This window comes from Toxotes jaculatrix, chromosome 16 (assembly GCF_017976425.1).
Source record: "Toxotes jaculatrix isolate fToxJac2 chromosome 16, fToxJac2.pri, whole genome shotgun sequence".
Taxonomy (NCBI): Eukaryota; Metazoa; Chordata; class Actinopteri; family Toxotidae; genus Toxotes; species Toxotes jaculatrix.
The window spans coordinates 11,061,173-11,205,351 of NC_054409.1; the positions used below are offsets into that span (position 1 = coordinate 11,061,173).

The 144,179-nt window shown below is 39.7% G+C and overlaps 6 protein-coding genes across 7 annotated transcripts; 2 read left to right on the forward strand and 4 right to left on the reverse strand.

Annotated features, from left to right (window-relative positions):
* Positions 1 to 48,527: 48,527 nt before the first annotated feature.
* Positions 48,528 to 73,077, reverse strand: galt (galactose-1-phosphate uridylyltransferase). 2 transcript variants are annotated; one of them, XM_041058486.1, is made up of 11 exons: positions 72,952 to 73,077; positions 70,522 to 70,691; positions 70,257 to 70,332; positions 69,707 to 69,755; positions 68,159 to 68,288; positions 67,321 to 67,377; positions 62,258 to 62,380; positions 57,296 to 57,428; positions 56,073 to 56,156; positions 49,397 to 49,551; positions 48,528 to 48,803 (listed from the first exon to the last, which is right to left on the reverse strand). In XM_041058486.1, the coding sequence occupies exons 2-11, from the start codon at positions 70,627 to 70,629 to the stop codon at positions 48,705 to 48,707; spliced, it is 1,014 nt and encodes a 337-aa protein (XP_040914420.1). In that variant the 5' UTR covers positions 70,630 to 70,691; positions 72,952 to 73,077; the 3' UTR covers positions 48,528 to 48,704. The 2 variants fall into 2 exon arrangements, with proteins under 2 accessions (XP_040914420.1, XP_040914419.1); XM_041058485.1 differs by lacking the exon at positions 72,952 to 73,077 and adding an exon at positions 71,674 to 72,171.
* Positions 72,152 to 74,345, forward strand: sigmar1 (sigma non-opioid intracellular receptor 1). Its single transcript, XM_041058488.1, has 5 exons — positions 72,152 to 72,428; positions 72,584 to 72,635; positions 73,180 to 73,328; positions 73,649 to 73,741; positions 73,899 to 74,345. The coding sequence occupies exons 1-5, from the start codon at positions 72,284 to 72,286 to the stop codon at positions 74,126 to 74,128; spliced, it is 669 nt and encodes a 222-aa protein (XP_040914422.1). The 5' UTR covers positions 72,152 to 72,283; the 3' UTR covers positions 74,129 to 74,345.
* A 2,746-nt stretch (positions 74,346 to 77,091) lies between these two features.
* katnal2 (katanin p60 subunit A-like 2) lies at positions 77,092 to 82,838 on the forward strand. Its single transcript, XM_041058489.1, has 16 exons — positions 77,092 to 77,216; positions 78,028 to 78,098; positions 78,393 to 78,559; positions 78,713 to 78,749; positions 78,859 to 78,949; positions 79,060 to 79,158; positions 79,509 to 79,580; positions 79,759 to 79,836; positions 80,234 to 80,332; positions 81,266 to 81,329; positions 81,424 to 81,542; positions 81,681 to 81,772; positions 81,895 to 82,005; positions 82,154 to 82,316; positions 82,439 to 82,541; positions 82,699 to 82,838. Exons 1-16 carry the CDS (start codon positions 77,163 to 77,165, stop codon positions 82,836 to 82,838), a joined length of 1,560 nt encoding a protein of 519 aa, XP_040914423.1. The 5' UTR covers positions 77,092 to 77,162.
* Positions 82,839 to 83,388: 550 nt separating this feature from the next.
* Positions 83,389 to 87,486, reverse strand: hdhd2 (haloacid dehalogenase-like hydrolase domain containing 2). The gene is made up of 9 exons (XM_041058487.1): positions 87,439 to 87,486; positions 85,665 to 85,774; positions 85,339 to 85,441; positions 85,109 to 85,214; positions 84,866 to 84,950; positions 84,307 to 84,472; positions 84,071 to 84,121; positions 83,774 to 83,837; positions 83,389 to 83,530 (listed from the first exon to the last, which is right to left on the reverse strand). Exons 1-9 carry the CDS (start codon positions 87,445 to 87,447, stop codon positions 83,427 to 83,429), a joined length of 798 nt encoding a protein of 265 aa, XP_040914421.1. The 5' UTR covers positions 87,448 to 87,486; the 3' UTR covers positions 83,389 to 83,426.
* Positions 87,487 to 88,616: 1,130 nt separating this feature from the next.
* ier3ip1 (immediate early response 3 interacting protein 1) lies at positions 88,617 to 90,575 on the reverse strand. Its single transcript, XM_041059198.1, has 3 exons — positions 90,445 to 90,575; positions 89,984 to 90,085; positions 88,617 to 89,685 (listed from the first exon to the last, which is right to left on the reverse strand). The coding sequence occupies exons 1-3, from the start codon at positions 90,533 to 90,535 to the stop codon at positions 89,630 to 89,632; spliced, it is 249 nt and encodes an 82-aa protein (XP_040915132.1). The 5' UTR covers positions 90,536 to 90,575; the 3' UTR covers positions 88,617 to 89,629.
* A 2,519-nt stretch (positions 90,576 to 93,094) lies between these two features.
* skor2 (SKI family transcriptional corepressor 2) lies at positions 93,095 to 101,065 on the reverse strand. The gene is made up of 8 exons (XM_041059213.1): positions 99,068 to 101,065; positions 98,346 to 98,409; positions 97,444 to 97,521; positions 94,887 to 94,952; positions 94,611 to 94,709; positions 94,285 to 94,352; positions 93,237 to 93,300; positions 93,095 to 93,126 (listed from the first exon to the last, which is right to left on the reverse strand). The coding sequence occupies exons 1-7, from the start codon at positions 101,054 to 101,056 to the stop codon at positions 93,244 to 93,246; spliced, it is 2,421 nt and encodes an 806-aa protein (XP_040915147.1). The 5' UTR covers positions 101,057 to 101,065; the 3' UTR covers positions 93,095 to 93,126; positions 93,237 to 93,243.
* Between the last annotated feature and the right edge of the window lie 43,114 nt (positions 101,066 to 144,179).

Below are 144,179 nucleotides of genomic sequence, written 5' to 3' on the forward strand. Positions count from 1 at the left end.
CCGCGTTATCGTACCGCAACTTCTCTGTCAAAAGCAGTGTGAAACGCATAAATCACATTTTAGAAATTACATCTGTGCTGTCCTGGAGACATCACTGACTATGTGGGACCATCTCCCGTAACTGTGTCCAGCTATGTTGATGATGTTGATGAGTGCCAACATTTTGCAGAATTTCTTTCCAACCAAACACTACAGCAGCTGATTACACTGATTAGCACCTTCAACCAGAGAGGAGGATGTAATCACTGAAATCACCTGCTGCTGTGTTTGGTTGGAATTAAATCCGGCCCGGTCTTGGGTCTCCCTGGCACATTGCAGGAAACCACTGTGCCACAGATTTGGAAACCCATTCAGGCTTAGAGCACACTCAGCTTTATAAATTCCTAACTTCTTTCAGTGCATTCTGCCTCGCCAAAAAACACTGCAGAGGTTTACAGAGCAGATTTTAGGCATTTGCTTGGTACACCAAAGTCAGAACAGTAAAAGCGATCAAGATGGAGTCACTTGAGTACTCAGAAATCTAATCTAAGTTAAAATGAATTAGGAAATATGACTTCAAACACAACCTAACAGCTGGGTGGGAAAATGTATTTTAATATCCACAGTGACGGCAGGTTTCCGATAATAGTGGAGAGTGGCGATTGCATCCCACAGTTAACCTGTTTATTTACTCCGCCCTCCTTAATATAGAGAGCCGTCCTCAGCTGCAGGTGTGATTTCATGCAGCGTGACACTTCTTAGTGAAGTGCTAGTGGGGAGGGACTGCTTTGGATGAGCTCTATAGTGTATCTGGAAAGAGCGCTGATGAGTTTTCTGCCCTTGTGACTTGTGGTGAGGGAAAGAGAACAGCATAATGGATTTAATGAGGCCGAAGGACTGTGAGTGAAATAAGTACCATCTCCAGGAAGGTGCTGAAACTGTGGTAAAGTGTGACATTTTTGAAGTGCTACTACTGTATGCAACACTTCTCAGATCATAAGTCACCGTTCTGAGTGATAGATGAAACCATAGCTTCTATCAGACAGCTCAAACTAGAACATCAGTCTGTGAAGCTGAAAGTTCTATTACTCTAAAAACAAACATGTCCAGTAAAGCCATTTATTATCCAGTTAGGACTGTTAGATCACACAAGAGTTTAACTTGATCTTTGCTTCTGAAGCTGTGGCCCCCACCGTGGGAGAACTCTAGCCAGCACAAGTGATTACTTACTTTAGAGAAAAAAAGAGCAATTTTTATTCAAGTCACTATGTGTTTGGTGTGCTATTTGTAGAGTCATTTGTGGATGCAAGTATTCCTGCCACATTTCTCTGTCTCTCTGTTGAGTAATTTCACAGAGTAATGACTGAGCCTCCACTTGTGCCTCCCCTGTTCCACAGTGGTCCCAGTCCGAGCATAGTTTAATTCATTATTGAAGTCCGTCCAGTTAGTTTAACTCCAGCAGTTGAGTCCATGCGCAGAGGTTGGTCTAATTGTTGGTTTGTCTCAGCCGATGCCACCACAGGCTCTCAGCAGGAAGAGAAGATGGGCCAAATGCTCCCCACAGAGAGCCCGCTGGAGTCATCAGCTGAGACAAAGCAACAATTAGCAACAATTAGCAATTAGTCTCAGCTGCTAAAGTGAAACTAACAGCTCCAGCTACTTGGCTGCAGGGATTAGGCCCATTGTTTGGATTCCGAGGCAGAAAAACTACACTGATGAGTGTAGATTTTAGTGTAGCAAGTGTTGCACGAAGACGCAGTAATTAAATCATGTCCTCATTCAAATTTTATGTCTCTGGAATGAACAAAATCAGCACAGTGTCACTCAAAGAATTGGTTCTTCCTTCCACAGCTTTTTTAGATCTGTAATCCACCTGTACGCAAAAGAAATCTGTATGCAAGAGTGTGTTGAGGCTGCGTTTAGTGAAAAGAGGTGACGTAATGATGGTCAATTAAAGAGGATAAGGTCTTGTAATTCTGTTCTTTATCAAGACACACAATGTTTTCTTGTAATACACAGGTTCATAAGTAAAAACCTCCTTAAAACTTGCAGTACACAGTGTTTGTCCATGTAAAAGTGATGGCCAGTAAATACAATATTAACATCATGCTCCCTTTTCTTCAAGAATAACTTCCATCCTAATGGAGATTGTCCCTGTCACTGTCATTTTTACCAGCGTTTTCTTTAAGATGTCATGGGCTCTTTGTGAATTGACTCTTTTCCTTTTTTTCCGACAACTTAATGCCTTCACATTGCCATTACTCTCCACATTTTTCTTGTGTATTAATTAAGAACTGTCACACAGATTCATCTGTGGAATTGTGATTGAACCATTTTGTCTTTCTACACTAGAGAATGACTCGTTGGATAATGAATACCCATCATACACAGTAAAACTCAGCAAGTGACAAAGTTCTCATTCCAGTATAATCAGCATTCACGGGACAATTATAAATTATCCTCCTGATTTATGATGCTACATTCCACAAATATAAAGTAGCTAGATGTTAACATTGGGTGTCTGTAGTCTAAATGTAAATGACAGTGTCTGATGTTAAGAAAATCAGTATAAAACTGCTTGGAAAAGGATGCATATTCGGAACTGGGACCCAGAATATTCAGTGGTGCCTACTTATGCCAAGGACTGAAGCAAATTCAACACTGAAGCAAGGACTTGGATCAGTACGGTGTTATTTTTTGCTGTTGAATACTACATTAGGGCGGTCAAGCTCTCACAGATGCATTTACAAAGTAGCCTCAGGTTGTAAATTTTGGCTCCATGACAGAATAATGCAGTACCCATAAATCTCCTGCGCTGTTTTGAAAAACATGAGAAAACATTATCCTTCATGCTCCACACTCAAAGGAGGTAGTGAGCAGGTGGTCTCTGCCTGTTTGGAGATTTAATCCAATTGTGACGATTGAAACAGTCATTTATGTGTAGAGAATAGAGCCTTCAAACTGATGCTGCTTTGTTGAACTGGCATATAGTTCTTTATGCTGAGTGATATGAGAGTGAGATGTCTGACTAATGAGATGTATATTGTTCATGTCTAGATTAATCCTCTTAAATTATAAACATCTTAAATGTACAAATATACGTAAATACTTACACTATACAGTATATACTATACAGATGTTGTTGGCTGTCTAAGGGGAACTACACACAAGGATATCAAAATAAAAAAAATTAAATATCTCGTGTTGGTAGAAAGATACCATGGACTCAGAAGTTCTCACATCTTTCATTTCCATTCTTTCTTGGGTGTGATCAGCATGCAGTGCATCTCTAAAGTTAACAAAAGGCACACGTTTGTTTGCTCATCCATCTGGAATCTTTGTGAACCAGACTTTAAGACCTTTAGACTGAGGACATTTTGGCCTTTCATCACTAGCACCCTGCTTTTCTGCTTTATTATACAGTATTAAGCTAAAAAAAAAAAATAGATTCAAACACAGAATAACTAAGATTTTAATGGAAAGGATGACATGACATAATTTATTATAATTTTAATTTATTATAATTTATCTATTCTATGTTAAACCTGCAATAACAAATGTATGTTCCATTTTTATTCTCTTTTTAGCTCTGTTTTTGGTCTCTACCAACTTGTGCCTCAGGTAGTGTACAGTGGCTTTTTAGAGCTTTTTTTGCAGTGAAAACAGCTGCATATTGTGGCCAAAAACAAATATATGAGAATAAACCAAAACCTGCAGTTCAGACAAGTAAACAATAAGCTAAAATTTGCTATCAATTTCCCTAAAGCGAAGGGGATCTGCAGATTCAGGTGCAAAAAATTATCATTTTGATAGTTGTTTACTGCTCATTGCTGAATAGTATATTATAGCATGTTGACTTAAACTCTGGCAGGGGGTTATTAAATGGTTGGGGAACAGAGTGACTAACACCATTTAAACGTCTTTAGTTTCTCCAGTCACAGCCTGAACTATGAGAACAGAAACAACTTAACTTTGTCATTGAAATGTCAAACTCCATTCAAATATATACAGTAGAATAATAAATTGAGTTATACTAGCAGCAAAATTTGTTCTGCCACGTAAAGCAGAATTCACAAACAACTTGTCTGAACTTGTCAAATCCTGAGGAAGAGGAGAGCAAGACTAATTTCAACTGATGTCTCTTTAAGCCCATCGGTAATTGCAGATTACTATGTGCAGTCTCATTCTGCATTAACATCTGTTCATGTCTGTGTTCTCAGATAGGTGATTATTCTACTTTAGTATTGTAAATGCATTCAAAGATGCAGACAGAGCATGTTTTGAGTTGACTTTAATTAAGAGACAAGAGAGAAATGAGGGGCGAGATCATACAAGGCCATCTTTTGTCCCTAATGACATTTTTAATCTTCTCGTCACCTAACTTAACCTCATCCTTTTCTTCAAACCCTAACCCACCCTCTCATTTTATTTTCAACCTCTTCTCTTTCTTGCTTCCTTTGCCAGTAGGCCTATCTGTCTCTTCAGTCTGTTCCATCTCTTTACTTTACTTTTCATTTCGCTTCCAAGTGCTTGTTCTAAACAGTGGGCAATTAAACTGAAAGCGAGGATATGCAGCCATGGCAGAGGTTCTTAAGAACCATTTGACGTCATCATACTTCAGTCTTTCCAGTCCGTCCTGGAGTGCACTAAAAGGAAGTGATTCATTTTTAACCTGCTGCTTTTTTTTTTTTTTTTTGGATCAACAATGCTGTGGTAAAGCCTAGCCTGCCGCAGTTGATGGACACGTCTATCTTAACTTTTCTTTCCGTCTTTGCCTCCCCATGTCTTTTCCGTCATCCTCCTTCCCAGTAGCTCCCCTCTTTCTCTTTGCATGCTGGTCCTCTTCTGTTTCTTCGTCACCAACCTCCTCCACCCTTTCCTTTTGTGTCATCATTTTCTCTCCTTTCACATCATCCCTCTCTCCCTCTTCTCCTTTTTTCCCCTTCTAACTTTCTCTCCCTGCTGGACCCTCTCAGCCTCCCTCCTCCTTCTGTTTGTCCCTTCCTTTCTCTTTTGCACTGTTTTCGCAGCTCATATTATCGTCTCTGGTTGACAATTCCTCAGAGCAGGAGTGTTATAATTGGATAGGGAAAGACATTTGTTCTGTGAGAGCCCCAGAAAACCTTGGGCTCAAAGTGCTGAAAGTCACAAGCGATAAAGAATCTTTTTCCCCCTTTCTAGCTGTCTTTTACTTTATTCTTTATCTTCCCCATTTCCCTCAACCCCCCAACTTACCACTCACTACTACTAATTAGGCTGCTGCTGACACATTTGTGTCGCCTGTATGTTTGTATTGTATTCGCAAGCTCGTCCATTCACACTGTGTGCATGTGCAAGTGTGCGTAGCCACTGATGTGTGCGCATTTAGCTAAAGGAAAGCACAGACTGTAGTGTTGACAAGCCAGCTAATTAGCTGCTCAGCTAACGAATGTGTCGCTAACAAGGCTGCACTTCTGGTGGCACCATGTTTTGAGCAGCACAACTTCGACTAACATTCAGAATACTGGCAAAGATGAAAAGAAGCTTGACAGTGCAAGAAATTCAAAAGCAAATCAAAGTTGAGTTTATGTAATGAAGTGCCAGAGAAGCAGGTTTAGCACAGCTGGGTAGGTTTCATCATAAATCTGTGTTTCTGAAATACAAAATAGGCTATGTGTGTTGTCTCAACATAACAGTGAGCATCAGTGATATTAAAACATATGAAAGCTATCTTACAGAACATGCGGAGTCAATGCGATTTGTCTGTTTCGACATGAATCCAGTTAATTAGTAACACCACTACGATAATGTTACGCCATTGTATACTCTATTAAAACAGCATTCCAGCAATTTAGTATAAGCTGGTGGAGTCAAAAAAGATGAAATTTAAATCAGGTTTTTGGCAAAATGTCCACATTGATGCCCCGAGACTGTGATATCCTGAATTTTAGCAGCTAAATAATGAAGTTAATCAGAAATTCAAGAGTGACATCCTCCGGGGTATCATAGTAACAAAATATAAAGTAATAACATCCTTAATGTTAAAAGAACAGACAGAATAAGCAGCTTCAAAAAAGTGAGACTTCAAATCTGTCCAAAACTTCTGGGATATTTCACAATCAAAATATAGATGCTTATGCTTATTGTTACACTTTATATGTTAGTTTAATTCCATCTAAGAATGGGAAAACTGTGTGCAGAAATAAACCATTCATACAATAGCACATGACATTACCATATTTGTAAAATATGATTATAAAATAGATTGAAAATATGACTTATATCTCTTTGGAACCAATTAGGAAAAAATAAGAATCTGTTTCTGATAAGTATGTCACAGTTGTTCCAGTTAATTTAGTCTGCCAAATAAAATCTAGAAAAATTCTACTAAGTTCTGTGGCTGTCGGATCATTTCTTTAAAAAAATAAAATAAATAAGTTTGGATCTTTAGAATGAGCTCTGTCAGTTTTTAGGGCAGTAAACTATTTCATTTTAGAATCCCTGTTTCTCAAAATCAAAAAATAATCTGTGCTCCTTTCCCCTTCCTCTAGGCACTTGGCTCTAGACCTAATGAACACTTATTTTGCCAGGTCTAAATAAATTTGAACCAGCTGTAGCTGGATGTCTTTCAGTTGTTCTTCCAAACTAATATTCTCTTTTGTCAGTAGAAGGTCAAATTTGTGCTTCAAGTCAGCTTATTGCTAGATCTACTAAATTCTTATCCTTAGTGCCCCTCTCATTTATAATATATTTAGACCGTACTTTTTTTTCGAGCATTTTATCCAGGACAGTATCACGGGACAGTACCCGTGTCATTCGTATCATTAGGACATTCATTAAAATCACTGCAAAGAATTACATATGAACCATAGAACTCATTTTCAAACATTCAAACTCAGTTTTTAAGTTATTTCATTAAAGAAGACCCTGTTATTTCTTTGCTGGATTTTCATGACATTTGGTACAGATATTCATAGGGCTCAGAGGATGAATGCCAGTGGCTTTGCTGATCCCCTGATATTTTCTATAGCACAGCAGGGAGGTTCATATTTATGATTTTTGGAGAAATATTTCCACTTTTGGATGGATTCCCATGAAGTTTGGGTGAATTGTGATCCCTTTGTCAAATATTTTGGTTTACAGCATTAATGATATCAGCTTCAAATGTGCTTCATGTTTGCTGTCCTTGAGCTGAGAAGCACCTGATTCAGCCATATACTGCTGGAAGATATGCAAAGAACAGTCATGTTTTGTTTTTGTTGTTATGGTTTTTTATAGTATTTAGCAAGTGTTAGCACACTGACATGCTAAACCAAGATGGTGACTATCACACCCTTCAGTGTGATGATGAATGTGTAGAAAATAACCACATGATCCATGAACTGAACAAGCGTGATAACAGTATTTGCGGTGACCTGGTTAGTTTCAACAAAATTATAGTGATTGATTTAAAAATGGTCCTTTCATTCATCACCCTCTGTCCTTAGTACATTATGTTTAATGGACACTAATAATGTGAAAATTACATTCCTCCACATTGAAAGGCTGATGTGATAATAGCACGATTGGACAAGCCATTTTCAGCCCTTTGTGATGTGTAAAGGTGAACTAACGGATTAATTATAGGCCTGCATGGTCACGGTGCATTGTGAGAAATCTGTCTCACCAATCAGACAGAAGTCTGGGGAAATTCAAGTGGAAAAGTTGATTAGAAACGAGCAGAGGCACAGTCTGTTCTAACTAATAAAATAGTGCAACAGAGAACGAGAGTAACTGTTTCTCTTTCCTGCCTAGAGCCAATTAAACAGCTGCCTTATGACTGCACAGGCTAGAGGAAACTGTCTACTTTAAGTAAGATTTTCCTGTTTGCCTAAAGTTTGACCATCATCTAGACTCCTTTGGAGCTGTTTAATACAATATGTGGGAGTCTGTCCCAGACACTTCCCACTGCAAAGCTTAGAAAGTGTGCAGCTCTTTGGCAGAGGTGGGAAAAGTTAACCAGGCATGCATCGTCCTCATTCTTACTTTTCCAAATGACTTTAAAGTTTAAACGTCAGTAGCAGTATATCTTCTCCAATCTGCTGTTTCTCACCTCCACAACCTTCCCTCTTCACATTTATTTTCCACTCTATCCACTGTCTACCTCCTGTTTGCACTAGTTGTTTCTCATCCATCCATTTTCTGGCTAGAGCCAATCCCTGCCGGCTTCAGGTGAAAGGCAGGGTACACCCTGTGTACAGGTAGCCAGTCCATCACAGGGCTAAAATTTAGAGACAAACAACCAGTCACACTCACATTCACACCTAGGCCATTTAGAGTCACCAGGGAACTTAATCTCTCCAATGTCTTTGGACTGTGGGAGGAAGCCGGAGGGAACCCGTGCAAGCACGAGGGAGAAACTCATCATAGCAAAAGCCCTGGCCCAGATTCAATTCCAATTATTTTATAATTGTTTGAAAATGCTTTTATGAAATGTGCCATTGTGCCACACTGTATGTCTCTGTGAAGGCACCAAACATGCTGAGATTCTGTTGTCATTTTTAAAAAGCGCTGGAGAGTGAGAGGAAGGTAGGAGAGAAGATTAGTTTAGTGAGCTGGTCTTCAGCCCGTATCGGTGCCAGGACACGGCACGAACCGCAGCCAGCTAAGCTAAGGGGTGTCCCAGGAGCTGCACTGCAAAGAAGGGGAGTCGTGATATGCACACACAAATACACCGAAAGACCCATTGTGGGGCATGTGTACTCATACGCTCTCTCTCACACACACACACACAGGTTGCATCCCGTGCCTCCTCTTCATCGTCTGAGCTGTCCTGTTTTGACCAGAGCTCATTTACCACAGCCTGAGGCTATCAACAGCACCAACACCACCACACCATCCCCACAAACCCCTCCCCACGCGCACACACACACACAGTTCTCCTTATCAGCTCCCTCTCCACACTTATTCTACATCTCCTCTCACCCAGCCTCTCTCTGTTTACCTCTCCTTGTCTGTCTTTTCACCCTTGTGTCTCACTCCGACACCCCACTCCCTCAGACAAACACACACTTCTGTCCTTTACAGAAGAAATCTTGCCATGCTCTTCAGCAGTAATGAAATGCATTTTCCTTCCTCTAATTCAATCACCGAATGCCGTGTGCAGAGACGGTTTATGAATACATTACTTTATTGCCAAGACAGGATGAAAGAGGAAATAGATAGCCATGACAGCCTTTAGCTTTTTGAACACACGCTGACTCTTTTTCCCTCTCTATGTCACACACACTCTATATGAGACTGAGAGGGGTTTTAAGCAGAATATCATAGAACTCGAGAAGTGCAGTTGCACTCAAACAGCACACATGCAGATACTCCCCCTAAAATGAATTTCAAATTTTCCATTTGAACTTCACTTGGGCTGAAACATATTTGGCAATTAGTGCCCCCTCAAGCAAATGCTCTTGTGACCTCAGCTGTGTCCCCATTTCATGTTCCATTTTAATTATATACTGAACAGACAAAACTGTGTCACAGCTATACAAAACGTCAATTTTCTTTCACTGTGTTCTGAGAAGAAGGACACGCGACACTTGCTGACAGACATCAAATAAAATACCACATTGGAGCGCCACTGTAAATTAAGTTTAACGAAAAGAAAACTGAACGTTTCCAAATTTGATTTAAATTTTTATATGTTTGTCACTGCCGCTAAGGAGGTTATGTTTTCATCAGTGTTTTTTGCCTTGGCTGAGGAAAAGCTCTACCGAGCGCCTTTGCAGTGTCTAATCTGTTCTTGGAGCTTTTACCACCTACACAATTTGCATTGCATTGTACGCCATACTTATTGTACTATTTACTAAGACACTTTGAAGAAATTCCATGTGAATATATAGGATCTCGACTATGTATGTGATTGGAACCTTTCAATTTACTCTAATAAACTGCGTGAAGTGTGACATTATCCTTGTTGCTTTTGAATAATTACAAAAGTTGTTGGACTAGCTCCCTCCAATGCTAACGTCAGAAAAGTGTCGGGCGAAGGGATTTCAAACACTGTTTAATCATAAAACAAGGAGTTTGACCCAAGCATACTGACCCCCTTCAGTGCCCCTGGGTTGGATCTTGCTGTCTGCTGCAGTGTCTCCTCATGCTACCGCTGCAGTGTAACCAACTCAGAAATTTCCAAATTCTGCACAGTGACTCTAATTTTCTGTTTTCAAAGCACAGCTTTTTGATTCTCTATACAGAAACAAGCAGCTGCCACCTTTATAGAGCCAAACAGTTTGGTCTTTCTGAGGGGGTCAGGGACAGCAACATTGGGGCGTAAATACTCTGCCCTTCAACAGAGGGAAGCTCTATTTGAAGTATCCTTGAGCATGACAGTGTTTCGCTGCCAGCTCCACTTCTCCTCCCCTCTTTACTCGCCAGGGGCCTGAACTCAGGAACGGTGATTGTCTTTCTCGCAGCACAATACACCACCTTGTTGCCCCATTTACTCTGTCCTCCATTCTACACTTCCATGCTTTGCTGCTGTAGTGACTCAATTTCCCCTCTGGCATGCCTGGCCCTAAGGGATCAATAAAGTTAATCTTATGTTGCCTTACCTTATCTCACCTGGGATCCCAGGCTCATTAAGACACGTTGGAACGTATGGGGGGCTGAATAAATGTAGGCCCATGGCCCAAAAACTAGTCTGAGGCTTACGTCTGGTGGCAGCAGTGGCAATATGTTTTAATAAATCTCAAATTCAGACTCAAGGGGAGGTCATTTCACATTTGTGTTCCTGACTGAAAGAGCTTTAATATCCCTGGGATTATGGGTTTGTGGTAGGCACACAGCTTCCAGTCCATCTGTCATACAGCCAACTGTAAAACAAAACAGCTTTTTCTCTGTTAAACAGTCAGTGGTAACAATGTAGGACAATAGCAAGGGATTCACCCTGAGATCATTCAAAAAGTCAGCCTGAGAATGATATGTGTCTTTTGTTATTAAGCCCGCTTATGTCTCACTACCACTCTGACCGGTAGCATGAGTCCAACTACATGTAGTCAGACCTCTAAAAGCACCTTTAACTACACCATCACTTACAGTTAAAGCAATAGTAGTAGTAGGGGATAACTCTTAAATTGCTCTTCACTAGGACAAGGACAACAGCAAATGTTTAGTTAGACAATAAGTTCGAACATATTGCAACACTTCATGTGCTTGTGCAATGGGAAATAGATAAATATGATAAAGTTGGCTCAAAACTAATTGGAGTGAAGTCATTAAATACTACAACATTTTTTTTAAAAACCAGAAGCAACACAAAAGAACATGAGCATGTGTTTCTATTTCTTTCCTGTAAGATCCCTGTCTTTTTTGCAGTTACTATTATACTGTTTGACCTTGTTTCTTTTTGGCTGATCCTTGCCTTCACAGCAATAAGTCAAGGAGGCTAATTAAACTCCCACATGCACACACTTAGGTGCACAACCCCACATACACACACACTCTCTTACACACACAGACACACGTATGCCTGCATGCATGAGTTGTCCCGTCAGCATGATTGCTGTCTTTTGGGTGCTAATGTTGGACTGCGCTTCTCTCGAATCAGCCGAACCTTGCCCTGCTGTCTTGGTAAAGAGTCAAGCTGGCCAACAAAGTCAACTCTGGCTGCCTCCTTCATTTACCTTGTTAGCTAACTGACAGGGGGCTGTCTGGCCTGCAGCTTATAGGTCTTAATGAGCAGAGGGCCTTGTTAGCGCTGTGTGGACGGCAAGAGACAAATGAGCTTGTTAAGTCTAGGCTATGCATATTCTTAATTAGCCTTTTGTAGTATGTTTGATAGCACAGTCATTCTGTGTGTGAGAGGGTGAGAGAGAGATAACGCAAGACTGTGTGTGTGTGCAACATTACAAGAATTAAAAACTCATGAATAATATCCCTCAGGTTGCTGTGTCTGGATCACTGTTACTACTACATGTAGTCAAAGCAGACACTTATTACCTGTAACTGTTTGATATCTGCTTTTTTTGTGATTTACACAAAATTAAATGTTAGCAATTTCCTGGACAAGCATCACTCAGGAATGATGCTTGCAAATGCTAAATTACACCCTCCTCCTCCCTCTATTACCCACCTCTAAGATTACACTGTGAAACATAATAGATTCCTTTAAATACAGTGTACTAGGTATTAGGTCTTGGTAAATTCTAAGGGTGGATCTCTTACACGGACCATGGATTATGGGAGGGGAACCTTTAAATTGAGAGGATAGCAAGACAGTTTAGAGCACAGAGACAGGCAATAAACAAGGGCATACACCAAAGACTCAACACATGTCACATGTTATCTCTTAACTCAAAGCTTAGGGGAAACTTGGACAGTTATTAAAAACTAGACAATTCCCCTGCAGGAAATCACGAGAGTGGTGTAGTCCCATGTTCCATTTAATGTCTGTACTGTTACTGTAAAGAAGAAATCAAAATTCATGACCTTTGTAAATGAAAGAATGATAAAAGAGAGGGTGGGAGAAGAAGAAGAGAGGGGGGTGTAGGATGATTTAAAAATGGTCCAATTCACAGAGGGGAGAGGAATGACAAAAATGGGCTAGTATAGAAAATCACTGTAGGTAGGAAAGAAGGGAGGGAGGGCAGGGGAGGATACAGAAAGGATGAGTAGATGGGGATGGGGGCACAGAGGGGTTAGGAGAGGGAGGAAAAGAGATAAAAATGAGTAGGAGATCTTAAGAGGAGTTAGGGAAGATAAAGGATTGAAGAATGTCAATAGTAGGCAATAGTTGTGTGTGTTTAAATAAAATTCAATAAAATATGAATAAATTACTTTGGGTCTCTAATTACATCACATCACATCCAGTTATATCATGAACATACTTATCGCAGTTCAACACAGACTGACCAGAGACTGGAAATGACACAGAGCATCAGCTAACAATCAGGAGAGAGAACAATAACAGCTAATACCGACCTCACAGTACAAAGTGAGAATGGTAACCTTGGAAACAGCAGAATATCCCATATCATGAGAACCTAAAGTTAGAACAATAATTTGCTATGGTTTCCTCTGTTAAACACACAAACACTTTTCAGATGCCAATACAGATTTGAAATTCATTCATAAAATCACTCCCTTGGTAAAAAAAAAAAAAATACAGCTTTGAGACAGAGTCAGCAACAGCCTAAATGAATGTTGACTACTTACAGCAGCACTATGTCATATTAGTATCACATCTTATGTCATATGAGTAGACTCAGTTTGACCTTATTTACTATATATTAGAGAAGTTCTGGCTGATTGTTTCCTGTTAATGACACCAAATTACTGCCAAAAATGTGAGCCCTAAATAAAATACAATACAAAGAATTAAACACTATAAAATGCAAGATTTTCTTCATCAAGTGACAAAATTAAATGAGAAACTTATTAAAAAATGGGACAAAGAAATCCTTTACAGTCATCTGAGCTATCTGACACGTCTCTCTGCCAGCCTTCCTTCCCTAACGCTGTCCACCACACAATAAAAAATAAATAAATAAAAAAAAAGGTACAAACCCACCTACACTTAAATCTGACCCAAATAACGCCACATCGCTTGATACTGCAGTGAATCTTGCCTGTGATTGACCGTATATAGCACTTTGCACGGGCAGGAAAAATATGTACCGACGCCAAAATAAAACGTAAGAATCCCAAAACTTTTCCTCACCAGACCTACTTCGACCCAGGCAGGTCCTACTCCAGTCTCCCCTTGGAACAAAACTGGCAGAGCGACACGAGCCAGTGTTTGACCTCAAAGTCCAACTCACCTTCCCTGTACAATAAAGCTACTATCAAAATTTGGGTGGTGATGGTGGACAGCAATGCAACTGTGCTCAGGACACAGGCTATCTCAGATGCCAATACAGGTTTTAAATGCATTCATAAAACATCATCCAAGGGCTGAAAAACTGCTTGAGAAAACCAACATCAAAAACACATTTACAACCAATTCATCAGATCAGAATAGCAATACTCGATCAATAATTCCATTTAAACCAATCATCAATAACCAGTCAAAATACAGGCATTATCAAAGTCCTTGTTTTCAGTTATGATGATCTTAGAGAAGTTATCACCAGAGACTAACAAGGTTAATCAACAGATTAAAAGAATTTACTAAAATACAACTTGGAGGAACCTGCGCCAGTGCTCATCAGAGCCTAAGAGATGACGAGCACACCAACATGGCGACTGTAGATCGACACAGAGGGCTCCCTAAATCAGACCCAACACAGGGCCCCAAATCCGACATATTAGAGAGAGACAAAGGAGCACAGCCTTCATAAATCGGCCCCACCACAGGCCTCATCAACACAGAGGGCTCTCCAAATCAGCATTACACAACAGCATTACATTAAAAAAAAAAAAAAAACAGAAATAATCATGGCATGGCGGCCATGTGTGAGACAGAAAGAAAGAAAAAGAGGGCGAATCAGGTCGACACGGCGACCATGTGTCTGTGTGTGAATGTTGCAGAGAGAGAGAGAGACAGAAGCAGAGCATTAAAACTTCACTTACTATTTGTTGATTTATTCTCATGCTGATCTGTTTGTGAACCTGAAAGAAGAAGAAACAGCTCAGTCTGAGTCTGCAGGTCAGAGCCAGCACACCTGTCAAGACACGGGTTGGACTGATCCTGTCCAACACTCACTGTGTTGGACAGGATCAGTCCACTGTGGACATCAGTTCACTGACTATAAATCCATCTGTGTGAAGCTTGATACACACACACCTCACACCGATCAGGGAATAATCATTTCTCCTGCTGTGGTCCAGCTGATGGAACATTCCTGTCATAGTTATTGATGGTATTGGAGACTGTGATGTGTGAGTGAGGATGACTGTGGTGCAGCTGAAAGATGAAGATTTTCAAACTGACTGCAGGTGGTTTAGAGATCAGCAGCATGTTCTCTTCACTGAGCAGCCTTTCACACTCAATATTGTTTATTGATTAAATTCTGCTCAACGTGTAAAACGTAAAATCAGCACTGATCAAACTGATGACGGTATTTTACCGTCCGAGCTTCACTCAGAGCGAACCCCCGCCCCTCAGGTTCACCTTTATCCAGGCCGCTGCTGCACCTGTGAGCCTAAGCAGCAGGTGCGCTCTCGACCGCCACAGTCCGAGCGCACGTGACCTGCAGCTCTGGACTCTAACTAATGAAGGTTTTTGTGGGTAAAAACTGTGTCTCTGTCTGTGTCTCCAACTCTGAGGACGTACAGGCACGTCTCCACATAACCCTGATAACCTGAGCACGTGGGAGGTGAACTGAGGGTTTACTAACGTGACCTGAGGAGGCCGCTGAGGCCTCTCTGTGCGGCTGCGCTGTCCCGCATGTCATATTCAGCCTTTACCTTTACCACATGAACCACATCACGGTCCAGAATTTAAATATGTCAAACCACCAAGAATGAAATATTGACTACAGAACCAGGTGAGCTCCACCTTAAAACATAACCCCAGGTGGCACCAGCGCACCATGGCACCGTAAACTGTGACTGTTTTCGGAACCATGTTGTTGGCGTGCTCGTTGGGGCTCGTCTGAAATCCTGGATTGACATGTTGTGTGTACTCACTTTTCGTAGAATGTCCAGAAAGCCGTTTCCAAACCGTCTGTCCAAGGTGAGCGGTGCGATGGAGACACGCGCACTGAGGCTGTGTGCTCGAGCGTGAGCAGAAAGTGGCGTCTGTGGCTCACGTGGAAAGACCCGGGCCCTCTGTTGTAGCATCTGAAGAACGGAGATTCACAGGCTGATACACCTGGTCTGTTTCCCTCAGTGTGCTTGCACTGAGTAGAAGTCTGTGATCCGCGCACACGCGCTCTCTTCTCCTCCAGACCAGCACGGTAATGGCTAACTCGGTGCATCCTGTGATGGTCACAGTGGTACCACGGTTTAGCTGAACTACGAGCTGAAACCAGCTCCAACACACGACTCAGCGTCCGCTTTTATCAAGTTACACACTGACTCAAAGTTCCGGGTCTTCACCTGATGAACAACAGTATTTCGCAGATTTGAACTCACAATTAGCATCTCTATGTTCACCTGTGTCTAGCGTTCTCGCGGCGTGCCTCTGCCCTTTTTAAGCCCCACCCCTCTAACACCCAGGTGGGTTGTTATCTCTGATTGGCTAATGATTGGCCAGTGATAATTGCTAATTGACTTCTATAGCCTTGCTATAGAGATGCTCAGCCGACAATAGTGTGCGGGGCCTAGCTCGGCACCACTAAATATAACTTCCTCTGTGCTTGCTAAGCCATAACTTTTTTTAAATTGTTTGTATTGTTTCCAGTCATTATGATCAAGTTAAAGCAAGTTACAAATAATTGAAACAAGACAGTGGCAGATCATCCAAACCACAGATTCAAGGATTCTTATATAATAAAGACATAAAAGTCTCTTTTAAATTGGATCCATCTCCTGCTGGCAGCTGCAGAACTCATGGGACTGAAACCTTCAGCGGGCTCACTGTAATTGGATGATAAAGTCCTTACTTTATATGATAAAGTCCTAAAGACCTAGAGTCATTACTGGTCTGGAAGACTAACACTGTCATAATTGTTAGGAAAATAATGTATGTGCAAAAGGCCTCTGCATATGCATATCATTATCAACATGCACATACTCATAAAATCCCTGTTTTGTTAGATGTGGGTTTGTGTGTTACATCTTTCTCCCCTTGCTACTGGGCCTTCTGTCCTCCTCTCTCTCATTCGTTCACCCCTTTAAGGCACGATCCACTACAAGCAACATGATCAATAAGTCACCAGAAGTCTGTTTCTTTCCTTAAGAAGTTAGCAGCTGGGGGAAACTGTCTGATCTTTGGATGACTGACGTGCTTGTTGGCAGAGAAAATGGTGCTTAGGCTTAAATTTTCGAAACCATTGGTGAATCAAATTCCCAGATTTGCACACTTTGTTGTCTACCAGTCTGACTTCATTTTGTGAACAAAAGCTGCCTGGCAAGTGCTAAATGGATACAGTTGATGCCAGGTTTTCTACGCTTCTCAGTTCTCTACAACTTTTATTTGAATGAACAAAGTAAATTAATTGAGTTTTTGTTTGTTTGTTTTGTTTTTTGCTTTTATTTTTTACTGAATGCCTCCAGTGGTCTACGTCAACCAATCAAAAATAATAATAATGTGGGAGAAAGTATCAGTCCAATAAAATACACATGTGACTGTTGGCAGCACATTTTGTCTTCCCAGCACCACCAATTTATTATTGACTAAAGTACAGTCCTGTTTTTGTTTTGAATGGAATAGAAACCAGTTTCTGAAAACCTGCCGTGCCATTTTTTATTCATTATTTTTGCTGTTTTCCCAAGGACTCAGAGATCAAAGTATGTAAATTCCAGGGCTCGTGATAGTGTGGGGCATCACCCTCATTAACATGTTTGACATCATTTCGGGGAGATGGTGATAAATCACAGTCTAAGCAAAGCCAGTAATGGGCTCCCTATGGTAATTATGAAGTGGACCTTTGAAGCAAATAATCATATAAATCCCTCATATTTTGGAGGGAAAATATTAGAAAACAATCTGTTCCCTCCCCGCCATCTCAAATGTGAGCAAAATGACTGTTTATTTTACTTTGCTGATCAAACACCAAGCTTTTCCCCAGCAACACAATGTCTTATTAGAGTTTCAAATGAGTGTCTTCATTTCTTTTGAATGCTTTCAGAAGGAGGATGCGTCTCAAATTATTTTGTTCTGTTGGACAGCTTACAGCTTCAAAAGCTAACAACAGGCGAGTGTTAAGACTGTGGCTAGCCTTTTAATGAAGACTGAACGCCTGTGTTTGAAAGCATCTGCTCTGCTAAAGCGTCCTTGAGCAAGAGTCCCTACCAACTTCACAGGGACCTCTGGGGTAGTGGTGGTTTTTAGTGTTAGTGGAAACCACACCCTGTGTCTTAGAGCTTACCCAAAGGAACAACACCAAAGAGGAACTAATTTCTTTAGAGACTTGACATCCAACCCAATTATCCAGATAAAGAGGACAGTAATAGATACACACCAACACAGGTGGCAATGAGTATGGTACATATTTATCACATAGACATTTCAACTATACAAACATAAGCTTAAAAAGTGTTTCAGAATGTATTTAATTAATTGATTTAGTATTAAATGCGCTTCTACCCAGAGTGTGCAATTGATGCACACTATTGTACGACAATACAAAATAAATTTAAAAAAATTGCAAATACGGTATTGGTCTGATATTCACAAGCACAAACACAAACATTCAAACACACAAATGTTCAATCAGCGTTTTGTCCAGTTGTCAGTGTCTTTTTTTCTGCTATAATGCTCCCTGCAGCTGATGTCACACGCAGCTCCAGCAGTACCAGCAAAGAGTTTAAGGTGCTGGAGGGTTTGTGTGAAGCTCTGACTCCCTGTGATTTGAAACTTCTGGAATGTTTAGATGTTTTCCTGATGAGATGAGACGCTCCTTGTTATGCCCGTTGATTTAGCAGTGTTGGTCCTGATCTGGTCTCACACCAGGGTGGGGGTTGTAATCATGAGCTCTCCTTGTGCTCATTGACGCTGAGTATCCCCTCTCGGACCTGCTGCACCTTCCTCTGTCTTCCACCGCTATAGAAATGTGTTCTGCTCAGTACCACTGATCGTTTTTTGTTGTTGTTGTTGTAAAAAGCTAGGTTTTATGTTCACTGTTGTCATTATGCTGCCATCAGCAGGGCTGATATTGTAAATGTGTGTTAGAGGGTCTAATTTACTGCGGAGCTGCATATTATAATCAAGAACAGAATTAAAGCAAAACCAACAAGTTGCAGAGGTTAAAAATAATACTGCTGCAATCGGGCAGCAACAGCAGTAAACGAGCAATTTTAAGTAATCAAACAGAAGTGAAAGGCAATTAAACAGCAGTTAAAACAGTCTGACTTGACAATTATACAGCACAACAGTCAAAGACAATGAGGTTTGTAATTAGGTGTTTACAGTGCTGCAAACTGCAGGTCCGGATTTAAGATCTTCGGAAGTTCACTGCAGGAGTTTGGATCAAAGATTCAAAAACCAATTAGGTCTGACTGAACCTGATGTACCTCAAGTAAAAGCCATTGTGCTGAATGCGGCAAAGAGGTGGGAAATAAAGGCCACAGTTTGGCTTAATTGGATCTGAACTTACACAGTGTGTGATCTTGGTGCATACATTCTCATTATCAGCTAAAAGTGCTTAAACACTTCACATTTCAAACTGCATTTGCCCTCATCTCAGTGCTAAATTACACCGTGTTTGATTAATAAGTTATATATCAAATTAAATAATTGATAATGAGACTCCATTAACATTTTCATGGTTAACTGACAAAGCAATTAGCCATCTGTTGATGGAGCGGATCTCTGAACACATGCTGACTGGTGTAATCCGTACATACACACACCGACAAAGATCAGAGCATACACACTTGCAGCTGCCATCACAAGACAAGGTTTATTTTATATTGAGATTGTGTGTGTGTGTGGGTATTGATGTGAGTGTGTGTGCATGTGTGTGTGTGTGTGTATACACTCACACCTCAAAATGAGGCTTCACCATGTGTTTCATTGTTGACCCAGCAAGTCATGAGCTTCTGTAAGGGTGTATTTGTGTGTGTGTGTGTGTGTGTGTGTGTGTGTGTGTGTTAGGTAGTGCCATCTGTTCTCTCAGTTTCAGGGCACCGCGTGTTTTAACAAAGATGATCTTGAATCAACAAAGCAGTTCACTCACCTGTGACCAAGCCATCTGACTACAGTATTTAACACTGACAACAGTAAATGTCATTGAATTGCTCCTGCCTGCGCCATTGTATGCTGCTATGTTTCCTAATAGGACTTTATTAAAGATCATTATATTTTTCCTGGTGTTTAAAGAGCCTGGTGGGGAGCGTAAGAAGCACGGTAATGGTTATGAGCGGCATTTAACGCTGTCAACAGTAAAATGGTAGTTTTTCCCTTGAAAAATAATAAGATTATTGTCCTCTAACTGATCACAGGCTGGAGTAGGAGGTGCAATAAAGCTTTTGCTGAACTCAATGCTGAGTTCAGATCTGACTCATGACTTCACAAGGGTACCCACTTTGAAGAAGCTTTTTCTATCAAGTGATTTTGTTTCATCCAGAACTCAACAGAGCATTATTGCTCTCTCACAGAAAATGTTTCAGTAAGTCTCTAAAGCAAGGACTGGGAGTTGCCCAACTCAAGTCCACTGACACTAAGCAACTTTGAATGGGGCAGTTAGAGGTCGCTCAGTTTCCCTGCCAAGAATTCTCCAACCAGCTAGCACGTGGATGCAAAGGTGTGACTTGAAATCCATAGGGGTGTTTCTCAAACCTCCAGGCTACCACAGACCTCGGACTCCTTTTCAGTGTCACGTTTGAAGGTCAAGATTCATTGTCACCTGCACGGGAACCATCCAGAATCTGTGCACGGAAATGAAACCCCATCCAAACATTTTAAGAAATATGCAATTTACAGTATACAATATTACAAAAGAAATATCCCATTAAAAATAGCATTAGCAGTTTTCACCACATTGGATGGACTGACATGAAATTCGGTACAAACATTCATGGTTTCCAGAAGATGAATCCCAATAACTTTGGTGATCCCCTGACTTTTTATCTAGAGCCACCACAAGGTTGACATTTGTGGTTTTGTAGTGAAACAGTTCAACAACGACTGGATGGATAAAATTTGATACAGACCATCATGGATGAACTGACTTTTCCTCTAACACGATAATCAGGTTGTAATTTTATCAGCAGTTTATCAATTCTGCTTTTGATTTCCAGCATGTGCTGAATGCCTGTACCACCTTCAAATCATTACACACTAAATTTTGAACCAGAACACTTTTTAAAAATGTTAGATAAATATCTTAAGAACTACAAAAATTCATATTTACTTTTGTACACCAAAAATGGAGCTCCAGAATAATCTCCTGAGTATAAACCTAGAACATGTACTGCCTGTTTCCAGTACAGTACCTCCAAAAACACATGGATTTCTCTGTAAGGTTAATTTTTCTTTGGCAAAATTCAACAGCACTTCAGAACTAAGAATTACATCCAACCGAGCATCGAACTAGCCACACAGCAAGGCACAGGTGCTCTGCAATCCTGTCCATTTTTAATGAAAACTGCAATTCACAGGCCACTTTCACCAGAACACCTCAACACAAGTACCTAGAAATTGCGAGCACACTCGTTACGGACAAAAAAGCGTTTTCCCCTCTATACTGAAGGAAATTCAGGCCTTTTCATGCAACACTCTGAGTTATACAGAAATGTAGGAGCAATCAATAAAAGACCTTCAACCTCTTCTTCTTGGATCTATTTATAAAGTATGGTCGGACAGGACGTGTCTTCGAGGAAACTTTTGAATTACTTATAATTACTTTTTTTAGTCCCTGCTACTTTCAGCTGCAAGAAACAGTAGTGTGCTGATGAATTGCCCGCTACTGAACATAAAGATGTTCTAATCCATCTTTAATGATAATTTAGACATTTTGTTATTAATTTTCCATCAGGTTTCCTTGGAGTGACCCTGAATCTAAACCCTTTCCATGCATTCGCTCCCACTAACAACTTTTATCCACTCTTCCCCTCTCTCCTCTTCCTCTCTGGTTCCTCTGCTCTGCCCTTTCTCCTGCTCCTCCTTCATCTTTGTCACCTCTCTTCTGCCTTCAGTTTTCCCAGCCCTCTTCCCACACTTTTGTTTTACTTGTTTCCTCTTTGGTTTTCCACCTTCTTTCCCTCATTCCTCCTCCATTCTCCTCTCGTTCAGTTCATCCTCTCCTCTCCTCTCCTCTCCTCTCCTCTCCTCTCCTCTCCTCTCCTCTCCTCTCCTCTCCAGGCAGCCAATTAATCTTGCCTAGTGCTAATTCCTCATGAGTGCCATTTAGTGGCAGCTCAGTGGGAGGATCCATAAGGATTTAATGTGTTTATTAAAAGTTTGACTGCTGGTCGATGGAGACTTCTTTTCTCCCAGCGGCTTACTCTCTGTCTCTGCCAGCAGGACAGCATGTGTGTTTGTGTGTGTTTGACTGTGAGTGTGTGTGTGTGTGTGTGTGTCTGTGTGTGTGTAAATTCCTCAGGGCTGCTGCTTAGTAAATGTTTTTCAATATCTGTGACACATTGGGTGGTTAAAATGAAGCAGACAGATATGAAGCGTTTCAGCAGTTGCTGCTCCACAGAACTGTTTTCTTATTTTCCCTTCAGATTGTCATTTGAAAGTCATTTCAGTAACCAGAACATTAACTTGTGTATCATTGTTCGAAAACATTTACACAATGATGATGTGATTTAAAAATGTTGGTACAGTTATTGGTTGAATAAAGGATTGGTTATTTTAGGAGCATTTTATGAGTAGAGATATAGTAGTCATTTATTTCTGCAGTCACTTCACATTAGTTTGGTCTTCTGTATATTGTATTGAGTGTAATACAAGCCGCATCTGTCACTATCTAGTGCAGTATATTCACTATTCCATTTTATTTTTTTTCTCTAAAGTACAAATACATCCACTGCATAGTGTTCCCATGTGTTTACATGCTTAGCTGCCAACGTTATAATATAAAGTCCCAACCATGAACCTGAGCTAATCAAATCTTAAAATATATTTGAACCTCATGGCTATAAAGTTGGTCTGATAAAAACCAAGGATATTTTTGACAAAAAAGCAGTTGTATTGCATTGTATTTTTTTTTTTTTTTTTGATTGAGCATGCAATGGTAGGAAACATGGATTAAAATAAATTTAGTCTGACATTAAAAACTGAGAAAGCTGTATTTTGATTAGCATGTACTTTTGTGATAACGTAAAAATGACACCTGCTGAACATCATCTTAAGTACTGAGCTTAAACTTAAGTACACCACCGAGTTTTTAGCCTATACCCTATGTGTTTATGTTTTGGTAAGTCTGTCTCATGATGCCACCGTAAGACTGAATTCTGCTGATTGTAACACGATGTGTTTGATGTTCGAGTGTTTAGATTTGACCGAGTTCTGACTCTGAGAAGAAGCAGAGTTAAGTTTGTGGTAAATTGAGTCAATGGGAGACAGGTCTTATCTGTGCCCCGCAGCTCTGCTCATACTGCTTACAATGTTTGCACTACAGTGAGAAGTGTTACCAATACTCTCGCATATTTGGGTTGAAAGCAGTGGACAAAACATAACAGCATGAGTACAACATGTCAGTAAAATGAAATTCACTACAACACCGTCGCTAATACAGATTCAAACCCAACATCTCTCTGACACGCTGTCAAAAATATTACTGAATTTTATAAACTTCACAGAGAAGAATGTTTTTGCCGGAATACTGTATTACCTTGCATTGCTTTATAGTGAACACATGTATGTGTATCTTAAATTAGATCAACTTAGTTGATGCATCCATTAAAAAAAAAAAAAAAAAAAAAAAAAAAAAAAAAAAAAAGGAGCTCTGTATTTGTTGGGGAGTAAACTCTGGGATTAGTATCTGCAAACAGTTCTTGGATTGTTTGTTGATACAATCTGATTTCTAAACTACAAAGTAGCTTATTTCTTGCAAGGAGTGTCATTGGGCCCATTATCAGCTGTTGAGACTGAGAGCAGGTTTGGAAATTGCTGAGGACTGTTGATAACTGGGAAGAAGTCTGGCCAGGGGTAGAAGGTATTTTAGCCAATTTTAGATTTCTGTCATGTTGAGAGATGGTTACAAGAGGGTTGGCTGGCTCTACAACACCTGGTCACAGCTTTATCTTTTCACATGCTACTCCTTTGACTGTTGTCCAGATGTTGCTATTTAGTGAGTAACTGTTTACATACATAAGTCCATCCATCCATGCAATCAATTGTCGCAGGTGATTTTGATTTTTACTTAAAGTTTTGCTAAAGATCTCATCTGAATCACTTGGCACTTCCCTTATTTGGACATATCATTGTATATCATTTGCTTTATCACTGCTTCCATATGTCAGAAAAATAAACAAGTACAAGTGACTGATGATGTCCTTTGTCTTGAGCTATTAATCCCTTGCTGTGCATTAGAGGTCGTGGTCTTGCATCTCTCCTCACTTCATTTCTATGCTGAAACAATGCCAGAGAACACAAGCTGGCAGGCGAGACTTAGAGAGTGGGAAAAAATATAATAAAATACTTTGAGTGTTCATATTTCTTTATCCAGTGACAACACTTCAGGGTTGTTTTCAGCAACAGAGTTGAGTTCATGAGGGAATGGGCAGCTAGATGAGCAAAGTGAATTGTCTATGATGAAACTAAACAAATAAATAAATTGATAATTGTTGCTGGTGTTCCAGGAGTGGATGGGCCTTTTACATTTGCCTTCAAAGCTTAACAACTAAACACATAAACACTTGTCTACAAAAGCATTACACTGCTTTAGCTTCCTGACTTTAACCAAAGAATTTTGTTAAGACATTAACCAAAGCTGTTTTAAGAGATTCTTGCCATAAGTGATTGCTAAACTAGCTAAAAGTTTTAAGTTTATTGATTACAAATACACCAGGGGATTTTCAAGTCTGATCAAACTGTGCATCCCCTACCTCCAGTCAGTTTATGAAAGGATGGAGGCAAAGAGCAATGTTGATGAGGCATTCTGCTCCTCTGATTTTGTCGCTTCTATTATAATTCTTTGTCTCAGCTCTGTTAAATGCTCTTGCTTTAAGTTGCTCTGTTTTTGCAATGTACCAGTGGATGTACAGTCAAATATCACTGAATTGATTTAATACTGAAAAAAATGATGGTTCTTGTTGTTAGTTGGGCCAAAACCTATATAACACTCTGTGGATTCCCTCTTCCAGAATGGTTTTCATTTCAGCACCATGGATAGCTCCAGCACAAACACATGTCCAAATGAGTCTCTGAGACACATTTTCATCATGTGACAGCAAGAAAGTCATCTTGACTTTCTCTGTACGCTGTACCTCAATCACAAAAACCTTGTTCAAGGATTTTTTTTCTGACTTTTCCTCTTTAAAACTGAAATTTTGTTATCCCCTAGTGACAGGGTCTAGTTGAGTGATATCATCTGCCTGGGGACAATCTGTCAAAGTCAGGACAGAGAGTTGGCAGAGGAGAGGAGAACTGCAGGACAATCCCAGATACCAGAGAGGCACACTGCCAAGATACTGTACAGAGAGGGACAGGGGCAGATGGGCAAACCAGAAGAGAAAGCAAAAGTGAAGGCTAGGTTTGTGGAGAGAGATGGGAGGGCAATGAAGTGAGAGGTCACATTAGAGATAAAGAAAAAAAAGTTAAATAACAGAAGTTAATAGTGAGTGCCTATACAGAGTTTGATAGCTGCATATTGTATAATAGTTGGCATTAAAATATTAAAATTAGTAAGATTAGCAAAATTAGTAAAAGCAGATATAGAAATAAATATGTGACAACTAACTAGCACTGCATTAGGGAAACACCCCTTAGGAGCTGTGCATTTTGTAAATGAAAATCCAAGAAGTCATTTAGCATTTCGAACAAGATTTTCGGTGCATTTTCCCCCCGTTGGGTTCACAGATTTATGCATAAAGTCTGTGGTAAAACAAAGCCTGAAGTTACAGGTTTATTCAAAGTACAGCTGTTAACTGTGTCTCATAAATCAGTTTGATTTTAGTTCTCAAATTGTGCTTGTGGTTCAGAACTTGTATTATTCGGGTGTTCGTGTTTTTGTGTCCTATACAGTTGTTCAGAAAGTGCTGAGTCTACAGTAACACCTCTGAAAGAGTTTTACTGTCTCCCACAGAAAAAAAAACAGTCAGCTATCTTGGTTTTTACAGTGTTGAAGTTCTTTAACAATAACTATCGCCTGAAAACCCATTTTGGACAGCTAATGGTTTTTACAGGAGCCACTCTGGTCTGGGACAACTGGAGCATAAAAATAGATTGTACCCTATATTGTCAGTGCAGTCTGAGAAAACTACTGTAGATTGTTTCTGCCATGACGGAGGCACACTGGGTCAACATCCTGTTGTAACGCCTGAAACCTGCTACTAAACAATCCATCAGTTGTTTATTTATATAGCACCTTTTGTAAATTGTAACACAGATTGAAATATAGTGTAAATAATAATAGTAGTGAAACAGCAGTGAAACAGACCCCAGGTGAGGTTGGATTAAACTTTCTTGAATAGTTACTCTTCTTGGGTTTTGCTTGATGTTGAGTGGCTGCTGTTAGTCCCTACCTAATATAAAGTGTATTTGCTTGTTTTGTTTTGTTTTTTGTTTCTTTTCTAGGTAAAATTAAATTTACTTTGCGTCTCCCAATGACAAGATCTAAAACATCGATTCCTCACTTTCTGGATTCTAGTATTGAAGCTTTCAGCTGAATTAGTGTTGTGTCTTTGGAAAGTTTAACCTTGATTTGTCTTTGAACACCCTGCAATTAATGATCTTTGAGGGGGAGGAACTGCACATACCAAGCCAACACACACACACACACACACACACACACACACACACACACACACGCTCCTAAATTTACAGCCCCCTGACGACACCTGTGGTAAATGATCCAGCAAATGGAATACTGCTCAAAGCCCACATGAACACACACTCACATGCACACACACATTTTCAATGCAAATACAACAAAGCAAAGACAAGCGGCTCTTAAGGATAGCATACAGAAATGTGAAATCTCTCTCTTCAGTGTGACACCAGATACACAGTCTTATATACCCAAACACACACAAAATCTATCTCTCTCTCTCTCTCTCTCTCTCTCTCTCTCTCTCTCTCACACAACACACACACACACACACACACACACACACACACACACACACACACACACACACACACACACACACACACACACACGCACACACACACACACAGCTTTCAAGCTAAAAGCCTGAAATCCATTCACACATAACATTCGAGACAGCTGGATAGTCATCAGATTCGGAGAAACTATTTCATGGTCTGTTTATTCAAAAATTTTATTTACTCACCATCACTATTTTTCACATACACTCACACAACATGGTCAGACATATACATAAATGGGGCATACAGGAATATGTCCCATTTACATGTCATATGACCAAACCGACACACATGGAAAAGATGACTGCGGACTTACACACAAGTTAGAGTGAAAAGGGAAAAGATAAATCAGAGAATAGTGACATCTCCATACATACATACAATATATTATTATATATTAAATTACAAAATTAAGTTTTGATCACCAGTAGAAACAAAATGAGTCAGCCCTGTTGCTGCTCTGTGAGCCTACACAGCAGTGCTTTCAAATAAATTCTAATGTTCACAGCGGCAATGATAACATGCTGATGTTTCACAGGTACAATGTTTATTATGTTCACCATCTTACTTTAGTGCATTAGCATGTTAACATCTGTAGTACTAAACAAACTACAGCTGAGGCTGATGGGGATGTAATTAGTTTTACACGTATTTGGTTGTAAACCAAAGTATTGGACAAATAAAAATTTTGACTCAATGGTGGCTCTAAATGAAAAGTGAAGAGAACACCACAAGTTATTACAGTACAACCTGAGCGGGACATGAATGTCTGTACCAAATTTAATGGCAATCAGAGGTATTTCATTTAAAATGACAATCTACTGGTGTACTAAGATGAAAAGTGAGACACCATGAAAGCAGAAAATTGCATGGCAGTGCATCCTATGATTATTAAAATATTGCAGTCTGAACAATAAATATGTTTTTGTCACTTGGGGGTAGCAGAAACAAGCTATAAACACAACACTGACATATCATCACATTATGAAGATGATGTAGCAGCTGTGTTAGCAAAAATTGCGTATTTACATACCAAGCAGATACAGAGCAACATTAGCATTCCTTTGGAGTCATGTAATTCCAATATCCACTCTCCTTTTAGCTCTGGTCTGGTCTCTGCAAACTCCTGAGGGAGAGGGCTCTTTAGCAGCTATTGCAAATGCTCCTCTGAGGTCACCAGCTAATCGCTAACTGAGCCTGTCGGCCATTTGGTGCTGGGCTGTTAGACAGTAGGTTTATCAGAACTCTCTCACTGAAAACAACATCTGGGATATATATGCAGATGGGATGGGTGAACCATAACAGAAAAGTTGTGGGCAAGAAAATCAAAACTGAAGATGCTAAAAGACTCCATAGCTGAGGGGAACAGCAGAGTCGTGTGATAAATCTCTGTGGGTTTGTCATTGTATGTAGCCATTTGATTCATTCTGCCTATCGATTACAGGAGCTTTAATTTTGTCTTATTTTACAGTTTATGTCTCATGATCTTTTACTAAAACTTTAAAATTTACATGCAAAACACTTGCAAACACATACACACATAAACACATTTGTACTTCTAGTGCAGACCCTCGTTGACAAGAGTTCAGGCTAACTCCAGTCATAATCCTAAACTTAACCTAAACCTAATTCTAACCTTTACTCTTAAACCAAGTTTCTACGTGACGACAGGCTTCTGGAGACTTGAGAACCGGCCAAAATATCCTCGCTCTCCAATCATGCTGAAAAGTCACACAATCGCACACACGCTATGACAAGTTTCACCCTGTACATATCAGTCACAGTAAGACAACATTTAAAAGAAGCCTGAAAATAACTGGAACTGAAGTTACTGGAGTTTTCTGGAGAAAGGTGTGTGTGTGTTTATTTGTGCTGTCGGGAATGGAGTGAACAGCCAGGAGTCCCACTCCATTATCCGCAGTCAGTCTTTAACAAGCTCTGAGACCCTGTACAACCCAGCAGCTGTCATTTACTGTCATCTACCAAACAAGCATCATACACACAAAATACACAAAGCACAAACCCACACACTGTCACTCTAAACACACATGCACACGCCATTTAATGTTCAGAAACACACCCATGCACCTTGGTGTGAACACATACACACTCTGCATACACAGAGCCTTTGTCCCACATGCACACACACACACACACACACACACACACACACACACACACACACACACACGCACACACGCACGCACGCACATACACACACACACACACACACACATACACACACTTCTGCAGTCATCTAAGTTGATGGGCTCATCAATTTTTTAATCTGCATTGTTCTTAGGACAGCAATTACTGTCCTTCCCTCTTGTCACATTGCCCAATAAAAATTGGTCACACAGGGTGAATAGCTTGTTATTGCAGTAATTATATACAGTGGTTATAATTCTCTTCTCACCACTCTTCTGCACTCCCTCTACGTGTTTTTTTTCTTCCTTCTCTCACACAACTCCGCTCTCTTACTTTTTCTTGTTTTTCTGCAATCCTCAGTTTTCCCATGTTTGCCTATTATAAGCAACTCTGGGTTTGTTTTCCCAGGATCCACTGGCCAACGGATCCATAGCATTCTGCAAACAGAAGCTTCACTGGTGTAATATAAACTTTACGTCTCTGTGGCTAAGTGAGAGTTGGGAGAGATCAGAAAAGAGTGTAATGTGATTGTTATTTTGGCTCTGATGTTTCAAATTTCTGTTCTGCGTTGACAGTCTAACACCTTTCCACGCCCGCCTGTTGTGCAGAGGATTTAGTGAAGGTAGACGTTAAACAGTTGTTAGTGTCAGTGGAGAAGAGTAAATCATCCATCCATTTTCTATACTGCTTAATCCGTCAGGGTCGTGGGGAGCTGGAGCCAGCCAATCACTGACACACAAAGATAGACAACCACACACACACTAAACTCACACCTATGGGCAATTTAGAGTAGCCAATTAACCTAATGTGCATGTTTTTGTGATTGTGGGAGGAAGCCGGAGTATCCGGAGAGAACCCACGCAGGCACAGAGAGAACATGCAAACTCCACACAGAAGAGCCCAGACCAGGGTTCTAACCTGGAACCCTCTTGCTGTGAGGCGACAGTGCTAACCACTGCACCACCGTGCCACCCAACAGTAAATCAGCCGTCTAAATTTGTAGCTTCTTCTGTGTGTCATTGCCAAATCGTACCCAGTGCACCTTTCAGCATTCTGGCAGAGACTGTGGTCTACAGCAGTTTGTAGCTGATTAACCTGGACAGCAGGCCAGTAACATTTCGGTCCCGAGCCTCACTAACAGCTGCTGTGGAGCTGCTGTGAAGGTGGTTTGGGATTGCCAGCTTAATGTCTGGAATCTATACTAGAGACAGAGGGAGGTGATAAACTCTACATGTACGACAACTTCGTCTGTCATCTGGAAAAATATGCAGATCTCATGCACAAGTAGATAGTGTTGTGCCAAGACTGTGAAAGGTATTTTCTTGCATAACGTAAAGTGATGTTAGTGTCTCCAGGCACCCTGAGAGGGTGTGTCATGAGGAAAGGGCATCACAGAACATCTGCTGCTTCATGTACATGCACGTTTCAAAACCAGACGTGCTGCTTAGAACAGCACCGGGAACTTAAATGGACACTGTGAAGGTCGGCTTCCATCTGCTAGGTGCTCAACCGAAAGTATGCAACTCCTGCTGTTCTACACAATATACAGCTGGTTGTTTTTTTCTGTTTGGTTTGAATGTTTTTCCTGTGTGTCCTCCTATAGTCCAAATATATTACAGGTGAGACGAATCCTATCCTCGCGCACTTATTGACTGGCTAGCTTTGGAAGAACCTGCTTCCAGTTTGTTGGTCGGTCTGAATTCTTACTGTCGTCATCAGGCTTCCAGACACGTCACCCAAACCGTAACTGTCTTAATAAACAATGTACAACAGTCAAAATCCTCTGAGCTGCAGGAGTGCTGGACATGCACAAAAAGATATATACCACATGTTGCAAAAGTCGTTTGAGAATCTTTTTTTTTATACTTTTTTCCCTACAGCTAGTTACATTTTCTGTGCTCTGTGAAGAATTAAACTACAAACTTACTACTCAAAAATATGGTTGGAGTATCACTTAAATCTAGTCATGACAGGTGGTCTTTCCTTAATAAAAAACCAAGGACTGACATTGGCCCTAAGGAATGATTTTAACATGACAAAATCAAATGACGGCTATGAGATGATGTTTAAAAACTGTTTGTAATTACTCAGCTCAGATTTAAACTAAAGTCTAAAGCAGTACTGCCAAAACTCAAACTAAAGGGTCCATGCTGTTAACACATTTTGTGACCAGTGAGCTTCCTCTCAAATCTTTCACAAGGTAATTACCTCCTGTTACACCTAATGGCATCTGTCTTCTTGACTTTAACCAGCCAAACAAGTTAACCTCCCCTGGTATTATTGCTGAGATGTTCAGTCTGACTGCAGAGGTGAAATGAAATTTAAACTTTAAGTGCCCACTTTGTCAGATATGTCGCAGATGGCCGGGTTTGCCAATTGAATTTTATTGTCAAAAAGAAAAATCAGGCCTGTGGATTCAGTGCATGAAGAGAGATTTAGAGAGCCAAATCAGTGCTGTGGACAGGCAGTATTTCTCCATCGTATGCTCTATGACATACATCAGTGTTACACTGTGAAAGAAATTTATCAGCAAAGTGTGTCTCTGATCTGTGGACATCTTCCACTGCCCAGAACAATATCAGCACACAGGAACTGAAGGTTAGAGCACTGTGTGCCACCATCAGGGAAAAAAGAAATCCAGCTGACGACAGTGCTGTTCAGTTGTCCAAAATAATCAAAGAACGCTCACTGGCTGTATTTTTTGGATCTAAGATATTTCTCCAGAAGATATAAAGGTCATCATTTTCACTCTTACCATTTTTCACTGAAAAATACCTGAATTTTGTAAAAGGGGCAGATTAGTTCAATTTTCTTTTGTAGCCATACAATGCACATGCTACATTCAAAATATGCCAGCAAATGTTAGGCGAATGTATGTGTCAGAGCTTTATATTCTTATAATCTACTCAAATGGAGGGATAATTCATTTGCCACGCTCTGACATTTTTTTTTGTCAGCAGGAGGTTTTGTATTTTTTGTGGCAAACTGTTGAAACCATTACACATATGATCCTTATTATAATTATTTATTAGAATATAGCCTGCTGAGGTAATGCATTAAGGCCATTTTCTGTTTGTTTAATGCTTTTTTCTGGTTTGTACACTGAAAAGAGTCATAATGGCACAACATCATCTATTAGATCAGCCACAGAGAAATCAACATCAAAATTACAGTTTGTAAAACTAATCTTTGCTTTGTACAACCAACATATTTTGATTAATTGACGTTTGCTACAAAGGAGTTAAGACCAACAGTTGCTTTTTTTTCTTCTTCTCTATAATTCTAGCCAGTATTTGTTGCATTACTTGATAATTAAAAATTCCCATTTTACAAAAACAGCAACAGCATTCATTACACTGACACATTGTTTTCTTTGACACCATACTTGTGATATAATAAAATATTTGGACGAAGCTCAAGAAGATCCATTTCCCCATCATCAACCTTGACAAACATACCATAACTCAAAGCACCTGACTACTGTAGTGACGCAGTTTTCCTCACCTCATACTCAGTCAGGTCGTCCTTGTGAGCCGTCTGTGGTATGGCTGGTTCCCCGTTGGCTTCCTGGCTGACAGATTGGTAGCGACCTGATGGTGTTTGGCTGGCTGTGCAGGTGGCTGCTAACTGGCTGTTGGCTAGCTGTCTGAATAGCCGTCAGCTGCTGGCTGGCTGTGTGGCCGGTTACCTACAGCTGCCAGACTGTGGGATGTAGACTGGCTGCTGGTACACTGATTGGCTTGTTCTCACCTTGAGGGACTGAATGCCTGGATAAAATGAAATCAGAGCTCGTGACCATGAGAAACCACCAGATATTTTCATGGCTGTGTTTGAGAGGCATCTTGTGGCCACCTCTTTTGGCAGGAGATCTTATGTGAACATACAAACACATGACATATAGGAGTATGTTGTTAAATGGTGCATATTCATTCCTTATACTTTCAAATTAGAGAGAAATTCCACAATTTTTCAACCTGGGCCTCTTCATTCTCATAATTGGCTGTTCTACCTAATGTAACATGCTGACTTTGTTCTCACATTGGCAAGAAAGCAGACTGGGGCAACCAGCACAGTTCTGGGTTGGGGCAACATGCTGGCTAAACTTTAGCTTCCTACAATATGGTGTAAATTTGCTGGTGTGAGTTTCCTTTTAGTACCTTCCTGCAGTACATTTTGTAAATGTGTTACCACAGATTTTCTTTCCCAGATATCCCACTTTGAATGGCTCAAATAAACCAAGATGAAAGACATGAACTAATTCCATTGCCACAATTTCAACTGTATATTCTCCTGTGTTTCCTCTGTTTTTAAAGGACTGACAAGGTTGATCAATAATTTTTAAGATTTTGTTTCATTGTAGCAGACGCTGTTTTTGATTTATGACCAGCAGTTTTCAACAAAATCCATTCAACGTATTGGCACTCTGTAACTGCCTCTCTGTATAGTAGTGTTCATTATTACTGCCAGAATCTGCCGAGGGACAAACAGGAGGCACTCCATGCATGTAATGGATGCAATGGCACAGGTTCTAAAAAGTTAAATTAATAAAAGCTGAATTCCATTCATTTCCAGGGTCCTGGTGTTGCGCATTCATGTCGGCATGCTATCACTGTCTGTAGAAACAGAGCCATCAGTAATGTTATTAGAAGCATGTGTGCTTTTTGTATCAGGACAAGTCAAATGAATGCTGTGAAAAAGGCCTGTGAGGCCTCTCAGCCCAGAGCTTGTCTGGTGAACAGATACACAAGTTGCTTTGTGTGTGTGTTTGTTTGTTTTTCACATTTCCGACAGAGTGGCCTCTCAAAGCCTGTTTGCTGCCTCCACTGTTCAATACACATCACTTTAAGCAGAACCCTGGGACCTGTATTATTAAAACTCGCTTACTGTTCACACTAGTAACCACAGCTCTTTCCGTATCTTACTGGAACTGAAATCTTAAAGACTGTAGCTTTAAGTTGTGTGGAGGTTATTTCACTTTGTGGTTTTTAAGAAAGAAGTCATCTCTGTCGCTCTCTGTCAATACTGCCCTATGTGGTCCTGTCCTCTGAGTAGCTTACCATTGATTCAGTATAGATTGAATGGCCACCGCTTGTCAACATACTGACCAAGCACTAACTGACTTTGTGCCTTTGTGTATGTAAACTACTGTTATTGGACTCGTAAGGGAATTTACTAAAACAGATTTGTCTGTGCAAGCAACCGCTACTGGTTGGAAAAGCTTATTTACATCCACACTAACAAATCCAGTTTTAAAAATTGCATATTTTTTACCCTGTGCTAATGAAACAACATACCACATTTTTCAGAATAGCTTTCAATAAACTGGAATGCAAATAGCCCTGTTATGATGTTAATCTCAAGTGTGAAAAGCTGTGGAGAAAGGTGAGGACATACCTTGAGAAAGAAAAGGTGAAGAACAACAATTCGGCGGGGTCTGTTTAAAGAGGGATCTTTGGCAGTCTGCAGCTGAGTTTGCAGCACATACTGGAACAGAACAATGACAGTCACAATAACATGGACGTTAACAATGAGATGAGAAAACAAACCAGATACAAGAGAGCAAGAGACATGTGATGAAGCAGAGAGATGGGAGTGGGACAAGAGCCAGCTAAACCAGCACCAGCATCCACAGCAGCTTGAGTGGCGCCTGGCTGAGTCACTTGAAGATGGGGCTTTATATAGTCTGCCAGGCGACTAACCTCATGTTCTGCTGCTATTGGATGCATCGCCATGAATCCCACTTACTTTGGTGATCCCCTGACTTTTCTTCTAGTGCCACCAGCCGGTCAAAATATTCACTCATCCGGTGAAATATCCCAACAACTGTTGAATGGATCCTCATTAAATTTGTTACAGACATCCACGTCAACCTTATTATGAACTGTAATAACTTCTGGCGCCATCACACTGTCACAATTTGAATTTGTTGGTATTTTTGCAAAACTAATGACCTTCCCATTTGCCTTAGCTGTGGTTTGCACACGACCAGTTCTGCCAGACCATTTAGTGGTTTGATTTTACATTATTTTATTAAGTTGTATTTATGTAGTGTTATTTTAATTGTTATCTTATGGCACTCTGCACTTTTATTGTAAAGCACTTTGTGATCTTTTATTTGTGAAAAGTGCTATATAAATAAAGTTTACTTACTTACTTACCATGATATGGCACATAAAGACACCTTAAAAAATATGTAGTGAGGTTGTGTATTGAATTGTAATACACTAAGTTAGAGGAGGCACTTTGAAGTTGGAGCTAGTTTGAATTGGGAGCTGGGTGAAGGTGGACATAATGGGGTCAATGTGAACAAATTAGAAATTTTTAATTAAAGGTGGCTCAACAATTTGGGCAAGTTGAATGTGTTTAGTTGTGCTGTTGTGTTCATGAGAGCCAAATTAACTTATATGCAGACAAATGGACACAGTCTCTCGAGTCTACAGCTTTCTAATCACTAAAGTCCAGTCAGTCTTTGTTGCTGCAGCTCTTTTTTGTCTTCCTCTTCTTTAGTCGACTTGCCTCTTTTCTCCTCATTCTCTCTTTATTTTGTAATTTATTTATTTTTAAACCTTTGTCTCTCGGCCTGTTTTCCTCCTGAAGCATGTAACATAAATAAAGCCCTGGTTATCTTGGTTTACAGAGTTAACTGTCAGGCTCTTGTCGTTGTCTCTTTGCTTTTGTTCTGCCTTTGTTTCCCTCTCACTGAGTGTCTGTATTGCTAGGAAGAATAAGGAGAATTATCATGAGAATCATCATTCACATGGTCTTTCATGGCACATATAACATTTCTTTATCAGCACACATCTGAATAATTACATGTGCTTCTTTAAACTTGCAGAATCCCATTTGAAATCATTTTTTATCATTTCACTTTCTTCAACTAACAATTATTATGACATTTATTATCACACACACACACACACACACACACACACACACACACACACACACACACACACACACACACACAAATATAAATTCACTTCTCAACTTTCTGTCATTGTTCTGTCTCATCAAGTTCTGTCTGACATGTTTGCTTTGGCTGATTCTCACCATCTTTGCTGGTGTGGTTTTTTTATGCCCTTTGGTCTCCTCGTCTAGACGCTTTCATCTGCACCTGTACATGATAATAAAAGATAGAAAGAAGGTGTATAGAGGGAGTATTGATATAACGTTGCTTGGTTATACAACTCAAAAAGATTTTGTCCAGGGTTTAACCTTTATCACATAGCATCCCTCTTTTATCTCTCCATATTTCCCATTGCTCTCCACTTTCCCTTGTATAAAAAAAAAACAAAATGCCATAAAAATTATCTCTAAAATAATAGTATCTGTGTCCGATCTATGATAAATGTCTCCCTGTGTTAGTGCCGCTTGTCAGTTTAGAAAAAAAAGCTGGTCTTATTTGATTATAAGGGACTGACACCAAAACCTGACATTTACAGCTGCTGCTGGAGGAAGCAGAAATATGTCCTGCTATCAAAATCAATCACAGCTTCACTGCAGACATAATGTCACACAGTCTGTGTTCACTTCTTATCCACAGGGATATGAAAATATCACCAATAAACAACGGTGTTCAAATCTTTAAGGTGAATCTTCCTCCATATAAGCCTTTCTGCTCCCTCCACACTCTGCACAGGGAAGATTCTAAATCTTTTACACAATTTCACCATGAAGGTAATGAGGAATACTAAAGTCCACAGCAGAAACAGCAGCAGGTTGAAGGTCACCTGATGCACAGCTGTGTTCGTCTCCATACCACCCTGACATGTGTGGCTGTGTGAAGGATGCAGAAAGAGAAAACTGCACAGCAGCAGAGTGTGAAATAGACTTCCTGGTGAGGCAGAGAAGGATAATACGTTTCTGAAGGCTGGCTTCCTTCTTTGCTGCTGCATTACGATCAACGAACAGTTTACTTCTTATTCTACCTCTGCTCATTCCTCACTTTGTTAATTACAGAAGAAACAAAACACGTTTCCATTTATTTTTGTTTAAAATGATTTTGCTTGGGAACAAACTTCTCCCAGTTACTTTTTATCTTAAGTTCAGTGAGAGGAAAACTTTGCAATGTGTTTGGGTGGCTCAATTTGGCTGCATCAAGTTTTTCTCACTGAAAATTGATAAAAGGTTTCAAATTTACATAAAGGGAGAAATCCACCTACTTTCCTTCAGTTTAATACATTATAAAAAATATCAACTCATATTCTTAGACTTAAACAACATTTACAAGTTTAAAACTTTGTTTGCTGCAGGGGTTGTATTTATTTCTTGCCCAAACTTTTGCATACAAGTATAAACTTCTTTTATCCAGAGCTCATTGCAGATATGAGGTTAGATATTAGATACATTTGTCAGTTTCAAGTTTAAAGTCCATGTGGATACAGCACACAGATTTGAGTTAAATCAGGGTAAAATAACAGAAGTAAGTTTTGAATTTTGTTTTTTTTTTCACACGGGGTTCTACAGGTTGTTTGACAAGTGTTTTCGTGAAGAAAAGCTTTTACACAAATTCAAAGATTTAAAAAAAAATATATATATATATATACACGAGGAGAACTGTTTCATCAGTGTTTCCTGCTTTCACAGTGTGATTTTATTTATCACACACGGTGAAGACCACATAGTGAGCTGAAAACATCCGCATCACTGCGCTCGCTAAATAAATCTGGAAGCAGCTCACAGCGAGTGGACGTCCCTCCTTTATATGAAACAGAAAAGGTTAAAGCCTTTCTCAAACTTCCACACCAGATAGTGAAAATACATTTACATTTGGGAATTAAAACTGTAATCAGATTGTCCCCATGGGGTAAAATTGAGTTTCATCCACTCACTTTAGGGAGCGGCTCTGATAAAACAAATTCTATGAGACAATAAATGGCACAATAAACAACACAGAGCAGGCAGTGCGATAACATCCACAGAACAGCAGTGGACAGCACAGGTTAACAAGTGTTTCTTTAACAACACTATGGCAAACAGGATAAAAGACTTGTTGTTGTTGTTGTTTTTTTCTTGTAGCCTGGAGACCTGGAGGCTGATTCCAGAAGTCCTACAGCGTTCAATCTTTCCTATCTTGATTTGGCCAGAGCTGAGGTTATCACTTGCAGCCTCTCAGTGCGTGTGTGTGTGTGTTTCACTATCTAGTAAGCAACATTAGTGTCATTTTTTTTTTTTTTCCAAAATATCTGATGGTGGAAGAAGACATGTCGGCCTCCTGTCCAGATCCAACCATATCGCTCCCTCTCCAATGAGAGTGTGGAGACTTTGGGATATAGCCGCATGTTTTATCCTGTTTATCTTGCAGACACTAATAAATATTATAATCCAACAGCCCTCTCTACGGTTTTGTGATATGGAGTTAAAGGAGTCTGGGTCCGTGCTGAGCTACAGCAGCCAATATTAAGTTTCTAAAATCCATCTGCCTGCTAATTCTTGCAGTAGCTATGAAACTCCTACGTGGCCCTGTGGGGCTATTGATTGTATCTGTTTCTCTTGTCACTGTTAAAAAAAAAAAACACGATAACACCAACAGCTGCTTAGTCAGCTCTTATACAGATAAATTATCTTGGAAGTGGAGGTGGAGGAGGAGATAAGGGATGAAGACACGAGAAAGTGAGAAAGACGAGGGTGAAATTAGAGATGAAGAGGGAAACAGAAGGGAGAATGAAGACAGACGGAAACAATACAAGTACATAAAGTACATAAAGTGAACAAGAGGAGATAGGACCCTTATGTTGTTTCATTATAACAATAACAACAAACATTATTGTAGGCATAGGCGGTTTTACCATATGTCATCTGCTTGGTGCCTCAAACACCAAAGGACCTTGTGATTTAGGGGTTTCCTTTTTTTGTTTTTATTGTTTTTAATTTACAAAATTTTTTTCTTTCTTGAATGATAATTGATAACAGATCAAAAATAAATGTGTCTGCATGTAGGTATGGGTATATCTGATTAAATATCTATATTTGCCAATATTTGTTACTGGCAACATTTCACATTTAATTATATCATATCATCACAATCATACTCAAGGATAGTTCATCCTCCTGTATAGTTTCCTGCTTGAAACACCCCCTTCAACTTGGTAAATACGTAGTACGTTGTACCCACTATTTATTATGAAGTTTCTTAATTCATGTCCCTGCTAACGATGTTTGTTGCTGTAATATCGTTGTAATGTTTGACACATTTCAGGTTTTGCTGTTTTTATGCTGTTGTACCCAGCCAAACTTTAACTTGTCAAACTTTAATAAATGAATCAGTATTTGCTTCATGTAACACATTGAAAATTCAGTCTAAAAAAAACTAGTATATCTGTGTATTTCTACCCCACTACTCCAGTATGTCACACAGGTTTTCTGTTAAAAAAAAAAAAATGTTGTCAGCATTTTAGCTGATATTCTAGTGCTAATGGAGACATTCATTTATCATGAGTTTTATACAAATTCCTTGTTATAAATGTTACCTGTAATCTGTCTCTGCTGCAATTTAAAAGTCTCTTACTGCCCTCTGATGTTCATTTAAATATCGCTGCTCTTCTTTCAAGGCTTTTGCACAGTTTAAGTGATAATACTGCCTCTGGGGAGTGTCTTGTTTTCAAAGTGTCTTTTCTTTTTCTTTGTCACAGTAGAGAGTCTCCCCATGCCACGAAAACCATCGTTCTTTGTTCATTTTCATTACACCAGCCCTGCAAGACTCCAGGACCCAACTGTGAGAGTTTTCAGCTTCGTTTGAAGTGTGCTGCTGGTCTGATTTAAAACGGAGCTCCAAGGCAGAGCGAAGTCATGGTTAGCCTGAAAAACTTTGACAGAAGACAATGATGCATGCAAGAAAGTTTGATTTTACAAAGTTAATTTAGATAGATAGATAGTAGTACACTAATAGTGTTCTCTCAGAGTTTTAGAAAATGCATGCGATAACATCAGTGCTGTGGTTGTGTTCTAATTGTGTTTTGGTGGCATTTTAATCATACTTTTAGCTCACTAGAGAGCCTCCCCATGTCAAGAGAACACAATTCTCTGTTTACTCCCATTACACCAACACTGCATGGTTGCAGGAGCCTACTGTGAAAGTTTTCAGCTTCGTTTGAACTCTGCTGGTGATCTGATTTGAAATGAAGTATCAAGACAGATATAACTTGTGGTGGGTCTGAGAATTAAGAAAAGAAAAAAAAAAGACTATGCACAAGTGATTCACTCAAGGGAAAGTTTAATGTCAAGTTTACGGTGGTTTAATTGCCTGTTCTGTTCAACAGAAAAAAGCTTGTACTTTCTCATTCGCATGACAAGTACAAATTTCCAAAATTTTTCTCTGAAGTGCAGTAAAGGCAATCTGTCAGTATGTTCCTATGCTGAACAGGCCTGATCCCTGAAGAGCTACCCTTTGCTTCGCCACACTTCTGTTAAAGACTTAACTCTACGGAGCCCCAGGTCTCACAGACCAGAGGAGAAAAACCCACAGCAAGAAGAAAAGAGAATGTCGGACTTACAGAAATATGACTCCAAATTGAACACTAATATTGCTCAGTGTTTGCTGGATGTATCAATTGTTTGCTAACACGACATCTATAGCAACTTTGTGAGGTGATAATATGTCAGAGCTGTGGTGAGCTAAGTGTAAAAGGAGCATGGTTGCATGTAGTCAGGGTGCACAGATGGAGTGGGAGGGTGCTGTGTCAGAGCCTCATAAAAAAGCCTCTCAGGCTATAAACTGGAACAAATTGCAGGAACATCCTACAATATAATGTAATTCAATACAACAGTCCTGAGATAAACAACTTCATAGTATATAACATTAAATTATTGTTGAGTGTGAGCCAGAAAGGCCATGATCCAACTATGGTAATTTTCGAGGCTGTAGCTTGTGCAGGGTGCGTGTTTTAAATAATTTTCTTTCAAATTCAAATGAAGTCTCACTGTGGTGTCCTCATATCCAGCCGCCACACCCCACTCCGTCTCCTGTTTTTCCCCATGCCTCCTGCACTCTTGCCTCCCTCTCTTTCTCTCTCATCCCTCTTTCTCATCTTAGTGTCTACAGCACCCGGAGAGGTGACAGATTAGCAGGCAAGAGGCTTGATCACGCCTCGCTCTAACTGGAGTCCACTGAGCTGTTAGCTCTGCCTGCATCAGTCTCACTCTCACTGGTCAGCCAGAGAGGAGAAGAGGTTCAGAATTCTTTAAGAAATCATTTTAAACTAACGTCAGCTTGACTGTCACAACCTCAGTCAACCGAAAAGGTCAGCATCTCAGAGGTGCAAAAATGACTGACAGTATTAAGCCTGTGTGATAGATAAGTTGGTGTGTGTGCTGTCTTTACAAAGGCCTTGGAAACCTGTTTACTTAGAAGCTTCCCGCGACAAGTGAGGGGGTCTGACACACTAACACACTATTATGCAAATGTATAACAATATCATGCTGTGTTATTTTACCACAGCAAAGCACAACCATGCAGTCCTGATGCAGATTAGCTTGCAGCTGAGTCTTAAATTCTTCATATTTATCATTTACAACACGATGTTGTTATATGCTTCTCGAGTCAGTGTGCTAGTTTCCTACATAAACTCTCAAGAAGGCACGCTGTTTCCTAAATATCAGCTAACAGATTCAATTCCACCTTTTGGGTCTTTGTTATTCTAAAGAGCACATGCTTTCTTCTGTTTTTCTGATTTTAGCAGCACCAGCAGGTTGTCATTTTGGTTCTTAATGAAATGTCTGAACAATTATTGGATCAATATTGTGATATTGTAGTGCTTCTTGTTTAGTGTGAAATAACAATGTCAGAGAGAAATACGTTGAAACCAACTTTTTGGGCAATTTAAGGGACAAGAATATTTAAGTCATTCCACTTTGGTAAATCTCATCTGGCATTTGCGTGATACTGTTTGTGGATAAGCTCGACAACACCCCAGACAGGAACAAAATGATCTACTTATTGTTCATAAAACCTCTTTAAATTATAATGAGACCAAAACCATATTTAGCCCGTGTGTCTCACTCAAAGGATAATTAACACTATACATTTAGTATAAGACTCCAGAAGATATGTCCTTTGTAATGGAAATATACAGCACAATGTTTATAGCCTATATCAACAACAGCCTCAAAGACACTGTCAACAAATATTTAACATAATAGGCATCAAAGTTTATGTTGTTGCTGGAATTCATACAGGTGTTAATAATATTGTGTTCACCCCTTTAAACATTCGTTGAATGTTAATATAATTTGTCCTCTGTAACTTGCTGCACAACAAGTTACAATGAGGACATGCAAATTTTACAAATCAGATTTCATAAAGCACATTTGGCATCATTATCTGCATTGGGAGAACAATTCTCCACCGCAACAGTGCTGGAAAAGACAAGCAACAAGAAATTGGCAAAGCAGCCAAAATATCCTCCTTCCTCTGCCAGTGAGGAGATACACAGTGGTTACACACAAGCACAGACGCAAACACGCGCACACATTCCTCACTGTCTGTGTGGAGACAGAAATATATATTTCTCAAATACACACACAGACACACTCACACACAGAGTCTCGAAGGAGTGATGAAATAGATGAGAAGAGGATCCACAGTGAGCCTGGAGGACTGGATAAATATTGACCTGAATGCATGAGGTCTGTCACAGTACATAAAAAGGGCTATACACTTATTCTCACACACACACACACACACAGTCTCGCCAACATCCATGCCCTCGAACAACCTCTTACTCTATAAACTATACCTGCACATCACTGTTCAACCGTATATTTTAACGAAACCTGGAATCAGTATTAATATTTATGGAGAAAGCGAGATTGAGCTTCACTGGAAGTCGTATAAATAATGAAAGTCTCGAGTGTGTGTGTGGCTGATATGTGCCATTGCCCATGTACCACTGCAAGTGCACTTCTATGCACCTTTTTTATGTGAATGCTGGAAATTCAGCCCCCTCAAAAAAAGCTAATATACAGCAAAAAAAAAAGTTTTTATTAGCTGGTGCATCGATAAAAAGAAGATGCGATAAAGGCTGATTGTAAGGCTTTTTTTTTTCTCGAAGAAACAGTGACACTGCTGGATCTGCATTTTCTTCTGTAAATACCACAGTGATACATTGCTGCCAACTGACAGTCTGTTCTCCGCCAGAATTCCCCCAAAATAATTCATAATTAGTGAGACTGACAGAAATGCTAAACAGTTTGTGAGAAGGGAGATAATTCATTCAATAAAATAATGAAAATAATGAAATAAAATATCTGCTATCTTCAGTAGGAAGCACCAAAGAAATGCAAAATGGAGTTTTCATTAAACAATCTTGTTACACACTTGTGAGAATATTCAAGCAACAATAGAAATTTCCAGAATTAGCTGAATATTTACTTATAATTCAAATGAAAATGTGATAGTAGAAATACTAGCCTGTGCCATTTTGGCTCGGAACGACCTATGTTTGGATCCATTTCGGAAGTTCTGCAGCCAACAAATCAAATCTTTCCTACCATGTAGACTACAACTTTGTGGTTATGTGACGATAGTTTAAAGAGCACAAATTATGTCAGGTGAAGCACTGCACACAAAGTGTTCAGCAGTGCGTATTTGTAGGAGGTAGATAGAACTTGAAGTGGAAAAAAAAAACATCACAAACGTAAAGTCAGGCCTGAAACAGTGCTTATCTGTGATAAAAGTGAAACTCAGTTTTACAGAATTTTACAGAAATGTGCTGAAAGTGGGTAAGGGAAGGCAGAAGTGAGTAAAATGTTCCTCCCTTGGGAGGAATAAAAAAAGGTGAGGTCAAACTAAATGATGCAACTCGAAGAAACATGAAGCCAGAGTCACTCCAGTTTCATATTTATCTGTCAGGACATGTTAAACAAAACCCAGCATTTCTGAAAAAGTACAAAAAACAGCCTACAACATGCTTCCTCACGACCTGACATTAATCTGATGTGTAGTGATAAGCTCAACTGAGGGTGAATAGGAGACACAGTCTTATTCACTCTTTGTTGATAATGGTTTCTCTTGACTTGGCTGATCAGATTCTCCTGTGTTGCATTTATAATATCACAGAGACTGTTGAACTACTACCACTCTAGCTTCTAATTGTACTGCCTGTTTGCTTGGTTCAGCACACTTACTCGCTGCATCATGAAATTCCAGTTTTCTCACAGCATTACAATCATAAATTTGACCTTTTTAGTTTATTCATTATAAAATAGCTACCACTGCTGCAAGGTAATATAAACTGTTATCTACTACAAACCCCTCATTTAACTATTTGTCTACACATCACTACACATGCAGTCCTGACAGAGGAGCAGAGGAAGAGAGGAGGGGAGTGGGGGAAGGAGGTGGGAGGAGATGAGAAGAGGGGAGAGGAGAGGAGAGGGGTGGACTGGAAGAGAGGAGAGGAAGAGAGATTTTCTGACAAATTATATTTTACAGTTTTGCAAATGGCTTGACATAAAAAATCAATAAATATTTGTTCATAAAACTGTTTTCTTTCAGGCGTTTTTCTTCTGGGCCAAATACGACAGATGTGTGTATTAATGAAGTGGCTTGGTTAAGATTTAGTTGATGGTGACAACATAGGTCCAGAACAGGGGCATCTACGGTCAAACAGTTGGCTGAGATATGGCTGTGTCATGGGCCATATGTGGCCCATGGTCTGGCTACCAGGTCTGGGCCACCTGTGGGCCGTAATTCACCGTAATTCGTTTTTGCCTCAACGATTTAAGAGAGTTTGAAAAGTTTGGAGGAATACTTCAGAATGAGGACATATAATAGGCAGGGGAGAGGTCAAGGAGAGCACAGCATGGACTCACCACATCATGAAGAGCAGTCAGCGCAGAGGTTCCCTCAATGATGCTGCTCAGTCAGCTTTTTAATGTGATAAGCTGTGCATATCACCCTCTGATGTTCCCTATAAAACACATGGATAGAATATTTTTATTCTGACTATTCATTGTCACACTTTTGATGGAAGCACAAATATTAAATTCAGGAGATCTCAGGTTTGACTGAATTCAGATGAGATGAAAATCTGTTATATAAAAAATGAAAATAGAAAATAATCAGTTGCAGACCAAAATGGATACAGTCCAGTTTAATTGTGTTGTTTATTTTAAAAAATGAATTGGTGATGTCCTTAGATGGTGTATTTTTTTTTACAACCAACCATCTAAAAACCAAAAGTTCCACAAAAACCACCACATCAACGGAGTGTTTGGCATTTTTCTTGAGAGATGACGGTTTACAGTGATGTATAAACAGAAACAGCTCAACACTCAGAGCTGAGAAAACAGAAAACAGCAAATGTTTGGCAATTTTGGTTAAGATGACTTCAATGATTATCAGACTTGTTGATCAACATTCTGTCTTCAGATTGCTTTTTGTACAACCAGCAGATGACTGCCAATTATCAAAACTGCTTATTTTGTCAATTTAAGAGGCAAAAGCCCAAATATACTCGGCCTCTAATTGTTCGCTGAACCTAACCCAAGGTTCACAGCCTCATCTATTGCAGATGAGATTACTTATGCAATCTGTTTTGAAGCCTCTGCATCTTGGTGGAAAGCCTGTTGCCATCCAACTCCATCAATATTTTCTGACTGAGGTTTGTGCAAGTTAGAATCTATTGCTCCGACCATGGCTTTGAAATATCAGTAGCCTAACTGTGCTGAGTATTGATAAATCAATGACGCTGTCCGTGGTGCTGAAATAGCAGACGGATTTGTAATTGTGCCTTGCTCTCTCAGCCCCATCCATTGTCTTGGATCTATAATATTCTCTAAACAATTTGCTACAAATACTCAATTCTATACCATATTGTAGCAAGAGGATCGTTGGGACGCACTGCTGCCTGGAGTATTCCTATCATATTCCTTTAATATTTCCATGATCATTCAGTAGCCATCCAAATTAACAATATGATTAAATAATGTTCTTCTTTATATGAAGCCTTTAGGGCCAAGTATAATAACTTTGGTTCTGTCTGAATTTAGGAGTAAAATATTGTGTTATCTGTGTAGCAATTTATGTCTCCAGATAATTCCTGCTAAAGGAACTATATATATATATATATATATATATATATATATATATATATATATATATATATATATAGAGAGAGAGAGAGAGAGAGAGAGAGAGAGAGAGAGAGAGAGAGAGAGAGAGAGAGAGAGAGAGAGAGAGAGAGAGAGAGAGGTTGGGATTACATGAAGAGACAGAAGACACTGAGACAGACTAAGTCCACAGAAGAACTGTGGCAAGTTCTCCAAGATGCTCAGAACAACCTACCTGCGAAGTACCTTGAAAAACTCTGTGCAAGAAGAGACCTTACACTGTTTTAGAGGCAAAGGGTGCACTTTGTATGACTCCCATTAATTAACTATGCCTGGCATTTTACAGTACTGTACATTAAGGTGTGATAGTAAACCAAATAAACCCAGAGGCCACACCAAAAGGAACCATTTAATACCAACACATACCTTGTCCATGGCTGCCATGATGAGGCTGGTATTGTGCCGTGCTGTCCCCTCCTTCTCTTTGAACGCCCTCATCAGCTGGCTCAAATGATGATCCATCGAGACTTGAATTAGGGCAGCAGAGGAGCAATGGTTCTTTGGGTGAATTCAGCATTTACCTGAAACACACTGAGTGATACAAAAATCATACAAAGTGCCTCTTCTGAATCTTCCTATAAAGTCAAATATACCTCACTCTCACAAAATGAATGGCCTCCAGTCTTCTACAGGCAAAGGCTGATCCATTTTACTTTTGATCAGCTGTTGGTTCTTCTTCTTCAGCTCCCACAAAAATGCCCAGAATTCTTCCTCAAGATCGCCTCACCTGCAAGACAATCACGACAGTAACTGACGTCGGCTGGCACTTGGCTGGTGGTGCCGTGCTTTTCTTTCTGAGGATTTGTGCTCCACTCAGGGCAGCCGATTTACATTTCATCATGTTAGTGTCCATCAGAGACCACCAAGAGGGTTGGTGGCATGCCTCAAGATCTCCCAAGCACTCTGCCGTGTGATGAGACACAGAGGTTAGATTTAGAACTAAAATTCAGCAGAGACTCTCAGCCTCTTGGTTTGTTGTTGCTGTCGTTGGAGAACAGCAATGTCTGGCAGCAGGAAAACTGTGTGGAAAACAATATTTACAAAAATTACTCCAACAAAAAAGGGCCAGAGTTGACCTTTGACCCAAACCTGTCAACTTAATTAGTCAAAGTGTTTGATGAGAAAGTGTATATTTAACCGTCTCACATAAAGTTGAACATTGAGCATTTTATTGCATGAAGCAGTCTTCAAAGATCAGTACAGTAAACATGCTTTCATAAAGTCTCACAAAGATGATCCTTGAGCAAAATATTGAGCACCTATTTGCTCCGTGGGCATTACCCTGTAGTTGACCCCAGTCTCTGATTTCCCTGCTGAGGGAGACAAATTTATAATGGACTCAAAGAGGAGGACACAGCATTTTAAAGGTTGTAGTGTAAGTTAAAACATGGTCCGATTCTCAGCCTAAATCCACATCATCTTCCTCACTTTTTAAGCAACACTACCATCTGCTGTTGTCATGGTGAGAGCACACCTCATTAAACATGTCAAGAGCCACCTTGGCATTTGTATTTGTGCCATCATCTGATACACACAAGTGAATGTTAAACTTGTTTTCAGCCGTTCAGTTGTAGTGACTTACAGTCTGAGGAAGCGAAATCAAGCGAATGTCTTTCAAAGTTTCAGTCTTTTTAGTGCAGAATACCCTTTTTGTGTTACCGTCCCTCTGCCGTGGCTCAATAAACAAACACTGAGGCACAAAGAGGGTATTTTGTACTATAAGGACAAAACAGTTGATGCCTCATTTCAGCTTCAGCTGAACTTGAGAATACATTTTCACACAGAATGAGGACTGTGGAGTTTGTTCCCCTCAAGCTGATGCTTTGTCCCTCATCACTCCTTCTTTCACTGACTATGGCCTATCCCTGATCCAATCTGTGACACTTATGATTCATCATTTTGCGTCAACATCGACAAGTGCAGTGTGGAATAAGTGACAGATGTGTAAGTATCACATCTGTCAGTGCAGTAGTTGTTATAACAACGTGAAAAACAATAATAGAACTAAAAACCCTGATGAGGGTGTTGTGTATGAAGTGAAATGTTAATTCAGGATAATACTCCCTCCAACGTGTGTTCAATCATTTACTGTCTACACAAAACTAAGCGTTTCACAATCTCACACCTTTTGAGCCTGAAAGCTGACAGTTACCATATTCAAAAAATGTTTTCCATGTAAAAACATTTACAAGAAACAAAGACATTCATTTGAATCACAAATAATTCATTGTGTTGTTTGAAGGACAAAAAAAAAGGCTTTGTGGTTGAAAGCCTTGCAACACAGCCAAACCACAAGAAAAGTTTCTTTAAATTCAACACAAGGGACAGAAGGGAAGAAAAGAAGATTGTTCCCTCATTACTGGCCCAAAACATGGAGGAGGGGATCCATGGCCCATTTTGTTTGAAGTCCCCTTCATAATTACAGTAAGGAGCCCAGCTTTGTGTACACAGAAATGTATTAAAAATACATACATTCATTGTACACTGTGTAAGTAAGAATATATTTAAGCCCTGTGTTGGCAAAGGCACTTTAACACGCCTCTTTTTTTTTTTTTTTTACAGTACTTCTAAAACAAAAGCAACACATCAACAGCACATTTCCTAAAAGTATACTGTGAGTAAAATAAAGCTGAGTTCCCATTTGTGAATTTCCTCCTCTCTTCTACCGATCACACAAGTTGTTTCACTTCTATTTTCCTCCATCTTCTTTATCGCTTCCTCCTCCCTTTCCCTGGCTCTCTTTGGTTTTATAGTGCTCTTCCGGCAGCTTTCTTAGCTTCTCCGCAGCCTAAAAATGCAAAAACAAAACAAACACTTTTATACAGCTCTAAAGACAAATGCAGGGATAAGAGTGGATTTACTACAATCCATGGATTTGCATTATAATTAGTGTCCTGGAAGAAGGTCAACTGTTTTTGATGGGCCTGTTGTTAGGGATGTAGACCTCTCTGACCATTTCTGTGTTTACTCTTATACAGAGGTTTCCAAACAAAAAAAAAAAAAAGGAATATAGATGAAAATACTATTCGTCTTTGTATGTAAGCTATATCTGTCACAGGTGAACCTAACATCAGATTCTGATGACTTGCTCTTTTTCTTTTGACTAATGACTGTAAAGCTCTGCATGTTAATGATGCTATTGCACCTGAAAAGCTAAAAACCACAACAGAGTCACAGGGAATGAAATGAGAACCACGCCTGCCTCCTGCCTTTTGTTATTAGAACTAGATCCAATGCCGCTAAGAAGAGTGAAGACTACTCTGGTTTTTATTGCTTACTGTTTTTTAAATATCATTCTAATGCTTTTGTAAAGCTCTTTCTATTGCTTCAGTGTCTGAAATGTGCTATATAAATAAAACTGTGTAATGTTATATAACTCACCTGTTCAGGAGTCAGGTCTCTCTGCTCCTGGGCAAGCATCTCATACCCGACCATAAACTTCTTAACTGAAGCTGAACGCAGCAGAGGGGGGTAGTAGTGAGCATGGAGCTGCCAATGGGAATTGTCTTCCTTCAAATAGGGGCCAGTAGGGGCTCCTGAATAAGTGAAGAATAAGTGAAAACATAAAAGTGGAGACAAAGGGCTGGTTTTACTCCAACAGTTAAAACAAAGGGTCAGTCAGATAGTTTGTTCACAATGATTGGCAAAAACTTTAGCAGCTTAATCTAATCAAACCTAACTGTCAAAATGTGTGATAGCCGGTCCTTTTATAATCACTGTTTGAACTTTTATTATTACATTCATTTCCTTTTGTCCAAAGTAATTTGCATTATTTTGCACATAGATCAGATCAGAAGTTCTGGGTGTAGCACCTTGCTCAAGGACACTTCAACAGGTGGCCAAGAAAGAGCCAGGAACAGAACTACCAACTCCACGATTAAGGGCAAACCCTCTCAGGGACCTGAGCTAGAGCCACCCCTTTTCACCATTCTCGTGTCTTACTGGCCCAAGTCTCGTAATTGTACTCAGTTTCAACTAAAACACTGTCTCTGCAAAACTGGGGAACAGGTGAACACACACACACACAAAAGACACAAACTAACAGCACAATCCGACACTAAAGGCTAATTGAGAATATGCATAGCCAGGACACAAGGCGCTCATTTGTCTCTCTACCATCCACACCACATGAACAAAGCCCTCTGCTCATTAAGCACTTTAAGCTGCAGACCAGACAACCCCCCACTCTAATCCACTCTGATTAGCTTGAAGATGTTAAGTAATTTCTGGTAACTGGACACTATAACCACACACCACTGACACAGACGTGTGTGTGTCATTTTAAATGAATGCATCTGTAAATAACAAGAGGGAACGGTTCAGGTTTTTTAGCAGTGTGGCAAAGAACTTTGAGTTTGTGCTACTTAGCTTATGTAACCCAACACAAGATCAAATCATTCAAGGGCCTAAGGATCCAGAATGTTGCATACTGTACAGAATATAAAGGCTTCCACGGTATGTGTTTTACATCATTTTCACATTCATCAAACCATCCAGAAACCCCTTGTTCCCTTTATGAAAAAATCTGCCCTCGTCGTGTTTTCTGCTCCTTTATTCAGCTTTTTTCCATTGTCACCATCTGCTTGTGCAACTTCACAAAAGCCTGCAAAATACTGCATGAAAAATTGCGTTGTTACACAAGTCTCTAAATCGCCTCAAGAGGGTCATTACCAAAGATACATTTTCAGTGATTTGTGGCTGTATTTATCATTTAAATACCTCCTTTGTTGCCTGTTTTGCTCTCTGATCTTGGTGGAAGGTAATGAGGTGATCAGGGAAGTAGAAACAGCTGTGACATATCTCGCTTAAAAAAACACAAAAGAAATTAAAAAATGGATCCCCGGAGATATCGTATTCACAATGAGAGCTCTTCCTTTAGAGTCGGCTTCCTGACAATGGGGGCTGATCAGACACAGATAGAGACGACAGGAGGGCGACATAAAGGAAACTAATGGATGGGAAAAGAAAAAGGAAGAACAAAGAAAAGGCTAACGGGTCTAGATAAGGAATGAATAGAGAAGGATGCTCCTATTAGCAGACAATTATGTGGTTTTAAATTGTCTTTGGGTGTGTTTGCTCTGCTCCAAGTGTGTGGCCACATGAGTGTGTGAATACTTTTAGCATTAACATAAAAGTTACAGATCGTCCTCGATAGGAGGCCGCCTATTGTAAGAGTTACTGGTGTAACATTCAGAGACCAAACCATAATCAGGAATAAGCAGGTAGCTTTTTCTGATCCATGATTTCCCAGGCGACTCTAACACCATCCAATCGCTTCTCCCTCTCCACTCTGCCACTAATAAGCCTAGCCCTAAATGAAAGCTGGCTGCTTCTAAATGAGCTAAAATAAAGCAGAAACACAGATGGGAAGATAAAGCAACTCATTATGTGAGCCAGGTCTGTGTGTGTGTGTGTGTGTGTGTGTGCGTGCGCATGCAGATAAGAATGCATGTTCCAAAATTAGGTGGTCAGTGTGTGCAGTATGTCTGTGTGTGTGTACGTGTGACACGGTATGTGTTTCTTTTTCCCTTAATCTCCCTTGATAAGGTTAAAACAACTCCATTATTTTGGGAGTTGAATGTTCTTCTAGCAATTAAAAAAAAAGTATTCTATCAACATCGAGAATAGCAATGGAAAAACACTAAGAAATTAGTCCACTGTTAGATATTATAAGAAAGTTTAATTTCACATAGTCATTGGATCATGAAGCAGCTTTTGGAAGTCAATATTTAGGCCTATTAGTTTCAAAAGTGGAAAGCGATTCTATTTTAAATTTGATCTTCAGTGCTTATTCACACTACAGATGGAATATTATACTAACTTATCAGTGGGAAAATGGTGTCGTTTATTTTCAAAACAGTTCTCCTCACCAAGGTAAGGGTACAGCAAACAAGAGTGTGTTGAACAAGGGAGAGAACGTGAGAGAGAGTTAACATGTCTCAAGATGATGGCATTGTGAGGGACTTTAGACATCCAGGTGTTTGGACATAGAGCAGTGCCTCACGTCTCCTTGAGAGTGAATAGGGACAAACCTCATTTGCAACACTTTAAGTAGGTTGCGGTTGTAGCTAGGCCAGACAAAGCTTAAGTTAGTGCACTTTGATTAAGGTAACATCCTCACAGCTCAGTTAAGGTGCTGTGATATCAGCAATGTGCTGTCTTTGCCCCAGGTTGAGCATCAGCCTAAATTTCACTAAGGACACTGTGTGGAAGATCTTTGTTAGTTGGTTAATTACTTTGGGAACTTTACCGTGGACATTGTGGAGAATTATCTTTGGTTTCAGAACATTGCTTTAAAAATAATAAAGGACTCTTCTTCTCTCTCTCTCTGGCCTGCATCTCTCACTTGCTTGACATTTTTCTTTCACTCGAGTCACTGTTTTTTTCTGCAGTTAGGTGAACTCTGAAAACTCAGTGCTCAGTAGAGATTTTGTGTGAAACTGGCATTTGTGTAATACCACCCCATCCTCTGGTATCAGTTTTAATGATAATATGGTTATACTGTTTTTTTGGTTTTGTGTGTGAGTGTGCATGTGTGAACGCACAGGGTGAACCTGCTGAATAACCCACCTATAATCTTCAAAACGCTTCTGTGCCATGACCTATGAGTTTAATGTTTATCTGAGAAATAAAACAGACTAGAAGATTAAAGCCAGAAACTTAACACAAGATCTGTAGGAGCCTTCACTACAGGCAACTTTAAGCTGAGATTTTTTTGCTTCAAAGATCTGATATCTGATGAAATCAAAAGAAGAAAGTGAGCTGAGGACTGTGTCCTCTCGTGGCCTCTGTCCTTTCCTCCAGACCGCCAGTTTGGGAGGGAGAGCAGGGAGAGCATCATCTCTTCTTTTAGAAACTATCTTTCATGTGGGCTGCCTTTCTCTGAGTGCAAAAAGGAGAAAACAGACTGACAGCGGCAGGTCAGCGACCCAGGTAGTGTGTTCAAAAAAAAGATACCCATCTTCATTCTCTGAAACCGACGAGAAGATATAATCATGGCTTGACAACTGTGTCTCTTATCTTAAATTTTGATGAGTTACTTACTGACTATGGCAGAGGTCTTCAACAGGGGGTCCGTGACCCCTAGGGGGTCCGCGGAGGTTCTGCAGGGGGGTCATGAAATTTTTGGTTGATTAGACAATTTTTCATCTATTTTTTATTTTTTTCTAGCAAATTTAAATGTCTTTAAAAACACGTAAACAACCACCCTGTAGTGTTTCTATTTTTAAGATTTGTTGTTGTGAATTTTCGGACATTTGCCTGTCGTTCTTATTAAGAATGACATACAGTCAGTGAGCGGTAAGGTGTCTTTCCTTTAAATCAACTCAGTAGGTAGTAGATGCTGCAGGGACTGGACGTGCGACCTCCTCACTTCTACAAGGAGTCGTCTCGCTCTGACCGCTCAGCCATGATGACACCGCTCTCCTTCCTGTCACACATCCCTCATCGCATCACCGCACTCCGCTCACCTTTATTCCAGTTTGAAGCGGCTGCAAGGTGTTTCTCTGACAAGCCGCTTCTTCACACAAAGCCAATTACTGTAAATGTTCCTCTGGCCACCACTGAAGATAAGAGTCACACCCACGTCTTAACCGTTGAGATGCAAGTTGTTTCAAAATAGATTCCCTTTTGAGATCTATGCAAATGTATTTTTCACACTGCATGTTCTGTCGAAATGAAAACGTAACTTGACTCTTATTGCAAAGTTGACAAGCACCCAGCATTTTTGGAAGTTTGCTTCCACCATCCACTTGGTGTTTGTCTTATTCATTTCCTCTGACCTGTGGTGTTTTGCGGTGATGCGAAAGTAACGGGAGCAACAGAAAATCAGGATCCAGACGCGTGACGGCAAATAAAAATTGGTTAAACTCAACATGTTCAGGATGAGAAACTGTAACAAGCACTGAAAGCAGCAACCTAATAATATGATGTTAATATACCAACATCGTAAAAACTGCTCTACTGTAAAAGTCTCTCCACTTACACCGCTAAATCTCTGTAATCCAATCTTTTTTCTCTCTCTCTCTTGCCCTTTAGGATAATAATTCCCCTGCAAGATGCTGTGACTTCAAAAGAAAAATGCTGACAAAGGAAATATTCATACAAATCCCTATGATGTAACAATCTCTCTACAATCACTACATAACAGTTTCCTCTCAAGCTATTTTGGCTTTGAAGAACTAGAAACCAGTGTATCTAACACTGATGTGATTTCTGGTTCTTTTGACAGATGAAAGCTGATTGTTCACTTGATACAGGAGTGTTAACACACACACACACACACAAACACACACGAAACAATGTGTGTGTGTGTGTTTGGTTTGTATCTTGGTTTTTATCATTAAGATTAATAAAAAGTTTAAGATGTAAAAGAAGAAGAGACTCAGAACACTGGGGTTAAATGGAAATTAAAGGCGATCTAATCAATATTTTTACATTAGCAAAGCAACTTTACTGTTTTAGATGACTCTCAATGCTGCCATCAGCAACAAGCAGCATCAGGTAAATATTTTCAGCAAAAAAAACCAAAAAAAAACCAAAGCTCTAAAAACAGCACAAAACCGCAGTTGGTGGAAACCAAAACAGATCAATAAGGAGATTGAATATTGGACTAAAATTCACAGGGTGGAAAGAAACATGACTCCAAATGAATGTTAACTTGTTAATAATGACTTTATCAGGTGATAATATGGAAATGTTGTGTTTTCAGCTTGTTACACTGTCCCCCCAAAAAAGTCAATGAATGTATGTTTGTGCAACAGTTCAAACCCATCTGTGTTTAAATACAACCTTTTGTTCAGCGTTCAAATGGTGACATTACATAACAGGAAATTTAACATGCTACTATTTCCAGGTACCTGTTCAGTCAGTGTAGATTTCCAAAAGCCCTTGACCACTTTCTCATTTGAATATCCAAAAGACGACCGTCGTGCTGTTTCTCTGTCTCCCTGTGCTACTTTAACTGATGGTAAAAGCTTAGAATTACACCACGAGTGCTCTTTACCTGTGAGAACTCCGGCTTTACATAAGAGACCAAACATTAAATATTCTGATGTGTCTGAGTGTGTGCTGAAGTGCTGATGAGTGGGTGACACCAAAGCTGAGAGTTTCTCGTTTGCCAGTTTACTGCAGCGGAGATGAGGCAAAATGTGGTGAGAGTTATCTAACTGGCGAAGAACACATGTAGCATCTTAATGTACATACACCTTTCCCATAATATTGGACAGTCAGTATTCCTATGTAATATTAATGCCGTGTGTGTGTGATGTGAGCTAATGTAGACTGCAGTGCACTGACTGATGAGACAAGAAGATGGAAGAAGATGTGAAGAGAAGCCCTCTGCATGTAAAACTGTATCGATCTTGCGTTGTTAACAGCATAATAAAGAGTGAAAATTGACTTCAAGGAGAAAAAGGAAGGAAGGAGAAAAGGATAGAAAGAAGTGAAAGAGGGAACAAAAAGGAAGCTGTGTGAATACTTTCACGAGTAAGAAAGGTGCAAAGAGAAAAGTGAGAGGTGGCGTCTTTTCTGTTGATTGGAGACATGGATATGTGGTGGTGGAGGGTTTTTAGAGTATTAAAAATGCGCACGGTGTTGAGCTTTCATAAATACTTCAGGTAACGTGTCACAACATTTTAATGCATGCCTTCCTTCTTTATCGCTTGCCATTCCTGTTTAGGAGTATTTTAAAATCCTGACTCTGAAAAGACTCCATTTCACATATTTCATGACTGAGTCTTGCAGATTACAGTCACAGATGAGCACACCGCCTTCAGACTACTGTCAGCGGAGCTCATTCACATATTAAAGTGACTAAGTGAATTAGCTTATAGCTGGCCTGATATGCGAGCAGCCTCCAGTTTGCAGCAGTGCATTTGGTTTCCAATCCACCAATCCACAGACTGTCATGTATTTAGACTGAAATTATCTTTAATCTTTTCCTCCATCTGTCCCCCACTCCGTCTGTCACTCCACAGATGAGACTTTAAACAGGTTAACACATTTATAGAAAAACTTTTTCTTTTCAACCCTCCTGTTCTCCTACTTTTTGTCTTACCGTGCCAGCCCATGGAGTAGGGGAAAGAGACTTCGAACAGATTGTCATACTTGGTCAGCAGTCGCTTCATAATGTCAGCCAGACCTGACAAACACAGAGACAGAGATGTTAGTGAAAAAAACTATACAAAGGTGGCTGAGTGGGACAAAGATATTATTTGTTAAGTATGTTGTTAATAATGAATGACAAAACAAAGGGGAGATGAAGAGAGGGCATGTAAAACTTAAAAATAGCAACTGAAAAGTGAGAGACGGCTATACAGCTAGAAAAGATGTAAATTGAAAAGAAGATGAATTTTTTATTCATCTGGAGGGGAAATGAAATATAAAAGAAACACCTGAATACACGATGAACAAGGCAGACAGACCAGACCAGTCCAAGAAAACAAAGTGTTTACTGTAGTTACACAAACACATAAACAAGTTTCATCAAAAGAAGGAATTCAAATTTGAAGCGATTTGTGTGTGTGTGTTTGTGTGTGTGTGTGGTAGAAAACCACAGGTATCTGCTGCAAACCCACTGAAAACACCCCCTGGACCTAGTATTTCTAGGATACATGGTACTATTGGCCAAACTTTGCACATTATTGGTTAATGCTGTCTGGACTGATCAAACTCTTAAGGGTAATTAATGGATAATTCACTCAATCACACACTAGCATCAACAAATCAAGCTGTTGTTCGACTGGCTGCGGGCAAACTGCAGGCATACATTGTGAATTCACAGTTTGATATGACTTGAATCAGAAGTTCAGACCATGGAAACATCATCCTCTCTGGAATCTGCTGACCGCAGGAGCTGATCTGGATTTGTTTTTCTGCGTTGATGCTTCTCTCATGTTCGGTGTGAAAATAGTGGTCTCAGAAGACGCCTATCCACTGATGCTTCTTATCTATGTGCCTTGGACTTCATGCCTTGACTGCACACAAGTTCAATCAGCTAAACATACTCAACTGTTCAGTGTGAGTTCTTATTTCATTTGCAGACGCAGCTCATGCAGGGTCTAAAATAAAATGATTCCTCCTCTGAGAAGCATGAATGTGCTGTGAATGAACACAGAAAATGATACACACTCACACACACACACTAGAGGGGCCCTAGCTGGGCCACACTGAGCTACTGAGTCACCTTAGACTCCTCTAAATTGCCTTATTGTTCTCTCAGTCACTCACTGTGTCAGTATCTTTGGGCACACACATAGACGCACACACACACAAACTCACCCTCCCTCTCATCTGTTGTCAGGTCGCTGATTCTGAGGATGTGTCGTCGTGGTAACAGCAGCGTCTGGTAGGGCCACGTTGCCCAATATGGAACCACCGCCAGCCAATCAGAATTCTCCACCACCACACGCTCCTGAGAGGAGAGTCAAGATTATAAGCAATACTATATGTATAAGATGTTTTACAGATTTTATTCCTAACTGTGATTTTCTTTTCTGAGGTGAAACCAGAACTTTCGGGTTCTGTTGCAGAGGTTGGAGAACCTCATTCAAAATGCACAAAACTGCGCTGACTGTTCCCCTAACAAAATTAAGGCTTATCATCTTTCCACTAAGGTACCTTTAAGTAAATTACGATTAAAACCTGTTCATAAGTGTTCAATGTGAGCCAGTGAACCTGATAGAAAATTTGAAATTGGTGTATCCACTCTTGGGCATCTATGCTGAACATCATTCAGGAGGTGGAGCGCCTTGAACACATCTCTTCAGTAAATTTAAGTTTCTCAGAAACAGTTCAAATCATCTTAACAGTTAATTTATCAAAGCTTTTTGTAGCTGGTAATTACTGTACCACACTGTGTTAAAGCAGAACGTAGATTTAACATGTTGATGAACTGACTTCATATTTATCCCCATGCATTTATGTTATAATGAACCTACATACATACAAATACAATAAAAAAACAGTAATAAACACATGAACTTGATCAGACTGCTTCCGGCTCATGTACTCAGATCATAACTAAAAAAGACAGAGAGAAGGTTGACTGATGGGGTTTTCACTTTATAACACACTGAGTTTAACATGGTGATTAAACAGGTCAGTCAGGACCTGCTGCGTGCAGCAAGAAGCCTAATTATCATGAACTGTTTAAATGCAGAATGTGTTAGAAGCTGAGATTTAACAAGCTGATGAGTGGGCACAAACACGACCTGACCTTGGTATTACAATCCATTAGAAATAGATTAGCTCAGTTTTGGTGTGTGTGTGCGTGTTTGTGTGTATGCTAAACAGCCATAGTAGGAACCTGCTATAAGTCAACTCCATACTAATCCCAAAACACCACTGACAATGTATCTCAGTTGTTTTTCTTTGCATTGGATTTCCAGTAACTGTGTTAACATATTAAATTATATTTCCTAACACAGCTCCCTGTATCCCTCAGTCTGATCGCAAACTAGAATGGAAATTCTGGAGTGTAAAGGCCTCAGAGCATAAACAACTTGCAGCAGGGTCGATCGTCAGTGGAGCGTAGTTCTTAATGCTGTATAGATTGATTTTTTTTTTTTTTTGGGTCATTTGGGGGCAGGAGAACCCTACATCAAGCATAAAAAACACACAGTCCTGACAGGTTATCTCATTATAAAGTTGTTACGGCTAACAAGTTGGCAAACACCAGCCAGTTTACACAGACAGTAGCTGCTGCTGGAAACAGAAATCATGAGATTAGTGAGACTGAACTATTAATAAATGTGCCACAAAATCAAAACAAAGAGCTAAAAGAGGCTAAAATCATCCATGAGTTGTTTATCACTGCTGTCCACTCTCTGATTCATTGGTGAAAGACCAACACATGTAACAGGGCTTGTATGATTCCACTTGCCATACACCTAGTAGTGTAAATTAAGTGGCTCTAAAGTCACCTAACACACTTAGACATGTCAGTTACACAGCTTCATCTAAGAAATATTAGCTAACAATAGCCAAAGCACCTTCTTTCAACAGCCACATGACATTCCAGTCTAATACCAGCAGAAAGTATGTACCGGGTCTATTTTCTTTGACTGCAGCTTAAAAAATTCCTGTTGTCAGATAGATCCCTGCAGATAATTTATATATTATTATTAACAATGAGGATCCTCTTCGCACAGTCTTTTAGTTTTAGAAATATCTATAGTCTCTAGGAAAGTGTGGGAGGATGAATTTTCTTTTAGATGGATTTTCTTCCTTTCCCCACAGTCTTTTTTTTTTTTTTTACCTCTCTTCCTCCTGATTTTTTCATTTTATTACATTTTTTTTCACTTAACCTTGCATTTCTAAGGTATGTCAGACAATTGTATTCAATATATGCTTGTGCTGTTCTGTGTGAATAGTATGAAAACCAGCTGAACAAAAGCTTATCAGTAATCAGAAAAAGCAGAGCTGGAGTTGGAGCTTTCTGGGCTATAAATCTCCCAGAGGTTTGAGCAAACTTGTCCAGCAGGACATTAGTGCATAATTAAGGGATCTACGGGGAATACTGTGGTGTTTAATAACTGTGGAGGAAAACACTGAGTAATCTAACAGAATCACAAAGTGTTCAGTTCTCTTAATGAACTGTACTCGCAGTATAGGATTCTACTTAGTGCCCAGTGCAATAATACTTTGACTAATGCTTCCCTTTCAACAATTAGGCTATTTTGAGGAAGAAAATGAGCAACAAATGAAAAAGAGGAAGCTGTATTAATATTATGTGCATCTGAAATTTAGTTACATTATGAACAATATTTTAAGTGGTTATCCATAATTGATTTAATCAATTTCTTTAACTTACAAAACATATTATCTTTTCCACTTATTTACTAACTTCCATCTTTTTCTGGTGAAGATTTCTGCTTTGCCCTCCTCTTCATCCCACAGGATTATAAAGGAGGAGAACGAAGATAAATAAGGAAAAAATTGAAGAGGAGGGGGATGAAGAGAGAGAAGGAGAGGTAGCGGAGGATGTCAGTGAAAGACACACCTCACAGAAGGCAAATCCTAAAGAGGTTTTTTTTTTTCCAATTAGCTTACAAAGTTTTTGTTTCAAAGTCAAGCGTGTCACCTGGGAGCCGAACCCCAATTCAAACTCCTCCAAACACAGCAAAGTGCCAATTTACGGTCCTAACCTTGGGTCAGACCAACAGGAGCAAAAAAAAAAAAAAGACACACACAAACACAAACACAAACACAAACACACTAACGGACAGGAAGAAGTAGTTTAATTCAAATTAAATCTTCCAAGCACACACACACACACACACACACACACACACACACACACACACACACACACACACACACACACACACACACACACACACACACACACACACACACACACACACACACACATTTCTTCTTCCACTCTGTTTTATAAAGGTCAGTCCCCATGAGCAGCCGTCTAGGAGATTTTAAGTGTCTAGTCTGCTCTTCTCAAAACCTTAATGCTATTCTCTCTATCTTTCTCTCTCAGTCTCTCACACACACACTCATACTCCCAGTGGAACAGGTATCAGGTCATTCCCTGAATGAATCAGTGGCTGTCTGATTTCCCTTTTCCTTCTTACCTTTTCCTCTCTCCCTCTCCCTCCCCTCCTCTCTCTCTGACTTTGTGCCCCTGTTTCTGTCTTTACTTGACTCTCTCCATCTTTTTGTCCCCTTCTTTTATTCTCTCCTTCTCTTTTCATATTTCTTCTCTGTCTCTGTCTTACTTCAAGCTTAAACTCTTTTCAGTTAATTTCACACTTGCTCATCAAGCCCATTCTCCTCCTCTGACTATTCTTGAAAAAGAGTGAAATACTTTTTCTTTAGTCACGCAAAAGAATCAGCTTGAAGTCAGGAGACAAAAAAAGAAGCAGAAAACCATCCACTGGAGATAAACCCCTAGTGGATAAGTGGCTAATCAACAAAAATAATGGCTGTCATTTGTTGCATCACAGTGAACAAGTGCAAAAACGAGACCCACTGAAGTGAAAAACAGTAAAGAAGTTCCAGCTCTTCCTTCCAGGTCCAGGTCCAAACTTCTGAGATGGGACTTCCTTTGGTTTTAAAATAATCATCATAATCATCATCCTGGTTGTAATGTCTAATAACATGAATGCTTAGCTCTGCATATCTCCCATATTTTCCCAAATTTCCCAAATGCCAGATTAATCCTTCAAGATAAACATTTGAAAAAAAAAAAACATGGGAAGAAAGGTGAAAAAAAAAACATACATCAAAGTGTGTAACCGCAATAATAAAGGTCATAAATTTGCCCTAAAAGGCAAGGTGAGCAAGTGCTGCCAGTTAATCTCATTAGGACAGGAGAAACTGGAAGCACATTTCATTGTGCAACAAGGGACAGCCTGTGGAAAAGAACCCGCTCCCTGTGTAGATGTGAGGGGTTAATGAAGTTAAAGAAGCTAACAGAAACACAATGATTCTTAGTTTCAGGTGATTATACACTAAAACATAATAATGAATATTATGTTCCATTTATGACAGTAGATCCCTACAGCATGCTTTGAAATGTCTGCTTTCTAGACATTTCACAGCATGCTAAATGTACTCAGACCCTGTCTTCACTGCTGCTGTTGATGCTCCACACACACGACCAGAGAACCACTCAAACACACACACACACACAGTTAGTTTTCCTTCACGCAGGTTGAAGATGAATGCCGTAGCATTATGCTAGTGAGCATCTCTGCTGTCCAATCACACGGTTCACTGACTGAAAGACAGGCAGAGGATGCTGATGGGAAAAAGACAGAACGATGAAGTAAGAGAAAGAGAGAGAAACATGGCGGGAAGGAGTGGAAGTAGATGGATGAAGGGAGAGGCAATGAGGGCAATCATGGAGAGAAAAATATGATGCCACTGTGTTGCAGAAATCTCTGACATTTTTTTTAAAAACACTCCTCTGATGTTTATTATAAAACATTTACATGTAATGATCTAAAATGACTTGTGTTCACTTACCATTGACTATGATACTCGTGTTCATCAAATCGAAATTTCAGTGAGGTAATTTAAACTAAGTAATACAACCATATAATCATAATTCCTGGTTCTACAAAATGTAATTTTGCTTTAAAAAAATCCCTGATGCTCATATTATAAGCTGAACTTGAGACCAGAGGAGAAGTAAATTACAATTTTCTGAGGGAAAAATCTTAAATTTTAAAAGTCGCTTCGAAACATTATTTGCCTGTTTGTTAATATGTGTGTGTGCTGCACCTTTTTCTCAGCCTCTTGTTTGGCGTACTGCAGCAGCAGCGGCTCTCCATGTTTCTCATAGTACGCTCTCTGACAGCGGTCTGACAGAGCCGGCTCATTCGGCAGGAAGTTGCTGGCCCACACCTATAACATAACAAGAAACAGGAGGTACAGATAAGATAATAGAGGGAAGATAATGATCAGACATGACAAAAAAAAAAAGAAAATCTAGAGTTATGTATGTGCATGTGCGTGTGTTTCTACTACACTCAGTTTATAAAATTGTGTCCACTTTTTCCCCCACTGTCCTGATTCCATATGGCCATGGTTATGTCTGTGATTTGATGGGGTTATACATCAGTACCACTCAATAAATAAATGTTTCACAGATGCTGAGATTTCTGGGTTTCAAACCTCACTTTCATTTTTTTCTTTCAGGTTTTTTTTTAGACTGATAAATGGGCTTTCCGCTGCAGCCACCACTTTCATTTATTTCAGTACAGTGTGAAAATCAGCTTGCAGACACTAAAATGTAATCGAGATAGGTAATTCATCACAGCGAACGACATCAGCTGGGTTCCGTGTACAAGCATTAAAGGCCCTGAAAATTTATTTTCTCAATCAGCTCCTCACTGTGAGCGATGGGGTCCTACACTACATGAACACGAAATGGTTCCAACTCTGTCAGAGTTGGAACAGTTGCGCTTATTTCACATGAGAAATTTTCTGCTTTTTGTGTTTTGACTGTGCTCGGTTTACTGGTCTGAAGCAAGCGAGTCTTTAGTCTCACAACCTCCCTGCTCCCCTTGCAACTGTATTTTCCAGGAACGTTCAAAACCTTCTCATTGTAGACACATTGTCCTGAACAGGATCAGAACCTGGATATGTCTCATACCCGGGATTCTCATGTCCATGTGAACACACTCACTGTCCTGGTTTCCATCAGAGTGCTCCAGATAGCATATCCAGGTTTCTAAAAAGTAGAATAACTCTGAAACCAGGCAGGTCATCTATATAGCTAATATTACTTGTAGTAATGCAGCAGAACGTGGGGATCCATTTCAAATTATGTACCACACAATAATGTAACACTACCTAAAGTAAAAGCAGATGTAATGACTGATGAAATTACAAATTCATGTCTCTGCAAAATGAATTTCATACTCATGGAAATAAATGAAAAGTAGTGTCTGAATGGGAAAACAATGAATGAATTAATGTCTTGTAAACAGGCTAACATATGTATATCGACACAAAGGACTATGTGTAGATTATGGGCTTACATTATACCAGATACAAAGTAAAACAATTACAATTACATAATAATAATAACAACAATAAGTCTGTTGTGTGTAATATTAAAGTCATGCTAAATTACCAACACAACAACAGATTCATTTATAGTGAACATACTGTAAGTGCTAGAGTGGTATTCCATTTTTGTGATTAACCAAATGAAAAAAAAAAAGATTTACAAGTTTAAAGCAGCTGTTTTGATATCTAACTGAGACAAACAGATTGTTCACTCTTTGCTCTCATCAGCCACCAACTGGCATTCTGTACCAGACAGTATTCACATTAAATGAGACACTGGTATAAACCGTGACTGAGGAAGTAAACATGCCTGAAAAAACAAAAAACAAAACAAAACAAAACATTTGATGTCCTAAAACAGATGAGATACTGTAGGTCAGTTCATTTAAGAAAAACATCCACCTGTGTTGCTCACCTCCACAAACAGCACTGCAGTTTATTTTAAATAATGCTTTGGAGTAAATACTTTTAGGCTGCACAATTAGCTATATAACGTACTACAGCGCTTCAGAAAGCTCTTGGTGGATTGCAGTGAACATCACGGCAGGCATTCAAATAATTTATTTTTGCGCTTTATGGTATTTTAATGGACGTAAAAGCAGGCAAAGACTGCCAAACGACTCCAGGATTCAACTACAGAGTCAGTGCTGCATGATAAACATCAGTATTTAAGATAACTGTTACTCAGGTTTTGAATGGGATCCATATGGGTTTGTCAAAAATAGCTCCTATGTAAAATTATGCAATGAACATTCATGCACTGAGTGAGACCTTCACCAAAATACTGATTAGTTATTGCTGCACTGAGATATTATAAATGTGTCAAACTAGGAATTACTGTAAACTGGTTTGTTTTAATTTTTAAATAAACGTTTAGGCCTTTTGAAGTTTAGGTTTACTGAAAGTAACATATTTATGCCACCAGGAGTAATTTTTCCAATTATAATAATCCATTGCATCATGAACAGAGTAATAACCAGAGGCACTCTCTGCTGCTTTTAGCAGCACTGCTTCAGGATGCACGGCAAATTGTTTTCTGATTAAACACTCATCTTTTTGCCCACAGTGTGGTGGAGGAATAACACTGTCATAAGCTCCTATATTTTTTTTCCTCTTTACGTTGGAAAAGGAAAATAAGCCGCATTAGCTTCATGGGAAAAATGTAACAAGGGTCCTCGTGATGATCAGTAGCTTCATCATTTTTTAATTTAGAGGCAGCTTATGAGTGTCCTGCTGGCCTTGCCTCTAGGGCACGTGTCATATAGCTGTATCGTCCTAGGTTTAGATTCATGAATAATACTTAGTATGCAATAAAGCAAATGCAATAAAATAATCTTTAAAAAAGGGGGGAATTATTAATGTTTCCCGGCACTTTTGCTCTGTGCCTTGGTAAGATTCTATACACAATTACTGCAGTGACAGTAGAGACCAGATTAGCGTAATGCTCTTATTAATGACTTTTGAATATTGGCTAAAGGCTGCACGATGTTTATGATCATGATCCTGGAAAGACAGAAAGACACAGACACGGTTGTGTGAACTGTGTGAATATGTGTAAATACTGTGTGTAAATCTGCATGCCTCCTGGCATGTATAATAGTGTGTGTGGATATATCTGCATGCCTGCCAACATCTGTAGCTGTGGGTCTATTTGTACACCTGTTGTTTTTTTTAACACTGATCTACTCTTTCCAGCAGCAGACTGCTGATTGTCAGAGAAAAGTAAAAAAAAAAGTAAAGATAATGCACTTGAGAAAAACAATGTGTATACTCTATTCCTGCCAGACAATGAAAATTACAATTCTGAAAATGGCAGATATTACTCTTAACATACTCTTAACAGCTATTATGAAACCACCACCCTCTTTTAAATTCAGATTCCAAGTGTTGCTTTTCAGCAGTGAAATACACACTTCGGATGGAAGTATGAACTCAGTAACTGAGAGGCAAATGTTTCCAAACACATTCTGTGCACTTCACAGAATTAATACTTTATATACTTTGGCTACTTACATTAAACAGGATATTGCTATTCCAGAGGCATAGGTTTTCCCTCCTCCACTTACATGAAAATACATACAGCTCCGTTCCAGTGGGACCAAAGTTATCAGAAGCAACACTGCCTCCAGACCATGATTAACATTTTCAGTTTCGTTATTCTTCAAAGTTTTAGATCTATGCTTCATACATTTTGGCCTGAAGGGGTTGTCTGGCTGTACTCACAGACACGCACACATTAACACAACTCCTTTCTTGGACTTTGATGTCTTAAGAAAGGGAAAAACGGACTGCAGGAAATAAGAAACAAAACAGTTCAAACTTTTAAAAAGCTCCATCAAAGCCTGGATCCAGGTTTGATTTTGAATTCTTTTATACTGAAACACATGAAAACAACACACACTGTTTTTCTGATCTGGTAGCACTTATACAAGTTAACAAGACTTTGACATCATTTAAATATATATGCCTATAATAGGGATTTAAACCATCTGAAACATAAAGCTGAAAGCATTTCCCATTACAGAGGTTGTATCTTCCTGTACATTTTTGTAGCAGCTTTCTGAGGAAACAAATAAATAACAGCCAAGAGAGAAACAGATTTGTCAAGGAAGTGCTTTGATTCCATGTTATTCTGAGATCCCATACTGCCCTCTGCTGTTCACTTTCATATAACAGCCTTAGAAAACTTTTAAGCACAAATCAAAGTAGGCCTTTGTTTCTATCAGTCCTGTAAAGACTGAAATATTTCCTTAACTCCAAAAAGTAAAGTAAAGTCTCCTTTACACACAAGAATTATTAAAGGCAAAGAGGCCAAACTGCTGCTGTATCTGTGGACAGCAGAGGACAATCAAGACAGTGTTCTTAAAGGGATGGTTCATTTTGGGAACAACATGTAAATTAGCAAGCTTTAAAAGTGCTGATAGGCTTTCAGTGTTTTTAAGCTAAGCTAAGCTAACCACTGCTGGCTGAACCTTCATATTTAGCAGACAATATGACAGCGGTATTCCTTTAAACGTTTTGGAAAAATACTCACAACTATCACTTTTTGTTTACGTGCTGCCCTTAGAATAAATGAGACAGGCTATATTCTCATTAGGTCTGAAACCTGAAGTAGTTTTCATCTGTTTAAAATATCTTTCATCTCATTTGTTTACTGATTGCTCAGTCGGGAATATTCTCACTGTAGTTTTTTAACTTGGAGCTTGGATAGCTCCAAGTTGTTATCTTGGATAGCTGACATTTTATTTTGACAGTACTTTAAAATTCAACATATCACTTTGCCTCAAGTAATTCGTCATTCTGTTTTTGTCACCCTCCCTCCCCTCACCTTTTCCGAACAGGCAAACATGAAAAGACAAGAAAACGCCTGAGCAGTGATATAGGTGTGACAGTGTGGCAGACGCACAAATACGCACTTACACGAAATGTGACAAAGACACACACTCAGTGATGATTTCGGAATGAAAAGTCAATTAACAGCTTCCATGTTGAGACGTGTCTGGCTCAAAACTTTTAAGTGAGTCCTTTTTAACACATGTCAAGTTCATTGTCGCAGGGAATCTGTAAAAGCCAGCATCACAGATGTGCAAATTGGACCAAAGTCACTGATTGTATTGTGCAAATGTGCAGATGTTTTTCATCTGTGTAGCTGAAATAGCTCAAAACCCAGACCAGACTGGAGTAATGAGGCAAAAAACTGGTAATATTAACACATTTGAATTCAAAAGAATAGACTATGTGCGCGTTTACAGTATGCGTGCATTTCCTACCTGACAGTGAGGATGTGGATTTGAACAACCCATCATGGCTCCTTTATTCTCAAATATCTAAAAACAGAAAAGAAGAGCACAGGTTAGTCCAGAGTCCAGTCCCTTCCCATCCTTTGCTGTAGTGTGTATGCAAGGGGGAAATTTTACTGATCCCAGGTGATTTTGTGCCTTGCAGTAAAGCAGGAAACACAATATCATAAGTCACAAACAGCTATTACCATCCAGGGTAACAGGATGGGGATGGTTCAGAATATTTTGGAGGAAATGGTTTAATACTGGGTTGAGCTGTAAACATAAGCTGAAAAACTGTGATTTTATGGCTGCAGGTTGTGTCTTTTCACAGTAATAGCTTATGAGGATCTTCAATACAATGAGCTTACAAAAAACAGTGGTTTTCCTTGATTCCATTTGCATATTTTCCTATTTATATAACTACTAACTTACATAAGCTTCTAACTTCTAAATCCATAAACAAAAATACAGTATCTTTATTTGCTGTAATATTCTCAGCACGTTATATAGGACATATTTAAATGCAATCTGTATAAACTTTAACATCTTATCTTATCCATATCCTTCTCTCTCTGCTGCTGCAGTTTGAATTTGCGAGTTTGCCCAGGGGTATCATCAAAGTTTAATCTAATCCAATACAAGACACATTAAAATGAAAAATTGGAAAGAGCAGAAAACTGGATTTTCAGTGACGTTGGAGCACGGGGTGAAAAGTTTACCTGCTGTAATTTTACAACTATCCAGCCCTGGGAAAAATTAAATCAGTGATGTGTGAATGTGATTAGGAATGAGTGTGTGTGTGTGTGTGTGTGTGTGTAGCTCATACCTGAACCCAGGGGTAGGTACGGCCTAGTTCTTCAACAAGCTCGGTCCACTTGTCAATCACCTTGACAACCTCTTCTTTTTTCATGAGAGGGAGGGTGACGTCAGACCAGGGGTGGAAACACATGACCTTGCTGTCAAACAGACAAAGAAAAAGAAAGAGAAGGCAGCAGGACAGCAGTTAGATATATATACACAAAATCTCCTACAGTGTAGGAGATTTTTCTGTACGACCTACAGTAATCTGAAACCTGAGGAAGTTGTCATCTGTTTTTGTCATTTTAACAGCTTCATTAAAATCTGTTTAATGTTTTTGTTGCTGTCGCTTGTCATTGCTCTGGTTGTGATGACGAAGAAATGTTCTGTTATATTTGGGTTTGTTTTAAAATACAAGTTCAGTTAAAATACATAATTCAGTGGTTGTGTGAGTCTGCTGCAGGATTGTTCAAGAACATCTTTAAAGATTAAAAAAAAAAAAAAAAAACTCTTCAGGCTGACAGCCATGTATGAAAACTTTATCTGCAAAGGTTCTGTGCTACTCAGCTCTGTGAGGCTGCGAGGGTGTTGTAATTATACACTACTGTGTATTGTGCATGGAAGTGACTGACACTAATAAGGTATCAGCTCCCCTGTTAGGCTTCTCAGACCATCTATTGACTACAATTAAATGTAACAGTCAATACCTATAGATCATAAACCTCATTTAAAACTTTTCACAGTCGTGACTGAACACAAAACACTCGCAGGAATAAAGATTCACAAGATCTGGCCACAGTTAACACTCTCCCCTTCTCCCTGCTACCCAATATACAGATTCTGAGGTAAATACCACTGGTCTGAAATCTATGTTATCATAACATCATTCAAGCAGCTGCAGTAGTTCTTATTAAATAAAGAGTTGAAGAAACATCCCCATCTGCTGGTGGCATTTTGGAAACACACATCTTAATATATTTGTGTGTGTATGTGTGTGTGGGTGTGTGTAGTGGGTATTTGTGATGTTGTTTTCCATAGCTCAAGATGTCCTGAAAACAGGTGGCGTGCAGTGCACTGATTAACAAAATGAGCTTCACCAAACAGCTGATTATGATGATGACGATCGCCGCAACTAATGAAAGTGGCCTCAGCGTGAGTGCCCTGATTGAACTCATCAGTTCCCATTTAATTAGTTATAAATTTGAATGTATCATAATTTTTAAGAGGAGCGTTGATTAAGATACATCCCTCAATAAATCCTAACCCTCCAACCACACACTAATTTATATTATGCTGTGTTAAATGTTATATTATGAACAGTATATACTTGTTTAATTTATATCTCATTACAATTGTATTATTTTAGTTTATTGTCAAGGCACAATATCAAACATCTGTGTTGCTGTTTTATGTTTTGTAACTATCTGTTATCTTCAGTTTCCTGTCATATTTCAATAAATAGGTACCAATAAATACCAAGTTCCAAGTAAAAATAAGACAGAAACACATAAAACTTTTACGCAGTAAGACAGTTGACATGAACTTTTACGGAGCTGATGGTGAGTTTTGTTCTTACCAGACGCCCCTGGCAGCTTTAGACTGGAACAAGGGGTGTTGATTTGAACCTGAAGAACATAACAAATGCAAATGTAAATTGTTTTAAAACATAATAATGTGTGACTGCACACTTTCAGTATTTCAATCATTTCGTTTTGATTGAACCATTTATTGTGCCTTGAAGGTATCTCAAAATGTAATATTTTGTGCCAAGATGTCAAGAAAATATTCCTCAATGGATGAAATTTAAGCAGAAAATTTTACATACTGTATGTGAAAGTAAAACATAGTATATATATATATATATATATATATTTTTTTTAAATGTCTGAATAGGTCTAACAACTTTATTTCTGCAGCTAATAACAAAACTGAATAAACATATGAATACATTCAGCTATCTATGTACACTTTGCATTTCACCAAACAGCTAAAGAACTATTATATGTGGAATATGGAGTCAAAGCTGTTTTTTTTGTTTTGTTTTGTTTTTTACATAAACATATCAGCTACTATTACATGAAACCATGACTTGACAGTACTTTTAAAGTATCAGAAATGGTACTCACCTGGATCTGGAGCATCTGGCTGAAGAGCAGGAAAGTCATTTTCAAAAACAAAAGTGCTGTCATAGTCTGGATTTGCCTGGAGAGGACAGATAAATATACAGAGAAATTCCAAATTCATTCTGTTGTCCAAATAGAATACCATTAACAAGACAACATATGTCATTGGCAGTTTTCAATTTTCTAACCATTACCAAACTGTCGTTTCCAATGTAATATATGCCTATAGTATACATCTGTTAATTTACTGCATCTACCTGTCCATTACCTCTCCATTTGCACGCGTGTTCCCAGGACAGAGTGGGTTGCGGGGGTCATATCTGGGAATATGTTCCTCAGGAGGTTTTTCTACCTGACCTGCCCAGGGTCTCTTCATGCGGTGGGCCGACACCAGGACCCAGCTGTCCCGCAGAGGGTTATAACGCAGGTGCTGGTGCTCTGAGGTATAGGAGACATGCAAGAAATACACATGCTTGAGAGTGCTGGTTCTCTTGAAATCCAAAAAATGACCAATAGAAGAATCGTGTTCTTTATCTTTAGTGCTAACATTTACAGGGAACTGTTGCATTACAGCATGGCTGCAAATAATAATTATTTTATTATCTATTATCATTTTTAAAATAATAAATCAGTCTATTGAATGTAAACAAAAAATGCACATAAGCAACACATCAAACACTAAAATACATCAAAAGCATACAAGTGGCTGTGGATTGCATGGGATGGCTGTTTGCTGTTACAGCAGTTCACAGCAGAACAAGCAGCAGGAACTCAAGTCACGAGGCTGCACGGCTGGCTGTGTGTACCGTAAAACAATACTGCTCAACAAATTAGCTTTGTCATTAATTTATGTCACTAAGCACTCTGATGTGACATCAAAATATACTGAGTCCAGCAAACGTATAAAAGAAATATATTCTCTTTCGCATGGAAATTCAAGGACCCCAAACTCGATTTAAAAATATGCACAGTTTAGAGCTACTCTAGTATCGAACAATTCATCCTCAGTGTAGAATATAGCTATACACTTTTTATGAATTGCTTTGACCTACCAATAAATTCGGCTGGTAAACAATCCACGAAGCATCACCATGGTTTGCAACATTATTCATTTTAATGACTTACTCAAAGATGCGATACGTTTTGATGTAGGGTAATGGAAGAGTAATTCTACAAGCTGTCAATATCTATGGAAATGCTCTGTAGCGTAATGAATGCAAGAAAAGTTCAACGGTGTATCCTACTTATTTGTTAAAGGTCTGCTCGTGTGGATTTTGGAGACCAGCAAGTTCTTCAAAAACTGCCAGACTTTAAATGGAGTTTGGAATTACTGCTCTGCACAGACGTTAACAGCGACTTTTGCAGATATCCTGATGAATGGAAGTAGTTTTAATTTTGGTAAGTTGACAAAACGCCATACCTCTTGGGTCAAAACTGACTCCCTGCTTGCCGCTCATGTTGGTCGTGCTGTTTGAGAACTGTTACCTCTTTCCTAAATCACTGAATCGCCAACTCTTTCTGAATCTGAACTTTAGCTGCTATCCAGCGTTGTCTGTTTTCCACTTTCTCAACACCCCTTGGCCTACTTCCTGTTTGTTTGACGAGAAAAAAAAACGTGCTGTTTGGGACAAATCCCGCTGTGGTTACTAACCTCTAAAAAAAAAACAAAAATGGGCAAAAACGACGAATTAATAATAACGTGAAATTTAAATATTTGTTTTAAACACAATAACAAAAACTTATCTTTGTTGTCGATTCGTTTTTATATAAATATGCAAAATAAATCAAAACCACCTAAAGGGGTTTTTACTGGTATGCTGGCAACCCAGGAGTCGCTGTTGCCTACACAACAAACTCGGCTACTGATTGGCTCGGCAGTGATATCCCGCCCCCACGCGAGCAGGAAGAAGCTGTCAACTGGACTCCACGCCTCCTCTGCCGATGGCGTGGTTGGAGCAACCTGTCTTCCCCCGTGTGTCCATGTAGTCGGACCTGCCACCGCGTCTCTGTCCGTACGTGTTGTTTCAGCCATGTCTGTAGTCAAAACGAGTTTGAGGCTGTTCGTGTTCGCCGCCGTCACCGTCCTGGCCGTGCTGCTGCTGCGGCACTGGATGGCCACCAAGCAGTACGTCTTCAACAAAGAAGACGTCGCCAAATTGGCCAAACAGTACGCAGGTGAGTTTGGAAATGGGGAGTGCTGTGTCTAAATCGAGTCAAGACCACCCCGCAGTTCACTCAAATAACGTTTGAAGTGAAATTTAATTATGAAGGCAGCCCAAACAGTCTTCCTCCCTGCCCTCCATATTTACTGTCAGCGTCTCTATCCCCAGGACAGGACCATGAGCAGGCCTTCTCCAAAGTGGTGGTGGAGCTCAGAAAGAGGTAACAATTACATTATTTTCCCACTAGAAGTCCTCTCAGACACTGTCCTTTCTCTGAGCAGACGTGATCTTTCTTGTGGGAGTTTCTCTTAAAAGTTACTTTGACACTTTGCTGTAAGAAGGAGCAAGTTGCTTGATAAATGTGTCTTTCTCACACTCAAAGAGCAGAAAACTTTCTTACTCTTAAGTTGGTACTTTAGAATATCTGAGTACCACCAGATCCTCATATTTGGGTTAATATTTAGCAGTGTTTGCTTGATCAATATCCTAAACAGTTAATCAGTAAGCAAAATTGTTGTTGTTTCAGCACTACTTACAGACCAGTGATTTACTTGAAAGGTCTTGTAAAACTGGAACAGAACAGTTCTTCATCCTTGCATACAATCCCTGGATGAAACCCATCTGCACTGTTATTGGTGGAGATAATCATTCATCACCGCTCCTTACGCAGGGGTTCTGTATGATGTGAACAGGTATTGTTAGGTTTCTAGATGAGTGTTTTAAGTTGCGTTTAAAAAATGGCTAATCAAGTGTGACTTAACTAGGTATCCTGGCCACATCCTGCCAGACGAGGACCTGCAGTGGGTGTTTGTGAACGCTGGAGGCTGGATGGGTTCCATGTGTCTGCTCCACGCTTCACTTACAGAGTACTTGTTGCTGTTTGGTACTGCAGTGGACACAGGAGGACACTCAGGTGAGGAAGGAGGGGGTTAAAAGTCTGCCTCAGCAGTCTGTCATGCACTGTGGGAAAAAGCTCAGTCCCAAGATGGGATTCATCAAAATAAAAGACAGATCAGTTGTGGGAAAACTTGAATTTTATAGATGCAAAGTAAAAAATTGAACATACTTGCCCTTGTCATTTTTTCCCACACTTACAAAAGCTGACACACCTGGGAACCTTTGTCTTGGCAGGTGTGATGTATCCCCCCTTGTTCTTTTCTTAGGATTTTGTGACACAATCAGTGTAGAAAGCTCTGTAAATTTAACTCCTCGTCCACTTCCTGCTTCTGTCAGGTCGTTACTGGGCAGAGATTTCTGACACCATCATCTCCGGCACCTTCAGACAGTGGAAAGAGGGAACAACCAAAAGTGAAACATATTATCCTGGTAATAGCTTAACTCATTATAATCTGAAATGTTGTTTTTATATACATGTTTGATTATGTGTCCTTAATTACTGGGATAAATGCATCTGAATAAAAGAAGTGTGTATTTTTTTGTCCTTTGGTTCTTTTCTCTTACTTCTAAATCTTTTGTCTCACAGGCGACACCATCGTACACGGCGTAGGCGAGGCAACGTCAGTCCAGTGGAGCGCGGGGACGTGGATGGTGGAATATGGCAGAGGTTTCATCCCCTCCACGCTGGGGTTCGCTCTGGCTGACACCCTGTTCAGCACCCAGGACTTCCTCACAATGTTCTACACTGTGCGTGTCTACGTCAAGAGTCTGCTGCTGGAAGCTGGCACACTGCTTACAGAAGCCGGTGTTTTCTGAGGCACGGTCGAGGCTCAGAGATCTGCACGTGGACAGTAACATCAAAAGTTCACCTTGTCATGTCATTTTTCACCCCGATACCTAAAATCAAGCATGGGGAGAGATCTGTGCTGGACAATTCCAAGTCCAAATATTAAAAAAAAAAAAAATTACTTGAAATTGTAGACAATCCAAATTTGCTTCAGCACAGTTGATCCCGTCATCTTTCAAGTTCTTCCCCCTCATAAAGCAATACAAAAGAAGGTGTCTGGATCCACCTCAACTAGTTGTCTTAACATTTACCATGTGATGTCAAACTGCTGTATTACTTTCCAAAATCATCCAAGAACATGTCATTCTGAATCTAACTCATCACAGAGTCCCTCAGTGATACTCAGCATCATAGTCCACACAATAGGCATTCCTCTGAGAGCTGAAGCTGCCTAAACAGTCGGTGAGGTCTTCAGTACTCATAAAAATAAACACCATCCCATTTTTTTTTTAGGATCTGGCTTACTGGGGATAACCTGAATAAAACTGCCTGTAAGATGTCTGTCTGGGCACATCTTGCCCCAGTATGAGTCATACTCGGATTCATCACCAGCTCAGAGACGGCAGTGATTTTATTAATTATAAGTACTGCGGATGGTTTGTCCTTGACCAATCAGATCTACGGTGCAGCAGTAGATTTATTTCAGTGGAGCAATTTACACATTTCTCCTTTTTGTCCATCTCACTGTTTGTGTAGAGCTACATGTGTTGCAGATAAACACAAACGGATTTATCTTTGGAGAAATTTAGGAGCCCTTTAAAAATGTTTGTGCAGTTAATGTCTGTCCAAGAAAATGGAAAAACTTTAGTACTTTAGACCTCTGCTGTGTATTACTGCAACTGTACATGATTAATTCATTAATTTGATTGGATGGATTGAATTTGCAAAAGGTGACTTCATTCAAAAACTGTGGTTTTATGAGGTTAAACAGAATTAGCACAATATGTTTTTTTTTTTTTTTTTTGGAAAATGTAACTCTGGAGATCAACTTGATATTATGATATTAAGTTCTGACCAAGTTACATGGCTGCAGTTTCCTCAGCCTCCGTTCATCGTCTGGAACCTTGCACTAGCCCAACCGGGCAAAAACAAAACACTATCCACAGACCTCTTCCTCTAGATTTCCACATTTTAACACAATACTGAGCAGAAATGGAAGAAAATCAAAATCCTATTTGTGTATTTCACTTGGAATTGTACTGTACAAGCGAATTACTGCTGCTGACTCTCCCATCTGCAGGTTCAGATTAAACAGCCTTATTTTCAGACTGATGCCTGAACCCCATCAATTCACCATACAGGGTTTCCATGGGAGTGAAAACTCTAACTACCTAAAACTAGAGCATCAGCAGCAGTGTGTGCTCAGATGGATGGCAAAACAAAATGCAAGATGGACAGAAAACATAATACTGTACCTTAAATACTGACATGCCGATGTGCAATTTACTGTAAAGGTGGAAGCTGACAGTGCCAGAAGAAATAAATGTTTTTTTGAAAAAAAAATGATGCAAGCACATTTTAATTATTACATGTCTGTTTCAGTTAAAAAGAGCTCACCTGTACTGGACCTTTACAGTAATCACAGCCCCACTGGTATTTAGAGGTCAACTCCTGTCATGGGGACCACGCGTCAAGCATAATGCTGTAAATGAGGCTGTATTCAAGACTTATTTTTTCATCACAGAGACCTATAATCACAGTTAATATTACATTGCAAAGGACTGTAATCACAGTATTGCTTTTCAGTGAACTATAATTGCAGCGTGTAATTCATTACCTTTGCCCTCTCCCCACAAAACAAACAAAATCAAACTTTAGGGGTAATTTTAGCAGGTAAACAGAAGGTGTGTGAAATCACAATATTGACCTTATATACTGTGGAGAGTTAATAAAAACAGAGATGAGGTTAGGGATTGTGAGAAGGTGATATTCAATAAAACAGGCACACAGAACAGAAGATAGACACATCTGTCCTCATCTCCGTCTGTAAATGTCAAGAGGATGCAGACAACCTGATTTGTTGTCATCATAGCCATAAGAGAGATAGGTGATGATGATTGAAGTGTGTGCATTTCACGTAGGTGTGTATTTCTTTGTGCTTGCTTTTATGTGCGTGTGTGTGTGTGAGAGAGAAAATGTTCATGCTTGTGTATAGATTCTACATACCACCGCACAAGTGCACACATACTGCATATCCACTCTGTGAGGTCCCTGCTCGCTTTCAATCTATCTGTGCATGTGTGTTACCATATTATCCCAGATATAGATTTAACGTCACCCTAACAAACTGGCCTGACCCCGCTGCCCTCCTTCTCTTCAAAGGAGATGTATTCAGAATCGAAGACAGGCGACTGGTGCTGAAATACCAGCATGCTCGGGCAGCGGCCGCACCTTAATGGGATAGACAATGGCCTCTTTGACTAATCGCTTGACTTCTCCCAGGCTGTCCTCCTACCACATGTTGGGACTCTGCAAATCTATCTTCACAGAAACACAGAGTTTCACACTCACACAGGGAGTAAACCGGTGTCACACATCCTTGTCAGTTAGGCTCACATAAATAGGTGTCCTTTAGAATAAAGAATCAGTCCAGGGAAATAAATAAAACCCGTGGGGCTTCATTAATGCTCCAATCTACTTACAACAAAGCCCTTTATTGCTCTCTAGTGGCCATATTTAGTATCACATCACACGTTTGATATTCTTGGATGAAAATATTTTTACATAACCTCAACAAGAGAAACATATGAGCCCCAAAGTGAGATAGATAGATAGATATATTTGTATTAAATATGGTTAAATAAATTTCCTGAGATGTTTATTTATTCACACACACACACACACACACACACACGAAGGGAGAGACAAAGAAAGAGTACAGCACACCTGGATGTACGGTAGCCCCGACGGGAAACTGTAAGATCACCCCACATAAAAACATACCAACAACCGACCGACAACAGAAAACTGACAGACTTTCTGTCTCACTGACCCTTCAGAACCATGATGGAGCTTTCATATCAGTCCATGAAAATAGCTCATCAAGCCCGGGAGGCGGTGAGTGAATACGGGTTTTTCTTAATTGTGTTTTCAAGCACATTTGACTGAAACCTTTCGGTAAGCTAGCAACTTTTAGCTAACGAGCGATGACACTCGGGAGAGGAGCATGAACCTCAGCTTAGGGTCAAATTATTAACTGCCCCATATGACAAGTTACGTTTCGCTGATCACAACATATATCCCGGACCGAGTCGGTGTGCTTTACATATTATGTTATGCAGCAAACAGCAGCTAAACTGTCACAACTAAAGCAGTTAGCATTTGAGCTAATCAGGCTAATATTTAAATGCATCCTGAGCATCGGCGTCCACTGATTGCCTAGATACCAAGTCAGGTGGTTGTCATCTGTGGCAATTTGTCGCCCTCTACTGGCAAACCGTCTCTCTCCCTCTCTCAGGATTATACACGGCAAAGCACTGCTTAAACCAAGGGAGGAGAGTGTAAGAAGCACTAATACTCAAGTACTGTAGTACTACTATTATAGTACTACTATACTATACTATACTACCGTCCTCAAGCACAAGGCACAAAAATAACTTACATATAAATAACTGATATACTGGGACACTTAAATAGAAAGGAGGCACTGTACATTGCCCACTAGGACAAGTCAAAATGTCTACAGTAAAAAAGGCCATAATATAATGACAAAAGCGCTTATTAGTTATTTTCCACCTCCAGTCAAACACAGCTACGACCACACACTATTCAACCAGACTTTAAAGTGTTGCCTTTCACGGTGCTGCAGTTGTATTTTAGCTGCTACCGAGTCTAAGTGCTGAGCATGTTGTCCGTTGTCGTCCAACAGGATGAGCTGAGGACTGAGATGAGGAGGAAGAGCCTCCTAATCCTCATCTACCACCACCTGATGGGACAGGGGTCAGTATGATGAACAAACTAGTCAAGGGCAGCTACTTGATGACATGTGAGGTGGACTCTGCTTTTGTTTGTTAATATAAAGGCTGTGCCAGTTTATATTGGATGCATAGTAACAAGCTTGCAGATGGCCATACATTGTTCATGTACACAGCAAGTATAGATGTAGTATGTAGAAAAAAGAAAATCAATAATGTTGGGTTTCTGAGGCTCTCAAGACAGAGCAGACATAGTTGACCTTGTTTGAGTTACTTTTTGATCTTTGTGTGTATGTGCGCACGTGTATCTGTCCATCAGCTACGTGGCAGCAGCAGTGGCCTTGGACCAGGAGACAAATGGAGGTGTGAGGAGGTTCGAGGTTTGTGATAACATCGATCTGGAGATGGTGCTGATGGAGTACGAGAGTTATCACTATGTCAAGTTCCAGAAATATCCCAAACTTATCAGAAGAACAGCAGAACCAGGTAAATGACTACCACTAAAACACTGAGCAACATACTCGGGGGGATAAATATGCTGATAAATTCTGAATTTATGGGGATGTACTCGTTAATTCGCAATCATAGTCTATCAATATTTTCTCTTGTATTTCTGTTTTTGTTTGTTGTCTGGTCAAGGTGAAAACAGATATGCAAAAAGTGGTGGAGTAAAGAGGTGAGAATGTCCACCTCTTGCATCTTTCATTTATTTCATGTTCAAAACTTGACTGAAATCTGTCCTGATACATTGATAGATGTCCTATGTGTCTCTTTTTGTCCATCAGGAGTCCCTGTTCAGCTGTGAAGCCTCTTCCCAAAATCAACCCGTCCCAGAGCCCACAGTCTGGAAACGGAGCCAAAAAGGCAGCCACCAGTGTACACCAGTGCTCAATATTAAACTCATAACACATAACAAAACCACCAAAATAAGCAGATTAGATAAAAGAAGCGATCTTACATGCCGATGACTGTCTTTCATGTCCCAGGAGAATGGCTCGTCTGTTCCTCCAGAGACGTCGCAGTTTGGTCTCAATGTTTCCTCCATCAAAAATGGACCTATGGGGGAGGTAGCCATGAACAAGAAGGTACTGTGGAAGTTGCCGGTGGCTATTTTTGAAAGATACTTATTCATTTCCATTTTAAACATTATTAATGTTCATCCAGAGAAAAAAGGATGAAAAACAAACCCTGAAATTCCAATTCAAAAATGATTTTTCCTCAGTGATCTCCCACATTTTCTCTTGTTTTTGTGAAAATTCTTTGTATTTTTCTGCTTCCAAATCTCTCATAAATAGCAAATATACACAGAAATAACCTTTTTTTTTAACAAAGCTGAAACTGAATCACTGATGTCTGTTTTGTTCTTCTTCTTCTTATTATTATTATACGTACGTTCACCTTAGTGCGTCACAAAATCATGTATTGTCTGTCTTAGGGACAAATAACCGATGGCAAAGGTTCAATCCATGAGGCTGTCAAAGGAGCTGGCATTGACTCAGACCACATGGTAATTACACTGGAGCATCTGAGCAACACTGAGGGAACAAAAATAGCAAAAATCCTCACGATATGCAGTTCATCCAAAGTCTGTAAAACATGAAAAAAATATTTTTGGGTTGTTTCTTTTTTTTTCTTTATTTGGAGTGGCGCAAAATACTAGAGCCAGATTTTATTTTGTGTTGCAGGAACGGCTGCTGAAGCCCCTCAGTGGTTTTTCTGGAATGAGTGGTGAGATGAGAGAACTGGCTTCAATCATCAGCAGGGTACTATACTACACACACTCAGATATTACATTATTATTATATTGTATACACTGCACATTTGAACAAGAAACACACATACACATATATATCTGAACTTGTGGTACAAAATATATTCTAAAAATGTAAAAAGAGCCTAGAAGTGACTTTTGTGATGCCAAATATGTCCACTAGAGAGCAGCGAGAGCTTTGAATGAATTGATCTGGTGTATTAATGAAGGCCCAGGTTCTATCTATTTCCCTTATGTGATGTTTCATTCTAAAGGACACCTATTTACGCAAGCCTAATCGCACCACGAGGTGTGTGTGTGTGTGTGTGTGTGTGTGTGTCAACTTTTAGTGGATATCTTACAAGTGCACCTCTCACTCTTTGTGTTTGTGTGTGTGCTCACCCCGAAAGGACATCTATTTGCACAGCCCCAATGTGCGGTGGGAGGACATCGTCGGCCTGGAGGACGCCAAGCGATTAGTCAAAGAGGCCGTCGTCTATCCCATTAAGGTGCGGCCGCTGCCCGAGCACGCTGGTATTTCAGCACCGGTCACCCATCTTCGATTCTGAATACATCTCCTTTAAAGGGCTTAAAGAGAAGGAAGGCAGCAGGGTCAGGCCAGTTTGTTAGGGTGACATTAAATCTATATCTGGGATAATATGGTAACACACATACATAGATGGATTGATAGGCAAGGAGGCAAGCAGACACACATGGAATGCCATGAAGAATTTATATACATAGCCACATTAACACAATCTTGCCTCCGCATACAGAAATTTCACATAAAGATAAAAGCCATCGCACAAACACATTAGTACACAGACAGAAAATACATACACACGCTTCTATCATCATCACACAGACCTTTCTCATGGATATGATGACAACAAATCAGGTTGTCTGCATCCTCTTGACATTTACAGACAGAGATGAGGACGGATGTGTCTATCTTCTATTCAGCCGGTCTGTTTTATTGAGTAACACCGTCCCTCCACCTTCTCACAATCCCTAACTTCTGTCTCCATTATTATTCATTCTCTGGGCTATAAGGTCAGTGTGGTGATTTGAGTCAGCCCCTGTTTGCCACCTAAAATTCAGACTGATTTGTGGTTTGTGGTATTTGCAGCACTGACTCAGCTATACATCAGGCAAATCAGCTTCCTTTGCACACAGCTCAGCTTCTTATTAGTCTGCAGAAAATGGAAATACATGTTACGTTGCTGGAAGTTGATAATAAGTTCACAGCTATAAATTATTTCCATATTGAATTGTAAGATAATTTACCAAAGGTTTATGTCTAGGCTGTTGTAGTTTCCATATTTCTCTGCTGCTTTTATCACCCCCCTCTTTTCCTGTCTGCCTTGTCCTTTTTTCTTTCCTTTACTGAATTTTTTTCTCCCTTCTGTCACTTTTTTCCTTCCCGTCCTCTGTCTTTACAGTATCCCCAGCTGTTTACAGGTATCCTGTCTCCGTGGAAGGGCTTACTGCTCTACGGCCCCCCAGGTAAGACCTCCAGTGCTGTAAACCTGATGGAGGAAAAAACATGTTCTTCTATGAAGAATTTTAAGTGCAATGTTTTAGAATTCTATCTGACCAGGTACAGGAAAGACCCTGCTGGCCAAGGCCGTGGCCACGGAGTGTAAGACGACCTTCTTCAACATCTCAGCCTCCAGCATTGTCAGCAAGTGGAGGGGAGACTCTGAGAAACTGGTCAGGGTAAGTTGCCATTCAACACATAAAACAGGTCAAATGCAACTAATAAGAAAAAAAGTTTACATGTTACACACAGAGTCTACTATACTTTGCATTTTTTTAGTTTGGTGTGTGCAAATCTATCTATGTACGTTCCTGTAGGTGCTGTTTGAGCTGGCCAGGTACCACGCCCCGTCCACCATCTTCCTGGACGAGTTAGAGTCAGTGATGGGTCAGAGGGGAACCAGCATGGGGTGAGCTGAACCAGTTACTATGTACTTGTGTCGCTGTAAAGAGCTTTAAAGGACTTACAATATGTAGATAGCAGGCTAAATAAAAAAAGTTGATGTAACAGTAGACTGGTGTCTGTTTTCAGCGGAGAACACGAGGGCAGTCGCAGGATGAAGACAGAGCTGCTGGTTCAGATGGACGGACTGGCGAGATCAGAGGACCTGGTGTTTGTACTGGCTGCCTCCAACCTGCCTTGGTAACAAGGAAACAATCTAAAAATATGACTACTTTCCTTTCTTGAAAAAACTGAATTTTTTCAATGTAAAATTTTAATTTAGAGCAGATATAAACTGGTAACATCTGCCATCAGTACAGATTCATAACTAGTCCTGCTCTTCTCTCAGGGAACTGGACCACGCCATGCTGAGGAGGTTAGAGAAGAGGATTCTAGTGAGTCTTCCCTCCTCACCAGCTCGACAAGCCATGATCTCTCATTGGCTGCCTCCTCTCACCTCCACAGGAGGAGTGGAGCTACGAACTGAGTTGGACTATGAAACCCTGGCAAAGGTGTGTTACAGTATTATTTTAATTATCTGTCTGGATTTTAAAAAAAATCTGTCTTAAATCACAAAACAGTACCTGTCAGTTAGGCCTCATCTGCCTGTGTTTTGTGTGTGTGTGTCTTTCAGGACATGAAGGGTTACTCTGGCTCTGATATCAGATTGGTGTGTAAGGAAGCTGCCATGAGACCAGTCCGCAAGATTTTTGATGCTCTGGAGTCACATCAGGATGGTAGGACAACACACACACACACACACACACACACACAGATTCCAAATGAATAGAGGGCCTCAAAGCAAATTAGAAGTTTGATGCCCACAATGGGAATATCTTCTGTCAGGTGTCCCTGAATAAACCACTGTAGCCTCACCATCATTTTCCTGCACAGGAAACACTGACATGCCTGCCATCCAGCTGGAAACCGTGACAACAGCTGACTTCTTGGAAGTCATCGCGCACACGAAGCCCTCGGCCAGAAACCTGATGGACAGATACACAGCCTGGGAGAGAGAGTACGAGTCTGTCTGACGCTGATGCACACAGAAGCACCTTTTAACGTGGAAAAGAGACTTTTACACTAACACTACAACAAATTCACCTTCTGCAGTTAGACGTAATGAAAGCCATAGCAAGATTTGCAACATAATGTTATTTTTTATCACTTTTCTTCTCTTTTTTTTTTGCACAAAAAATATTAAAACAATAGTTACTAGTTGAATATTTTTTTTATTCAAACTGAAATTTAAACATTGTGACATAATGTCAAAACATTTGTTATTGTGGCAACAGATGGTTGGTACTTTTAAAAGGCATGTTTTACTTTTACTTTTTAACATTTTGGACCTAAAGACAGAGGGTAGTCTAACGCTTAAGTAGACATTTTGTTTAAATGTCAAGAATTTTGGGACAGTCGGTCACCAAAGACATGCAGGATGGTTATTTTTACAGCATCATGGTGAGAAGATGAGAGAAATGCGTCAGGATGTTCTGGATGAAGGGAATATTTTTATAACTTCTGTCCACTGATAAAACATTGCTAGTAACTGGAGTGTTTCTTGTGCAAATCAAAGGTTGTATAAGACAGTGAAAGTGTAGAGTTCTACTGTTACTTGTAGCTCATAGCAGGTTCTTCAGGATGTGTTCAACAGCGTCCGGGAAACTGTTACAGGTCAGGTGTGGAGGAGGGTTGATTTTATTCTCATCTCCTTCTCTGTATTTACCTGAAAGATGACAGGAGGGAGCCTGGTTTGATAACTGGTTTGGTATACAGATAATGACACCAGATCCAAGGAAAGGTAACATGAATTGTTGGTTACAATGAAGTGGAGGAAGAGGATAACCACAATTACGTCTGGTCACACAACAGTCAGTTGTTGTGAGGTAAGTTAGAGACAGGAAGAGGAAGCAGACCTGGTGGAGGGATGAGAATAAAACGGAGTAAGAAATTAAATTTTATTTCTTACCAGTTCTGACTAGAATACCCAACATCCCTGCGTTCTGAGCCCCACCCACATCATCTCTTGCATCCTGTAGGAAAACAAACACAAACAGTCACAGACCAACATGTAATAAAATATATGGTTATTACTACACTCATGTTCACAGGCTGCTGAGGAAATGGTGACCAATGAGCTGTGCACTGTACGGACCACTGCTTACAAACTTTGGATGCTCCATTACAAATATCTCAGCTAAATGTAGAAAATGAATTTAAATAACTTGTTGTTAATAAATAAAATCACAAGTAACAATATACTTACGTCTCCTATCATGATGGCTTCACTGGGGCTACATCCTAAATCTGACAGAGCCTATTAGAAGGAAACAAATAGGAAAATGAGAATTTATTTAACTGTCAATCATGTGTGTTAATCAACTCTGAATCCAATTTGGACAATGGCAACTAGAAAATATTTCAAAGAGCAGGGTGTTTGGAATATCTGTGACAAACACAAAAGCCTCTTCTCTTTTACTTATGGTAAAGGGTGAATCTAACCTGTGTGAAAAAAGTCTTTTCAGGCTTTCCGACCACAGTAGCTTTACAGTCTGTGGCGTATTCCAGTCCTGTAACAAAGGGCCCGGGACCGAGGGCCAAACCATCCTTACGTTTGTAGTACCGAGCCTTATGGATGGCGATGAGAGGAGCTCCATCCAGAATCATTCTGAGGAGAAATGTAAGTGGCTAATAAGCTGCGATGACTCTAAAAAAAATAATATTCAGGGAAAAAACAAGGAAATTACACATTGTGAAGTTCAAAGGGCTATTTCACTTTTTAGTTCAATGGTCAAAAAGCAAGATTATTAAAGGTTATAGTAGATTTTGGCCCAATTTTAAAACAATCAGAAAAAAAGCACAATCAGAGAAAACAGAAAATGGTAAATTAAAAAGTTGACTTTGGTTGTTAAATCTTCTAATCTGATGGAAAATATGTACATGAATTATTGGAGCTCATTCACCCTTCACTTTATCTTCACTGAAAAAAAAAACCTTATCACATACAAAAAAAATGTCCTGAGATTCACTGAAGAATGTGCCTAATGAATGAGTTCAACACCTGAAAGCCTTGTTGAGTGTTTGGTAGTTAAAGTGATCGGGAGCGAGTCCGACGACGACAGCATTCGGTTCTGACGTCTCAATACCTGTAGACAGAGGGTCAATTAATCAATTTTATTTTTCATTTTTCATTCAGGTTGGGATTTGATCGCTGAAACAAATTTTTCTTCCTTTCAAAACAGTTCATCCTCTTCTCTCTCTCTCTCTCTGAAACACACACATACACACACTTGCAACTCAGTACCAGTGAAGTCCTCCAGTGCACTGTCCTCCACCAGCAGCAGTGGTCTGTGCTGCTTCTGCTCTAACAGACTCCTCGCTGCACTCAGAGACGTGAAGATCTCTTTTTCCTGCACAATGTAGTTCATTTTCAAAGGTTAAGGAAAGAAATGGCAGCAGGGAAACACAGACGTGTTGTGTCTAATCAAGAATTGCACTGTATTGCTCTTAAATAAAATGACTTTACTGTTTTACCTGGAGGTCAAAGTTGAGACGTTGCAGTCGTTCCAGTAAGTTCCTCTTACTTTCCTTAGTCGTGTTGGTCACAAACTTCACAGCTACAGACGCCTGTCGTAACCTGACGGCACCAAAACACAAAAGCAAACATTTTATTAATCTAAAATACCGAAATCCTAACACAATCATTTGTGACCTGACTTCACTACAATGACAATGTGGAGCAGTGAATAAATTTTCAACCAAATACAAAACCACTTCAGTCCTGATCCTGATCTCCTGTTGGTTTTCATTCATGCAGTCCATGTTATGCCTGTCCCAGGTTTGTGGAGGCTGTTTCCTACCTGTTCAGGGCGTCCTGCGCCCCAGGTACAGCTGTGTCCTCTATATGTAGAGTTCCACTCAGGTCAATGAGCACGGCCTTCAGAGCTCGCCTGCCCGCCATGCTGGACGCCTGCAGAGGAGGACAAGGTGAAGATGACCCCAGGTTAGGAAAATGTTTTGCAGCGTGTGGGGATGCAGTGGCATATGAGTATAACTTGTTTTGCACCTGAATTTGTTCTCACACTCTTTGGTTGCTTGGACTTTCACACACTTCAGCCAACCATAAAACAGCCAAACACTGAACAGGGAAAATTTTCAACAGGTTTCGAGTCACAGCAAAAACCTGCAGCCACCACCAGCACCACGCTGTTACATGTGAGCTGCTTGTGCCACAGTCTGATTAGGATTTTCTAAACCCCTAAATATGACCAAGGTCCTTGGTGAACGGAGCTTTACTCGGTTTAAAAACGCTTATTCTTTCAAAATAATGTATTATTTTTGAGATTACTCGTTCATAATCATAATTCACATCGGTAGTGGCAGAACTGATCAGATTACTGCGTTATTCAAACCTACATCAGGACAAACCGAGAGGATTATTGACCTGCTTGTCTGAAGCATTTCTGATTTCCTGCCTAGAATACAGATTTTAGGATTGTATTTTATTGGTATTTGATTTCTGTGTGACTGTGTGATCCCATTTTATTTAGACATGTTTGGATTTCTGTCATGTAGTTATCAATGTGAGGGTACAATTAATGCTCTTAATACTCAAAGTAGCTTAAACCCGCACTCAAACACACACACACACACACACACACTCAGCCTGTAGGTCTTTTATCTATCATTTGTATTTAGTTCAACCAATAACTGGAAATTGTGAGAAGTTCCAAGCTGAGAATAAGCTTATTTCTTTATTTCTGAGCGTGTGTGTGTGTGTGTGCATGTGTGAGGCAGACAGAGTGTTAAAGGGAAACTGGGGCTGTAACAAGCTTCACAGTTCTCTACAGCTGACTCCAGCTGGGTCTGTAGTATTCAACAGCAAATTTTTAGTTACTTTTAATTATTACTGCACTTTATAATACCGTTTATTTTTATTTATTCAGGTTGTTGCACTGAATTAATCAGTGCAATTAACCCTTTAATTTTATGAGAAATCCAGGTTACCAGGAATCCAATTCCAAATATACAAACTCTATTAGATGGATTTTGGGGAAAAGCTTATAAGACACAGTGATTTCTATTTGATGTAATAGTTCAGCCTTAAATACATAACTTCTTAGGTTACAGACTTTTATCATTTTAGTATAAGCACAGGTGTAACTAATAACATAAAGGATGGCTTCACTCCATTAAAATGCCCCTGTAAGCCATGTCAGTTCATCAGCATATTCAACAGCATGGCTCTGGCCCTGGATCACCTCAATGGGACACCAGTGCTTTTCCTACTATCACAAGGAAAAGGCACCACTAACCCTACAACACAGCATTATAATCGAAGTTATTTTTCTTTTCCTTTATCACTGGTTCTTGTCTCAGTTGTACTGGTGCTGTCATACTTTAAAGTTCTCATCTCTTATTTGATATCAATTTGTTAGCAGTAGCCTAAAAACCTGCCTCTCCACTGTTAAACCTGCAGCTTGTTTCACACATGAATGATAAAAGAAAAAAAAATGTAGTTGGTAACTTTCACTTCTCACGCACATACAGCAAATTCACCGCTGTTAGTTTTAATTTTACATAGGGTGAAATAACTGAATAAAGTTTCAGTTTAGAGCAAACAGCCCGGCTAACCTTCAGCATCAGCAGCTCTTCCTCCTGCTTCCGTTGACGTTTTCTTCTTCGTCGGTCTAAATTTAATTCGTTTTGTTTTCACGGTGGTCGGTGCTGCCCCCTGCAGCTCATACACTGCAACTGCTCCTGCTCTCGTCGATTTCTGGATTATGTTTAAAAAAAATTTTTTTTCTACATTTTCTGGGAGGGAAACATGTTTAACATCACTCTCTCTCTTTTTTTGTCACGCTCTCATCTTCTCTATATTATTATTTTTTTCCCCATTTAGATGTAATCAGATAAGAGGGTTATCCTTAACCACTTAATCACTATTTAGAAAAAAGCAAAACAAAACAAAAAAACATATGTGTCCCATCCCACTAACAACCAACAGATGTATCGCATTAGTGCATCTTTTAGGGCATTCAGAGTATTATAAAATATTAAAAACCTTCACTCTGCACGATGCCAGGCAACACTGATCAAATCCTCTTTTCATGTTACCTCCACATAGTGAATAACACTTTTTTTCAGTTTTTGTGCAGAAATATCATGTAGCTCAGATGATAGTGGTGAAAAAAATTATGTTGGAGAACTAATCTAAAACTTTTTAATTTATTTCTTTTGTTCTGATGGATGGCTTTTGGAGTAAAGACTTTCAATTAGGTTTAAATTTTTAAAAATGTAATTATTTAATTCATTCCATTATAGCTAATGTACATATAGATTAGAAAAACAGGTGAAGAAGAGCTGTCTATATTTGATACTTCTCAAATGGTGATCTTACTTCTTTGGAATTAAACTAATGAAACTAAGAAGTGGCACAAAAAGAAGCAGAACTGTATGTTTGAACTGTTAAAATGATGAGGATGTAAAAAGCTGCTTCAAACTGTCAAACCTCATTCTTATGATTTATTACTGAGCAACCACAGACCCAAACAACACACATCCTGACCTGTGAGGAGCAGATTCATGTCCAATCGCCTGTGATCGCTTACAGATTTTACTGTGAACCCACAGCTAAACTCTGACTAATCACAGATCAAAGTGGCTTTACTGTGCAAAGCTCCCTGATAAACATATGCTTCTAATTCCAGCAGATCCCATTTCCCTCTCATTCCCACCCCCGCGTATGCATTTAGGATCAAAACTAGTGTTAATAAAAATGTTTGTGGAGCTTAGCAGGGGAGGGAATGGTGATAATTCACAACATATGGGGATTATTAATGAAGTGGAGCACGGATAGATGGACAAACATGGTGTATATTTATACAGAACAGTGGTGGACAGTAATTTAAATGGAAAACAGCAGAAACTCCATGAAGATGTTCTCTATTCCTCTGCTGGCACACTCGCAGAATGAAAAGCCAATAACAAGAATTTCATTATACTCAATAATACATTTATTCATACCATCCCAATAATGTTTGTGACATTGAGAAGGTACTGATGTGTAAACAGGTAAAAAGGTATTGTTTTGAGTTGTATTTGGCAATATTGCTTAAAATTGACATTGCACATATTTAACCAAATTCTAACAAAAGAAATAAATATAAAACACTGAACATTTTTACACTTCGCTCAGTAGAGATAACTGAGAATTATCTCACTGAAATCTATGTGAAACACTAAGAAGGTGCTGTCGAAAATAACAGATCCTTCTTATTCAACAGAATGTCTTTACAAAGGTCTGCAGGACCATTAGAAGGAAAAACTTTACAGTAACAGTCTTTTTGACAGTGACAATAAATGCCAAATATCTCCTTCTGTCTGTCTGACGTTAAAGAAAAAAAAATATTCTCCAGCTCTACTGCTGACAATACTTTGCTATATTTACCAAAAGTAACAAGTTCCTCCTTGGTAACACTAAAAATAATGTACATGACACATATCATTCAGAAAGCGCTGAAAGAGATTCCCTTCAATGTGTCTGTGATGAAACGTGATGATGAGAGTGAAGACAAACACTCTGCAGCACTAAACAGAACTATGGGATGACATTAATCCATATTTTGGCCTTTTGGTGTCACACAGACAGGGAGGTTAGCGGCCAACACAAGCCATATTTGGACCTGGTGGTGAGTTAATTGTTGTGGAAAACTTTTTCCACACTGATGAGAATGACACGCAATTCAGTGTGTGTCTGTGCAAGCATGTGTGGTTGTTCCTTGGCACGTTGTATGGTCCTCTGGCTTCATACTGGCTCGCAGTGTTAACCAAACAGCAACAAAAGGACGATGCAGGCTGAATTCACTATTATTAAAGGCACTGTAAAAAAACACAAAAAAAAAACAAAACAAAATGTAAACAAATGTTTCTCATTGGTGGATTTAGTTGCAGATTGTTCAAACTCTCAATAATAGAGCTGTGTATCAAATACAGTTTGGTTACTGACCAAAATATGTCTGCAGCCCTGACTATTGAAAACTGTCAAATACTGAACTTTCTATGAGTCCTTCAAAATGAAGCTCTGATATTTCTTGCCACAAGTATTTGAATATTTCATAGGATCCCCAGTCCTACTAAATATGAAATTTACACAATTTTTTTATACTAGCTTTCAAACCTCTCATGACAGTCCTGACTGAGCGGATGAGATTGAGGATCTGGGCTTTGATTCCTGGATCATCCCCAAAACCTCCGACTCCCTGGTCAACACCCCAGCCGACTGAAGACAGGGAGACAGAGAAAGGGAGGAATCAGACAGTTAATGGCAGTGAATGAAAAGAAAAACTATGACAGAAGATGTGTTTGCATAGATTTTTAACCCCTTAACCCCCTTTTACTTTCCCTTAAACAGCTTTAAGGCTGGAAAAATATTATCTTATTCCACATCAACATTTGTCCCTATAAAACAAACTAAGATCTCCTCAGTAAAAAAATGAATATGAGCCAGCTGAGTGTAGTAGCCAACAGCTACTGGTTTATACCCCCCACACCCAGCTAGCTGCTTTTAGCATCGTTTTAGCATCGCAATTTCAATAAAATATATGATGTACGTTGTATAAAATATGGCGAAATACTTACTCTTGCTGAGAAACCTCTCCTCATGCAACACAGCGATTGCATTTGTGCACAGAATAGCGGTTTGGATGAGAGAGTACAGAGTAAACGCCATGCTGGCAACTTCTTCTTCTACACCTCCTCCTCTGCCTACGTCTTCTTCTTCGTCCGCCACTCCCAGAGATGCTGGTGCCGTAAACGAGCAGCGGAGGTCGCACAACACATGTACAGTACATCCAGTCTATGAGTACATCCCTCCGTTCACTTCAAAGCGATCTTGTTTGGTTCAAGGCCTAAACTCTCAGAGTCACCAATATAGAGCTAAGAAAGCGAACTTGTTCTTACAACAACAAAAAAACCAACCAAACAAACAAACAAACAAAAAAAGCTGTAAATATTACAGCTACAGAAGCGGGAATTAGACATATAATTCTATATCTCCCCTTCCCCCTTAATCTTTTCCCCCTGAAAAGAGAATAAATAAATTTAATAAGGTAAAATGGAAAATATTATTTATTTTCCTTTCTTTTGTTTGTATGTATGTACTTAATATGTACTTGTTTTAACACCTGTTTTACATTATGTATTTATTTTTATTTACAGTTTGAGAGGAGGTCCATTAAGCCTATGAATGCTTGAGTTCTTCTGTTTTATTTCTGTTTTTATTCTGTTAAAATGCAACTAATGCATTTATTAATATTTTTGTGTGTTGATGTTGAAACTACTTTTGGTTTTCAAGACCATCAAAGGATCAAAACCGTATACCTATAGTATCATAAAATTCAAAGCAGAAAAGTGTTAGTACTGGCTAAAAGGATTTTCATTTCCATAAACAACAAATAGTCCTAATCATGAAACAGCATTCTGGTTATTGTATAGACTTTTAATTTACACATAAATAGTAGAGAAACTACAAGAACATATTTAAATACATCTGCATTAACAGTTTATAATGATAACATTTTTTTTCCTCAGTAAATGACAGCTTTATCCATTCATTCATTTCATTCTATAAACAAGATGAGGATGAGTTCTCATTTTTATTCTCTCTGACTTACACTGCAGTGCAGCAGCAGCATCATTATCATTATTATGTCTCTTTCTTTTTCTTTTAACGTTGTAATAAATAATATTTTCACAATCAGGGTCTGATACTCAAATAAATAAATAAACAAACAAACACATATAGACAGACGTGACTGTGAGGCTCAGCGTTCTCACTTCTGACATTTTATACGGTCTGGGGAAATCATTTACAGGTAGATATACAACACTGACAAACTTTGCTCCCTGTGAACCCGGACTTTCTTTTAGAGAGCAAACAAATACACAGAATTGGCCTTTAATTTTCTGTCCACCATCTGACATGTTTTAAAGACAGATTCAGCAGCTTATGGTGGAAATTTTACCACCGCCTTTGGGTTGAAGTTGATGGTTAGAATATTTGGGTGGAAGTTAAAAAGCAGGGAACCTCTGAGCAAATGATTCTCAGCTGTACTGTTTTATATTCTCAGAGGTTAACAGCAGAAGACTTTCTTAACCACACAAGGTACATGTGACAGGATCTTGTTTTAAAGTAAGTTTTAAAAAAATGCATAATCGGATGTGGGAACCTGCATTAAACATAATACTGTAGGTTTTTTTTCTTGTATATTCAGAAATCACTCCCAAACACTAAAACTATGAGCACAAACTGTTCAGCCAGTGTACAGTTTGCATAAAGTGTGAACTCCTTTGTGATACCACTCTCTATTAATACCGGTCAAACCGCACCAGTAGATTTAAAACCCCAAACACCAATGTTCCCAGTGCTCTGACCCCCATTTTTTTCCCTTTATTTTGTTCTTCATCTGGCATCTTTAAGTTAGGGACAACTAAAAGACAAAGTTCGTGTGTCTCAAGTCTCCACCAACATCTGATCTCTTCAGTGATTGGTGGTAATGATGATATCTGTTCAGCTGTGTTTGTTTGTTTTGGTCCATAAACACAAGTAGGCATGATGTTGAAAATAAACAAAGGTTGGTATGCTTGTTTCTCTTTAGTTTCCCCATTTGGTGATATCACATCAACAACAACAATAACAACAGCAAAATTTCCTGTGTGAAGTCCATCCTCATCCACAGTTTGGTGTATGTACAATTGGGCCAGCAGCGGTCACAGTCACAGACTTAACACCCAGTCCGACTGAATCTATGACTGTTCACCTTGTAAGAGTTCAGAGTTTCTTTTTTTTTTTTGAGGAGGAGGAGGAAGAAGAAACCTACAACTGCCTTCCTGGTGGTCTTCAACAGCCCTAGAAAAGTTTTACAGTTCACAAAGAGCAAGAAAGGCTGTGGTTGCTTTGGTCCTGGTTGGGTAAAGCTCTGAGTCTGACTGTCAGTGCAACAATGTGAAAAGAGCTGACAGCTCTTGTCGCAAGTTTGTGTGTGAAATAGACTTGGCCAGGGAATGAGAGATGAGGCTTTTACCAGCGTGCTACACCATGGCAGAATGAACTGGTCCAAATGAAGTGAGCTCACCAGACAGAGTTTAAGTGCAGGGCTATTAACAGAGGTGGCACTGAAAAAGCAGCCAAATAATCGCTGTCCCAGGATTACGTAAGAAATGTGCGTGTCTACATATATATATATATGTATATATACATATACACACATGTATGTATGTATAGCAGCTTCTTCCTCTTACATGGGCTTTTCTTCACTCCACCTGTAAAGACAACAAATGAATAAAAATCAAACAGCGTCATGTTCTGGTCGCGTTTTTCAAAGACTGTCTTGATGAAAAGCTGCATTACTAAATCAATTAAAAACAGTTACCTTTTAGCTACTTGTTGAGATGCGAGCTGATCTTTTCTTTTCTGATGATGTTTGCGTAAGGAATCTGAAAGAAACAAAAGTTAGAGGAAAAGTTAGTTAAAGTTAGTTTTGTTGTCTCAAAAATCAATTTCTCAAAAATACATTTTTGGCCATTTCTGAAAAGAAACACATCACAACTATACTTGAAAATAAGTTGGTCGAAATTCTAAAATATGCCGCAGCAACATAAATCAAGAATTTTGCTGGAGTTCATTTGAATGTCTGTAAAATTAATGTGTCATTACTCTCAGACAGATCCATCTGCTTCTTCCAGACACATTTGTCAATTTGGAACATTTTGTGTGTGCATGTGTATGTGCATGCTTATAAATCAGCGTGAGTGCATGTTCAGTCATGTGACTTTGTGGTTACATGAATGCAGCAAGCTCTTGTGTGTGTTTTGGTGCATGCGCACGGTTGACGATCATGTGCACACAAGCGTGTACAGTTGTTGCATGTGTCAGAAAGCAAAAGACAAACACCGTCTGTCACACTGCACGTCTGCCAGCTGCTCGGGTGATTGATGTGGACGGAAACACTCAGACGGCGGCAGAGGAACTTTTCACCCATGAAAGACAAACTAAATGATTGTCTCTGCCTTTTGATGGACAAATAAGCAACAACACAAGTGTCCAATTGAGTCCTACTGATGTCTTTACTTCTTCTTCATTTAATTTCTGTTAAGACACAGCTTAGGATTTCTTATTTATGTCTACGATCTACCCTAGCTAGAGTGTTAATTGAGTTATTATTGTCACATTTCCTCATCCATGTTTGATTCCCTCTTTTCTTATTTGAACTGTTTTATTGCGAGGTGCTTCATAATTAGTCTTAATTATATTCCTTCTCAAAATCATTACCAAGACTATTTTTCAAAGCAATCAGGGAGATGTTTTTTTTTTAATTCGTGTATCTATAAAAGGAAGTTTTATTTGTCATTCAAAGGCATAGCAATGATATTTATTTTCCATCAGTGCTCAGCACATGATTGTATCATTAGAAGTCTCACCATCTGTAACTGTTGGACCATCTCCTCTCTGTAGGCGAGCTCTCGTTTCATCTGGTCTTGAAAATTATCTGAAATTAGAGTTAAAAAAAATCTATGCTTAGCCTGAGCAGCATTATTGTTTGAGTAACTGATCAAGTTAAAGGAAGCAGACGAAGGATAAAGGACAGAAAAAATAGGGGGAGAGAAAAGTATAAGAGAGTAGGGGGAAAAAAAGAGACACAGGTACCGAGGAGAAAATGATAAGGAACTTAAGAAAGACAGAGAAGGAGATGTTGCCCTTCAGAGTACAGAAACAAAAAGGGAGGTGAGGAAAAAAAATGACTCACGGAAGACGGGAAAAGGTGAGGTGCCCTTCAGAGCGTGAAACTCTTGCTCCAGTCTCCTCCTGAAGTCGATCTGCTCCAGCAGGACCTTCTGCAGCTCCTCTGCAGAAGCAGGAAAGAGCAGATGAAGAACAAGAAGAAAGAGAGGTTAAAATACAATATTAACTGGGCTTGGGACTGGACCGACTGACAGATTTTTATGGTTAGAACAACTGAGAGAAGTCTCTCTACATCTCTCTACACCCCACAACATGTCTTGCTCAAATTAACACTCTTTACCTTTCTCCATGTTCTCAACATCCTTCTTTAGTGGGACAGGAGAGACAGCACCTTGGCTTTGATCACCTGAAAACATGGGGGAGATTAAAATTGTGATTTTTTTCTACATCAAAGTCAGAGGTAGTTACAGTATATTAGTTACACTTGGCACAGAGAGTAGTTGTCGTTCCATTCTATCCAACCACAACACAGGACAATATATTTCATTTGTGTAAACTATATCTGAGTCACGTGAATATATTCTTGTAATAGATGTCCCATCAGTCTTCTCTGAATGTATCCTCCATGTATTTTTGCAATAAGCATGTGAACCCTGTTCCCATTTCCTAATGCTCTCTTCATCTTTCGGTCTTTAGTGAAGCACTGTAATTCACTCCTTGGCCTCTAGGTGTCAGTGTAAGTTTGTGATAATGGAGACATTTACTGCATTCACTCCCTGGCATAGTCCCTCTCCTCTTGCTGACCGATTAAAAAAAAAAAAAAACCCTGGCATGCAGAAAATGAAATCAGAGTAAAGTGATTTTGCAGCTTTGAAAGCCCGAGTGAAAATCCCAGCTGATAAGTGAAAGTTTACAGTGCACAGATTTTATCAATAAATGGCAAGCCTGCAGGTGACTGTGCTCTCAAACTGCTTGAGCCTTTTTTGGGCTGTATACTCAAGCAGCTATGAAGATCGCATGAGCATAGAACAACAGAACAATCTGTGTACAACAGCATTATCAAAGTTATACAGTATTTGATATGATGTATATTTTGTCTGTGTACTTTTTACAGCTGTGTTACTGCCTGAGGCGATCTACTTGTTGCTCCATCTTCCAGCTTCCTTTTTTTTTTTAACAAACATCTAAATCACATGCTGTTTTCAAATTTACCAGTTTGAAAAGCGTCTGTATTGTTTTGCGTGATTGTGCTAACGTCTGAATTGTGACAATGAGGCATTGAACGCCTTAAATGAAGCAATCCAGCACCCTGGATATGTATATTCTCCTCCAGTCATTTCATATCTTGGCTCCTTAAGCCTCCCTGTGCTTCTCTCTCTCTCATTTAGAGCAGAAAGAGCTCTCCTCTCTCTCCTCTCTCCTCCTCTCCTCTCTCCTTTCCTCTCCTCTCCTCTCTCTGTCTCATTTGACAAGCAAATTTGCAGACAGTGCCCGAGGATAACAACCTCGTTTGACAGTCAATTAACCGTGAATAGTCAAAGCCAAGGCGGTTTGCATTACATAAATGGAAAATTAGATTATTTTTTCTCCCTAGAAACAGAGGGAGAGTTTAAAGACAGTGGAGGGGGGGTGGGGGGACTCGGAGGAATCAGGCCTTCTAATCACGTAGAGCTTCCCACCGCCCAGGGAGACGTTTGGCAATCAGGGGAAAGGTGGTCTCATTTAATTTGTTTCGTGTAATTTTTCGAAATACATTATACATTATGCGCAGGGATCATTACGGTGTGTGTGTGTGTAGGGGTTGAGGGAGTGGGGGGTAGATATAAATGTTGGCACAGATGTCATAAAGCACTTTTAATGTCTTCCTGACAGATATAAAAAGGCAATAAGCTGTGATCTTTTTCAAACGGGAAAGGGTTTTTTGCGCTGAGGAAGGGAAAAAAAAGGCAATTATGTCGGCGGCGATATGGGTCTAGGATGGAGATTGCCAGCGCGGCTGCTTATCTCTGAGCTGATGTTTTCTTGTTGAACTATAACGGCCCCCCTAAGAGTAACAGCCCTGGCGACAATGCTGCTAAAGAGAGCAGCTGTGGCAGAGTGGCGGCAGAAGCAGCTTTCCACCGCTGTTTCATCTCCCTGTGTATTATTATGAATCCCTTAACTCACCCTCTGATAGGAGGAGGAGACTGAGGTGGATGAAGCTGAGGACTGTGGAGATTTCCCTCACTGCTTCAAGTATCGAGTATCATTTGTGTAATAAGAAGACATGTTATCGTAATTTTTGTATATAAAGTCAATATTTAATTTAGTTATTTAATATTATAGTTTGTTTTATATATGAAAATTTTACAGTGGAAATCCAACTCCATGGTGGGTGCTGATTTACAACTGTAGTTTTTGATGCCATTATATTAAACACATTTAATAAATAAAAGTGTTGTTTTAAATTTTTTGATTCACCTTTCAATGTTGATTTTTTAAAAATATCAGATTGCAAATAAATTATATTCTTGAAGATTGTTGTTATTCGTATGTTATTTAAGATTGTAATTCTCATTTGCTAACTTCCGTTCACAGTCAAAAAGTCGCTTTTGTGTGTATTAATCTTTTAGAGGTGTTTTTATTTAATTTCCTGATGTAAATGTTATATCAGGATTTAATCTGCAGTCTTATAAAGACCTCAGTTGCTCTGTGATATGAGCTTCAAATTACTGAGGAGTGAAACCAAATGCAGAAATTAAATTAACCTTTTTCAGCTTAGTAATTCTCTTTGGGAGCAGCTAACCTGTCATTTTTACATTTTTCTGTCTTTTCTTCATTGATTAATTTGTTGTTTTCCATCTGACTGTTCTGCAACAACTTACAAAAAAAAGAAAAACATAAGCGAGTATATGTACCTGAGCTCTCCCTCCAGTAGTCTGGAGCTGACGTCTCACTCTCTGGTGCAAAGAAACTATTCTGCTCTTTGTTTTCTTCTGAGAGAAAATGAGAGAGAAAGACAGAGAGACAGACAGGAGGAGAGATTCAGTAAGGCCCATTGGTTGAGCTGGTTATCCGGACACATGGAGATAACTAAGTGTGCGCATGGTGTGTGTCTCCTTTGCGTGCATGCGTATGCGGGCAATGTGGCCACGCATATGTGTGTGTTTGTGAGCGCGCCGCTTCAAAAACACACACAAGACATTTTCTTCGGCAAAAGGGTCAAAGAGGGAGATGAGAGGAGCAAATGAAACGTCACAGGAATACGAGCCTCGCAGGGACATAGAGACACTATAAAACCACTCACTCAGACAATAAATGAAAGAAAAAGACGCTATAATACAACTGACTCAGACGTCTGATGAAACAGATAGTGTGTAACAGTTTGCTGAAATAGATTGTGTAATGCTATTAGATGAAACAGTGTAAAAACCTGTTCAAACATTTGATGAAAACAAGACATTGTAAAACAACTGCAGGGTGAAAGATGTAGTGTCAAGCAGCCCACGCAAACAGAGAGAGCAAGCAGAGCGATTATATATGAAAAAGAAACTGTGGTTTAGTTTTGCATGCGATGCTTGATGAAACAAAGGTAGTGTATAATGTATTTCAACTTCTGTGCGCACACTGTTTTGCAGCCTGAAAAGGGTGCATTGCACAAAACTGACAGATTTAATTCAATTTTAATGCAAGCAACACTAAAATGCTAAGAATCATTTCCTCTTTAATCTAGTGCATAATGTGAAATTTTATTCTTTTAAAAGTCTACACTAGAAAAAAAAAATACGGGAAAGAAGTAAATAGAAATGTCTGTGCTCACCAGAAATGCTGGAGTTGTCTTTGGTTGCGTATGCAGGTAGTCCTTCATCTCTGCTTTTGTGAGTCTGGAAATCACACATAGTCGGTTAGCATTCATGTTATGCATCGTATTGTTCAATTACAGCACAGCAGAATATAAGTCTTATAAGGCAGAGTAATGGTTGTATGATTTTAATTCTTTGATATGATGGTTATTTTTTTATATCAACATTAACTCATCACTTGATGATTATGATCTCCCTTGTTTTGACGCTGTGCTTTTTATCAGCCAATGGCAGCCCTCACTTGTAATGAACTAAATATGATCTGAGTATATGCTTAAAACCTTTTTTCCCCCTCTGTGTCTCTGAAATCAGTGAGATGTATTTATAGTATGTTACTCAGTGAATGGTTTAACTTGCTCTGGTTTAACATAACGCTGTGTGCCTCTCCCTCCTCCTCCTACTCCTCCTCCCCTCTCTCAGAGGCCTGGTTAATGTGGGAGTCGACAGGTTAAAGATTAGAGTTGCCCTAACAGGCTGGGGTGACAGAGGGAGAACAAACACACCGTGGCCATTAAACAATCCACGCCTGGGCCTATTAGCCGGGATCAGAGTGGGGTGACTGTTTCAATTTCTACAGGGAGAAACCAGCCTATCAATCTGCTTATGCAGATCCCATCACTGCCTGACTGCAGCACCATTTAAATAATAATTAGCTAAAGTGGCCTGGGGGGATATTTACGTTTTTGTAAGCTGGGTCCTCTCGGTGAGGTGGGTTGGCGCTGGAGAGAGGCAGGCTGGCTGGAGGGGAAGCAGGCAGGCTGGGGGACTCCTGCTGGATGGGGTCCGAGGAGGAGGGAGGGGAGGTGCTGGGATACACAATGCCACTCCCTCTCTCCTTCCCTCGCTCCTCTCCGGCACTGTCGCTCAGTGCAGGGAAGTATGGGTTGGTTTGAGTCTGTGGTGGCCTGCTTGTAAAACTCCCTTCCTCCTCCTCATCCTCCTGCTTCGATGACTCCACATCCACCTCCCCCTCCTCCTCGCTCTCCCCTCCCTCTGGTTCTCCGTCGCCTCCGCTTTCACTTCCATAACTACAGCTGCTGGTGGGCGATAGCCTTTGGTGGCGGTCTGACCCAGCAACCATGACCCCAAAGTCCTCATCTGTTGCCCCAGTGACTCCTCCACCATTGCTGTGGAGTTTGGCGATGCTCTCTGCATCCTTGATGACGGGGCGGAAGGCCGAGCCATAGCTTGGCTTCCTCGTTTGGAGGGTCGGGGTGTCCAGGAGTTTGAGCCAGCCCTCCGATGTCACAGGGCGAAGGTCAGGGGTTACAGTTGTGCAGTCCGGGTCAAACAGCCCAGATCTTGGTGTGGTGGTCCCACTGCCGGAGGCCATGGTTGCACTGACACCATTCCCGTTGCCAGCTACAGCTCCAGGCTCACTGGGGTCTGAGAGATCCAGAAAGGCCTGTCTGAGAGATGGGTTGTCTGCCAGGGAGGAGAGGGCACTGGGTTGAGGCTGAAGGTAGGTGGGGACAGGGATTCCTCCTGCTGCTCTTGGTGGCCAAAACATGCAGAAAGGAGGATAAAAAGTGTCTTTGCGGCCAGGCCATAAAAGCCCAGACAACCCTGCTCCTTTCTGCCCAGCTGAAACATCACTGTCCTCTTTTTTCTGCTGGCAGAGGCCAAACGCTGGGAAGGGGTAAGGTGAGGGGAAGAGTGACGTGGGAGGGAACTTCTGCAGCATGCCGAAGCCTTTGCTTGGCACGGGGATGACAGGGTAACTACGTGGTGTCTTACGGGGAGACAGACTGCCTCCATCCAGATCATCCTCATCTTCAAAGCGGGCTCTTTTCTGAGCACCCAGGTCAGGTCCCATCATGTGAGGCACCACCGAACCTGGGAGAGTCTTCATGGGCCCCATGGAGGGACAGTGGGATGTAGAGGGCAGCGCTCTCTTCCGGCTGCCTCCATTGAACATAGCTTTGACGTCCTCCCAGGCGTAAATTAACTCATCAGGTGGGTGTTTGTCAGAGAGTTTGAGATGTCGTCGCCAGGAGTTAAAGTTGGCAGCATCAGGTTGGGTGTACTTGGCGTCTGGTGTGCGGTGGGAATGAAAAATGAACTTATTTGGGGAGAAGTACATATTGCAAAAGGAGCACTTGATGCATTTGGCCCTGGAGCTGTTGTAGCGTGCTGGGATGAAGTTACCACGGCAACCCCAGGCGCACTCGTGTGTCACGTCGAAGGCAAAGTTGTCGGGCAGTTTCGGCGGCGTGTTCTCTCCCAGGAAGGACTTGCACAGGCGCTCGGCTTCCCGCTTGGTGATCATGCCACAGCGGCGTGACGAGATGGGCATGGCACCAGCCCGACGGAGGATCTCCAACTGAACGGGAGTGCACTGGACACAGGTGATACCCAGCGCCACACGGCGATTATGAATCTCATTATAACTGTAGTTCTTGAGGAGTGTGTTGGAAATCTGCGCCAGGCAAAGTCTCTCATTGTTATCAATGACCAGTGATACAATGGGAACGCCGTACAGGATGACCTGGCCAACCTGGTTGGGCTTGAGGGGTGAGGAAGAAGAGGAGGAAGAGGGTGAAGATAAAGAAGATGATGAGGAGTGGAGGTGGGCGGACCTGGGTGGAGTCAGGGGTTCCTGCTGGTATGGGCCTGTTGAACTCGTCATAATGATGTCATTAGAGCTCGAAAGATGAGCTTTATCCATATTCGGAAGAAAACTGTAGAATGACCTGAGTGACAGAAAGAAAGAAAGACACGAAAAGAAAAGAAAATCAATGTGTTGAAATGTTTAAAATTACAGTTCCATAAAAACCCTCGGGTAAAAGTTTACACAAAGAAGTTTTCCCTTTCTCTCTGTATTACATATAAAATAAAATTGCTGATAATTCCTTATAAAATGTGCTTATTCAACCAAACGCATGTATTCAGAAATACTTTGATAATGTATTTAAAAAATGGTGCACATTAAAATACATGATTATTTTAAATGGCATGTATTTAAATTAAATGCATCAAACTCCCAATTTATAACCAAGCTTTAATTTTCTTTGTATTAAAAAAACTTTCTGAATTTGGAAATAATTTGACATCAATACACATTTTGAAAATGAGATTTGAGTTTGCCTCCAAAATGGATTGTCCATCCCTTGAACTAGTCCCACAAAATTACTGAATTATTTAACAAAAATGATTTAAATATGAAAAACTAATTAAGTGAGGTGCTTGGTTGACAGCAAGTGCAACTACCGCTTTTCTGCATGTATTCCTGCATTGTTAAAATACTAAATCTTGCTCAGTTCAGTAAGTTAATTTATTTTCCCTGAAATTACAGTCTGCAGCATTTTAGAGTATAGATCTCTTTCATAGCTCTGAAGTAATGAGAACAACCTAATGTTTAAAGTTCAGTACATTCAGGGGCCATACGGTCTATAGTCTTTTTTTATTTCCGTTAATGTTCTCCTGTGCATATTTATTTAGACATATTCTAAAAACCATTTTCATGAAAATGTCAGAAAATTTCCTGTAGAGAGAAAACATGCAGAACTTTTCATGGACAGGGTGACAGTAAATTTTACTGTGCTGTATTATTTCAACAAAGTAGACTGTAATGTATTGACTGTGTAATGCAAAGCATATTTTCTTATATCATTGTAAACATCTGCTTACTAGTTAATTTGAAAATTGGCTTTGATTTTTCACAAACATGTAAATTATTAAATGTATATTTCAGAAATTCCCATTTTACTTGCAGCACACCTAAACTCCTTTCTGTGAATCACATTTGTGATTTGTTTCAACAGCAAAAAATACTACAGAAAAAAGAAAAATTGCTTTCAGTTTTTTTCCCCAACTATTTCAGGAAATGTTTGTTTAAACAAGTAAATTGCTAATACATTAATTACAAATAATTTACACAGTAGATTCAAAGAAGCATTATGATAATAACAATACGCAATAACAAGGTATGATATTTATAGGACCACAGAAATAAATAAAAGAAAACGAAAAAGGTGTATTTTTGAATGAACTTGGAATAAATTATTACAACGCAATATGGACTAATATGGTCTAAACATACGCAGGAGCCAATAAAGTAATAAAACAATTAACCTAACGCTCTAACGCAAGAGTTCAGAGTTTGGCTTCAAATTACACAATATGTTCAACTCTTTGTAATTTTAGGATTTCACTTCAGTCCAAGTCTAATTCAAGCATAGCAAAGGTATAGGCCTTCAATGAAGTACCGCGTTTGTCAGTTAGTCAAGCATCCTGTGTAACTTATCCATGGAAAATATTAAAGACAAACTAAATGGTTTGTTTATTTAATAACAAGAAAGCAGCAGCAATAATAATAATAATAATAATAATAATCATCCTACAGTCATTTTAAATGAGAAATGCAACGGAATGTGAGCTATTCACACATACGTCTCAAACATTTTCCGCTTAAAACCGTTTTAGAAGTTTGTATTCTGTCCCATCGCTCGCGTTGACACACGCAGTCTTCATGAACTAGACTAAATACATTTTTTTTTTTTTTTTTGCCAACTTTAGCCCACAGCTGAAATGTTTGAGCAGTCCTTACCTCTGACTTCCGGGAATAATCCCAAATGCGTGGAAAAAAAGAACCCCGTCACGAGACAAATCGATTTATCCTACACAGTTTTAAAAAACTCATTTTTATCACGTTAACGAACAGATTTCACTGAATTACATCCGAGGAACATGGAATCGGCATCAGCTTTTTTTCCCTCTCTCTCTCTCTCTCTCTCTCTCTCTCTAACTGACGAGTGAGCCTACTCGTGAGATGTGAGTAAACTGCGACGCTCGCGCCGGCTTTATTCGCTTTTCAGAGACACCACGCGCCGTCCTAATCCGTCTCTCTCTCTCTCTCTCTCTCTCTCTCTCTCTCCCTCTCTCTCTCTCTCTCACACTCTGCAACGCACCTGCCTCTAGTTTGATTGGCGTGTAGCGCGAGCTCAGCCCACCATCCAAGACACACACACACAAACCCTATCATACACACACACACACACACTTGTATTTCTCGTCTTCTTCACGCGCTCTGCTGTATCGTCCAACTAAGCAGACATCTCGCTAACTGCCCCTCAAACGCAAAGAAGTCAAAGTAACGGCACGGAGCGACGGAGGGACGCACGAGCCGGGACTGCACACACACATTGGCGCGTGCATGAAATGACCCCCTCTGAAGTCTCAGAGTGTGAAACTCTAAATAGCCTCCTAAACTATCGAGACAAATACAGCAGACCCCCCCCCCCAAAGAGAATTTAAAATTCACATAATTTTTGCTAATTTACTCACTTTATCAGTGACTTAATGAATATTAATTCAAAATTAATTTGACACTGCACACAGCTCTGCAACCAGTTGTAACTACAGTACATGCTGTGGACATCAGATGGGTGTCTGCTGGTTGACTGCACATACTTGGGGTGGTGGGGGGGGGGGGGGGGGGGGGGGGGCGCGTTTGGAAAACCCTGACTAAACAACACCACAGTGTGACTTGTGATACACACAAAGACCTGAGCTGCGAATTAATTACCAGCAAAAGAAGTTAAAAGCGACTGCTGGCACCAGACGCAGCCAGCAGATGAGCTTGGCATCGGAAATGTGGCTTTTAAACACAGACCCAGTGTGGAGTAAAACATTAGCCCGACCATAGGGGCCAAGAAAGATAAAATAAAGGGCTGAGACAGCAGTCAGACAGGCAGGCAGTCTGGGGATCGGAATGTCTGTCAGTACAGATGATACCCATACTCAACGCTGAGGAGGCTTTTTCGAAATACGACTCGCCATACACGTGCAGGTTGTTCCCAGGAGATAAAAGGCAGCAGGAAGCACACCGTAGCCTATATCATCTGTTGTAATTGAGGGTCAGAGGAGCTTCCAGCTAGTGCATGATGCTATAAGCGGCAGTGACAATTCACCTGAAGAGGGCCCTCAAAAAATTGCAGTGTAGAAATATTTAATTTAACAAAATGGAGACGGGGGGCGTTTGGATCACTATTCTCTCGGGTGGTGCAGGAATTCCTAGCTACGCCCCTGCTGCAAACTCTCAAACCAGGCATGTTGCTCCTGCTGCTCAATTACTTCTTCCACTAAAAATATGCAGGCAAATTTACAGATATGAAGGCGCAGACCTAAATATGAAGTCTATAACCCAGATTTTAGCTGCCTCATGGTCGTCAGCAAATGTTTGAAGGATGAAAGAACAGATTAACTCTGCGTTGGAATGCAGGAAAGTATTGTCCCAAATACTGATCGTCCTTGTTAATTAAAACAACTTAATGAAGTTCTTTTCAGGACAAATTCTTCTGTGGGCCATGTTTCATGTCTGGGACAGAAATGTAAAAAAAAACTTGATGCCAGAGGTAACAGACAGCGCCTGTTCAATTGGAAGTTTCAAAATGAAAAATACATACGTGCCCAAAATAACATAGGTGCATTTGTGTTACTGAGGAGGATTGTGGGTATAAATTAGAATAGACCATTGCATAGTCTCTGGTCAAACAGATATGTCTCATGAACTGTATGGGTAAAAAGTTATTAACCGTATGTTTTTGATGGCACATGAAGGTCAGAATAACTTTGCATGATGCATGTTATCCCCGCTGCTACATGCTGAGGCATGTAGGCCTGCATGCATTTGGAATAATAAAGAATTACCACGGGGCCTAAAGAAGCAGGGATGCAGTCAAGCAGCAGGTATGGCTGATGTAAGTTTACTACAGTAATAAAGTCTGTGAGTGCTATTAAAAGGTTTCTTCACAAAGCTGCAGCCTGGATTGTTACCTTAATTTGCCTAAAAATATTTTTTGTAAGTGATTTAGCAAGTCTTGAGCTATCTAACAGACATCAATTATTGACTTTTATTCCATGTCAGCCATGAACTTTTTGTAAATGCCATAAACTTTCAAAGAAGAAACTTGATCTAGATAGATCTTTGATAAAAGTTTTTGAAGTTATTATTAAACACTAAATTACTCATTTATCTGTCTAAGTAACTGTCAAACTGGTTAAAAGGCTGTTGGACATTAAGGCTGGCTGTAGGCCTAATTTATTCTCTACCAATCTTCTCTCAGTAGCATCTTGATAAACATGACAGAACCGCTTTTAGGCTCAGTCTTAAATCTGCGCGTGTGTGCGTAAGAGACACAGAGGGAGAGCGTGAGCCCCATCTGCTCCTTTTCAAACCAATTTAGGCTGTCACCGCGCGTGCTTTTGTCTCGCGGACGGACGCCACGGGAGCACTGCGCTGCGATGGGGACGTGAGTGGGGGGCCCGCGGGCTCGAGCCTCGCACGAGCTGCAGCCACTGACACGAGTGACGTCACAATAGAGAATATAAATAATGCGATAAAACAAACAAAAATAAAACAGGTAGAGTAGTCCTAAGAGCTAATAACCAAACATTTTACGTACGGAAAATCAATGTAAGGTTTCTATATCTTAAATATTTTATGAAGACTTCTGTGTTGAGTTTATATTGTTTTTATTTATTTAGGTTAAGTAATGTTTCTTCAACTGTTAGCTAAAAGACAGATTTTTAAAAGTTTTATCCATAGGTAGATTTTTTTTATTTTAAATTTTTAAAATTTTGCTGGCAGGCTTGGGTATTCCCTTCGCTGAACTCCGTGGAATTTCCCTTTTAATAATAACTTAATGAAGCTTAAGTCTTATGGGTACCCTGACATAATAAAATGACTAATAAAATCATGACTGACGAATTTCCTGTGTTTTAAAAGGACAATAAATAATCAGTTTGTGCGCATTAAGGTGCACAACTTTCTCTGAGAAAGATGCTTCTGACACGTCTTGAAAAGCGAAGCATGTCTCAACCATGTGAATCAGGAAAAGGCTTACTGGAATACAATAGCGCTATCAGCCCCTTTGGAATACATTTCACTTTTTTCATAATGCATTAGGCGGTCGCCCTACTGAGAAATTAATCATGCGTTTAAAAAAAGAATTGCTTGTGTGACCTCGGAGGGTCAAACCAGGGAGGAAGAGGGAGAGGGAGTGCTCAAAACATAACAAATTAAGAGCTACAACACTAAGTGAGCTTGAGACATTTAACATCAAGTCTGTCAATAAATGAAACATGCCCCGGGTGAGTGATTACCATATTGAAATGCATCACCTCCTTTTCTCAAAACGCACTGGATCAAGCGTGAATCACCATACAGCATCAACTTCCTTTTTATCTTTAAAAATACCTTCTATGAAAAAATGAATTGATTAAATTTTAGTCAACTCAAAAAGTATAATTTACTATTTTAATTCTGTATTTCTGATAAGATAAAATTTAACACAAATCCTTATTTAAGCATGTCCCAGCATATTCCAGCCCATCCTGGAACAAGCCACCAGTGCTCATATTAATTTACTGTGGATTTAAAGGCAGATGTAGGCTACAATATGGTGCACAGTCGCCCTGCATGTCCCAGTTTTAATCCTTACTTAATGCTGCACGTCTTTTACTGAATGAGAGTCCTCTGCTCATCTTGCAGTGAAGATTTACTGTGCATTACAATTAACACACATCTTAAATAAACTGGAGAAAATGAAAATGATGATTATTTAAGTTGTTTTTTTTTTTTTTTTTTTTAAGTCCACCGACTTCCCTCTATGAGGGCAAATGTGTATGGATCCGGATCTGGACAGGGGACTGGGCCGTGCACGCGGGCGCGTGCGCGTTCCGCTGTGTCACCATGCATGCGGATCATTGTTGTCTCGTGTTATATGTGTTTTTATTGGAGCATCATAATAAAATAACTTAAAAACATCATTCATTAAATTCGCACATTTAATTCTTTAGCCCGTTACTAGGCTACAGTGATACAGTATATATATATATATAAAGTTCTACAACTCTTTTTTTCTGTATCATAATATTCTGGTCAGTTTTCGTTTTATTCATTATATAAGGTTAAATGTTACCAGCACACACACACATATATGACATATTTATAGCTCCGGTAAAGGCGGAGCATGTAGAGCTATCTGTTCTAATTTAGCTTTTATTTGTCATGTTTCTATTTTTACAGTGTTCCCATACCAAGACAGCCCTGTGAACGATGGTGTCCTCAGTTTGTTAGATGTGAGCTTGCCTGGGGCGGTTGTACCAATTAGCGCAGCAGACCAACCACTAAAGATTCCCATATTTCATCAAAGATCTGGAACATTAGCCAGAGTGAATTATTAAGAAATGATCATTTTACAAAATGCATGTGATGCAATGTTCACAAAAGCTGAGTGTTTTTTTTTCATTCATATCAGCCATAAATGCCTTAAATCCCTCATAATTAAATGAACAGGCCCCATAGGATTTTATCTATTTATTTTGTTTAATGTATTTATGTCATTTTCTTATTCTTTTTTTAATTATTCAAGAAAATTGATGAGTTTTTTTCCTCAGGTCTCTGGATAATAATTAATTTGACCATAATGTATATGAAGGCTAAAGATTAAAGTGTGCTTTGTTTTTTAATTCCTCTAATGACTTAAAATCCAGACAGCAGATCTGGTATTTAGGGCTTTGTGTGTGTTGCACTTGTGTTCCCCGTCCTGTTAAGCATTGCATAATGACATCAAATATACATATATAATTTATGAAATAATTTATAAATGAGTAAAACACTGTCGTAGCACAGTAACAAAACTTCACTTCAGAAAGACTTTAAAACATAATGCAGTTGACTTGAGCGTCTACTTTACCACAGGAGTTTTCAAAAACACAATGAAGTTCACTGTGAGTTTACAGTCCTGCAGAAATATTAAAACAAAACAAAGAAAAAAAAACCCAAAACAAACCAACACAAAAAACATCCTTAATTAATTTGTGGAAGTACTGACCTCACTTCAATAGACAAACCTTCCTCTGAGACAGCAGCTGGTAGCCTGTCTCTGCACACTGTAAATAGAGTGATACATGCTCTTAAAAAGACCAATATTTTTCTTGTTCATTTGCAGACATTTAAATCCCTGCATTAATTAATGTATTAAACACAATATTTCATTATTTAGCATTTAGTGAGCCAAAGGTGTGCACATACATTTAAACAGAGGGGTCAGAATTTAGGAGCAACCAGTCTTATAGTGAACAAATATCCATTTAACATATGATGAAATTAATGAGTTTATAGAAGGCACTTTGTGATGGCTTTAACTCAGCTATTGTTATTGAGATTTAACATGTTTCTGTGGTAGCCAATAGTGACTTTACAGTGCCCTTACTGACACTATGAGCTCATCATGGTTGTATTTCGTGAGAGATTTTGTAAAGGAGTGAATGAGGATACAGAACACTGAGACCTGCTGGGAGATGCAACTTTACTTACTGAATGATCCGGGTTCGTAATTAAAGGCTTGCTTGACTTTTAATGACCCCTGAACACAAGCAAAGTTGTGGAAGTTATTCTAAGTGGAATGAGTAATGAGACGTTAACGGTGAACACTGAGCTGAAGCCAATTAGCTCCAGTGCAGACAGACTGCTGGGCGCTACAGTGAGCTTTAAAGGCAAGCAGAGAGCCTACAGGGTCAGAGGGGGTGGTGTACAGAGTGTACAGAGTGTGTGTGTGTGTGTGTGAGGAGAGAGCACACAACATGCCTGAGTTTGCTTGGGACTCACAGAGAGTCATTTTGTAGAATTTTTGTCTTCTGAATGTAAGAAAGTGAAGCAAACATTACAAAAGTATATATATGTATATGTATATGTATATGTATATGTATGTATAACAAAAACATTATATTATATTCCCTTTTTATTTTCCCAGCATTTCTTATGAAACCCTCCCAAAAACAATGAGTTTTTATGTTTGTCACATGACGCAGTGAAACTGCTGTTATACCTGTTAAATTTAGACTCAGAGATCACACTGTTATGGTTAAAATTTTCCTCATGGTTTTTACCTATAAGGAAAGATCACGCTGACATATTCTTGATTACCAGCAACAACAGATTCATCTCAGCCTTTGGTTTTCAACAGCATTAAATTGTTGATGCTGATAATAATCAAATTAAAGATTCTTTGAACTACAAAAAATGATTGTGGACTTGATGTAGAAAGCATTGTTTGTATCAGCCGTCACATAAGCTGGAAATGTCCATCCATTCCAGTGAGTATTTTAGTTGGCTTTATTTTGTGGTCAAAGTCTCATTATCATCTCTTCATAATGGACTTAAGAGCCAGGGCTGTTTTTGTCAACACTGTCTTGTTTCTATGTTGTGGGAAAGCTCTGTTATCAATCTAAGCCAGGAAATCTATTAAAAACCATAATGCTAAGCTATAGAAAACTGTCAGCAGTAATGTAAACAATACAATTTGAGGTTAATGGGCTAAAACATCACAACACCACTGATATGGCTCTTTAAACAGGATTTGGTAATGGAATACCTGAGTTGATCATTTTTACATCTTAGGGATTAATCTGATGCTGTTAGGCAGAACCACTGAACACTGGTAAATACATAAAAAGGAAAGGGAGGGCTCAGCGTTTTGCTGAAGAGCACACAGGTTTTCACATGAATGTCCTGAATCTTGTGATCTCGTGGTTATGAGAAGTTCTAATAATTAGGTCAACTGCCTTAGGAGTGTGTGCTTTCATCCTTTGACACAAATTTGGGAAAAGTTACTTACTTTACTGCTCATATTTAGAAAACTTTTTCTTGTTTCAACCTTTGTTCGCCTAAATTGTCATATACAGCCTTACACAACACTAAACATATAACTTAATTTTCTGGATCGGGTTTGTAAAGAGAATAAAAGCGACAGAGAGAGAGAGAGAGAGATCTTAGGCAAGCGACACACTGTATAAGACTATTATCTCTCGTCCAAGAGAATCATTCAGTTCTCCGCGGGGTGTCAAAGCGACACATCTCGGCGGGGAGAAGATAACTAACCGAGATGATCTCACAGTATCACGGCTTAATTTTCTTTACTGGGGAATATTTGGCGGTAATGTAACTTAAATAGGCCATTGTGGAGCAAACTGCATCGTTTTATATGGGACATAAAATCATGGAAACTCACCAAAAAGGAAGATTGGCACTTAGGCCTGCACAATGCGTTAAAATGGATTCTGAATGAATTACCACAAATGTCGTCCCATAAGGCTTGTGCTCTGTATTTTCTCGCCATGTGCATGTGTGTAAGAGCTTGTATTTTTTTTTTTTCCAAGGAAAACTTCAGTCCCTCATTGTTATTAACCTTTTACTCAATGTAGAAGAACTTAATTCCCACACGATTATGAGCACATTTGAAAAGAAAAGGCATGATTAAGGGCGTGGAAGTAATTGTCTTTTCTTGTATTTGTACTTACCTTTTACTTGAGATCATAGGCAATGCCTGTCAGGTAAGGGCGCATCAGCAGGACACATTCTGGCTCCTGCTGTGACTGAACTTCCAACCTGTTGTTTACAGCTTGGTCTTAGTTTCCTGCAAACCAGAGCAACAGAGTGAATTACATCTATTTATCATGCAATATGAAGCTAGAAGTACGTTTGGCCACATAGTTTACATGCAAGTTTATGTGCATTACACTAGATACATGATGCATTTATGTGTCTCGTCTTTCCACTTGTCCTTGTTTCTGACTTGTCTGTCCATCTGCCCGAGTAAACAAGAGGTATGTTAATGCGAATGTTAAGGGCTCTATTAGTGCTGCAGACAGGAAGCGGAACAACCAGGGCTTTTTCTATTCGTCTATTATTAATGAGGACTGGAGGTTAATCTACCGCTTAATCACCAGGCAACATAGAGAGTGAAGCAGAGAATGGAGGGGGTGAATAAAAGGAGTGAGTGGAAAGAGTTGATTTTTTCCACAGAAATCCAACAGGGGAAGTGAAAGGGCGGAGAAGAGGAAGACATCAGTACTGGTGATCTCATCAACTATGAAATCAATCAGCAACAACTGTGGATGTGTAAAAACCTCTGTACCTGTCCCTGTCTAGATTCATGCAGTTACGGTCTTGTGTCTTGTGCATTGCTTATTTAACAGTCATGGTGATAGAATGTTGTTTTCCCAAGTTGCCAAAAACAGATTTATTTTGGTTTCGCAATCTTTGCATCCACCCAAAATGGAAACAATATAGACCACAGGTTAACTAGTAAAATGTGCCCGAAACCCAGGTGTAAAGCAGTACAACAAATTACACGATGTTAACAAATTTAAGACAGCAGTGCATTGTGAGACTGCGTGGCTTTCAAACTCATGCAAACTCAGCAACAGCAAGCAATGTTTTTTCCACTATGTCATGAAATACATGCTTGAGACCCAGCACGTTTGTGTGTGTGTGTGTACCTGCTGTTTGTGTTGTCACAGTGTCACATCAGCGTGAACCCCTCACCCCAGACAGGCTGTAATTGTGTAATCCTGTGATCCGGCTTGTAATCCCCTCAAACATACAGTACAATATCAGAGATCTCTGCCAGATTATACTGTGTGGAGGTTGATCTCTATTTATTGTTTATATGCAGTTAAAAAAAATAGGCAGAGAAAAATAAATTTCAATGATCAACGAGAATTTTCTGGCAACTTTATACCTACTAGGAGGATACCAGGTCAAACTACAGCAAATAATCATTTTTCATTTAGCTTTAACTCTACCACAATGGAGTCGTTTAAAAAAAAAAAAAAAGAAAGGAAAAACAAACAGGTTCAAATTTTGACAAATACATGGCTAAATACTCATTTGTGTTAATATGAAAGAAGCAGATATATGCCTCTGTTGGAACAAAACAACTCCAAGGAATCACTCCACGCTTACTCCATGTCGTTGTACAACATGCATTAAAAAATATACATGAAAAAATATGAAATCTGATACCAAACACAACCATGAACAGTCTCCTGGGAAGAACCAGCTCGCACGTTCCACTGGCAATTAATGCTCAAACACACACAAAAAAACGGCACTTTTATTTTTCAATTATTTGATTTTTAATTATTTGATATTTGTGTTAAATGCAGTTCTGCTCAAGGGCTCGCCATTATAGATAGAGGCTGAGTTCTAAAGAGGGGCCACCAGGCAAAATGGTAAACAACAGAATTAAATGGTAATAATTATTGTTCCAGAAAATAATTATTCTTCAGCTGCCTATCTGCTCGGGTGTTTAAATAACAACGAATATTAGCTGTCTTTTTTTTTTTCTGTGTGTGTATGTGTGTGTGTGTGTGTGTGTGTGTGAGGATGAGGTGGCTTAAGTTGAATCACATATGCAGGGCACAGATAGGCGCACACAAGAGGCAAGCACAATAACACACACACACATACAGCTGGAGATTAAAACCAGCACAGTGGGCTGTAAAGATAAAGAATATATATTCTGCATGTTGCTGCATGCTATTTTGTCAAATATGTTATTGTTTTTATTACCAAATGAATTGCTCAAACTCACTAATTAAGTTTTTGATTACTTTTAGTTACTTTCTGATTCATTGGCAAACACTTTTTAAAGAATAAAAGTGACGGTAATCAATGGAAAACTTTGTCTAATTTACAATTTTCACGATCAATTTTCTGAATTTATCTGTAGCGACTTTTCACAAACAAAAAATATCTTGTTTCTCTGACACAACAAGTTTTTTGCGGTTGTCTTCCAAACAGGATTCTGCTCAGCTCATATGGGAGGATTTTACCTCTGTATTGTTTTTGATGTGTTAATCCCCCACATTAAAACTCAGCATCAAAACAGCTTTTACCCTTATTATTGTTGTTATTATTATTATTATCATCATTCTGCCTGATCTCTCACTGAATTACTGCTGATCCACTGATGCGTAAATACCCTTCTACAACAGTGTGTGAACTGAAGGATTAACAGCAGGGCTGAAAGAGAGACATGTAGGATATGTGATACTGATCTGACAGCGCTAATGATCGCAGAAATGTGAGCCTTTGTTGTTGTTGATGACAACCAAACAAGCTTGAGTCATATGTGCAAATGTAGAAACGCACAAACAACATGCTCACTGACGTAAGCACGCATACAAAAACATACTGTGCCTTTTATACACTACAAGATGTTTTTCATGTCTGTTTTGCTTGGATTATTTTTCCCGCAAAATTACTCTAATCTATTTTCCACAACCTCATGACAGATGTTATGAATAAGAGAATAAAAATATTTTTAATGCTAGCCACATTGGAACCATTCTCAGGTTCATTCATACACAGGACATTCTCCTTCTATAATTACAAAACTTATTTTTGAACTCGATTACTTTTTAAAGTGATAATCAGGTCAGTTGGATATATTTTACACCTTCACCTGTCAGTGCATCAAAAAAATGCCTAAACATAGTGAAATGTCTAACCTAAGATGTAAACTATTTTATAGGTGCACACCAGTTGACAACATATTGACACTGTGACCTAACGTCAAGTCAGTTTTATTCATTTAGCCCATGAATCACAAAATAGCTTCAGAGAGCTTTATCTGTACCACATCAAACACCCAGTCATTTATACGAATGTTCAGCCATGTTAGCAGCATCGCTGATATCAGTCAGTCTATAAGAACTCATCTGTCCCATCATCCATCATGATTCTAAACAGCAGCAGTTAAATTCTACAATGGCGAAACATAACGTGGTCACAGAGCCATTTATAGCAGTTTCTACATTGGCATGTGCAGTATTTTAGTTGTTGGTTTTATCTTTAACGTGTAATAGTCTGTTACAATGCGCAATACTAGTGCAATATTATTTTATTGGCTTTATACGTTGTACTGGTTTTTATCGATTTAATTGAGTCTTGAGTTTTCATGTTATGAATGGTTGCAGGGATGTTTCTGAGCATGTTTAGATATAAATGTGTATCCTAACCCTAACAAATTTCCCTAAGGGGGCAATAAAGTATACCTTCAGACTGAAATATCTAAACAGCTAATGGATGGATTGCCATCAAATTTGGTTCAGGGACTGAAGATCCCTAAAGGATAAATTCTAATAACTTTGATTGTCCTTTGACTTTTAATCTAACGCCATTATAAAATTTCAGTTTGCCCAATGGTTTGGGCAAGTGTTAGCATGCTCACTCCAATAACTGGGTGACCTACAAGTGAATACAGTGTCTGAACACCTCCTGTACAGACACAGACAGAACACCAGAGCAGCTCCTGTTGGTCTGCTAACATGCTGCTCGCACCTTCTATGTAGACACGGTGTTAGATTGAAAAAAAATTCCACAGGAATTAAATATATATTATCCTCCTTTTTTGAAATAAAAAGAAAAAATCCTCTGAAAAACTCTGATCTGGGTGGTCCATGTTTCTAAGATCACCATTCACACCACAGTTTACTTTTGTTTGTTAGCAAGAGCTGGACATTTCTGTGCAACACGACACAGAAAGAAAACTGTTACATGCTCGTTCATTCTAGCTGTCCTGAATTGGCCCTGCTGCCCTGCATTTGACTCTCAAAATACTCTTCCTTTAACGGCTTTCACTCTAAAACGTGGATTAAAAATCATAGCTGAGAGCATAAATATGTTTATGTTTTTGGAGTGTGTATTTCATTTTTATAAAATTCCCACAGCATATTACACTTACAGGGGCTCTGTGTGCTAAGTAAGAATCACCAAGTGTAAAATTGACAGATGGGGCTATCTGGGTTTCCTTAAGTGCTCAGGGACACTCACACAGTTTGGGTGGGTCTCTTGTCATCAGTGGTACTTTGGTTAATGATGACAGCTGCACTCAGTCGTGATTTACTTATTTTAAAAAGAGAGAGTTATCCTCCAACTCCACCAACCTCGTCACCCTCACTCACCCTCTCTTCCTCTCTCAGATGAAATTAAGAACAACATGTTGACTTCAAAATCTAAACATTAAAAACATATGCGGTCCATTAGCATAGTCTCCAGATGTTGCAGCGGTAATCCCTGGCCTTCTGCCATTCTGATTGGCCCAGAACTTTAATCATGAGACTGTTAATGCAGAGGACTGATAACAATGAAAGTGCTCTGTGTGGCGGGAGCAGGAAGTGGCACACGCAAACAGACGATTTCAAAACAGATTAACATAAAAAGTGGCACAGGCTGACACAAGATACAGGATACACTATATGGCCAAAAGTATGTGGACACAGTAGTTCAGTTCAAAATGCCATTGGTTTGTACCTGTGCTTGTGTGCTGTCTGTAATACACAACTTTCTGAAATCTGAAAACCTGAGCCAAAGGTATCTATGCAGGACTCCCATTAACCTCTTGTGTTCAGCATAAATCCAGTTTAAGGCAGTGGGAGGGCAACTTTGGGTGAAGAGGTTTTCTTCTCTGATAAAAGTTGCTGTTTCAGTTGCTGTTAATAAATTTGCCTCTTCATCTGATACTCTATTGTGATGATAAAACGTTTTGGTTTCCCCCCCCACTCTGATAAATATAACCTCTGAAATCTAGATGTCACTATGAACCAGACGCCATGGATGTGGTAGAGTTTCGTTCATTCATGTTTGTTCTATGCTTTAATTTCAAAAACACTGAGATCTTGAATTATGTAAGTTTAAATAACAGCTGAAAAAATGGAGGCTGTTTAAAACTTTTGACCTGTCGTGTACACTATAGATAAAGCTTGCACCACACATGTACACGTACGTGTCACACACTCAAGCACAGGTTTAGCAGGGAAATGGAAGGTTGTGTGGTGCAAAAACTCTTAAGGCGATTTAAAATGGTTATTTTTCAGACACAGTTTTAAGTTGATCCTCTGAGTGTCTGATCTCTAAATGAACGTTACAGATTTAAATCTCTCTCCCTGTCTCTCTCTCCCCTCTTTCTCCTCTCTCTCTGATCCCAACCTGCTGGTAAACCTCTGAGTTGTATTTGAAACCCAGAGGCCACAAACAAGATATTTAAGAGAAAGCAGATCTTTAAATGTGCGGTCTGCTGTCCTTCTTAGCCATTTGGCTGACATTTGCTAACAGACTTTAAGCTGCAAATGGAGCCAGCAGACAGTGAGAGTCTTTTAATATCTGTCATTGTGTCTTTGAGGGCTGTAACCTAGTAGCTCTAAATATAAAAAAAATAAAAGGTACAAGGATTATACTTAGTCTTATTCATGCATTTAAGTCACAGAGGAAGCACAGTAAACCTCTGTGTTGTATTTGAAACACAAAGGGCAGACACTCAGTTTAAGAGCTTATAAAAGCACGAGGGATGCTGCTACTTCTACTACTTCATAACTACTTCCCTTACTACTTCTGAGTAAGGAAATGTGGAGAAGGATATTGTCTGGTTGAGTAGATGTTGGTACAAGAGATCAATTAACAGTCCACAGAAAATAAAATATCACATATACAGGTAACAGACAGGTAGACATGTGAGAATAGATTTGAGTCATAATAAATGATCAAAACCACACAAAAACCAAACATAAAAAATTAACTGTAAGTCAATAAATAGAACCTGAAACCAAAAATATTACCTCAAAGTCAGAACTTATAACTTTACAGCAGGACACACAGCCTCCAACCATCAGAGAAGAAGTAGATAGACAATGTTATGATTATGACAGCTACATTACTGTGGAAGCTAAACAGCTAACAGAAAGCATCACACTTGCCGTGCACTTGCTGTCCATCTGTACGAGTCACATAACATTGTTGTAATTAGTCAGATGCAGAGCTTGTAAACCTCAAACTGCCTTTGAGGTTTCTTCAAATCAAATTATTAATTCATTTATTTTATTTATTTATTTATTTGGATTGATAATAGATTATCTTCAGTTCCATAGGACACATCACCTGGTGCAAACTCAACACTGCATTTTCCACTGTGGTTTAAAGGCATAAAGTGGAGGTGTGGGGAGAACATCTGTACAACATCTGAACAGCCCTTTTCAGAGAACAAAAAACACAGCATGGTAAAGACTCACATATGAACCTGTACAGTGTGAAGGAAACTGAGCTCACATAACATAACTTGTGACACAAATTTTAGGTGTTCTGTCAGAGACTGAACAGGCTGTGAAGCCTTCATTCCCAGAGATCTGGGATTAGTTACATATGGCTGTTGTCTCTCCATCTGATGGAGTCACAGTTTTATAAGCCTCAGAGATGTACTTGAAACATAAAGTTCATCCTCGGCAAAAGGTCAATTCAGGAATAGCTGAGCTTTATTTCACATTTGCATGTTTGCAACACTGTACTAGCCTGTAAATCATGCACAGTATAGTGTATGGTGGAGAAGTAGACTGACGTGTAATATTTTTATCACACATCTTTTAAATCTTGAATCTAGTTAACGTGTTGTTCTTGGACTGTGATGTTCACTGTTTAAATCAAAACCTTATTAATTAAATGACAAAGATTTCATTCCTGATTATTTCTCAGTTGATTAATATACCTGAGAGTGAAATATTGTCTCATTAATAAACGTGTGTGCCCATGCTTTGCCCTCAATTACAAATCCCAGTTTATAAACACACACACACACACTGAGCAAAGACCTCATGACCTAATCAAAAACTATTATTAGAGAAAATAAGTACACCATCATATTATCATATTGGTTTATATATAGCCAACCAGTACATTTATACAGACAAACTAGGGCTGAAATAACGAATTGATTAGTTTATCAACTGAAAATAAATCCCTAAAAAATTCTAAGAACCAAATTATTACCATTTATCACAGAAAAATTCAGAATGTTTACTGGCTCCAGCTTCAAAAATATGGGAATTTATCACACATGCATGTTTGATGAGGACAAAAGCAAGTTTGATGGGCATGTTTGATGAGGACAATGAGGACACTCATCGACATAATGCATTCCCTGGCCCATTACCTTAACCATAACCATCAAAACTGAATGCCTAACCAAAACCCAATTCCAGTCCTCACCCTAAAACCAAGTCTTAACCCCCAAACAGGCCTTTAAAGTTTTGATGACCAACCAAATTGTCTTCACTCCACTTCAGTGGTTTAAAATTCAAACTGGTCCTCACACTGTATAGCCATACAAGTGCATACACATACACAGACACACACCACTGGATGACATCCGGCTCCAAACATATGGATGTTGTCATCTGTAAACCTCACAGCTGCATAAATACAGCTTGTTTCCTGAAAACTTCTCAACACCTACAGACCAAAGTTTAATTCAAGTTTAGTTTTTTAAACATTTAAATAAAAGAATGAAAAATGTCAGTGTTGGTGTTACAGGGTTTTCAACATGAGAGCGGACGCATGGCATTTTACAGTAATACCTCTCATATAGGTCAAAGAGGCATCAAGTCACTTAGCTGCTGTACTGTGTGATCTGTGATCGCTGTGTATTTACCAAAGATATCAAATCGCTCTCCTTCTGTCTCTGTACATTAAGACTTTCTGGTATTTACATCAGATTTAACTCATAGCGTGACATCTGTATGATGAAGTAATCGAGAGTTATAACAGGATCAGAGGTTAGGCCAGATGCGGATTTCCATGCTAAGGGGTTAGAGTTAAGGTTAAGTATTCCTTGACCTTTTGAGATGTAAATAATCTCAGTGTAAGAGGTTTTCTTTTTCTGTAAGGCATGAGCCTTACTTTACTATTAAAACCTTGTTTGATTAAATTATTTCATAAATATATTCTATCAGAATCTAGCATTAGAAAGAGTTAAAAAAAAACAAAAAACAAAATTGTGAGGACTTATTTGTACTTATGATTGAATTTCATCTGCTAATCTGTTTAATTTATTATTATCATAAATGATGTTCATCTTTGGTCTGTGGTGGGACTGCAAGTACCATTCATAAACACAAATGTATATACATGAATATGCATGCCCACAGTTTAGAACAATAAGTTAACTCTCCAAATGTAAGTAGAAAGAGATGGGAATTATTGGCCCCAGATGTTTCCATTATGGTCTCTTATTGTTGTGTGACATAGGTTTGCAGGATTAGGATTAAAAACATATGCAGCTCATGTTCTGACATCCAACAGCTGCAGATTTCCACACATTCGCAAAGGACAAACAATGTATTATTTGTCTTTTCTAGTTTAAAATGCAATCTTTAATTCATTATTAATCTTAATGCTCAAAGGTTTGTGAAGTAGTTCAAAAGCCACAAAGACTAGATCACAAATACTTTTCTTTTCAAGAAGTGCAAAAAGAAGTAATACTCTTAGCTTGTTGTGACAAGGCTTTGACCTCTGTTGTTCGCCACCATGGACAGAGACACAAAGTATTAAGAGGTACTGTACATACATGGACACATGGTGAAAGAACTTATCACATATATATATATACTGTGATTACCATGGCTCTGTCAACATATGGCTCATGGCTTATCTGGATCAGAGCAGCAATGGCAGATGGGTAAGCAAGGTAGCCCAGACTTTCTTCTCCATAGCGATGTTGTCTAGCTGTGCCCGACTCAGTCTAAGGTATTTTCAGGTTAGACTTAGAAAGGCAAAGGCGCAGCAGTACTACGCTGAGCTCTTTCTGTACGTATGAGCTCCTTCCTCTGTCCCTAAAGTTGAGCCTAGCCGCTCTGCAACAGAGATGTATCATGAAGTAAGATTAATCATTTGGTGACTACCCAAAGCTCAGGACCACAGGTGAGAGATGGAACGTAAATTTACTGGTACTGGTTCAGGCTCTGTTCTGCCTTCACAACAACTGTTTGATACAAAACTGTGCTGCAGTAATTCACCTGTCAATATCATGCTCCATTTCCATTCTATCCTTGATAGTGACCAGTCACCTTCAAGGGTCCAGTGAAGCAAACAGAATGTCATCAACAACAAAAACAAGCACTGCACTCCTGAGATCCTCAAACTAAACACTCTCCACTCATAAAGGGAAATGGTGACAAGGAGAACCTTGGCATTGGCCAACAACAAACCAGACTAACTGCTGAAACTATAGAGACAACTTTCAAGCCTCATTTTGGCTCTCACTCTTACACCTTGTCAGCCCCTGTTCATAAGTTTGGCTCCAAAGGCTGTGCAGCGTGTAGAGGTGAACTAAACTATTTCCAGCTGGTTTGCTCCAGGTTTGTGTTTGTGTGGTGTTTTAGAAATGTGCTTCAGAAATAACTGGCCAGAGAAATCTCAACACTAAAAATTACTACTGTGTTCTCATCACTCTAGCTCACAGTGTGAGGTTAAATTTACTTAAATTTGAGTTTGACCAAAATATGTGCTTGTAGATTAATAAAGCAGAAGGAGGTACACAGATCAGAAGCAAATGCATGGATTATTAAACTTTTAAATGATCAGGTAACATAGGGAGTGAATTCAGCTTCCCACCACAGGATGTAATGTCATAATAAAAAAAATACAACTAGTTATGTCACAGATGCTGAGAGGATGAAGGTTATGGCAGAAAGACGCCCATGACCCAGTTTACATCACACTGCAAAAGGATTATAACTGCAGTTAAATGCAAATATGTTTTTACCATGGATTTTTGGAGTTTTACTAATTCCTGTGGCTCAGCTGTGAAAATATTTACAATTCCACTTATTTCCACCAACTTCTAAGAAATTCTGTGGAAAATCCGAGCATTTTTTTGTCCCTAACAACACCCACTGAGGGATGGCTTGGTTTCTAGTCTTTCATGCCTTCTATCTGTGTCACCGAGTGTTCCTCCTGAACCCTTGGAGAAGACTTGACTGATGTGTAACATCGCTTTCTCACCCCCCTCCTCTTCCTCCTCGTCCCTCCCTCCCTCCCCCTCTCTGTCCTTCCTCTGTCACGTCACACACAGCGTGTCCTGCGGGATCCGGGAAATGATTAAGGAAGACAGTTTCAAATACCTTTCAAGTCTCTCCCTGATGGCACCGCAAAGTAGGTGGGCATGGAGAAGGTGGGAGCTGGCAAGAGGAGCATGCCAAGCTGCCTGCTAGAGACAGGAGAGAAGGTGAATGGTTGACTGTATGTGTGAGCGGCAGGTGTGTGTACATGGGTTTACATGTCAAGTGTGCTTGAGGATGTGTGCATGTTGGTGGGAGGGACCACTGCTGTAATGTTATTGGTAGATATAAGTATCAGTGAACAAGTGCGTGCGTTCAGGTTCATTCACTGGTGTTTGCAACATATAATTAATGTGCATTTTCACCTGTGAGTGACTGTGTGTATGTGTGTGAAGGTAAAAAAAAAGAAAGAAACACAAGAACAAATGAAAGAACAAATTTGGCCTTTTGAGCTTCCATAGCAAAATATATTATCTCAAAATACATTATCTATTAACCTGTAATATACTTCACATAGCAGTGTCTTGTTCACAGTGACATACATACAAGGTCCCTCATTGTGACATGCTGCTCACTGTGGCATGCCGGAGTGTGTGCATGAGTGAATCCATATCTGTGTGTGTATCTATGTCTATGTATGTGCCTACGTCTGTGTGCGCATGGGTCTTTGTGAGGGAGAGATAATGAGATCTTGTTCAGCTGAGGCCTGGTCTTGATCCCCAGAAGCCCTGGACTCATTTCAGTGAGAAACCTCTGAACGGAGTGAATACGAAACTGAACACCTCTGGCAGAAACACAAACCTGGCCTCAAGTACACGGATCCAAGCAGCCGATAAGCCCGTTTTGCTCTATAAGCCGACAGAAGGCCAAGTGATAGTCTTTGTTCGTTTTTTGAGGATAGAACTTTTTCCTGACATCATTCCTCGGTTTCCCTTTTTCAAGGAACACAAAAGACCCTGCACAGTACTTAGTTCAACTCTTCTCTAGAATCTGAAAGGTTTTTCTTTGTGTCAACTGGCAAACTGGACTTTTCTGAACTGCACTTTTACATCTCAGTTTGGAACAACATGTAATTGATCCTCACTCAACTGACCAAGTGTACAATGTTTGAAAGCAAAAACGCCTTGTGATTGTATCTATGCAAATCTTTCCCACTGTCACTGCAACAGGGTTTGCTCATCTTGTAACAGGAGTGCAAATGAAGTAGAAAAAAACAAAAACAAAAGCACATACACTTTTATGTAGGCCTCTGTAAATCATTGTTTTCCTGTACAACAAGACTGAAGCATGATTGAACCATCTGCAAGACAGGTGCCCAAGAATAGTAAAACAGCTACACCACTTGCAAGGCTATGGTTGCATATTTTAAAAACACTGGTCCCATACAGCTACTCACAGTATAACTACTCCAACTAGGTACGCCATACTTGTAGCACAGGCAGATATAAGTCACTCACAAATTTATCTGCTCCTGCTGTCCTGCTGACAGATAATGCCTTGTCACCAAACACAAATGACTTCAGAAATCTCAAATCAGCGAGAGGTCTTTTTCCAGTTTCTTTTATAGATATGACTGTTAAGTTGCTACGAGATATCCAGAGTCATCTAGCCATTTGGAGTCACAACAGTTCTGTAAACTGCAGCATGTGCACACATAATGTTTCTATAGTTAATGGTACTGCATGTTGTAATAACTTGATTTCACAATGTACACATTTTACACAATGTGCTGAAACAAAAAAATCAAATTAATTATAATTATAATAATAATTATTATTATTAATGTTATTATTATTTCCTTTATTCATTTATTTCTTAAAACCACCATCCATGTCACTGTTTAAAATACACCACTAACCCACACTGGTAATATTAATCATATTTGCTGTGGCAACTTTCCATAGTTGCGAAGTCTTATCTCAAAGTATTACAAACTGCAGTGCAATGTTGGTGGTCTTTCTTTTCTGTCCTTCTTTCTTTTCTCGCTCTCTCTTCATTTCTCTCTTCCACTCATCCCTCCTCCCTCTACTCCTCATTTCTGTCAGCTAGCTTCACCATGTGAGTTAGCCAAAGCTATCACTGTTCCCTTTTCTTTTTGGCATTGTTCAAACTAAATGGAAACAAGGTAATTAGCTTGTTACAATTAAAGCGAGACGAGCGGATGAATTGTAATCACCCGCAATGGAGTTCCTGCTTTCTCCCCTGCAGCCTCCAACAGGCCAGCTGAGCTATCCTCATTTGCATAATTAAAATATACAAATGATAATGGATTTTGTAGTCAATGTCCAGAGGCTGCAGAGGCAGGGATGAGAAGAAAATATGAAATCACAATAACAACCACGCTGGCTTCGCCTAGAGGGGAGGGGAGGGATGCGGGGGAGGAGGAAAGGAAGGAGATGGGAAGAAAAGAATGTGGTACTACTGGAAAAGATGGAAAGAGAGAAAGAAGGATGTGAAGATAATGGAGGATAAGCGAGAAGAAAGAGAAAAGGCAGCCTGAACGTCAGGGAGAGCAGAATAAAGGTGGACCAATTACATTTGCAAATAGCTCACGCCTGGCCCTGGCCTGCGTTGCCCTCCCTCTAGGGAAGTCTTTCGCCTGATTACATGAAATTGGGATAGAATTAAACATCTAAGAGTTGTCCTAAGACAAACCGAAATGAAATTAGAACCCGACTTCTTTTTTACCTTGGAGCGCCACAGAGCTGCACAGCAGGGAGGGAAGGAGAGATGGAGGGATTTTTGCAATTAGGTGAGGGACAATGTCGGTGAAATTAGGCCTTAGAGCTGAGTTTTTTCTCCTTCTGCTTTTTCTTTTTTTTCTCTCCTGGATTTCTCTATAGTTTTTTTTTTTCTTTTTTTTGCTATTAGAAAGTTCGGAGGCAAAACAGCTGTGATCTCTTGGTGCCGATGTGGTAACAGGCTTCAGACAAACACACAACCCCACTACGCCAAAAATACATTTACACACACACACACTTGAGCCCTGGTGATTTGGCCCGTATGGCAGCTCAGAGCACAAAGAGTGTGGCATTAGAGTGGTGTGTGCTGTGAGCGCTGGGCACAGCCCCAAAACAACAACTGAACGGCTCTCCAGTCACTAAACAAACTTCCTTTGTCTCTACAGTAAAGGTCTGAGGGAGGGAGGGGGTTCTTATGTAGTGAGGGGCCTCCTTCAAAACACAAGTGTTGCCTCATCAAAAAAAAAAAAAAGCATATTTGAAATGTTTGCTCAGGGGGTGATCCTCTCTGAGTTTAATTCGACATTTCCTTTTATTTACATAGGCAACACTCAATGCTCCATTCTTCATTCGCCTTTTATAAATGTGAAAGAAATTGTAAAAAAAATACAAAAGAACTTTCATTAAAAAAAACATCAAATTAGAAAGAGCTTTGTTGTAATTATGATAATGAGACTCATTATAACAAATTTGTGCACTTTTTCTTCAGGTCCATTCCATTTAGTTTTTTGTTTTTCCCCACAGGGATCAGTAGTGATGCATTTAACACAATGTAATGTGATCAAGATATTACATTGGTCTTATCTAATATGATATTAGATAAGAATGCACGTGAATGCAGGGGAAAATCTGTAATTTCCCAAATAAGAGTTTTCTGATTCAGCACATGGGGCAGCAGAAACAAGCTGTGATCACAACATTGACATATTATTGACCTTTTATGATGATATAGCAATGTTAGCATACAGCTGGTGTGTGACATGATGACAAACATGGAGGAAAGTGAATGTGGCACAGAACGAGGTAAGCCCGAACAGGAGAAAGACTCCGACTAGGCAAGACAAAATGAGGAGCTTGTGCTCAAAAAGAAGGTCTACTTCTGTCATATGTGCATGGTTTGGGTATGAAAAGTCAAATTATGCCACAGACCCACAACAGCCTCAAACACCACTAACTTCTTTTACAACCTAGGCATGAATCCTGCCAAACAGTACTGAGAGAGTGCAGAGATGAGAGCCACAGAAGCAGAGTCGAGTGCTCAAAACAAACCTGAATCTGAATCAGATGTTGCAAAAGACTTTTGTCCACAGCACACCACATGACAAAGAATCACAAAGTTGCAAGGAGATAACAGCTGACACTGCAAGTTACATATAAAAAAACAATATTGAGGCTATACTCAGACACAAGATCTTGGTGATCTGGCACAGCCTTAAGTGGCCTATTCATGCATCCAGCTCTTTTTTGGTCTCCACTAACTCCGGAAGAAAATATCTGTCTCTAAAACTGCTAAAAGCTCCTCTAAGACGCTCTGAGATTAGGAAAAGATCATCATAATGATTAAAGGAAACTAGCTTTCACTCTTGGTAGGAAATAGGCTGCAAACAGGGGGCTCCCATGTCCCAGTTACTTTTGTACACCTAACCTCCTCCTGAAGACGTCTTGCGACGCAATAACGTCACACAGCTTCTAAGTCTTTGAACAAATTTCCAGCACTGTTGATTTTTCTGATGAGGACACTCTCTCCTTCTTGTATGTATTTTCTTTTATTCCATTTCTCCTCTATGTGTCAGGAATGATTAGTACTGCACTTCCCATCATGACTCAGATGCTCCTTTCCTGCCTTCGCTCTCCCTTCGTTTGACGCTCTTCTCCCCGAAAACTGTAATACCAGCATGTGTGCAATGAAATGAAATGTTCATGGTGGTGTTTGAGGGTTCCCCCCGTCTCTCTCTTTAAACAGTCATTTTCTCTGTTCTTCCCCCTGCTTTTGTCTTCATTCTCTCCTTATGTTCCCAGACACACACACACACACTTCCAGCATACTCTTAACTGTTCTCCCCTTCTTCTTCTTCTTCTGTATTCTCTGCAGCCATTTTCTGTCCATATTCTCTTTTTGCTTTGCTTCTCTGAAGTTATCTTTTCTCTCAGTCTGTCCATAAACAAATGGGATCTTTACAATTTAGCCTTTATTACTTACACTTTACTCTTTTGTTAAGTGTGCCTTCCCTAGTCTTTATAGGTGTTTGTATATAACTCTGTATGTGTGTCCCTGTTTGCATCGGCCCCCACTTCTCTTTGTCTGTGCGCATGTATGTGTGTGTATGTGTGCGAGTCAAAGCAATAACAGTGGCAGAGCTGTAAGTAAATAATGAGGAGTAATCAAAGTTAATGGAACCCAATGGGAGCCACAGCTTCTGTGTGTGGCAATAATCTCATTTAGAGAGAGAGGCAGATTTAGTGGATAATTGGGGCCTAAGTACTCACTGATTCCCCTGCTAACTAACTAACGGAGCTGCCGATGCTCGTTTTGTTTGCAATCACGCCGACACAGATGGAGCACAAACAAAGAGGAGACGTTCGATGCATTCCCTCGTCTTGGCTTGTCTTCTTCTTCTTCTTCCGCTTTTCTTTCCTTTTTCCATTTTTTTTCTATTTCCTGTCTGCTCTTTCCACTTTTACTCTCGTTATGTTTCCCTCTCCCTCTCGTCTCCTTTCATTCTTCCTCTACACCTCTTTTCTTGCACTTCTTTTTGGCTCATTTCCTTTCCTCCTTTGATCTCAGCACATCTCCTTTGCTTCTCCCCTTTCTTTCCTCTCTACTCGTTTCTTTTCCTCATGTCTCATTTCCTCTTTCTTCTTGCCTTTCATCTTGTCTCCTCTCCTGCTTTCCTATCATCTCCTATTTCCTGTTTCCTCTCCTCTTTTTTCCTTTGCTTCTCCTCTCCTTCTTTCCTTTCATTACTTACTTGTTTCACCATACATCTCTTCTCCTTTCTCTCTGTCTTGTCTTGCTTCCATTCCTTCTCCTCACCTCTCCTTTACCCTTCTCTTCTTGCCTTTCATGTCACCTCCTCCTTTCCTTACTTCTCACCGCTCATCCTTTTGTTTCCCTTTAACTTGTTTCCTTTCTTCTTTCTCCCTCTCTTCCTTTGCATCTCCTTTCCTTCTTCCTTTTCTTCTCCCCACTTCTCCCATGCTTTTCTTCTTTTCATCTAGTCTTGTCTCCTTTCCTTCTGTCCTTTACTCCTTTTATTTTTCCTTTTGGCTTTCTTCTTGTTCTTCTGTCCTTCCTTTCTTTCCTCTGTACTCCTCTCTTCTTGCCTTTTATCTCATCCCATCTCCTCATCCTCTCCTCTCCAGTGTGTGTGTGTATGTGTTTGTGTGTCTATGACATAAAGAGAGATATGTACATGTATGTATCTGTGTGATGGAGTTAATGGAGGATGTTGTCAGTCGCACAGTGGGGTTCCACTTGCTCTTGGGAAAGACCAGCATGCTTTGCTCCAGGTGTGTGTGGGGGGTCTGTGTGTTTTTATGTGCAGCAGCCCCTGACTCAGAGGTGTCCAGATGTCATTACGGAACAACAATGTGTGTGTGTGTGTGTTGCTCTCCTCTGTGGCTATACTGCTGAGCCTTTAACCCTCAATTTGATAAGAGAGTCAAATCTTACTCAGCATGACGACTGGACCACAGCCAAAATCTCCCAGTCTGTTTCTCATCTCATCCCTGATTTCCCTCCACATTTCTTCTCCTCCACCTCTCTCTAATTATCTGTACTCCTCTCTTTTTCCTTCTTATCTTGCTCTTTTCCTCCCAACTTATCCCACTTCTTCAATCCCTCCCATTCATTTCTTTATGGTCGTGAATCTCCAATGAACAGTAATAATGAAGCATCTAAATACAAAAGGAAATTAACTAGAGAAATAATTAACAAACAGATAAAACATAAGCCATCTGATTTCCCCTCTGTCTCTTTCATTTGTTTACGCATTTCTATAATCTTTCATTTGCTTTCTTACTTTCTTTTCCCTTTCTTTTTTCCTCCTCTTTTCTTCTCTTTCTGTCCTTATTCGTCTTCACACTGCAGTCAAACAAGATGAAGTATCCTTGATCAGTTCTCATTTCATCGCAAACAGTATCCTAATGGACACCACTGACTGATGGATCAACCTGCTACATTATCAGACCTAAGTAAGAGTCTAACTCCTGGTCCCAGTGGCAATTAAATCTGCAACTGTGGCAGCATTAGCGCCTTGCTTTTGGTCTAATCTACAGAGAGTCATTACTCTAACAGGTTTTTCTTCTCTGTTTGACTGCACACAGCAGAATTCGATCATTTGATGTTGTTACACACTCATCAAGCAGAGTAATGTTTTTTTCTTTTTTCTGGGGTGCCAAAAAGCCTTGCAGGTCAGGCCACATATTTAAAAGTGCAATTTGCAAAGCCCTCCAGCTACATTTAATATTTTTAAGTATGGTTATGCCACTGTGATTATAAGTATATGTTTGGTGTGTGTGAATGCGCGGTGGATCCTACGGATGTGTGCATGCATGTTTGTGTGTGAATGTGTGTGTGGGAACAGCTTAAAGCAGCACAGCAGGGCAAAGCCAGGCTGTAAAAGATGTATTTAATCTGAAGATATTCAACTCAGGTTATTTTTACTTACCATCACTCGGTATTAAAAAGCACAGTTACAGTTATTGTGCGGTCAGGAGGTAGTTACGCTTATTGGAGGGGACCTTGGGAAAGCAGGAAGCAGCTGAGATTAAAGGGGGCTGTTTAATCAAGGAGTGCACACACACACATATACACACACATACATACACACACACACGCACGCACACACAAAAAAACACGCACAAGGAAAACACTTAAAATTGACTTGTATACTGAGAACATACAAAAACCACATTATATAATCACACCTTCAGATACCTAAATATGTGCACCTCTAGAAACAACAGAACACAATCAGTTCCCTAACACACACACAAACACAAACACAAACACACACACACACACACACACACACGTACAGATACATCTAAGGCTTCTAGAAGCTTATGAACAGTGTTTCCATAAAGTCCCCCATTACATAAATGAGCAGGATAAGATGCTTAAACGTTATTTACACAAGGGGCAAGAGGGGATTAGGACCGTTCTCTGTCAGTCTCTCCCCCTTTTGTTTCACTTTGTTTCGCCTCGTCTTGTTTTGTTTTCTTTGTTTCATTGTATTTTCTATTCCTTCTTATTTTACACGTTTTTTTCCCGTTTCTCTTACTTTCCCTAAACTGAAACTCAAAAATGACGGAACTGTGAAATTTGCTGACACAGTCTGATTTTATTCTTAATATTAGCGATAGAGATGGGAGGTGATTTGTTGGTCTCATCTCAGTGAATAATATTTCAACTTAAATTACTCAAGCAGGAATTTAAGAAGATGCAATGTGTTAATGGGCTGATCAACATAGGACTGAAAAAAAAATCCAAATAGAATTGAACAGAGCAGAACCGAGCAGAATAAGATTCTGTTATATAGACTCCCGTCCACAAACAGTACAAACAGTTTCACTAAGTGAGTCAGAGAGTAAATCGACCTCTGTGCATGAGAGCTAACTGGAGCGACTAGTCATTCTGTCAGAAGTCCTGATTGGCTCATTTAAATACCGCTCAGGTGTAATTGGCTGGCAAATTAAACTGTCATTATTGGACAGGCAGGAAGGGAAAAAAAGCACGGGGAAGTGACAGGACAAAATAGCCGCTATTCTCCCATGGGAAAACTCTGGGGAAATAAGGGGAGACAGACACATACACACACAGAAACACACACTTTGAGACCTCATTCTAAAGTACATATGATGCATGAACTCACTCAGACATGCATAAGTACATGCAGGTCTTCTAAGTTTTTGCAGAGACAGAAAGTGACAAAGCTCATGTAGGAATTGTATTTACTTAACTAGAACTTTACTGAATTTTCTTACTGCTTTATTTTCTACTTTCTTTTGTCATCTGCCTTTTTCTAAGAGAACTATCTATTTCTATCTTGCATCCCTCGTCCACTCTCTGTTTTGACATGACTGAGTAATAAAACTGATGGATGGACGGTGGCCAGAGCTTCTCCAGGTGAACCCTGACCTCCCAGAGTGTGTGTGTTACTATGGCCCATCTGTGTGGGCTGTTAAGAGCCTCTCTTTCTTTGCCCTCTTTTTCTGACCCACATCCTCAATGGTCAACAATGAGAGCACTCAGGCCCTGGGGAGTGTGTCTCTCTTTCTGTGTGTGTGTGTCTGTGTGTGTATTTATTAGTGTCAGTACACGTAGGAGTGGGTCTTAGGAGCGCAAAGACACAAAAATACACACACACACACACACACACACACACACACACACACACACACACACACACACACACACACACACACACACACACACACACACACACACAAGAGTTTTTCATGATCTCATCAATGGATTGTGAATACAGTATTAACGATGGCTGGGCGGCCCCTGGCCACTACTTACTGAATCAGATATGTGACATCTGATATGACTTCAATTTGAAATCCATTTGTAATGCAATATAGCAGTGTACTTCATGTGAAGGTCAGGACCCAAAGTTGGGTCACTGAAAGATCATAATTATTCTGAAGCAAGCAGATCGCCTCAAAACCAGTCATTTGCTCTTTATATAAATTTGGAAGTGCATGGATCTGTGCTGTGCTCTCAACTTTGAAAGTCCATACTTGAAAGTCAGCCCTGTACGTGAGCCTGCATGAGATGTAAATGTATTTTCTTTATGGAATATCTAAGGCTAAAACATTTAAATAACAGATTCTTATTTACATTAGAGCTTCAACTGAGGATCAGTTTTATCATAAATTAATCTACCACTTAATCAAATAACAGTTTGGCCCAAACAATGTCAGAAAAAACGGAAAGATGCACATCAAAATTTCCCAGAGTCCAACGTGACATCTTCAAATTGCTTGTGTTGCCTGACCAACAATCCAACAGCCAAAGATTTTCAATTTACAATGATTTATAACAGAGGAACGCTGCAAATTTTGTTTGGCATTCATAAGCATTAAAAAAAAAAAACAGCCGTTATTAGCTTAGTTGTGTTATTGTCTAACAACTTTTAACATTCAACATATAAGCATAACCTTTTTTCTGAAAGATACACTGCTGAAAGTCAGTTCTTACAAACCCACAAAAGTTGTTGCATTTGAATATTTGGTAATTAGAGTCACAAGTGGTCATGTCATTATGTCATTCAATCACCAAGTCATTATGACTTGATGATTTTTAACTTTGGACTTAATCCTCACATCACAGAGAGCACACACAGATGCTGTGTTACAGCTAAATAAATAAATAAATAAAAACAATGCAGTGGGCAAAGCTAACAATGAGAAGCATTACATTTTCCTCAATCTTCTACACTGTCAGAGGTAAACTTACAGACTCTCGTCTCCTCTGGAGCAATAGTGGTGTTCATTGCTCAAGTACAGCTCCTGTACATGGTCACTGTTGAGGAAATGGACGCAATTTCCTTTTCAAGTTTCCCTAAAGAGATGTTCCCGGTCACAAATCTGACTGATTGAGCTCTAGGCCACAGTTCAGCAGGTATGTTATTACTAGCATACGCAAACAATACAAAATTGAACCTGTAAAGTTTAAGCAGGATATTACAAATGTTTGCGTCCGACTGCTGTACAGTAATTACATCACAGTTTTACTGTTACATCTGGCCTCGCTACATGATAGATTCAGGGCTGGAGGTTTCAGCAGGGAGCGCACAATGTTTTGCCTCATGCTATCGTACTATTAATGGGTGGTATTGAATATGACATTATAATGGCCAACTGTATTCTGCTAATGACATGGTCCAGTGAACCATCTGTCTGGGGAATGAGAGGACAGCAGACATTAGATCGGCTGTCAGAGGTGATGCACATACATACACACAGGCATGGAGATGCTCCATGTGTGCGCAGACACACACACACACACAAAATCACACATGAGCACACGGTGCTGTCATTAAGTGCTGTTTAGGGTGGAAAGCCTTTGATTGGTGTGTGTTTGAGTGTGTGTCCTTGTGCACAAAGCTCAAACAAATGGATTCTTATCTCCCAATCTGTGTGTGTGTGTGTGTCTCAAAGGCCCGTGCCCCTGTTGTGACATCATCTATGAATGTCATAATTGAGGGTCGGTAAATTGCCGCTTTTCCCCGCTCAGCGTCGCCCCATGTGTCAATACCGAGGTTCAAGGTGACGGTGCGGATCAATACGCAGAGACAGGAGCCATCCGCTGAATTTACAGCCCAGTAACAAGAGAGCCATGAAATGACGCTGCTGTAGCCTTCGGCAAGCTGCTGGACGAGACTGCAGCGCTGCCAGCGAGCATTTGTCAAACATGCACACCAGTGACTCTCTGAGGAATTTTGTGTTCTTGTTGTTGTTTTTTTGGAGGTGGGGGTAATTTTGGTTTGGACGTGTGCGTCAGTCACAACTGTGGGCTGTGTTTTGGTTGTTTTTATTTGAATGACTAATGGGCCGTTTTCAGACGAGATATTTTAACTTGTCATAGAGGAGCAAGCACAGGTGAAACTAATAACATTAACAATGGCTCTGTTCCATTTACTTGTCCCAGTGAGTCATGCCTGTGAGCCAGCATGTACGATAGCAGGGCCCAGCAGTGAAACATCTGAATGAAATGCAGCTATTATTAATATTCTTAATTACACCTGTGGTTCAGTGATGAAAGTAACTAAATACATTTACACAATCTGAGTGATTAAGAACTATTTTTAGGCACTTTACTTTTCACTTTGGGTTAATTTATACTTCTATTTCACTATATTTTAGTGGGAAATAAACTTTTTACATCACTAGATTTAGGACAGCTGTAGGAGCTATTATTATTCAAATACCCAACAGTATACGAATTAGTTATCTAAATCTAAAAAATCATAATAAGTTAGTATAATAAAATATAAATAAGATGACAATCTGAAGGTTATACTTCTGTGTTTATACTTAAAACACAGACTATAAAAATATTCACATGCAATATGTGTATTGAAAACCCACAGTCCGCATTCTGTGCAAGCATGCTTTCTAAAGAAGAGGCTAATATGAGGCTTCAACTGTCTGATTTAGGGTATCGTCATTGTGTCTGCTGAACATAGGTTCATTGTCTGTGTTTTGTCCTGGCTATTAAAAAAAAAAAAAAAAAAAAAGAAATCATACTGTTTAGTCACAATAGAAGGGAATGCTTCACAGCCAAGAGTATGAATCTTTAAAGGTTCATATATGGGTATGTGAGTGTTACATTAAGCCATATTTGAAATCAATCTGAACCTATCCTTTAAGTTTGAATGTATAACCTTTTACTGGTAAATGTGTGTTGCTACTTTTACTTAAATAAAGGATTACCTCTTCCACCCCTGCCGTGCTTTTCCAGCAGTGTCACGTCTTAATGTCGGCGGTGAAAAAGGTCTTTTGTGGTAAAAGCTGTGTCCGTATCATCACATTTTTTTTGTTCCTTTTGCATGCAACTTCTAAATTAATGTAGAGTTACAGGCATGGATGGGTTTTTGAATGGGCCCCCACCGTTCACAGATCCAAGGGGCCCAAGGGATCAGAAATCCCTGGAGCCCGAGCCTCTGAAGTGACTGTTGTTAGGGACTCAGTCAAAGACGGGAGACTAGGTGTTTTTTTGCTCCACGGTTTTCCTTTCATGGTTTTGTACATTTAGTTTTGTGTATCTGATAAGAATGAAATCATACCCTATGTGCATTGTTGTGAACTCCAGTCAATTTTTCATTTCTTTGGCCTTGTATGCAGAACTTGTGCATCAGTTCACATACATGCGTGGGTGTGTGTATGCACATGCCTGTGTGTTTGTGTGCATTTATGAATTCATCACAGCAGCTACAGTGTCCAGCAGGCATGGATGTCACAATGATAGTAGGTGAGCTGTGAAGGTGACGATGCCTGCCGTGCGTGCGTGTGTTTGTGTGTGCGTTCCAGGTGATGGATTAGCTTCATTTCCAGTGTAAGCCGTCTGTTGTAAGTGAGTGAGAGTGTGTATGCTTGAACCCAAGCAGCAGGAGGGAGTGTGTTAGTGATATGTGTGTCTGCTGGACCATGTGTGTGTGTGAGAGAATGTGTTTCTGTCACATCGTGTCTACTTATATGTGTCTTTACCTGCATGTGTGCGTGTCTGTAAGTGTGTGCGTGTCTGTGTGACAGTGGCTGAGTGATGGGTCCAGTATAGCGTGTAGTATGGTGGACAGACGCTGGGTTTCTATTGCCGGGGGCAACGGCGAGGTGTGTGTACAAATAAACGTGTTGACAGGCACGATGGACATCACACGGTTATGATGACCTCAACCTGCTGCAGGTGACACCCTCCCCCACATGTACGCACACACACATACACATACACATACACATACACACACACACACACACATACTCAGACTGAATTACTGTACTTTTGGCATTTCACTTTTCAACTTATTGTAGACAATTCTACACTAAAATACCATTTGCTAGTAAACTAAAACTGAATGTAGATTTTGCGTAGATATTTATATACTGAATCGTATTCAACAGTCAGGGAAGATTGAAGGATAGGGTCTTATTTCTATAGATTTTATTTTATGTCATTCATGTGTGCGTAGCCACATCCTCTATGGGCCCAAAGAGGCAGAAACCGTGGCAGCCTGACAAATTTTCCATGTTTATGCACCAAAGTGAATGTAATGTGACATATTAGGCTGCATCTTAGAACACGGTATCCTGTTCTCTTACAGAACATCCATCCAATGTCTGCACCAAACATTTTAGGTGAAAACTTTACAATTTGCCTTTGTTTTCTCTTACAAATAAGTTTGACCAATCTGGGGTTTTGTTTAAAACCTTTGTGCTTTTAATTTTTAAGCAGTGTCTCTGGGGTCCCAGCTCTAGCAGCTCTAACTCGGTGACTACGATGGCCTTAAAAAAAAAAAAAAAAAAAAGGGTTGTACTATATGTGGGTGTCTTATCTACTGTCCATAAAACAAAGGAAAAACTTTTAAATTTTGAAAAGTGAAGTGAGAAAGCAGAGTGTTGGTTCTACTGCATGTCAATTTGTATGTGTATGTGCAAGCTGGCGTGTGTTTTCAGACATAGGCTGTGTGTATACATGCTCTATCTATGTGTACACACTTGCTTTGTGTGTGTTTGTGTATCTTTTTTTTTTAGCCCCCCTGTGAGCCCAAAACAAGGTAAACGTATAATAACAACATCTTCAGAATGTATCTCCCCATCTTTCTCCCTTGAGCAAAACAACCCACACCACACACCTCCTCCACACCTCCTCCCTGCCTCCTCCCCCCGGCGGCGCGAGGAGCGTCCGGGTGTGAAATGTAAAAGGGAGAACGCTGTCGTTCAAACTGTCCCAACCACCAGTGTCTCCCTCTCTCTCCCTCCCTTCCTCTCAGTCTCCCCCACCCCCCTCTCTCTCTCTCTCAGGTGGGCTGGCTGCTGCAGGTTGCAGGTGCGCAGGACCCCTCAGCCAATGAAAAATGAGTGCCGTCGCGCGCCATGACTTTGATGAACCTCACTGTACGTCGGCCTATCACTCTTCTCCATTTGGCTTCCCCCAGAAAAACCGCCCTGCTACACATACGCGCAGTACACACACACACACACATACACACTCATACACATACTAGTGCCGAACACTCTGGACCAAATATTTGTCTTGTTGAAGGAAGAGGCTGCGCTCGGGTAAATACGCGGTCAAGAGTGCCTGTTTGTCTGTATGTGCGTGTGTGTGTACTCACATAATACCTAAAACATGGAGGGTGTTTGAGATTATTTGGAGACACATCTGTTAAAAAGTGATTTGACTTTGAAGTTAGTGTGCTGAAAAGTTGACTGAAGGTAAATACAGTGATTTTCAACTCTAAAAACCTTGGCTGCAGTTAATGTCCTTGTTGATCTGTGTCGCTGTGCAGCATAAAAATTACACTATTGAAACAAAACAACCCTTTTCAATAAATTTCAATAAAGACTTTTTTTTTTCAGAACAGTTGATCAATGTGATTGTTGATCGAACAGCAATTTGCCAAAAAATGTCCATTGATATCACTGTTAGAAATGCACAGGACTCCCACTTCTCACGTATAACTCCATCCACTCCACCACTCTGTTATGTGAACCTTCTTCAAATGTCAAACCTTCCTCTCTCCCTCTCTCCGTCTTTCTCTTTCACTCACACACACCACATTTTCCCTCCCTGCAGAAAACATCCTTGGATGTGTAACACTTGTTAAGGAGACGACATCGGAAGACAAAACACTATCTATGCGCTTAACTCGTGTGTCTGTGTGTGTGTGTCACAGACTTTCTGTGTCTCGTATCTGCTACGTGAGCAGCTATAAGAGTCGGGGGGCTAATCCCTCCCAGTTGGTCCCTAATCCTGTTCTAATCCCTTTAAAACTCTCTATCAGCCTCTCAGGACCTCAGCGGGGTTAAATCTTGTCAAGTCACACACACACACACACACACACACACACACACACACACACACACACACACACACACACACACACACACACACACACACAAACACACACACACTCATCCTATGCAATTCGTTGAGTGTTAACAAGTCACCATGATCCTTTATAAGTGAGATGAGTCTCTCTCCACTTCTTAAATGAGATTATCATTGTTTTCCTCACAGCAGGTTATAGGTGAACAAACCTCTGCTTAATCTTCCCATCTTCAGTCCTCAGTCTATTTACTCACTCATGTCTCTCCTTACTCACTCTTTAGAGTGACCCCCAAAGCTGAAAATCAATAAAGGAGTGTATACTATGATGTTTTTGCACCACCCTGTTCTTCATTACTGTGCCTTATCCTGGTACGAGAATGGAAATCCTCTTTCTGATGAGTTTGAACTTAATTCAAGCTCACTTTGTTGTTTTATTTCAAGGTCTGAAATCAAAAATAATTGTTAAAAAACTGTGCCAACATTGAGCAAACAAGCAGAAACCTGGTGGGTTTAATGTAACAATATGGAGGTAAATATTATGTTGTGAGTCCATTAATTTACACACTTACACAAGGAAAATGTGTTTAAAGTGTGTCTGTAGTTAGTTGATTAGTTTCACCAGTGAGTTAACTGGTAATATAATGTCAAGAATTAGTACTATTGCTATTATTGAATGCAGTTTAATTTACAAATTTAGACCAGTACAACAGTATATTTTAGATTTTAACCAACGTGAGTCAATTATAATCTGTCGGTTTAGCATGCTATCATTTTCCAATAAAACGCACCCCATTATAAATTTTTTTGTTCACTTTTTGGTAAAAATGTCTCTAAAATGCAAAAAAAAAAAAAGAAAAGAAAAACGAAGTACCCACTTTCATTATACATGGACACTCCCTTTAATCCTCTTGTTCACCCCCCTCCCTCCACTTCCCAAACAGACAAACGCATTACACAAATGAAAAACAAGTGAAAGGCTGGAGGAGAGGCAGGGAGGGTGAGGAAGAGGGAGGGTGAGTGAGATTTTATTTAAGTGTTCTTGTAAGCCATCTAAGATATTAATGTTGCAAAGCTACTTATCAATATTTAAGAACATAAAAGGAGTGTGAGGGCAGAGGGTGGTTGTGTGTAGGGAGGGCAAACCAGGAGGGACCTGCACTCTTGGACGTGTGTGTTTGTATGTGTGTGTGTGTGTGTCTGCCTGTGTGAACCACAGCACAACCATCAGAGACAAGATGAGGTCTCTTTGACAGTTAGAGAAGAGGAATTGCTTGGTCTCTGTCCCACTAAAAGCTTTAACACACCCACAAACATACGCAAACACACACACACACACACACACACGTAAACGCTGTTAAGTGATGGTCAGGATGGTAAATACAACTCTTAATGCCCCATAACCACGACATACTTATTTTATGTTGTGTTAAAATGCACTGATGTTGTGTTAAAATGCAATGATTTATGTTTAAGTGTGTATTTATGCATTTATGTATGTACACATGCTTGTGTGCTGTAAATGTATGTGCATGAGGACAAGCATGTTTTATGTTGTCTGTCTGCACTGCAGTACTCACATATGTCTGTGCCACACACTGTATCTGTGAGTACTGTGTGCAGGTACAGTATGAATGCGTTTTCCCTATAATGTGTGACTGACATACGGAAAATGTTGTCAGTATTTATCAATACTTTTATCTAATTGTAGTATTTACTAATGTCTGGATGCCTTTATCTAATTAGATTTAACTTCAAGTATAATTTATTAATAGAGCTAAATTCACAAGTGAAGGTGGAAGCCAACACTCTTCTGTAGTTGCTGAGCCACGGTCACTTTGAAGGGACCCAATCAAATCTAAAATTTAAATCTGATCTGATTGGAATTTGGATTTTGTTGCATCTGTTGTACGTGTACATGGATTTTGTTGACATTGTGAAATTCCCAGCACCGTTCCACCAAATGTCATGACATGTCTGGTCTCTTTAGAAACATTAATCTTTGAATTTCAAAAAGATTTTGAGATTGAAGACTGTCTACCTGCATGGCATGAGTTTGTAATGACTGACCCAAAATCAGGTGAGAGTGGTTTGAGGGGTTATACATTATTATTATTATTATTATTATTATTATTATTATTATTATTATTATTATTATTATTATTATTATTATTATTATGGCTCCTCTTCTTGAAATGGACATCAATTATCACCTGACAAAGTGAGGGAATACTGTCACTGCCAACATGTCTTTAATTAAAGACACTTTCCTTCCTTTGCACTCTCCCACTTACCTCTCTGTTGTGTTCCATCCTCCATCCTTCCCTCTGTCCATCCATCTGTCCAAACCTCCATCTTCTTTGCGCTTCAGTCCCTCCCAAAACATTAGAAATCATCAGGGAGGGTGACGAGAGGTCTACTTGCAGGAAGAGACACAAAGTACTGCAACCTCTGGAGATAGAGGGAGAGAGAGGGAGAGAGAGAGAGAGAGAGAGAGAGAGAGAGAGAGAGAGAGAGAGAGAGAGAGAGAGAGGGAGAGAAAGAAGGAGAGAGAATCATTTTCATGTCTTCAGCTGTCATCAGATGGAAAAACAAACAAACCAAAAGCTCTTGAATGCAGCATTTAGTGTGTATATGTGTGTTAGTATACAGCAGACAAATAGGGTAAAGGGTGAGCAGCATGCACAGCACTCCGCAGGTGTTTGCCACCTCTGTAGTTCGAATACATTAGAATGACACACACACACACACACAGTGACCTCTGGACAGTGTTCTGTCTTCCTTTGTCTTCCCGTGTCATCTCTAGTGTTACACATCCAAAACACTTTCTGAACACAAACCACTAAATGATGGCTGCAGGGCGGAATAGGTGTGTGTGTGTCTGTGTGTCTGTGGGTGTGTGTGTTTTTCTGAGGACAACTGAGAGAGACAGAGAGCAGAAAAAAGAAGCAGAATGATTTTGTGGGAGTGTGAATGAGGGAAACTGTGAGCGCGTGTGTGTATGATGACCCTAGGCAGGGCGAGATGAATGGGTGTTCTGACCTCCCTACAGGGGTGCAGGCACGCTTATTTACACAAAGCACCCTTAGGTGTGTAGGTGTATGTATGTGTGTCAGTTTGTGTGTGAGACAAGCCTCCAAACTTGGTCTTACAGAGAGCAACACTATAAAAAAATATCAAAGATACTTTTTGTTTTTTAATCACTTTACACTCGTCCCTCATTTGAGGTGAGTCAACAAAGTAAAAAAAAAGGGAAATAAAAAAATAGAAACTAAAGAAACTAAAGAAAAGCTTTAAATTAATTTCAAACTAATGCTGGAGATGGGAGTCATCATGTACTTCTAAAGAGATGCAACTGAACATCAATCTGGCAGCATTTGCGCCTTGCTCAACACAGGGTTGCACACGCAGACGTGCATGTGTTTGTTTGTGTGTGTGTGTGGGTATAAAAATGGTCAGGTGCTTCTGGTCCATTGGCTCATGCTTCTTCTGATCTGTATTATCACTATACTGATGCCTTGCCTTCATCACACTTTAGCTCAGCTTTAACTCTGTAAAGTTTGCAGCCTGCCACACTGTTGCTGCTGTATTGCTCTGTGTACTGAGAGGAAACTTTCTTTTTTAAAAAAAGAAAGGAAGCAAAAACAAAAGGACAACTCTGAGTTATGTTCAGAGAAAAACACTCCTAAGCGGCAACATAACACAAGTATACTGCAAAACAGAGACAGAAACAATTGGTAAAGCTTCAACATGCACTAGTAAGAAAACTACTGCATAACATGCATTCAGACACATACAGACACACACACACACACACACATTGTGCTGCCTCTGTGATAATTTCTCTGGAGAAAGATTGTGCTACATGCGCTAGACTTTCATGTTAAATATTAATTTCAGGACACCATTTGAAATAAATAAAACTACTGTTGATGACATTGTTATTACAACATTATTTATTTAATGTTGTTGGCTTACAGTGGTAAACCCGCAGAAAGAAATACACACTGAACGCAATTAGCGAATTAGAACATTGTATTTACTCCGTAGTGAGTCCTGGACACTTGTGCCTGTTTATTTATTAATTTATTTTTTAACATAATCAAGACTTATATTTACTTGTGATGAGTGCTACTCAAAGGGTAGTCAATCAGCTGTTTCCAGCTGGGCAAATAAATCCAAAACCCTGACAATATGTTTCACAATTCGACGGCAGCTTTTCTCCGGGTTTAAAGTATGCTTGAATAACAACCCTGTCCGTTTTTATAGAGTATGTGAGAGAAATTTGTTCTGCATCCAGAGAGTCGCATTGATTTGCCTCTGAAAGGTGAATAAATTGTGTATGTATTTTATGGAAACAGAAAAATCCATGCCGCTGTTTACAATGCTTGCCGCTTCTGTAAATCAGAAGGTGATCAATGTGCGTATTGACTGATCCATCGCCTGAGTGTGAGTATATACCATCTGTGTGTGTGTGTGCTTATGTGAACAAGTGCCTAAGTGATTATGTATGGAAACATTGTGCATATGCAATATGACAGTCTCCGTGTTTACATTTAGTTTGAAGACAAACTTTTCTTGTTTTTTGGAGTTTTTTTTTTTTAATTTGAGAGTGTGTGCATGTGTTTTCATACCTGATCCTGCAGGTGTTTATGTTTCTACGTCAGTTATTGAACCTGAGCAAACAGGCATGAGGTTTGTGTACAAGCGCTTGTGTGTGTCTTTTCAGCCCTCAAGCAGGGTCATTTCTGTATTGACAACCTGCTTGTCCCTGTCATACAGAGAACATGAGTAGAAAGGCCATTCTCATTTAGCCTGATAAAGCGCCTGTAGCATCATAACGACCTCTAGCCATTTATAAATCATACTTTAACATGAGGGAGACGGACCTCTAACCACTGGCTGATTGCAGAATTGATCAAAATTACTTATTCATGAATCAGACTAGCATTTTTGCAGCGTGCTGAGCACAATCTCACAGCATTTTAAAAGGTGAGACGTTCATGAGGGAAATAACATGGTGGTTATGGTACGATAAATATTGTAGTAGTTATATTTTGGCTGATCTTTTGCTTCACGTTGTTATGGCTTTATTCCAGTGTATAAATCTGTAATTCATTACTTTAGTATACTTTTTTCTTTCCTTTTGTTTTACCTTCTCTCTTCTTTTCTATCTCTGACTCCATCTCTCCCTTCCTCTTTTTTCCACCTACCTCCCCCATCATACTAATCTGCATAGGAACAATCAGCGGCTCATGTTTACTGATTCACCCAATCAGGTATCAGTTCTCCCTTGAGGTTCAAGGTCCCCATCAACAAACTGTGTGTGTGCGTGTCCGTGTGCATGTGCGTGTATGTGTGTGTCAGACAAAGGAGGAAAATCCCTCGGAGAGCTGTGCAGAGCGTGTTGATCGATCCTCTGCAATTACCAGCCAATCGAAATGTGATTTATTTCCCAAGGAATCATCTCAATATCAAGAGAGGCAGTGAGTGAATGGGAGGGTGGGTGTGTGTGTGTGTGTGTGTGTGGTTGTGTGTGTGTTGGGAGGGAGATCCTTGTCAATAAACTACCACTTACTCCTCTATCCCTCTTTCTCTGTCCTTCTGTCTATGCCTCTCTAAACCCATCCATCTATCCATCTCTACATTATACTGTCTCTTTCCTCTTTCAGGCTCGCCTTCATCTCACTTCCTCTCACTCCCTCGCTACATCCTGACTCTCCACCCAGAACTCCATCTTCATCCGTACCGTCTCCATCTTTTTCTGTCTTCGTCCATCTCTCCCTTGCTAAACACATCCTCTATCCATCCATTCCCCCCCCAATCTACTTCTTTGCTATATCCTTCCCCTCTTTTACTCCTTTCTTCTATCCACCCCTCCCTCCCCCTCCCTCTCCCTGACTGCTCCCCTGTGAGGCTATCATTCTGAGGCCTTGTCAATACGACCAGTCAACCAAACAAAAAGACCAACTGACCAATTGAGGTATTTTGACTCTTAATCCCACCCCAACCCTCACCACCCTCCTCCTTCCCACCTTTTCACCACTGCCTCACCCCTCCCCTCTCTCCTCATCCCTTTTTTTTGCACTTAATTAAGTCGCCAAGTGGCTGTCAGGAATAATTTTTTGCTGCGGCACGGGGCCGAGGGCCGCGGTGGACTTGACATTTGATAATATTGCGTCTCCACGTTGATTGAAATTGATTTTAGGGGGGAGAGAGGCCCCCTGCTCGCCGCCGCCGTGATCGTTTGACAACTCTCAGCCAATCAGCCCCAAGGACAGCCCGTGGACCCCCGTCTTTGGCGTGGCAACTCATATTCCTACGAGTGATGGCTGGGCGCCTGCTTGTGTGTGTTTGCGTGTGGGAGTGTGTTTGTGTGTGTATGTGTCAGGGTATCAAGGGTCGGACATGGAGTACCGTCGCAGGGTCATGGAACTGGCAGTCACATTTCCCATAAATCAGCTGGTCAGTGCAGGGGGAAACGTGTGAAAGTCTGAGAGTGTGTGCACAAGACTATGCCTATTCCCTAAAGTGTGTGTGTGTGTGTCTCAGCAACCTCTGCCCCCTTCAGCTACATTTTTCCCTCGCTAGCTAATAGAGGGTATAATGTTAGATGCAAATGACTGTTTTAATTGTTGCCTTATTAGCGGGGAGTGGGGGTATTAACTAAAGAACATCATGATGAAATGCCACTCAAAAGCAAGCTGCAGTCGGAATCAATCAGGGTAATTAATTACAAACATGAACACCACCATCAGTGTTTCCATAATGTTTACAATCAGACTCTGCGGTGCTCTCACTTCACTTCTCTCTCCGACTGCAGACCCCGACCTGAAACAAGCGGCGGGGGCCTCGTTTCCCGCACGGGTCCCCAACATGTTTACTGCTATCTTTTTACGAGCTGTTGTCCCAGGGCAAAACTTAATTGTTGTTTTTGTTGTTTAAAAAGATAAAGTATTTTTGAGCACCCTGCCTAAGGAGGATACAGACTAGCAAAGCAGTGTTTTAAATTACTTGAAATGCTGATTTAATTAGTTTTGACCAATTTTATTCTCAGTGTATTGGACACATTCTTTGGTTTTCAATTAGAATTATATCTGGCAGAGTCTTTTTTTTTTTACCGTTTATCTTACTGACACTTATTTATTGTTATTTTAACGTGCTTTGTAACTTTAATGAAAAATGTAATACAGATAAGCAGAACAGCATCACTGAGTAAAATCATCATGTTATTAATGTGATTTTTTTCTTTTTTCTTCATGGAACTAAAACTTTGAAAAAGTATTACGCATTTATTAAAGTTGTATTTGTTATGAAATGGGCCACATGTAAACTGCTGAACTTTTTTTTCAATGTTATTCAAATAGGAAATTCCATTAATTTTCTAGTACATATTATTTTTAGTACTGTTGAAAATAAGGCTCAGTGTTTTTAGTTTTTACCAATTTTTACTTTTTTTTTTAAAGTAAATTTTACTTATAAAAGAAGAAGATAAGTTTAAATTGATTTTGATTTCATATCCTTTTGTGCAAAGTATTTCTCATACTGCAGGAAAACAGTGTTCATCACAGGTTACAGTATTTTCACCCAGATTTTGGTATTTTGTGTTGTTATTTACACCTGATTTTCCCTCATTGAAAGCAATCATGATAACTCACATTATTTGTTTATTTTTAAATGAAAACTGAAGTTAACAAGCCCTACTTAAAATCCTCTAAAAAGCAGATTATATTTTAGATTTGGGAATGTCCCTGAAAGACAAGATAGTGGCACGCTGCCATAAATTAATGCATGAAAAGCCCTTGAGCAAGGCT

Bases quoted from the DNA above. Each gene is read 5' to 3' on its own strand.
- galt (XM_041058485.1), bottom strand. From the start codon at position 71,710: ATGAGCGGCAAGCAGGGAGTCAGTTTTGACCCAAGAG. The intron at 70,333-70,521 runs GTAATGGACAGG...TGTCCTCTCCAG, and splicing joins ACACGCGTGCAAATGGAGAG to GCAAATCCAGACTATGACAG. The intron at 49,552-56,072 runs GTAAGACAAAAA...TCACTTATTCAG, and splicing joins CTACTCCATGGGCTGGCACG to GAGCCCCTACTGGCCCCTAT.
- sigmar1 (XM_041058488.1), top strand. From the start codon at position 72,284: ATGTCTGTAGTCAAAACGAGTTTGAGGCTGTTCGTGTTCGCCGCCGTC. The intron at 72,636-73,179 runs GTAACAATTACA...TGACTTAACTAG, and splicing joins GTGGTGGAGCTCAGAAAGAG to GTATCCTGGCCACATCCTGC. The intron at 73,329-73,648 runs GTGAGGAAGGAG...TGCTTCTGTCAG, and splicing joins GGACACAGGAGGACACTCAG to GTCGTTACTGGGCAGAGATT.
- katnal2 (XM_041058489.1), top strand. From the start codon at position 77,163: ATGATGGAGCTTTCATATCAGTCCATGAAAATAGCTCATCAAGCCCGG. The intron at 78,560-78,712 runs GTAAATGACTAC...TGTCTGGTCAAG, and splicing joins CAGAAGAACAGCAGAACCAG to GTGAAAACAGATATGCAAAA. The intron at 82,317-82,438 runs GTGTGTTACAGT...TGTGTCTTTCAG, and splicing joins ACTATGAAACCCTGGCAAAG to GACATGAAGGGTTACTCTGG.
- hdhd2 (XM_041058487.1), bottom strand. The intron at 84,951-85,108 runs GTACTGAGTTGC...CTCTGTCTACAG, and splicing joins TGCACTGGAGGACTTCACTG to GTATTGAGACGTCAGAACCG. The intron at 84,473-84,865 runs GTGTTGAACTCA...ATTTCTCCTCAG, and splicing joins ACACTCAACAAGGCTTTCAG to AATGATTCTGGATGGAGCTC.
- ier3ip1 (XM_041059198.1), bottom strand. From the start codon at position 90,535: ATGGCGTTTACTCTGTACTCTCTCATCCAAACCGCTATTCTGTGCACA. The intron at 90,086-90,444 runs GTAAGTATTTCG...CCCTGTCTTCAG, and splicing joins GGAGAGGTTTCTCAGCAAGA to TCGGCTGGGGTGTTGACCAG. The intron at 89,686-89,983 runs GTTTGAAAGCTA...GTTTTTTTACAG, and splicing joins AGTCAGGACTGTCATGAGAG to TGCCTTTAATAATAGTGAAT.
- skor2 (XM_041059213.1), bottom strand. From the start codon at position 101,056: ATGGATAAAGCTCATCTTTCGAGCTCTAATGACATCATTATGACGAGT. The intron at 97,522-98,345 runs GTGAGCACAGAC...ATTTTCTCTCAG, and splicing joins AGACAACTCCAGCATTTCTG to AAGAAAACAAAGAGCAGAAT. The intron at 94,710-94,886 runs GTAAAGAGTGTT...CTGCTTCTGCAG, and splicing joins TGTTGAGAACATGGAGAAAG to AGGAGCTGCAGAAGGTCCTG.